At 50.9% G+C, this 143,736-nt stretch overlaps 4 protein-coding genes across 5 annotated transcripts; 2 read left to right on the top strand and 2 right to left on the bottom strand.

Annotated features, from left to right (window-relative positions):
* Positions 1-75,141: 75,141 nt before the first annotated feature.
* Ephrin (ephrin) lies at positions 75,142-132,164 on the top strand. The gene is made up of 5 exons (XM_025306547.1): positions 75,142-76,777; positions 117,169-117,310; positions 118,418-118,718; positions 120,631-120,942; positions 123,085-132,164. The coding sequence occupies exons 1-5, from the start codon at positions 76,659-76,661 to the stop codon at positions 123,231-123,233; spliced, it is 1,023 nt and encodes a 340-aa protein (XP_025162332.1). The 5' UTR covers positions 75,142-76,658; the 3' UTR covers positions 123,234-132,164.
* Positions 132,165-133,361: 1,197 nt separating this feature from the next.
* Positions 133,362-135,993, bottom strand: U3-55K (U3 small nuclear riboprotein factor 55K). Its single transcript, XM_011153330.3, has 8 exons — positions 135,602-135,993; positions 135,284-135,396; positions 135,091-135,200; positions 134,784-135,011; positions 134,516-134,631; positions 134,246-134,442; positions 133,803-134,143; positions 133,362-133,690 (listed from the first exon to the last, which is right to left on the bottom strand). The coding sequence occupies exons 1-8, from the start codon at positions 135,665-135,667 to the stop codon at positions 133,455-133,457; spliced, it is 1,407 nt and encodes a 468-aa protein (XP_011151632.1). The 5' UTR covers positions 135,668-135,993; the 3' UTR covers positions 133,362-133,454.
* A 1,065-nt stretch (positions 135,994-137,058) lies between these two features.
* Positions 137,059-138,846, top strand: LOC105190579 (retinol dehydrogenase 13). Its single transcript, XM_019844801.2, has 6 exons — positions 137,059-137,288; positions 137,447-137,712; positions 137,800-137,904; positions 138,115-138,324; positions 138,382-138,592; positions 138,663-138,846. The coding sequence occupies exons 1-6, from the start codon at positions 137,179-137,181 to the stop codon at positions 138,787-138,789; spliced, it is 1,029 nt and encodes a 342-aa protein (XP_019700360.1). The 5' UTR covers positions 137,059-137,178; the 3' UTR covers positions 138,790-138,846.
* Positions 138,847-138,858: 12 nt separating this feature from the next.
* On the bottom strand, positions 138,859-140,856 carry LOC105190547 (retinol dehydrogenase 13). 2 transcript variants are annotated; one of them, XM_011153329.3, is made up of 6 exons: positions 140,504-140,856; positions 140,211-140,373; positions 139,940-140,048; positions 139,494-139,808; positions 139,170-139,377; positions 138,859-139,093 (listed from the first exon to the last, which is right to left on the bottom strand). In XM_011153329.3, exons 1-6 carry the CDS (start codon positions 140,572-140,574, stop codon positions 138,991-138,993), a joined length of 969 nt encoding a protein of 322 aa, XP_011151631.1. In that variant the 5' UTR covers positions 140,575-140,856; the 3' UTR covers positions 138,859-138,990. The 2 variants fall into 2 exon arrangements, with proteins under 2 accessions (XP_011151631.1, XP_011151630.1); XM_011153328.3 differs by having other exon boundaries at positions 138,866-139,093; positions 140,208-140,373; positions 140,504-140,855.
* Between the last annotated feature and the right edge of the window lie 2,880 nt (positions 140,857-143,736).

The raw sequence follows: 143,736 nt of genomic DNA, 5'->3' as shown, positions 1-143,736 counted from the left end.
AACGTGGAGGGAGGCCCCGAAATTTTACTACCGGTCGCCACTCGCCGCCAGATAATTGCACCGAGCCTGTTTGTTTGTCGATACTCGCGCGCATGCTACATCGGTTGACTTCTCGCACGGGAATCCCGGCCCGGCATCGTGATCCGGTATTTTTTTGCGACAGCGCCACTCGACGCGAGCGAGGAGGTTCCGGCGAAACGATGAAACGGAACTACCGCGTATCGTCACCGAGCCCGATTCGTCCCTCGTCGCGATACCAAGCGAGGGCGAGCATCGATACTCGAAGAGGGCAGAGTTCCGCCGGCGGAAACTCGGATCGCCCGGATTTCACGCAAGGATGCGCCACCGAGAGCACAATTCTTACGCTCTTATCGCGCGCGAGATCCTCGCTCCTACTCGAGGTTCATCCGCAGGAAACACGAACGTAAAGTCCCGGTGAAGGATCTTCCGCGAAGCTTTGCACTCGCGCGAGTCTCCGTTAACGTCCGCTCGATACACGAGAACAGATCGAGAGCCCGGTGAGGAAATAAGCCGCCATTAGCCGCGGCGGAAAAGCCGCGATACAATTGCATAAGAAAGAAAGAGAGAGAGAGAGAGAGAGAGAGAGAAAGAAAGAGAGATTGCAGGCTCGCGGGGAATCGCCGAGGAAAATGACGAGCGAACGCGGCGGAGACGCGTATATTGAAACGAGCGCGTTGCTACCTGACAGGTGTAAACTCGCTGGCAAAATGGCGCGGATGAATATATGCCCGCGGGATTCCCCATGGGCCTAACTACGACGACCGACTGCGCGTATTTCTCTCTCTCTCTCTCTCTCTCTCTCTCCCTCTCTTCTCGTAACGCAATAAACCGACGTAATGATAATTAGCGCTGTGCGCCGGAGCAGCGCGGTTATATCGCGCCATATTTAGAAAATACGCTTAGACCGCGGAGAGCCCGCGTGCGAGAGGCAGAGAAGGGAGTGCTCGGTAATTGACAATACGAGCGTACACCCTACACGGTCACGCTCGTTTTCCGCTCCGGGGAAAACGCGTCTGATGTTCGCGGCGACTCGTTCGCGCCGGCCGCGCGCGACCACGGTTGTGCTCGATCTGCGATTAAGAGACGACGATGAGAAACTGCCGGAGAGGCGAGATCGCCTCGCGTTATGTGCGCAGCTTCAAAGAGGATTACAGTGGGACGGCGGATGTCCTAAAACATGAGGAGGGAAATCACGAGGATCACGCTCGAGAAGCATGTCTCCCTCTCTCTCTCTCTCTCTCTCTCTCTCGGTCCGTTATACTTTGCGATCCTTTAAAAGCGTATTCCTATGGTGAAAAGCGCGAAGACGCCGGGAAATCTACCGAGCTCGAGATTGAATCATTGCGTTGGAAACGCGCCTGTAATCTGTCGGACGTTAAGAGATTACGATCTAAGCGCGACGTTCGTTAGGACGAACGTTAGGCGAGAGATTATTTATCGAATCAGCCGAGCCGTGTAATTCGAGTCGGACACTTTTCGCTTAATGAGAAATCCGCTATTGAACGGATCTGAAAGCATCTTTTGTAACACCCACGTGGCTCCGCATACAGACGCATATGCCACACGCAGTCCGTCCCGGCGATCCGTCACGGGGGAAAAATATTTAATTACGGCCTGAATGCGAATAATGCGGATTCGCGTCGGCCGCGGTATCCGCGCGAATGAAACGACGCGCTCACGGCCGGCATACGTCGAGAATAGACCCCATACTGTTTTCGTGGCATCGATTGCAAACGATGACCGGCAACAATCGCGACAATAGTAATCTCCGAGCAGCTGGGCCAATCTAATGAACCGACGATGATTCGTCGATAGACCTGAAAAAAATCTCACGCGCCAGATTTGGAACTCGAGGTAACCCGCGGCGCGGTTATTAAGCCCGCTCAAAGGAGATGCGCCCGGGGAGAAAGTATAACGGAGAATACATAACGAACGCGCGGCCCTTCGCCCGCGAGGTTCATTAAAAACCGGGGTGGGGGCAAATAAAACAAAGTGGAATTGATTCGAGTTTCATCGGCGCGAGATCGCTTTTGACATAGTTTTTAACGCAGCAGTAGTAGCAGCAGCAGCAGCAGCGGCGGCCGCCGCCGCTGAGACGATTTTCACAGTGCCGAAATAACGGAACTCGTTTACCGCCGGCTATTTCCCGGTATCGACCATAAAAATCGAAACGATGTACGGACATCGATCCTCCTATCGTGGCTTCGCATCGAGAACCGCCACCGCCATCTACGGTCCGAATGTGTACATGTGTGTATGTACATATGTGTGTGTGTGTGTGTGTGTGTGTGTGTGTGTGTGTGTGCATGTGTGTGTGTGTGTGTGTGTGTGTGTGTGTGTGTGCGTGTGTGTGTGTGTGTGGAACAGGCTCGAGTTTAAAATTAAAAAAAGGGGGAGAAAGAGAAAGAGAGAGGGGGAGGAGGGGGAGACACGGGGAGAGAAAGAAAGAAAAAGAGGGAAGAAATATTAATCGAATTCGACTTTCTCTCCCCGTCGCAGCGCGTTACCCGAGCGGAAAAATGATTAACGGCGAGAACGGAATGGAGATGCAAAAACGAATTAGCGCGCCCGGCAAAATCGAGCTCGTTAAACGAGTTTCGCGTATGCGTACGCTCGTGTCCCGCTCGCGTATATTAATCACCGGCGTGATGGCGACGACGCGACGACGCGACGACGACGATGACGATGACGACGACGACGACGGGGATAACATTCCCACATGGGTCGCAATCATGATTCGGCGTAACCTCGTGACTGCGTAAATACCACGCGCGTAATAAGACAAGCTAAATGTAAGAATAATTAGTCGCTCCCGCATACACGGGACTCGACGAGAGAGAGAGAGAGAGAGAGAGAGAGAGAGAGAGAGAGAGAGAGAGAGAGAGAGAGAGAGAGAGAGAGAGAGAAAGGAAAGAGAGAGAAAGCGTTCCTCCTCGCTCGTACAACGTGTATAACTTGCGCTCACGACCGTATATGCCATCTCAGAGAGAGAGCCGATATCGATTGCAGACGATGACCAGCAACAACTCTAGACGTGATCTCGGCGTATGCGAACGCCGCGCGTAATGATCTAGCGATGATTCGCCAACGTATGCGAAATCATCGCGCGTCCAATGGACGGCCGGGCCCGACAGACGGACAGTGCAAGAGGAGACGAAAGGTGACGGTGGGAAGGTACAAGAGAGGGAAAGAGAGATAGACAGAGAGAGAGAGAGAGAGAGAGAGAGAGAGAGGAGGGAGGGAGAGAGAGAGGGAGGAGAGAGCTGCTCTCTCCGAGCGTAAAGATGCGGCCTCTGAAAGATGATGTATATAGAGAGCGGCCGGCACCACGGCGCTAATTACCGCTATTAGTAAGCCCCCACCACGTCTCGGCGCCCCGGCAAACATTAACATAAGAGACAATGACAAATGACAATGACGCGTCGGCGACGGGAGCAACACGCCGCCGGTGCCCTCCCTAAATCGCGCGTCGCCGTGACCGCCCTCCTCTTCCTCCCTCCCCCACCCTCTCTCTTGAGCAAGTGTGGTTGACACTTTTATTTTATCCGTGTTGCGTTTCTTCGCTTCCTCGCAACGAGAAACGGCAGAGCGGCGTTTTCGGATTCCGAAATGTACGCTCGTCACCACACGCAGACGGTAAACTTATCGCCCGTGAGGGTTGCGTGAAAAAAAAAAGAAGAAAATTGAGACACGGATCGAATCGCGATTGTAACGATATCGAGAGGTGACGCTCGTCTCTCTTAATAACGCGCCGGGTGTATTTGCGAGCCAACTCGCAAATACCCTTCTTCGAGCGCGTGCATCCGCATCGGGCTGCGCGGGTAATCACGAATCGCACTACGCATCGCGCGCTAATAATCGCGCGAGCGACGTCGCTTGTTTATGTGATACGCAGCGCGCTGCTGCGATGTTTTACGAACTATCGCTTTCACGGAGCTCAAGCGAAATTGCCCATTAAATCGCGATCGGCCTTGCCGTTTTTTGCTCGCGTCACTGCCCACGTATCCTCTCCGCGCTCGTACACGTCCTGCTTCTCCATGCGCCGCCTTCCTTGCGACGTAAAGGAGGATCCGCGAGGATCGTCAGCATCGCGCCGGCGGATCGCGAGGATGCGGATAGCAAGGCAGGACCGTCCGCGCGATATCCCGTCACGTCTCGACAACTTCCGCGCGCGTGCTCGAAACGCACGACGGACAATTTGTTTGTCGCGAAGACAAGAGCGGACGATAGTCGGAGGGGTCCTTTTGCGCCCCTTTCGTCGGGAGGAGAGCCGGATCCTCCCTTCGATATCCTTCGCCTACTCGTGACGAGACCTAACGAGACCGCGAGATGAATCGGTTCTCTCCGACGAGAATGCGCCCTTCCTTCCTTCCTTCCTTCCTTCCTTCGCCCTTCATTCTCCTCGTCCTCCGCTCGTTCTCTCACCGCGGGCATCTCGTCTCTCTGCTTTTCTCTCTCTCTCTCTCTCTCTCTCTCTTTCTGCCCCCTTCTTTCTGTCGGAGTACGACAGACAGGAGCAGCCGTCGCCACAGCCGGGTAATTTGTGCCCGAAGACGAAGAATTCTTCCGACCGCCTCGGACATCCACCGCGGCCGCGCGCGGATTTTCCTACCGAATGGACAGCGAAGCGCGGCCTCGGTTCTTTCTTCTCCTCCTCACGACGAGATGTAAACCATCAGCACACCGAGTCGCTAATTATCCGTCGAGTAATTAATAATTATCAAAATACATCGACAAAAGAGCGCTTTGTTACAGGGTTATTACGGGCGGTGTATTGATGCGTGTGTCGTCGCGGCAAATACGCAACAGTTGGCCGGCGTTTTGTCTGTCCGGCAAATTAACGAGGTTCTTGTTGTCCGCCCGACACGACGTAGCTGGAATTTCTATCTTGTTCGGCGGTACCGCTACTTCACACGATTCACCGTTCTCGTTAGGAATTCGCGAGAACTTGGAGTATTCTTCGTGCAGGAAACACGCTCGACATCGGCGCGGTCGAGTGGTTCGCCGGGATTAAGAAGAGTGTGGGTGAGTGAATGATCGAGAGAGAAAGAGTGAGAGCGCGGCAAAGACTTCGGAAAAGAAAGAGAGAGAGAGAGAGAGAGGAGAGAGAAAACGAGCAAAGGCTCGCTACAAAGGCCCAGTCACGTTCAATCGCGACTGATAAGCCCGGCAGGCGGCGGCTGCTCGCGCGTCACAATTCTGTTACGCGCGCAAATTGATTCGTCCTCGATACCGATAGGCGCGATCGCAATATCCGCGCGCGCAAATCAGCCGAGAAATGTGGCGTGTGTGTGCCGCGAACGGCGATTTCTCGCTCGCGATTAGCCGGCCGAGCTCGACCGCCGAGCGCGCGTCACGTATGAGAGGGGTCTCTCGAAGGAAATGCGGGCAAGGCTCGTTAAATGGCCGGGTGTTTTAATTAATGCGCGACGCGAAAAGGAAGTAGGTAAACGCGCGCGCGCGCGCGAACGATATCCGTCGGGTCGCTCGCGGCGTTCGCTCGGTCGATATCGGTCGCAAGAAGTACACGAGGGGTCAGGGAGAGCAGCAAAAACGCGCGAGAGACGCGAGAAGGACGTGTGTGTGGAGTCGCGGAGCGACTCGTGAAGAAGACGAAGCGCGCCATCATCGCGTCCACCGATACTATTGATTAGGATGACTCGGGTCTGCCGGAGGATAAGCCCCCTGGTGCCTCGCTCGCCACCACAAAGCTCTTGCTTATCTTTAGCCCCGCGTTGATTGAGTTCCGATGGGTGTGGCGTATCTCAAACGCCTCCGCATTAATTATTAGGTGGACCCGCGCGGGTCCCACCACGCATCTCGCGCGCGCGCGCGCGCGCTTCGAGAACGGACCCGTTCGACCTGCCCCACGGCTGCTTGTTCCCCTGCGCGGCGGTTGCCGCGTCGCCTACTACTCGACGATGATGATCCTCTTAGCGGCGTCTCGGACGCGTATCGGCCTCGCATCACGAATATTCCGAGCCGTAATTTGGATTCTACATTAACTCCGCGCATTCCGTCGAGGCCGAAGGAGCGACGAAGAATCCGTAAAGTTGATGTGGAATGAAATTCTCGAGCCGGGTGATATAACGACGAGCGCGCGCGCGCATAGTCGGAGCGATCTTTGAAATAGAGAGATTGCAATTGATGTCTCTCGGGGGGGACTCCGATTAACGGGTGAGAGAGCGGCGTGTTTAAAGAGACGGGTTTAATCATTTTCACATGTCCCCCTTGTGTCATTCCTCAGTTAAAAATGCAGATTAGCGGTCGTTATTCTTCATAATTTATTTTTATACTGATAACAAGGTGATGGATTTATCGCGTTTTCTGGCAGTTTCGTCGGTGGTTTCGGGAGGAAGCGCGATAAGATTCCTCGGCAGAACGAACGAGAGAGAGAGAGAGAGAGAGAGAGAGAGAGAGAGAAAAGTTGTAACATTAACCGGTCTCGCGTCGATTACATAATATATGAAGAAATTAGTATTCGGAATAATCCGGACTTTATTATATGAATTATTAATTGGCACGCGCGTCGCGTCGCGTCCCGCTTTAAAGTGGATTCTTGTAAATTCCTCTCGCCAATCAATCGACGGTTGACGATTCGGCGAAAAGTGGTATCACGCCGAGACTCGTAGCCAGGAGGAGAGGTCGACAAGAAAGACGAAGAAAAAAGCAATGGCTCCCGGGCGGCAGGTGGAGGACCTCCCCACTGTCCCCCCTTCGCCTCGCTGTTTCCCATCCCGCGGACACAGCACGTTGTTCCCGCTTTTATCATTATTGTTATTATAATTTCGGTGGATGGACCTCTGATGAACCGATGCGAAGACTCGGGCCGGCCTGCGAGACTCGGGAGGCGCGGCGAGAGAGAAGGAAGAGGCAAGAGGAGGAAGGCGAGAGAGAAAGAGAGAGAGAGAGAGAGAGAGAGAGAGAGAGAGAGAGAGAGAAAGAGAGAAAGAAAGAGAGAGGGAGAAAGAGGAAGAAGAGGAAGAAGAAGAAGAAGAAGAAGAAGAAGAAGAAGAAGAAGAAGAAGAAGAAGAAGGAAGAGACGAACCCGCGGCAAAAGAACAGTGAGAAGCGCGCGATCGCAGAAGATGGACCGTGCGGAGAGGATAAGACGGTGAAGAAGAAGGAAGAAAAAGTGCTTACCAGGCGAAGGAGGAACCACGAGGAGGAAGAGAGGAGCGCTTCCATCGCGGCTTTCGTGGTTGGCCTCCTGGTAATTTGTAGCTTCGATATCATCGCTTCGGAGTTATTCACAAGCGCATGAATATACGTACCGAGCTGACTACCTATCCGCCGATAGCACACCTACCTACCTACCTACCCGGTCCCTCGACCGGTCACTCCTCCCTCTTCCGCCCTGGGATCGTTTCGAAAAAGCACATCCCGGCATATCACCGGCTTGATTGCTTCGCGGCGGGGCCGCGTATTAAGATGAGCACACCAACGAGATTTTGTGATTTTGCGCGCGACCGTCTCTCTCTCTCTCTCTCTCTCTCTCTCTTTCTCTCTCTCGTCGGAGAACGTGCGTGAAGCTAATAGGTGAGGTGAGATGAGAGTTTCGCGATAATCTGACAACGTGGTGCGACGGTGCGCGCTCGGGTAGAGCTGTCACACACAGCCGCGAATATCCAATGTATACGAAACGCCTCTTCGTTTCTATCGGATCGAAGGCTCTCGGAAAGGAAAGCGCTACTACACTAACTTTGAATCGGCGAACGAGCATCGAACGCGATCCGCCGCCGCCGCCGCCGCCGCTCGATGAGTTCTGCTGATTATCTCGTACGCTGCCGAGACGTACACGTTTGAGTAATGGCCTTAATGAACGCGAGTACGAGAACGAGCGCATCTGTTTGCGCGAAAGTTACCGCGCGCGCATGCGAGCTCTGCTCGCGACCTTCGGAGATTTGGCCGCTCCACAGATTTCTCGCATACTAATTCGAGTTACGCGCGCGCCTGCGACAGGAGAGGAGCGAGCGAGAGGAAATTCGGCCGAATCACCAAAGCGTAAACTCGCAGCAGCTCTCGCGTCCGTCTCCAGACGGACCTTTTCAGGCAACAGCAGTCTGCCGAACGTCTCGAGTCCGCTCTAATGACTTCCCGGCGTCACATCTCGTCTTACCTAGGCGCCGGAACGTCCTCTTTGAGGACTCGGCCGTGTTTCAGTGGCGTCTACTAGCGAATGGGAAAAACAAGCGTGCCGTCGGCGAACTTGCCTCTCGTGGGGAAAACTTCTAATAATGACTGACCGCCGAGATCGACACGCAAATGCATGGCCCGACGCTCGTAATTAGCGTCTCGTTATGGGCCGCCGCGTCCCATCGAATAATAAACGGAGGGATTACGGGCCAAACGAATTTTACACCTAAATCCAATTAACCCGCCGCACTGTCGCGTGCGCGAGAAGTCTGCGGCGGAAAAAAAGAAAACTATTAATTCACGTCTACGTTTCGAAACTCGTAGTGCGAGGGGAATGTCCGTGCGTCGGACACTCTCTCTCTCTCTCTCGCGCGCGCGCGCGCGCGCTACCCTCTCACAACGGGAATATAATGAAAATCATAAATTCCTCAATAAATCCAACAATAATGCGGAATAACTCGTATCCATTCCGACAACAAATATCACAGAATTTGAAACCAATCAACGGAATAAAGTACATAATTAGAACACGTCACGAGTGTTTGATAATTATAAAACCGATGACGCCGCTATTCAAGCCGGTTTATTTCATCCCGTTCCCGCGCGAGTCGACGCATTCATTTGGTGTAATCATTTCTCGGGAGCAGACGCCGTTCCGAATAATAATTAACCGCATTAACAAGATCGCCGCGCCACACGGGTAGACGGACGGACGGATGAGCAGAAGCGGGGCGGAAATGTGCACACAGACAGGCGCGAAGCCACGTCGCGGGAAAGGTGAGACAAATGGATGCCCTCCTTCAAGAGGCGTCAAAGCGATTGGTCATCGGAGCAGGACAATCTGGCGCAGCGACGGCTCACGATGGTTGTGGGTTCGTGCTAAGGTCGGTTGACCATCACACGCCTACCATCGCGTCGGGATCTAACCTCCTCCTCCTCCTCCTCCTCCTCCTCCTCCTCCTCTTCCTCCTCCTCCTCCTCCTCCTCCTCCTCCTCCTCCTCCTGCCTCCTTCTCGACGCCGCCGCCTCTCGTTTTCACCTTGGCCATCCCTTTTTGCGAAGTCACCTGCGCGATGCTCTCGCGTTACGCAGGCCGCTGAGATGAGAAGAGGAGACCGCGGGGCGCGGGATTTCTCAAGCGACGAAAAATCCGTTCTCGCTAATCGAACGCGCGATCGGTTCACGCGGACGGCGAACAATATTTTCAAGTCGTGTACGGTCAACGCGAGCGACGAGGCGCTCTGATGTTTTTACCTCCTTCCGTTTCCGGCAAGACTCTCTCTCTCTCTCTCTCTCCCTCGCGCGCGCGCGAGGACGAAACGTCCGAGACGTGCACGACTGTAAACGCGGAGAGCCCGCGGAGTTGCCAGGATCACGGATGCAATCGCAGCTTCACAATTCGTCGTCGCTCAGCCGCGTCGTGCTCCAGACGTCTCTCTCGCGTAACACGATAACGCCGCCGTCCATCGCCGGCGACGGGAACAACAAGAGGACCAAAATAGAGAGAGAGAGAGAGAGAGAGAGAGAGAGAGAGAGAGAGAGAGGGGGGGGAGGGAGGGAGAGAGAACAGTTAAGCCCTCCCTTGTCTCCTCTCGCGCGGATGCCCATCGGCCGCCACGGATCTCAAATCTCGAGGCGCGCTCGACGACGAGCGGGAGGGGGGGAGGGAGAGGGAGACTCGCTTCGCGCTGAGAAACGCGAGAGACGGCGCGAACGACGTCTGGGAAAAACAATACTCTTCCTGACACCGGTAATGTCGCGGCCTCTCGCTTCCTCGTCGTCGCCTCGCTACCACCTCGAGAACGAGCGCTCTCTTCTCTTTCTCTCTCTCCTCGCGACGCGGCCGCAATGCTTGTCAACATCGGTTAGCGGGACATTTCCTCTCGCGCGGGCATCGGCCCATTGATGTCAGGCACAACGTCCTTCTCGCGCGCTCGCTCCTCGTTGCCGAAGCGGAGACGGAACGGAGATTCCTTTCATGGCCCGTCTCGCGGCGTTTTCGATGCAACAGCACACCTATGAGGCCATCGAGCCTCTCCCCCCTTCCCTCTCTCTCTCTCTTTCTCTCTGCGTCTCAATCTGTCTCTGTCTGGCTAACCGCGTCTCTCCTTCTCATTGTGTCCTCTCGACCGAGAAAGCGCGAGAGAGAGAGAGAGAGAGAGAAAGAGAGAGAGCGAGAGCGAGAGAGAGCGAGAGCGAGAAAGAGCGAACGAGAGAGAGCGAGAACGAGAAAGAGCGAGCGAGCGAGTGAGAGAGAGAGAGAGAGAGAGAGAGAGAGAGAGAAGGAGAGAGAGAGAAGGAGAGAACGACAGACGTGGTCTCCTTTATTTCAGCCGCTTTGTCGAATGCGCGCTCGCTCGAGTGCAGGTTTCTTCGCGTCTTTGTTAGCGAGGCGAGAAATTCTGCCTGTCCTCCACAATTACGTGGGCTCGAACGTGGCCGCGACACTCGTTCCCCTCTCCGCGAGCCAAAGCCTCCGGGGTCGTTGGAGCCGGAGGTGTGATCCACAGGGCGACCCTGCTGCACCGCTCGCAATCGCCTTACGCAATCACGACGCGCGCGCGCGCGCGCGCGCGCGCACACGCTTCTGTATACGTGCGTGCGTGGGGCTCGTTGCATTCATTCGCGTTTCAAAGTGCTGCAGCCCGATTGCGAGCACTCGCGGTACTTCACGCGTCGATGCGCACTCGAGCGCCGCGTAATCGGCCAACGACCAAGCAGAGCCCGCTCTGAAACGCTCGCTCGCGCGCTAATGTATAAATAGAGAAGCACAGATTTAAACATCTGTCACGTCTGCACGGAGAGGCGCGCTTGGTCGTGGGGCGTTTGGTTTTTATCCGGCGGCCGAGAACGCGATGGGACCACTCGACTCCGATTCGATCGCGGCGGCCTCATTATACGAGCGCTAACTAATTACTTCTGAATCTCGGAGAAGAGCCACGCAATCATTCATTATCTACGACGTCAACATCTCTCTCATCGACTCGCGTCCCCGTCGATAGCTGCGACAATGACACTCGCCGACGCCGTGCCTAAAGTCTCTTTCTCTTTCTCTTTCTCTCTCTCTCTCTCTCTCTCTCTCTCTCTCTCTGCTCCACTTCAGAGGGAGAAACGCGCCGGTTTCCCTCGCTTTAAGTACACCCAGCCGTATTACCCGACAATGAGGACACTTGGTCGTTGCGACGCGCTCCGCATAAACGGATTAATTATTCCTCGTCGTGATCGCCACCAATTATACCCAGCGGGCGCCGCAATCTTAATGAAAGCGCGCGTCGGCTGCAACATAGATCGCAATTACGCGAAAAGCGGGACAACGACTTGTGGCCTCTCGCCGTGAGCGAGCCGTGAGCGAGCCGCGCCGCGCTCCGTCCGATCGATATAACAGCGGCATGGCGCCCGCTCGACCGGGAGAGGAAAGGGTCTCGTGCGCTCTATCGTGCGCGCCGGGGCGGCTCTTAACTTTTACACGGCCGCGTGAATACATTAAGCGCGCGCGGCTTCATGAGATACGCGGTTTCTTTAATCTTAATCAGAAGACGTATGGACGTAGCGGGCCAACTACATTCGAACACGAGTACGCCATTAGCAAACAAGATCACCTACCTGACCCTTCCGCTCTTTCCGGTCCTCGCCGGCCCTCCCTGATGCCCCCCTTCCCCCCTTTTCCTCCTCACCGCTCTCTCCGACCCCTCCCCCCCCCGCCGCCGCGCCTCGCCGCGTCGCATCGCGTCGCGTACCGTTCTTAAGACACCTCTCTGTAAACGCGTGCTATAATCGGCGGCGACGCTCGAGTGTCGAGGAGTCACGGTTCGGAAATTGAGCCTCCGCCGCGCGTAAGCCGAGTCTCGCGTAGCCCGTGGCTCGTCGTAACTTTCGGATATCGATACGCCTCTCTCAAACTGCTAACTTCATTCCCGCGGAATGACTCGGTGCGACAAATAAAGCGCCGCGCGACGCTCGCTGCCGCGCTACGACGTGTCTAGGAGGAGGAGGGGGAGAAGCAGATCTCTCTCCTCGTACCGGCGGAAAGGATCATTGTTTCGATATGTGTGATCAGATAACGCGGGCAAAGCGGCCGCGCGCGAGGCGCCGCGAAAGGGTAACGACGGAACAATCCGACCGACCGGTGAAAGGCCGGTCGCGAGTGTTGCGATTCTGGTCCGGCTAATTGTTCGGATGGAAACGCGAGAGGCGCGATACGTCGCTGATCATTGTCGATGTGTTATCAGAGAGAGAGAGAGAGAGAGAGAGAGAGAGGCACGAGACGCGTTTCTAGTAGCACGTCGGCTCTAATAGAATTCAATTCATTCTACGCGATTACTTTTCCGATCCGACCGGTAATTAATATATAAGACCACGATTGCATCGACGCCGGGCGCTAATAACAGCGCGCGCGCGCGCGCACGCGTGCGATAGCGGAGGTGATTTACAACAGGTCACGATGAGTAGCGAAACGATCGATAATTACCCGCGCTAATCACAGAGTTTCGCCTTGTAATATCTGCGCGCATTATCTGTACGAAGCCGATCATCGTGTCTCGTCGTTGTGACTCGGCATCGAGGATTTCCCGCGCGAGTCTCGCCGCTCCGCCCGCAGCATCGAGCGAGTGCACAATCGTGTGGCGTGTAACGTTTCGGCCGAGCTAACGGCATGCTAATACGCTCTTAATAGCATATCGTCAAGTACACGTCAAGTACACGTGTACACCAGCGGTACTTTGCGAAGCGCCGATTACGTCTCAGGAGGCATCGCGATGCGCGCACTCGCGCGATGGGTCACGCGCCGCGGCCGCGCGATCGGCCGTTACATTTTAACGAACAATTTTATTCGCGATCCAGCCGGCCCCGGAGAACCGTATTTTAATAACGAAAATTCCATTCCGCCGCACGTACGCCTCGTCGTAAGTTACGAGCTCATGAGATGCGCGGCAGCGTGTGAGCACGCGTGTGCATACGTGTGTGTGTGTGTGTCTCGCATGACACACGCGCGTGCAACACACGCGGGCACACATACCTTCGCGGCGTGCGAGAGATACGAGCCGAAGGCCGGCGTCTCTCTTATCTGCTTAATGTCTCGTTACTGTAATGATTTCGCCTCGGATCTGCGCCTCTTCATTTATTCCCCGGCAGTATTGGCCGATCGCACGCTGATAACCGGTGCCTCTCGTTATACTAACGGTATTAAAGTCCCGGCTCCGGCGCGCACACACACAGTGCCCTCAGCCTCTCCTCTCTCCTCTCTGTCTGTCTCTCTCTCTCTCTCTCTCTCTCTCTCTCTCTCTCTCTCTCTCTCTCTCTCTCTCTCTCTCTCTCTCTCTCGTCTCCGCCCTCCTCTCCGCCACCGCGTTTGCGCCTCTGCGCGGCGAGCTGCCGCGAATTTCGTGGACGAGTTAGCTACGGAGGTGATTTATCATCGACGCGTAGCCGCCGGTGATGGAACGTCGACGTCGGTAATCCGCGAGAATTTCTCGTTCCGTTGAAGAATCGTTCCTTCGACAAATGGCCCCTCGCGCCAGGGAAACTCCCGCTTGTGCATCGCCGCCGTTGAAAAATGTATTCCTTTTTATCGCGCCCGTGCCACCAACACGTCTTATGTATTACGTGCATTATCTTCCTGGCTACGATATCGTAGACTACGCATACCCGCTTCATCTCATTTCCCTTTTCCTTTCTGCTCCTCTCTTTGCCCTCTTTTCTTACGCAATCTCTCATCTACGTCGACTCGCCAGGAGAATATGAATGGAAATGAGACGCGTCGAGACTTTGAGAAAGCAAGAAAGAGCGACTCGGCTCCACCATTGTCCGCCGGCTTATCCGGCTCCACTTAGGCTAATCGTAAGAGGAAATTAACAAGTTAACAGAGAGAAAAGATCGCCGAGAAAAGATCGCTTGTCTCTTAAATCCAAATCTCTCGTACCCCACGTGTACTCTCGCGACTCAATCTCAACGATCATCCCCGATAGCGAGAAGAAAAGAGAGAGAAGGAAAGAGGGAGGGGGGGGAGGGGGAGGACGTGTAATATAATTTTCCATAAATAACCGACTGTCGCGAAGCACGTCGATCCATCGTCGAGAGGATCATCGGGCGATCGCGGATCGAATGGGCTCGTGTGTAGGCCGTCGGACGGACGTGAACTAATGATCGGTCATCGCGCGTCACATCGGGTCGAGCGCGCGTCAGCGTGGGCGTCAGAAATCCCGTTGCCGCGGTGCATCGGCGAGAGAGCAGTCTGCGGGTCGCGGTGAGTGAAGGAGGAAAAAGAGCGAGAGAGCGAGAGAGAAGGAGAGAAAGGGAAGAGAGAGAGAGAGAGAGAGAGAGAGAGAGAGAGAGGGAGAGGGAGAGAGAGAGAGAGAGAGAGAGAGCGAAGCGCACACCGAAGTCATCCACGCAAATTACCCGGCCGCCATTAATGAGAGGCTTCGGTCGCCACACGTCGAAAGTCATTGCGTACTTGAGAGATCAAGTCGGGCCGCCGCGCCGGTCCCTTAATTCCTCGTTACCGTATCGGCGCGGTGGCATGGGTCAGCCACGGAAAGAAAGGAAACGCGGACCCTGCCTTTCGCGAAGTAATTAAAACCGTCGTATCGTCGGCCGAGCCACCGCCGTTAATTACCGCTAATTACTCGTGGGCTCTGCTTCGCTTCTGCATGCCTCGTTGCCCGGCGCGATTTCGGGACGTAGGAAAAAGCGCGCCTTTCGCGCGGTCGCCCGCGCGGTTTTGCTAATAGCGAAAAATTATAATGAACGGACCGACAGAGGAGAGCGCGCGGCGGGAGGGGGAAGGAATTTCCTCCCACCACATCGGCTCCGGTTCATCGCTCGTCCATGAGAGCTTCGTACGTTGGCGTTCGTCAAGATTGAAATCGCGTCAAGAGGAGACCGACACAGAGAGGAGGGGGCGATCGTTTATCATAATAATATCATTGTCTGACCAATAATCTCATTTTCCACGAATCTACGCGCGATCTACCCGCCTACCTGTTACATCCTTTTAGACTCGCCTCTCCCTCGTCAAGTCTTCGAGATTGCTGCAGCAGAGAAACGCAAAGATTTGACGCGGCGAGCGCGGCACATATTTCGAAGCTTTCCAAAGGCGGGACGGAGAGATAAGCCCGAGCTTATCAATCTGTATATTATGGATAGATTCCGAGGGAATCGCTCTATTAGCCGAACCGAGATCGCGTGCCGACGCGCACACGTCGCGCATGATCGAGCCGAAAGTGCACACACACACACACACACACCTACGCCTACGTGTCTACGAGTGCGCGCGGCAAGGACGCGCGCGCCGCGTCGTCGGACGACGTCCCGACGAACGTCAGCGTCGTCGCGGCGCGACAAGATCTGAGGAGCCGACGTCGTTAAGCCGCGGGTCCCTCCTACACCCCTCGGACACCGTGATTTAATTACCCGCCAGTGAGCGGCCGGAGAGGCACTAAACTCCAGCGCTGTCTCTATCCATTCTTCCTGTCGGCGCTGTATGCCTCTCGAAGATGCGCGATCCCGGCGCGATAGGCCGCGACGATACGATCGACGCGATCGATAAGAGCTCGTTGCTGGACGACCCACGCGGCGAGAGGGAGGGAGGGAGGGAGAGAGGGACGGGACGTCGTCCATCGTCGCCGCGACACGCCGCGCCGCATAGTGCAGCGGCTCTGAGGGAATAGGACGGCGAAGAGGGTGCGCGCGCGCGCGCGCGCGGCAGGGAGGGTCGAGTTGCTCGGTAATTAGCGGGCCGGTCGACGATCGCGGAACAAACGGGGGGTTGCACCCGCGGGATAGCCGCGGGTACACGCGCGCGCGCGCGGAGAAATATGGCCACGTGAGCGCTCTCGCGAAGAGGAGAGTCCGGCTGGAGTTGGAACGGACACACTCTCGAGGTTAAGGTAGCCGGCGCGATTCGCGATCCTCCTCCGACACGCCGCGTTTGAGATACCGGACGTCGCGCTGCCGCGCCGCTCTCGTCGAGTCTGCTGCCGCGCGGAACGCGAGACGCGCCGCCGCGGTCTTTGCGTGCGCGCTCGCTCGAGGGGGTGAGATTTCGCCGGGTGATGAGCGACTCGCGAGGGACTCCGCGGCAGGGAGACGGGCGAGGTGAGGAATTCCGCGGAGCTTAGGGAGGTCGGACAAAATATCTCTCCAGCGAGTCTCCAGTATTCCTCCAGTAGTATTCAGGCGAGTGCCAAAGCGCAGGCCGGAAGCTACATTTGTGCACAGCGGCGTCTCGGACGATCTTTCAGCGAGAATTCGTTAACATTGTGTAATCATCGACGCGAGAACTGCCGACTTTCCCCGATTTTGCCGTGACTTTCTCGCCCGCAATGCAGATCACTTTACATTTCGATCGCGGCCGCCTATCGCCACGCAACATCTTTAATCGCGTTTTCACCGACTTCCGCCTGCGTGATACATTCACTCAGATATTTCTCTTTTGCCTGTTCCACAAAAGCATACACGCGCACGCACGCACACACAACACACACACACACACACACACACACACTCGACCCTCCGCCGACTTGTTCGCTATGTAACAGCGACTTGGAAAGGAGCGGCAAGTTCGTCGCTCCTCTAGGAAAGAAAACGGGGCAGAGGAATAAGCACGACTTGGGGGAGGTGCTCGTCAAACCGCGATGGCAGTTGATCGACCGGAATCGGAGGTATGCGAGAGGTCGCTCTTGCGTCCGGCGAATTACGACGCGCGTTTCAGCGAGTCTCGAGCATCCGCGCGACAACGGATAACGAGAGGCGAAGCCCACTCGTGTACACCTGTAGGCGAAAGAGTTCAATCGATGGCAATCCAAAGCTTCTAGGCGCGCGCGCGCACGTTCCGACCATTTACCTCCAACCGTCGCTTGCAGCGCGAGGTCGCGGCAATATAGATATACCGCAAGATGAACGGGCAACAGGTGGCTTCGCGCTGAATCCGCTTTGACCCATTTCAACGAGTTTCCTTTCCGCGGCCCGTTATACAGGAAATTTTCTACACGTTTTCCGCGTAAACTTTCCCGCGACCGCCGCCGCCGCCGCCGCCGCCGCCGAGAGCGACGACGGTAACGCGACTTTTTGCTCCGGCAACTTTTACCGCTGGCGTAACTGCGCGAACGTCTGGAAAACTTTATTTCCCGCGGTCGTACGTGCCAAAGCTCCGACGGGCAAAAACATCGGAAAGCTAATCTCCCAGCCTCTCCGCCCCTCCCCCTCCGACCCCAAATCCCTGAGCGCGCAGTGCTAAGTCTAAGTTTCGGTTTATATTGCATCACGTTCGCGTAACGCGCCCGGATCTCGCTCTCTCTCTCTCTCTCTCTCTCTCTCTCTCTCTCTGCTGTCGGAATGCAATAAATTTCTTTTTCTTCCCCCTTCCTTCTTTTTCTCGCGCGCACGCTTCTCCTCTCTCGCTCCCTCTCGCACGATCGTCGGGCGAGAGAATGCTTTCTCGAGCGACCGAGGGAGATTTCTTCTTTTTCCTCCCGCTGGAAATTAACGCCTCGGCAGAGGCCGGCCGGCTGTCAGGTGGGAAATTTTTCCGCGATCGCGAGACCGGTCTCACGCCGCGCGCGAGACATTCCCGCCTCGTGTATGATCTTCATTACGCGAAATTAGCGCCGTGCAAATACGGACGCACCCACGCGCCCGGCTCGTGTCCGAGGCTGGCGCGGCCGCGGTTGGCGTGCTTTCTTTCCTACCGTGGAATTAACACCCGCGGCGGGTGTTAATTCGAGCCGCGACGCCGCCCGCGAGAGAGATCGCCAGACCGGTTGGCCGCGCACGCTTTCTTCTCCACGCGGGGAGGCTGCTCACATGACGACGACGAGAGGGTTGCGCAATAGCCCCCCCGGCTTTATGGCCGCGCGCTCGCCGATAAATTGGAAAATTTATGAGCGCGCGCAACTTTTAGCGCTGCGCGTTCGCTAATGCAAAAATCCGCTCGGCCCGGTCCGGCCCGGCCCGCCGCGCCGCGCCGAAAGGACGTCTTATCGCGGCTTATTACGCAGCTGACACACAATCGCTTTATGCGCAACGGCGAGAGCGATTGTTTTTTCCCGCAGCTTTTTCCCAGCGACAGCGACTATTTACGACGGCGAACTGGCAGATCTATCGATCGAAAATTTGCGCGACTCGTATTAACATATTCGCCATTACGCGCCATGCGCGACTACGCGACTTGGAAACGCGCGGCCGCGCGCCAAGTAACCGAAAGGAGAACCCGTTTAACGATAATAATAGTATATCAGCGTTCGATCGGTGTGAAATTGGTACCGTGCGTTCTAATGCTCCTTTATAATTGTCACCGCGTCGTTATCGCATGAGTTATCCTGGTCACTTATCTCCTCCGCTCCGTGCGCATTCCCCGACAGATAAGGAAATTAATTAGCGCGGTGAACGGGTAAATTGACTTATCGGCGCAACAGATACCCTTCATCCTCGGCCGCGAGAGCCCGCGCGACTGCGAATGCATCCCGAGACGCGAAACCCCGGACACGTCGACGTTACTTACGGTACTTAATAATAGCACTAACAGTACGAGAATCCAGTAATCGAAACCGGAATCCAAGCGACCAAGCGACCGACCGACCAACCGACCGGCCGGCCGTATCGGACGTTAGACGAACGAAGCAACGGTCCCACGCACGGGGAGAGATTCCAGTTAGGCGTGAGCGAGCCCGAAAGTAAACCGCCTGCCTGCTCTACGATCATTACACGCGATATTTAACGGAGCGCAGTGAGGTACTCAGCCGCTGCGCTCAGCTCGGCCTAACTGGACTCCGCGGAGCCGGCCGCTACTCCGGCGTGGGAAGTTATGCAAAAAGAGATTACGCGACAGTACGCTAACGCGCTGCTACATATACATTCCCGTTGCCTCGCGAGCCGAAAGACAAAACAACGGGAGGGACGGGCAGGGGGAGGAGCGCGGCCAGCAACCTGTATCGCGGTGGTGTAGCCGAGCGCGCGGTAATAGTCCGCGCGTCGCAAACCAGTACGGCGAGATTCGCCGCCGTCTGTGGACTCGCCGTCTGTCACGTGTGAAATCTTTTTAGCGCAAGACGTCTTCCTCTCGTCTCTCTCGCCGACAGCGTCGTTATCTCGGCCGGTTTTCCAGCGCGGGCCGGTGTGGCCAGCGGCGGCGAAAGTGGATTTTCGGACGGACGGGGATGAACGCGAGAGGGAGAGAGAGAGAGAGGTGGATTCTGCGCGCGTCGGCGAGTTTCGATACGAACGAGCGAACGATTTGTAAAACAAGACGAAGAAGAGGACAAAGTCCTACGATAAATGTCTCTCTCTCTCTCTCTCTCTTCCTTCGGATACATCGATGTCAATAATGAGCTCCTCGAGACGATATTGGTGGCTTTGAGGTCTAATTTTTGTCTGTTAAAACTGTTTTTGTATAATTAAAATTTCGAGACAAAACTAGTGGCTTTGTCTGATAAATTTCTTTTATTTAATTAAAATTTCTTCGAAAACGGACAAGGTGCACAAGCCGTGCTGCTTTGCCGCTCGCTGCGATTCCGCAGGAGATCGTTCATACGGGACGGCGTGGCTCTCGCTGATAAAATTATTGAATAATTTTAATGTCCCGGCTATTCATTGGTGTTATTTGGCTTTAGTTCGGTGCGAGATATATATGTGGAATGGAGTCCCGGCGCACCATGTGCGCGGATTACGGCGTATGACTATGCATACGTAGCGTACATTCGGTGCTATCGTCGTTGAACACGAGGAATAATCATCGCGACGAAGCCGGGACCTTAATGAATCGCTCGGCGGAACAGGTCTCTGAAACGGTTTCGCCCCGGGAAATTTCTGCCGACATGACAGGTCAGAGTTCGCGGTCGGCGGAACGGTCGGAATTTTAAACTGGTTTCGCGATCCGATGGGATCTGCCCGCAAACTGTTCATTAGAGCGGTAACGCGCGCGCGCGCGCGCGCACACGCTCGTTAATATGTTAATAATTTTACCGCTCGCAGTTCCACGTCGTATCTTCGGCGATACGATAATTACTGGAAACCAATTACGTCGCTGCAACTAATTATTCGGCACAGCCAGAGCCGCGCGCTCTTCGACGGCGTGAACGCTGAAATTAATATAAACGACGCGAATCATTCGGACGAGACGAGCGTAAAAATAGTCACGCTGGTTAGCGTGGAAAGGACCGGAATATTTGCCGTTACATCGCGCGATGATGACTTCACAGGAGATCGCGCGTTTCAAGAGCGAACGTAATTTTCCCTCCTCGACACGACGATGTTTCTTTCCAACGTGACACGCGTCGCTTAATCATCGCACTTTGCCGACACGACTATTCCCTAGCATACTTCGTGCGAGGTTTCTCTTTCACCCGATAAACATAAAAATACATTGTTTAAAAACACCAATTAATCACACCCTCCCGTTTCCAGCGCACATGATCGTAAGGAGCGCGGAACAGTCCAAGCCCTTGTAGAACGCCCGCCACTTTGGTAACGGCTAATTAACTTCCCTCCTTCACTATGTCTTCGCCCCGCATTCTATCACGATTCCCTGTAACAGTTATTCCCTCGAACGAGGGATGTCTTCCCAAAGAGCGAGAGAAAGGAGATAGAGAGGAAGAAAGAGAGCGCGAGGCGTTCCGAGACGCGTCCGCGGAACTGCAGCCCGCACTAAATGTATCCCGCCGGCGCTTTTCAAGCGCTCGTTCAGCCGCGGCGATCCCAACGAGACGTCGGCAGAGTCGCAAGAAATCCCGCGAGCAAACAGAACCACAAGTAAGTGGAAGAAACTACCTCCATTACTCGCGACGCGGAGATCCTTTTTGTCGCGGATTCGCAACTCACTCGCAACGGAACCCGCGAGTACGCTCTCTCTCTCTCTCTCTCTCGCGCGCGCGCACGCGCGCGCGCCGCTTACTCTCGCGAATAGGTAAAGCTAATAAATCCGCCGGTAAGAAACGGATAATCACCTTATGCCAACTCGCTTCAACGTGCGCTCGACGAGCTTGGTGCTTCGCTGCGCGAGATGAATCGCCGGCAAAAAACGAGGAGACGCACAAATACGAGGGCACGATATCGGCGAGATTAAGAGAGACGACGTGCAGTTACACCTACGTTACGCGTACGTATGTACGAGTGCGAGTCACCTGTCTCGGACGAGCACGAGGGGGGCTTCTTACCCCTTCTCGTTGAGCGATAGAGATCGATAAAGCTCGATCCGTTCGTTCTAGCTTAATTGAGCGGTGTTATTTATACGTAAGATAACCTAACCCAAATGAGAAGCGGGTTATACGAAGTTCTTGATAAAAAGTTTATTTCTCTCGATCCTCAATTACTGATCTACCTAATAGGAGGAGAAAGATCCTCTTCCCAGGGGAATTAAATTTAAACGGTAAATGTCACCGACGTTCTTTTTAGACCTTTTTTCTACATCTTTTCCCGTTTTATTTCTGTCGCCTTTTTCAATTCACACACACACACATACACACATATATATATATATATACATATATTTAATTAAAAATATAATTCGAGAAATATGTGGCTGGACACAAGATTGGCCTCGTAATCTTCGAGCGACGAGCCGACGTTGATCCCAGCCGCCGCCCAGCAGCCGTTGTCGACGGTCAGATTGATCGTCGTAGCCGGCGGGTGGCATCAGTGTGGTAAGGATCAGGAAGCTCTTATCAGATTTTCTGACCCTTCTTTCGTCTAAGCGCACGACAGGAAGACAAAGAAGGCGAGTCCAGGCTGGAGCCCACCGTCAACGGCGGCTGCCTGAATATTTTAGGAATCGCGGGACGCTTCAACCGCGTCTACAATACCTCGAATGTACTCTCGAGTCACCCTCCGGGTAGGCCGACGTCGTTCAAGATATTAACAAGGCATCGTTATGACCGGTACGTCACACTGGCGCGGCACCCAGGATTTTTACGGGTCGTTGGTGGGAAACTTCCGAGACAATATTCAAGATGGTTGGAAAGTCCCTCCCCTCGTCCACCGTCGTATGCCCTTTTCTCCCGTCGCGTTTCCTTTTTCCTCCTTTCCTTATTCTCTTTTTTTCCGCGTCCGGAGAAAACATCGAGCCCTTCGGGCAGCACTTGGAACGACCGCGAGTGGATTCCGTGGAATTATCCCTTTGGTCCTTCGGTAGGCTCGTCCGCCAAGGCGCACGAGACGCCGTTGTGGGTTGTTGGTCGACTTCCGATTCCCGTACCCACCCTCTTTCCACATGGCGACCGTCGACGAAAATCTTCCTTTGTCCTTGATCTTACGGCCTCAAGGAATATATCCTCCCAGGCGAGAGCCTATTTTTCAGGAACGTTCCGCTCCACCCTGCTCGAGTAGAGGGTGCACGGTTTCCCCTACGATTTGGGTTATTATGCTCTCGTCATCGGGACCGAGACGAAAATCGCGGGGGGAGCACGAATGGACTTCCGCGACTAGGCCGGATTACGTACTGCGACGTGGAAAGGCGAAATTAATCAGGCAAACCGCCCCTTCTCCTCAGATCGTCGAACGGAATCGATCGGGGACCCCGCGGCTCCTTGTTCCCGAACTATGGAAGGACTTTTATCGCGACTTGGCCGGAGATCAACGAGATTTCGAGGGAAATTAATTCCCAGTAATATCGTCTGCCTGACCGGCGAAATTCACCATCATTCACCGCGCGATAATATAACTATCGGCATATATTTTCCAAGTCGATATTTCCAACAACGACGGATAAAAATCCACAAAGGCGTCTGCTACGTCTGCTACTGTAGCGGTGAAATTTCGTGGACCGAATGTTAATGAATCACGTTTCGTCACGCGATCCTCATAAAACACAGCACGCCTCGATACTTAATCGGCGTAATTAATTGTTACTATCGATACTCTTAGAGGAAGCAGAGCATTAGCTCGCGTCTGCGCATTTTAATTCCCGTGGACGTGGTAACGGAATCTCATCCTCTCTCTCTCTCTCTCTCTCTCTCTCTCTCTCTCCATCTGTCCCTCTCCCACCGTCGCTCTACAACCGCGGTATAACTTAGCACGAAACCCTGCGCACACGAGAGTATACGTATATCGAGACTAATCTCCCGTTGTCTCAGCGGCGTCAGTTCACGAGTGACAAATGCGTCCTCCGTAGGTGGAAGCTAAGGATATACCTGGCTATCTCGATACCTGCGCGCGCGTGTACGCGCGTATATATCAAGTGGCCAAGAGTCCAAAGCCCTGACACACCTTATCCTCGTGGAACCCAGATTAGGCTCTAAAACCCTTCCTCCGATAACGGCACCCTTAAGCCATCCATTCGTCCATTGGTCCATTCGTGCGCCGCATAATGGCACTCGCGAAGGATCCCGCCGGCGTGGCGCGATTCACCGCCGGATTCGACTCCCGGAAAAATGCTCTCCCGGAGAGCAAGAGAGGAGAATGAATTTTCTCCAGACACGGCGAGAGACACGGTTGCCGAATACGTCGTGATAGGAGGCCGCCGTCAATTTCCCGCCGTTTTCGGCGCTGGCTATTCGCTAGTACGTCGCGCGTACAGGTGCGTAGGTACCTGGCGCTTGATAAATAACGCGCGCGCGCGGCGTTACGTAGACGATACGGCGCGCAGCAGCCGATATATATCATCGAGTCAGACGGTCGGCCGAGTTCAGCGACTTCATTCTGTTATCGCCTATCCTTCCTGCGCTGTCGTCCCGTCTGCATACCGTCTGTTGAGCGAGGCGGGCTGCTCCCCGATCTTCCGTACCGCCGCGTAAGTTACGACAAAAAGCTTCCCGTGCGCTTTTTCCCCCGCCGTCCGCCTTTAAGTTACGAGGCCAGATAGCGCGACGAGTGAAAAGTATGGCCGTGGATATGCCCACGTTTTATACGCTTTATACGTCAAGCCGCGGTGACATTTTGACGACTCGAGAAATGTTTGAATTATCGCCCGTGACAACCGTCCTCTCAACCGGACGCACCATAAAGTAGTACTCTGACGTACTCTTTTACGACGAAAGTAACACGGCAGTCAAGCGGCGATAGAAACTATCAAATGCAGACGGATTGCCCCTCGCATCGCGCAGCGCGTTTCTGCCTATCTGTAAGAATTGCCGCCGCCAAGGTATGCCTCAGGCTATTCCCCGCCACTTACTGAAGTCCATTAAACGTACGCGCGAGCTTAAACTCGCGTCACGCCGGTCGTTCGACAGCACGAAACAGACTACTAATTTCTAGATTGCAGGCTGCAAATCTTTTTCCCCCCCTCCATTCTCTCTCTCTCTCTCTCTCTCTCTCTCTCTCTCTCTCTCTCTCCTTCTCTCGCGGACGACGGGTCGTTGACTATTAATAGCCTCTATCGAGATTCCCGTCGTTCTCGCGCCGGTTGGCTTTTTTCTACGTCGCGGGCAAATCCGAGCCGCGTACAAGCTCGTGTCACAGGTCACGGGAGACACACGCGTCCGCGGAAGCAACAATGGCAAGATCTCCCCGATGGGGTGCATCCCATTAGCGTCGCCGCGGCTGCTGGTGCCGCGCTGTTGCGCGCTACTTCGAACGATCGGGCCAGGAGCTCGCAGCAATACGGCAAGAACATGTCATACATTATTAACGCATACGCCGGACAGGACGCCCACTATCTAATAGCCAATATATATTCATCGACGTAATTGATTTCTCGCGCGCGCGCGCACGAGCGTGCGGTATTATCGTGCGCAAGGTCGCACGCGCGCGCTTCTCCCACCGTTAATTTTTGCCCGAGTTATTGCGCAAATTTACGAGCGGCCGCGCGATTACCGCAATATGCATGGCGATCCAGTTGCAGGGCTAACAGGAAACTTAATTGGCTTTTATACGGACGCGCGCGCTGAGAGAGCGAGGTAGGGGAGATTGGCAAGGCGAGAGTTTAGAAAAGAGCGGAGATAATGTTAATTTACGGTAAGCGTAAGAGTTTGCGAGCAACATTGCGCGCAGCACACCGGCGCGCCCACTTCGAGTTACCGCTGTGAAAACGTCAAAGCGCGACTCGCGGAAGCGCAATAACAATCTCGCGGCGCGGTGGCGGATATTAGTATTTCCCGCAGAATAATGAATAAATATCTCGTGTATATGGATTACGAAACGCGCACGAACGGAGTCGGAGGGAAGCGCGAGGGCTCTTCCGAACAGAGGCTGTTCTCGCAGCCCGCGTCGAGGAAACAGCAATACCGCGAAAACGCGCTCACGCGCGCTCCTCGTTGCCGCGCGCGCACGTAATGACGGAGTTGAGTTACGTGTGTCGATAACAGGGAGCGTCGAAGATGCCAATATTCCAGAAAGAAATTGTCGTGACAGGCGAACGTTAGGACACGTCGCACAAATCTACGCTTGTTCGCCCGCCAGATACCCGGCCGATGCATTTCGCGGAAAGTTCGCGGAAGTTTCGCGTGTAAATCGTTCGCACTTCGCGACGGCGAATATTCTCCGCCCGATAACACGACGCGCGCGCGATAAACGTGCGATTTGAAACGATCAACATTCCATCAGGCGGATCGCGCTTTGTGAGACGGGCGCGAAACTAATGGGGCGACGTTTACCGTAAGCTAAGAAAATGGCGCGGGAATTAAAGCGCCCGTGATCAAATTCACTCGGGCGTTTTTAGCTGCCCTTAAATTTTATTAAAAATTACTTAGGTCTATATTGAGCAAGCCGGCTTGATTATCAAAGACTTATGAAAATTACACGCTTGAGATACCTCGCAAAAGAGAAAGAAAGAAAGAGGGAGAGAGGGAAAGAAAGAGAGGGAGAGTGAGAGAGAGAGAGAGAGAGAGAGAGAGAGAGAGAGAGAGAGAGAGGGAAAGAAAGAGAGGGAGAGGGAGAGGGAGAGGGAGAGGGAGAGAGAGAGAGAGAGAGAGAGAGAGAAGAGAGAGAGAGAGAGAGAGAGAGAGAAAGAGAGAGAAGAAAATTAACCCGGTAGTGAGAAAAGCGAAAGCCGCCGGCTCGGAGAAAAGTGCATCCTCACGCCAGGCGGAGAGAGGTAAAACTCGTGTCCAGGACTTCGACTGCATTCACCGTATGACCCATAAACCCGATGAATCTCGGGCCGGTGGTTAGCTCGCCTCGCATAGTTCGTAACGTGCTAGCTCGGCGACAAAAAAAAGTACCGTAACCGTGTCTCATTAACGTGCGCGGATCCCACTTTGTGGAGAGGTTGCCTAGTAGCGTGGCGTTGTCGCGACTCAAAGGGTGCGAAATAATTGAGACTCTCACGAGGACGACGAGAGAGAGAGAGAGAGAGAGAGAGAGAGAGAGAGAGAGAGAGAGAGAGAGAGAGAGAGAAAGAGAGAGGGGGGAGAGAAAAGAAAAAAGAGAACGTGGACGATCATGGAAAAGAGTGGAAAGCCTTCCGAGCGTATCGCGAGTCGCCTTCCGGCTGTCGGCCATATCTATAGTGCACCACCTCTCGCTTTCACCCTCCCGTCAGCTGTTCTCCCCTGAAACCCACCCTACTTCCATAGACGATACCCCGCGGTGCGTTTGAATACTTCGCGAGACTGCAATCCCCATAAACACGCATGGCTCGTCCCTTCGTGGGAAAGAGAGGGAAAGACCGAGGGAAATAGAGAGAAAGAGAGAGAGAGAGAGAGAGAGAGAGAGAGAGAGAAAGAGAGAGAGAGAGAGGGGGAGGGAGGGAGAGATTAGAGCGGACACGGCGGGGGTGGCTCTCCGGTTGGATTATAAAAGGAAAAAGATTTACAACCCTCGTATGAAATTCATACACACTTCGCACCTAGCACCATCTACGAGTGGCATCAAAGGGTGCGCTATCCTCCTCCTTCTCGTTCGTCCCTCCCTCTCCCAGTCGAATCACTCTTTCTTGTCTCTCCGTGCCGGAAAGGATGAGGGAACGATGATGGCGCGGACAAGAGATATCCTACGTCGTAATCGAACCTCTCGCTTCTCCCTCTAAAATCGAAGATGAGGGAGAACGTTGAAGCGAGAGTCGTACGTAGGACTCTCAAAAGGCGTTGTTGCACGACAATGGTGCGCAAGATGAACGTGTATATGTGTTATCGGGCCCGCGGACGCGCGCGCGTCTTTTCCTTCTAATTATACAATACTATAGATACACTGCGCGTCAGACTCAGTTATTCAAGTCGCAGAAAATCTACCAAAATAGTATAGTAATCGCCATCTTCCTGTTTTTCTCATCTTTTAATAGATACACTATCCTTTAGTACATCTACTAAAATATATTATATAATAAATGTCTTTATGTCGTCGTCGTGTAAATATATTTTTAAATAATACCACGAGAAAAGAATAAGAGTATTCTTCTCTGATAGTTGGCTCATCTTCGACTGCTTTGAAAAATTCAACACTTTACAAGAATATACTGATAAAAGAAGAAATACTAATACTTCAATATTTTATATACTTCCAAAATGAATCTCACGAATAATGAACTTACGTATTTCGGTCGCGTGTAAGCTCTACTCTATGTAAGCTCGTTTCTATGCGATTTCCTACGTTTCTATGAGACTGGAAAGATCCTAGTCTAAAGTTAACATGGCCCGAGAATGGTCAACGTACTCGAAACTAAGTCGTTCGGACTTAATAACTGTCGGTGGAACGTGTACAAGGGTAGCGTGAGGAAAATTGTACGGACTTAGGAGGCTCTACTAGACTACGGCACACCCTCTCGTAATCATCCTATCGTTGGCGGAGTCGGCGAACGACAGAGTCCAAGTGTCACGAAGAAAACCACCCCCGCGGGGTTCTGTAGAAATTATTACCGACCGTAATAATCCCGAGGAACCGTGGCGTAACAACGGCCCTTAAGAGGGGGATTTTCGCCGAACGCGCTACCGACCGTCGAACGGCCGGGGCTGACGGGAACATGAGAAAACCATCCTTACAGTAACAGTTAATTTTCTATTTTACTTTAGGCGATTGCTAGGGTCATGAGAGAACAACGCCGCAGGATGCGGCATAAATGAGCGCTTGTGCCGGAAATGCATGTTTCACTACACGCAGTGCTGACAGCCGTTTCCCTGACGTCGAGTGACATGAGAAAATCCGCCATTGATCGAACGTTAAAAGCTAACGCGCAGGATAGTGTCCTTAAATGAACAATATATCACTTGATTGTCGACAAATTTACGACGTTCTCTCTATTAGATATAACGCGGGCTTCGAGAAAATATTTGTATCTGTTCCCATGCGCCTGAACATTTCGGTTTTGTCGTGTTTGACGATTTCACAAACTGCCTTCTCGTTAGGTTCAAAGAACGAGCTTCTTTTGTGTAGACGGACCCGAGGATTAACTTGGATTTGGTCGACACATTCGAACAAAAAGGAAACTCCCTTGAATACAAATGGTCTCAACCGATTTACTTTTGGAGAGAAACGGCTCCATTTATTTTTCAATTTTACAGATCAAGAGACACGATAATGTTTCGCGCCAACGGAATGTGCGAAGAATATGTACACGCGAGTCTTTAGAAATATATCTTCCACTTCTGTGTGGAAAGACACTGTCACGGTGTTATTATCGTTTGCTTGTTTTCAAAGGATGCGGCCAGCGGCGCGCGAGGTATCGCGCAACGATACATGTTATATGTATTATATTAATATTTTATCAATGATTATCAACAAAGCATCAAAATACTGAAGAATTTCAAGATAAAAAACTATAGCTATTGACCTACCTTGCTGCAGAAAATGACAGCCATTCTCTACGTATCATACTGTTGGTTTCTTCATGTTGAGTCGTAAAAGATTCATTTCAGAATTATTTAATATCCGATATTATCTCAATATTATTTCATTTGAGGTTAAACTTTGTTTTAATATCACAATTTGTAAGATATTAATTATATAATTTATTAAGCGGTAAAAATAGTGTGAGTTGAGAAAATATTAAAGACGAACAAGAGGCGCAAAATATTTTTGCTTTCGTAAACTTTTTCCTTTTCTCTACGTTAAACGCTTCGTTAGAAATTTACAGCACTTAAAATCTGATAAGATGTACCCAACGAGATATTTAAAAATTGCCTTTTCCATTTCTGATTATGATATTTTTTGTCACGCGCGAGAAACTTGAAAATGATTGCCCAGATGCCCAGGTATATCGAATGCATAGAAGCTACTCTCGTTCATTGCCACGGGTTTTGTTAAATAAGAAAAAAGACGCGACCAAGTCCCCGAGTCGAAATTTTAGTTCTACATTAACCCTGCAATTTCCGTCGAACTTGAAGAGTCAATGAAGAATTTCAAGATATATCACTATAACTATTGACTTACCAAGATATTACAAATAAGTAGTATTCACTGTCGCTCTCTTCATAGTGAACTGTTGTTCTCTTGATATTGAGTCTTAGAGGAAGACTCATTTGAAGATTACTTAATATTCGATTATCTCAATATTCTTTTCCATCTGCATTTATACTTTATTCTCATTTCAGTCAGTAAAGTTATATTTATTGTTAAAATTATTATATATTATATTATATTACATACTGTTATATATAATATTATTAAATTTATTCAACTGCAAATAACACAGTGTATGAAATAAACAAATATTAATAATCTAGCAAAAGGTAAGAATAAAATGTAAAATTATTCGGAAGTATGAATAAACTATGAAGGAAAGGGGTAAAGGGTATTTTGTTTTTTATAATCTTTTGTTTTTTTCTGCATTGAAAGTCTTGATAGGCTTTCTAGCTCTGAAAAAATCTGATATAAACTGCAAAGGCAAAAAATACAGTTCAAATCCAATAATGTGTCCAATAATATTATATTTGCCAACGGAGATCTAAATTCAAGTTCCGTGAAAACAATACGTACTGTACGTGAACAAGATTGTTCCCGCGATGTAACGAACATTATTAGACACGAAAATCAAAATTTGTAAAATTATTATCGTTTAATTTTTAAGGTCGATATTCATTGATGTGAATTATTCAGAATCTTTGATTAACAACAAAATCGATTAGACTTATATTCATGTGCTGTTACTCCACCATTTGCATTAATGTTTCTTGTATAAAACAATATGTAATAAGTACTACACACAGAGAGTTTGCCAAATAATCGAAAATTAATGAAGTTATTCCGTTATATAATAACGATAAATACCGACCTAAATTTCGACTCGTGTATCTCTTTATTCTCGGTCAGTTCGTGTAAGCGCGCGTAAAAAAACAGAAATGTGTATAACAAATGACTTGATCACACCTGAAATATATGATGCGTTGTCATGCGCCTCTCGGCCTCCCACGTCCTGACTCCTGGACTTGGTATCCTGGCTGCTTCGTCGTGGCACCGGACACACTGACTCTACTCGCGTACCTACGATTCGATCGAAAATGCACGTGTTGAATAAAACTACGGTCACTAGAGTCTATTTATCTCAAAGTCCGACGAAATATTTTAATCAGTCGAAGAGAATGACAAGGAACTTGCGTAATCCACGACATGTGTATCGCTCGGCGGCTCGAAACACAAAGCGACCTGGAGAAGTTCGCGAGTCACAACGGTAAGCCCCACCTCTCCTTAAGATGCGTACAGTTTTGTTTTGATCGCTCGGCGCGCGGCGTCTACTGTTGTTATTGATCGCCATTCGTTGACTGTTGTCATTGTTGTCATTACTCGGCGCGACATTGAGAGGGCATGAGTTTACGCTTTTTGCCCATTGATTTGGGACCCTCGCGCGTCGTATGTTATTTCGTAACAGAAGTTTTACATTACATTTGCACATTTAAATATTTCATTGGCTTTTTGAAATATTTAATTGCACTCTTTTTCAACTTTGCGTTAATAAATATTAATAAATATGCGTGTAAAGTAGAAATTTGTAAAATGTGTCTAGTCACGTGGTTATCTATCTATCTATGGCATCTGGACGGGATAAAGGGCGCGATATTATAATAACAAAAGGTAAATTTAATAATTTAAAAAAAAAAGGTAAAAGAGAGACCAAGTTCACAAGCTCTCTTTTATCTGCCCTTACGAAAATAACTAAGATAAGAAGGAACTTTTGGCGTCTCTCGTTTTACTTTTCTTTTTAAGCTGTAAGAACACTATTATAATAATCACGACGAGTTGTTGGCATCGTTATTTATTCTAATGTATGCCCGATCGTGCGTAAACGGAAGCATTGTCTCTCGTGAAACGAGAGAAAAGCGGTCAGAGAGATCTCTGTCTCTGACAGGTAGCGTAAAAGTATAAGCTCCTCTAGAATCTTTATCCCCTTGACGAGCGGCACGCCGGCAACGCTTTACTTTTCCGACCACAGAGAGTCAGAAAATTCAAGATTAAAGGGGTTATTCTAAATCTAGTAACGGTAAATCTTGACCGCGACAAGAGAGGTTTAACGGAAAAGAGCTTGACTGGTCGAGTCAGCCGATACAAAAAAGGCACTTTCGCTAAGACGCAGATCTAGAAGCGATAGATGACTTTTAAATTTGCGCTTTCACTTCCCAACGTAGGGCGAAAAAAAAAAAGTTAAGTTAGAGAGCCGTAGTGAGAACCTCGGAGCAACGTGTCAATTTCGTTCGAACATTTTGCACTCCTCCTCTTTGTACACATTTTTGCTATAGAAAGAGGAAAAGATGAAAGAAATGACGAACATTTTCGGGACTTGTAGGTTTCGAAGATCGACCCTAGATGGTGAGACCTACAGCCGCAAGTTTGGACGACATGCTACGCATTTAGAGGCTACCTTTGTACATTTCTGCGAACGGGATTCTTTTGAAGAGTCAGAGCTGAGACAAGGTCGCATTCGTCACGTTTCTAACATCTTAGAATGCGTTCACTCTCGTGCCGATCGCTCACCATCGGCGAGTCGCCCTTGGCGACGATTAATAACGATTTTTCGTGACGTCGCTCGCCAGCATCGAATGAACGGCAGGGGAGGCAGAGATCCGCGCCTCTTTTCACGGAAAGACCGCGAGCGGAAGTTGTCAGGGGTGGCGCGCCCTCGGTGGGTGGGCCATGAGTTGAATTAAAATTGATGGATAAGGGCAGACAGCCTCGCAATTTTCGTCGAATTAACCGGGCCGTATTACTTTGCGTTACAGAAGCGTTACGTCCCGCCGGTCCGCGCCGGATGCTCCTTCGGCCTTCGGCTCATCCTCGCCGAGGAAGGATCTCGGGGGCACGCGGCACTTTTTATTAGCGCGTCGGGATTGAACGCCCGGCGCAGCGCGATCGTTCCGCGAACGATTTATCCGGCGGAAAAATGAGTCAGGGCGTCGCGTCTGAATTTGAATGCGCGGCTACATATATGCATGTGCATGTCCATGTCCATAAGGAGGAGGAGGAGGAGGAGGAGAAGGAGAAGATGCGACGCACGTACTATGCGTTCCTCCTCCTCCTCCTCCTCCTCCTCCTCAACGAGTGCGTTGACTGGTGCGTGACGATGTGGCGGCGACAATAGCGCGAAAGCGGCACACACCCACGCGCAGCACAAACGCGGCCCGATTGTCGCTCGTTACCTAAGCTGAAACCGAGCGCGATTTGCGCGTCGTTCATTTGCGATTTATGTTGTAAGCCCCGCACCTGTCGCGCATCCCTCTCTAATCTCGCGCTCCTTTCTCTCTGTTTCAGGTACGTATACGGCAAATCATCGGATATTAGGGTGTAGACGCTACCAGCGCGCGCGGATCGTAAGTTAAAATACTCCATTAATTCTCGGTATCCCATTTCCGCCGGCTCTCAATTACGCCGGGTAAACAATGAGGGTCGAAAACTTCTCTTAATTTATAGCGCTGCTCGGCACCGCCAGATAATCAGGAGTTTTCGAGCGTTGTCGAAATGGCGTCTCGTGGCCATGTCGGGTTATTTTTTACCTGGTGGATTAGTCGTACCTCGCCGAGATATCGGGCCCCGCCGGTACGACCGTAGTGTGTAGCGGAGAGGGAGAGGGGGGGCGGGCCGGGCAGGAAGGGCAGGAGAGGAGAGAGGGAAACGGAGAAATGGGAGAATGCGCGAAAGAGAAAGAGAAGACGGCCCCGGCTGTGGGACCGGCGAAGGGGTCGGGAGAAGGAGGGGGGAAGAGAAAGGGAGACAGAAAAAAATGAGACGAGAAGAGCAAGGAGAGCGGCCAGAGGAGAGGCACTTTATGCGTTTCTTTCGTCGCGGGGTTTCGTTTGCAATAATTTATGCGGGAAGACAGCTTGAGAAATGACCACTGGCTCCTTGTGCAACCTTAATTTGCAACAGTTTACTTCAGGAACGTTTTGAGAAATGGCCGCTGGCGAGATACGAGGGCACGGCCCGCACTACGTTTGCGGCGGATCGCATGAAGACATTTATCGCGGATCGGCCATCGATGAGGGAGAAAAAAGTCGCGTCGTATCTGCGAGAGATCCCGCCTTTTAGACGCGTTTCCGCTCGTATAATTAACAATATATCTGGCCGTGCATACAAACGATCCCGCGGCGGCAAGAGAGACCGCCAGCGGAAAAGAGAGGGAAAGAGAGAGAGAGAGAGAGAGAGGAGAGAGAGAGAGAGAGAGAGAGAGAGAGAGAGAGAGAGAGAGAGAGGTCTTATCATTTCGCGGAAGCGGCGTATGGAAAAGTATCTTATCGTCTCGGGCAGAGATTGCTAAATCGCGTATCGTATCGTTATCGTCTCGCAAAGAAAGGTGTTAACGAAGGAAAAAAAACCAGAGAAAAAGAGAGAGAGAGAGAGAGAGAGAGAGGCTGAGACTCCTCCTTCTCGTTTTACAAATCGCGCGAGATTCAATCGCAGACGCGGGATATTATCTCGCGTGTATTGTGGCTTTCCAGAGCGAGTCGATGGAGAGCCACGCGCGATTAAGAGTCTTTGAAAAGGCGTCCGGCACGCCGCGCTGAAAGCACCGATGAGATTCGATTGCGACACCTAGCACCTTCGACATGCCTCCCGACGTAACGATCGCTGAAACATGAAATTGACCTTTCTAGTTGACTGGACATATCTGCCGATCAGGTCCACCCGCGGGACAATTACGCCGTAACGATCCGCGACCACGATCCGTCAGAGTTCCGTCACGCGTCGTGGACATAACCGCGAGCGGCCGAAACACAATCCGTTTCTTCTCGTCTTTCTTCGTCTTCGCGCGCCCGTGCACGCGCGCGCGCGCGCGCGCGCCACGAAAACCTTAAAAGCCTCTTAAGTATAAGCGTCTCTCCTTCTTCTCCCCTCCCTCGCTGTCGTGTACAACGCTTAATGCGGAATTATGGCCTTTTTTACGCGGGGGCAGCTCGATTCGACTACCTTTCCCAGATTAATTGCCATTACCATTTTTAACCACGGTGCAATTCATTTGCGCGCGTACCGAGTCATCTTTAATATATTACATCCGCATCTCAGACACCTAAACGAAGCGATGATCGCATTATCTCGCTGCCGCAAAGGCGCACCGATCGCTGTTGCTGACGATTCCGTGCCTCTGCGCGGCGAGACCCGCCGGAGACGACGAAAATATCCCTCTTTCCGCGTGGGGCGCTTTGAAGGATAAAGAAAAGGAAACGGAAAGGAATGGAACACGAAAATTACCCTCAGAAAAAAGTTCGCCACGTTCGCCGGGTACGAGAGACTCGAACAAACGGCAAGGAGGAGCCGCGCGAAAATGATTTCATTTGTTCGCTACACGCCGATTGAACACGCTCAAGCGGGATCGGGACGAGACCGTTTACTCAATAAACGTCTACTTTCCCCTTTGAGCCGGACGCTACTTTGGTCAGTCACCGACCGTATCAGTCGACGACCGCGAACTCGCGTCGAAAGGGGTGAAAGAGTAGATCCGGGACCGGAGAGGACCGGGGATGACGGAACGGGAATAAAGGCCAGCGACGAGGCGAAAAGCGAGGAAGCGCGGGATGAAGTCAATTACATTATGCATATGACCGGCGGAAGGCAATACAAGAAGCAATCGGCCGGCGATGGAGGCATGCCACCGCTAAATTAACTGCCTACCTAGTTGTGCGCAATGCAATGTATTAGCCGCGGTACTACCGCCTCTCTCTCTCTCTCTCTCTCCCTCTCCCTCCCTCCCTCTCTCTCTCTCCCTCTCTCTCTCTCTCTCTCTCTCTTCCCCGGATCTCTATCTCTCGCACATTCCGACGCGCGCTCTCGCCCGTACCCGCGTCCCGCCCCAACCCCTCGCGATGCCGCTTCGAATTGAAATTGGCATCTTTTCCGTTCTTTCGTGTAGTTTCACTTAAGCATCGGCGCGTATCATCGACTAATTTCAAGCGACACGGCACCCTATTAAGCGATCCGCGTTCATTCTCACATACGCGCACCTCCGCGTCCCCCGCTCTCTCTCTCTCTCTCTCTGTCTCTCTCTCTGTCTGTCTGTCTGTCTGTCTGTGTCTCTCTCTCTCTCTCTCTGTCTTTCTCCCCGTTATAATTCAAAATGATTCATCGAAGACAGCCGATTTTCGAGCCTCGCACGAAGGACCCAGCGCGAATGATTAACGCAAGGGGCTGCAATAATGAGTCGGCTGCCAGCGCGAGTATCGTCTTATAACGGAGAGACATTTACGTCCCGCGAAAGGCAGACTATTTACGTCGCCGAGACTCTTTTAATAAGAACCTCGGCAAGGTCCGCGAAAATTTCCGGCGGAGAAATACGAGATTTATTTATACGTGTAGCTTAGACGCTCTCGTGCGCCGCGTCGCAGAGTCCGCTTCAGCGGCTAATGCTCGCGTTTGAATGATTCAGTTCGCTCTCTTTCCGCATTTATGCCATATCTAAATTTATAGAAGCGCATTATCTACAGAGGGACTGAGAATCGCTGACGGGAGTTGATAAACTGCGGAACGGAGCGGTACGACTAATCCTAACTTCTGACATGACTAAAATATCACTTCACCCGACAAGATCTCAGGGCAATCTACTTCCCGGCTGCCGCGAAAGATTGATAATCTCGAGAGAGAGAGAGAGAGAGAGAGAGAGAGAGAGCGGGGGGGGGGGCGCGTATAACTAAATAATGGATAACTATCGAGTGCGCGGGCAAACACATCTCGGCTGATGCGATGTGGTCAGGTGCACATCGGGCAGTATCCCGCGCAGTTTTATAGAGCAATTCCGCGGCGGAGCCGCTCGAATAAGGCTTTAGCGCTTTCGTAATATCCAGTAAAGCTCGCAGTTTATCGCGCGTTTTACACGCCGCGGCGAGCTCGCTCGAACGTATGAATGGCGGGGAAGAGTGAAAATTGCGCGGCCTCGTGAAAGATGCGACAAGAGGAGAAGATGGGCGCCATCGTGGGCTTCGGTGAAAGTTGAGCGAAGGCACACGCGGCGACCAGACCGGCCGATCTCGCCACTGAATCCCTTATCCCTACAGATGCATATAATGGAACTCCCGCAAAAAATGGCGGACCTAACGCCGGCGGTAGTACAAGCACGGCAGAGCGAACGCGTAACCGTGTATCGGTCGTGTAAATTTTTTGTGCCTTTCCAATACGTGCCACTACGAAGCAATCCTGAGCGGTCGCTTTAACGCTGCGAAATTCCATTCTTTACCCTCAGCGACGATGGCAAGAAACGGCGCAAGAAATCGGAGGGAACCAATTGAGGATCCTGCATCCTCGTCAGCTCGCATTTCGGCCAGCGAGGAAACGTGCATCTCGAAAGTTCCTTATGCAAACGGGAAGCGAGGTAACATCTAATCGAGCAGACGAGGACGACGGGTTTCCCCGGCCTCGTCCTGGGAATCGCGGTATTATCGGTAACGTCCAACTGCAAGATCGTAAATCTGTCATTTCGGAGAAATCGTGAGCACGCGATGTACGGGGCATTCGTCGTGTTCTTTGAAGGTAACAGGTGGGGGCCGAAAGAACCGGCCTCATTGTGCATGAGCGATATTTGATATTATCGGATAATTGCTACAATGCGCGACACGTGATATGTGGGACGAGACTGTAGCTGCGACTGCGTCTCTCCGGCGAGGAGCTCTGTAAATATTTATTAATGTCACGAGTTACCGCGTGCACGGCGTTGTTGCGAAAAGTCTCGCGGGCTCGTGTCCCGCGATCGTGTTCCAAGAACGTGGCTCGTGTTCTCGGACATGCGGCCGCGATAAAATACTGAAATATCACGTCACTCTTTCGATATGTATATAATTACATCATTAATCTTCTAAAATTGTTAATAAAGACACCGAGGCGACAGCGTTGCGTCGACGCTCAAGCGAACGTCAGCGCGCGACTGGACAGGCGCGCAGCGCAGGATACACGGAATCGAGCTTAACCCTTTATCTCGATGCAAGTGCTGCGAGTACGACTAGAGCGACGAGGCGTGAAAAAGGCTCTCTCTCTCTCTCTCTCTCTCTCTCTCGCGAGAGAGAGAGAGAGAGAAGGGGGGAGGAGAAAGCGTGATCGAGAGCGAGCGCCTTATCGGCGGCTCCACGGCGGCTTTCGTTTCGCGCGAGTCGCTTAACGGGCTTAACTCTTAAGAGCAAGAGCCGGCCGGCGAGAAAGAGATACGCTCGTCGATCTCGCGGCGCGAGGCCGCGATCGAACGTCCGAAACTAATCGGACCGAAAATCTCGATCGACAGGCCGATATTAATGCCAACGTGTCAATTTGCCCGCGCTCGCACATTGTTCGCGGCGAGACGAAGCGAGCCGGCTTAAAAGATGAATCTGCAATCGCACGACAAAACGCGCGACTAATTGAAATTGAGGTGTTACCGGCTCGGATCGCCGACCACGAGTTTGCTTTAAGTGGAGTGAACGTTCGCCGTGAAGCGCGAATTTCGGCTGGAATGCTCCAGCAGCCGCAACTACGCCGGTTCTCCTCTCGGTAAAACGTTGATCGTCACGTCGACGAGAACAAACGGGTGTCTCGTCGTTCGATTCAGCCAGCGCTTTGCGACCTCGCGTCTTCAAGTGATCGAAATATATCGTAACACCGCGCTGAACGCGCGTGTTTCTCGGAAATAAGGAGACCAATTACGGCGCCACCCCAATGGAGTCTCCTCCGGCGAAGATCCGCTCGCGAGAGAGAAGTTCACCGCGGTGAAAAGTTCCCCGCCCCAGCAGCCATAAGGCTGCCGTATAATTAGATCCCCGAGTGCCTTTAATTCCATTATCCGATATTAATTGCAAAACCGATAGCCGAGGGTCCTTACGGTGCCATTAAACTCGCAGTGCACAAAATTAAATTGTTCGCTAACACATATATATCCCCACGACGCACATCGCCGCGCGCGCGAGAGAGAGAGAGAGAGAGAGAGAGAGAGAGAGCCGGCTGGCTGGCGCAGCAGGACGGCGAACTACCGTGGCCGTGACTAACTAACGTATTCATCCCTTAAGAGTGTCCGTGTGACGCCGATGACCTTGAGATAACGGGGACAACTTCCTCGGCCGCTGGAGCGATCGACGCGAAAATTAAGCGAGTCGCACTCGCGCGGCGAGGGCACGCGAGCGCGGTTTTTCACGCGGCCGAAACCGGCTCGGCCGCGCGCGCGTCCGTCCACGTGTGGCGGGTAAAACACGCGAGACGACCGATAAGCGAGCGGCCGTTTTTCTCTCGTTAACGCGGAATCGTAAGATCCGTAACGGGAATGTCGTGCCGCGCCGAGCGCGACGAGCGCGTATCGACGGACAAATTGCGCGAACGCATATATACATGTATACACCTATATATGTATATATCGCTAATGGCACGCCGTGTGAAAACGATGACCGCAAGATTAAGGCGAGGCGCTTTTCAGGATCGTTCCTATTCCGCGACCGGCGCGCCGTGCGAAACAAAACCAACGCCGTCCGGCGGAGGTCGCGGCGCGCGTAATAACTTTTGCGACCGGATTACGCGCGATCGCGAGATAACGCGCGGAGAAACGGAGTGTCTCGCCGCCGTAATACGGGACAAGGTCGATATCGCGCGCGATGACCAACGGCTAAAAGGACGGATACCAGCGTGCGCGGCAATATCGATCCGATCCGATCCGCGATGGGCGATTGTAATTTTTGTCGTACGTAGGAATGCTCGTAGAACGACGGCAAGTGAACCCGCGTCCGCGTACGTGTGAAGTTTCCTCGCTAGACTACCGGAGTTCCTCGCGAGCGACGTGCGTTCCGAGCGTTCGACGCAACCGCACGGTGATCAAGCTCTGAGGTAATGCCAGGAACTGTCGCGCGTTAGAATGTTTAGGATTCTCGGTTGATTGTAGACACGCGCCGCTCAACCTCGCTGAGGAGCCGAGTAATCGGATACTAATCTGCGAACCGCCGCGCCGTTCGGAACTTACGCAGCGCGCGCGCGTCCGTGGGTACCCGACCGGCCAATTTTCTCAAACCGCCAGCAACAATGCGGCACGGTAGCGTGCTCTTTGTTGCCAGGCGACGTCGTGACCAGGTACAAGTTCCTGCCAAGTCTCTACCGCTCGCGCCCAACGGCCAACGGTACTTTATCGCGTTAATTTTGCATGCCGTTACCGAGGTGTACAAAGTAGTTCGCGCTGCGCCCGGCGCTGCTCCGCTCCCCCCCCCTCCTCCCCCGCCCCCGCGCTGTTCTTTCCTTCTCCTTTCCGTTGCATCCTTCAGCCGCGCGCGAGGAGGCAGGTTTCCCACCCTCGACCTCACCCGAACGGACGCCGAACGGATAGGAGAACACTTGAACGACAAAGTGGACAATTAACCTCGAGGAGAAGGTCGAGGAGGGGCATCGCCGATAGATGATCGCAATCGCCTTCGTGGCGCTGACGAGATGGCGAACATCGCGAAGATTCCCTCCCGGCCAGCTACCGAGCCCTCCCCCTCCCTTCCCAGGTCCTCCCAGACCATCTTTGTTGCACCGCGAGAAGGCGAGAGCCGTTGTCCACGGGTAACACGATAGAGGGTGGGCTTATGGAGATCAAAACCCCGTATCGGATTTCTTATGTCTCGTAAATGGCCGCCCTGGATAGTGTTGGTTACAAGCATCAGCCATCTTTGGGGCCCTTCACGTGCTTCCCTTCCGGCGGACCTCAGTCCTCCGGGCGAGACAAAGAAAACGAAACAACGTCGCGCGCCCTCTCTCTCTCTCTCTCTCTCTCTCTCCCCCCCCCCCTCTTTCTTTCTCATCGCGCAAGGGGCGATACTTGAAAATTCATGTTCACCGTTAACGCTCGGGAGAATTTATCGACATCGATGAAGGATGGACACACCGACACGCTGAATATTGCGTTGACGCACGACTATCGGAGGACTTGCGCAAACGGGGAACGTGACACGTAACGACACGGTCGAGAGTCAAGCCGCCGAGTCGCTTTTGAAGTGACGTGCGAAAAAGAATGAAAAAAGGAGGAAAGAGTCAGAGAATCGATCTAATCCGTCGGGATGCACGAGATGCCTCGATCGATACGCGCCCAAGAGAAAGAAAAATTAGACAAACATCGCGCACGCTTTCTTGGGTGCGCTGGGAAGCCCCGAGGAATGAGAGGTATGCCAGTTGCCGTCGAGACGATGATACTAATAATAATTAATACACGCACACGCGCGAGAGTTTTCTCTCTCTCTCCCTCCCTCCCTCTCTCTCTCTCTCTCTCTCTCTCTCTCTCTCTCTCTCTCTCTCTCTCTCTCGTCCACCATCTCTGTCCCTCGGCCGTCTCCCAGCCGGCTGTTTCACTTTTGTTCTCGCTCCTCCTCGTGCCCGACTCCTTCGCGCCGACTGCGGCGAGTCGGAGGAGAAGAGAGCCGGTGAGACAGCAACTCCTTGATGGCCAGAGTCCAAAGGCAAGAATACCGCTTTAATGAATTATGGGATGTACAGTAGTTATATCGTACCATCCACATACCACTTGTGGCTTCGACGCGGCCAATCCTCTAAGAAAGAACGCCCCTTCGGTTTTCTTGCGTGAGAGAAAATACTGTTCATTACGGTCCGAACTCGGCTCCGCGTCGTTTGCATCGGTAATCGAATACGGTTACGATGTACGTCGTGGGACGTGGTGTATGGACGAGCGCGGGAAGGGGGGGAGGGGATAGGATGTCTAAGAATCTCGGAAAAATGTCATTACTGTCACGCAAAGTTGGTTCGCATAATTGATGACCTAAATTGAGAGAGAGAGAGAGAGAGAGAGAGAGAGAGAGAGAGAGAAAGGGGGAGGGGGAAGAAAGAGGGAGTCCACCATATAACTACTTTTAATGACTCGAGTAAGAATATCGCTGACGTTTTTATTACACGCCGTGAAAAGCTCGTTAGAGACAAATCGCCAGCGCCGCTGGATTTTGTAGGCGCATCAGCAATGCCAGCAACACACAACGGCCGAGTCGGCCATAGGCGGTGAAAAAGTGACGCGCGGGAGCGCCTCGGTCTCGGGGAATTGGAAGCGTACGCGAAGGGTCGCCCGTTGCAGGATCAATCGACGTCGCCACTATATTCTACGTTCGCGGTGCGATAATTAATACATAAGGTAAAGCCTCATTCCGAGCGCCCTTTGCGCGCGCACGCGCGAGAGCGCGAGCGGAGGAGCCGGTAGGACGCAGCGGAGCTCCGCTCCGCGCCATGCCACGCCAAGTCGGAGTGGGTTCCAAAGGCAAGAATACCGCTTTAATGAATTACGAGACGTACAGTAGTTATATCGGCGGATACCGTCTATATACTACGCCGAGCCGACGCGGCCGATAGCAGGAGAGCGCGGGCGCCGGGTTACGAGCGAGAGCGAGATTGATTTCGCAATCGAAAGCCAAGAATAGCGCGCTGTAAAATGGGCGGCGGTACGTGAGCGGCGCGCAAGCGAGCGAGCGCGTGTACGCGCCCCCGGTACTACCGGTTTTCAAACGTAAATCAAGAATAGCGAAGTGTAATCGCGGCGTAATTTCGCGGCGGGGCCGTATTACGACGCGGGAGATTGTAAACGAGTTTATTAGTCCCGGACCGAAAAGCCGAAAACCCCCCCCCCGTAACTGCGAGACGCGCTTTTAACGGGGCTCGACGGCGAGCACGTCGGGAGTCGCGGGTTCTGACGAGATCGAGTGTTCGCGGGCTTATTAAATGCGTTTTACGATTTCATTAAAAGCGCACCGGAGCGAGCGGAGAATCGAACCGACCGACCGCGCTTTCGCTTAGAGAGAGAGAGAGAGAGAGAGGGGGGGGGGCGGGGGGTCCGAGACAGATTAATTCACCTTTGCGCAGGCTATTTGTTTTGTCGCGGCTCGCGATTGCGACTGGCTGGTTCGATTTTAAATCAAATCCGGGACCCTCGAGATTGCTCGGTCCGGATAACTCGACGGTATAGAGATAATACGAATAATACGACACGATGAATGGGGCTTTATTAAATTTTACGCTCCAAGCTTCGCCTCGGCGATTGTTCGCGCGTGTATCGTGTGAAAGCGTGTCGAAAGCAACGTGTTCGGATATCGCTCTGGTTCCGCTCTTTATGATTCAAATGTAGATTAAAAATGCACCTCGTGCACTTGTATAACGGCGGATAGAACGAGAAAGGGAGGGAGGGAGGGAGAGAGAGAGAGAGAGAGAGAGAGAGAGAGAGAGAGAGAGGAGAGCAATAAAGAATTTACAATACAAACCCATGCCGCGCGTACGTCAGATCGCTAAAGTTACGTTCTTGTTGCTCACACGGCGATAAACTACGCGACGTCTAACAATCCGCCGTTAGAATACGGCGGATGTGTCCTTCGCGTCCGCGCGAGGAATTCCGGATCGGGATCAGGGTTCAATCCTTTTTTTCCTAAGAACGAGCCAAGTACCGGCATCACGAAAGGGCTTAATGAAGACGCGTTTCCGTGAAACTCGAACTACCGCGACTGCGGGGGAGATTATACGAGACGTACTTCTCCGCGCCGGTAACTCGAACTGCTTCGTGAATAGGATTAATAAAACCTTACGGGTACCGCCGCTTCTCCGGAGCGGAGACCTTAGGAAATGGTTCGCGGTAACTTTTCATTAATTTACGCCCCCGTAGATTAGGAAAGTAATCCGCGTCGTAACTTTACCCGAAATTTCCAGTGCGCGGGTAACAGCATCCGACAACGTCAAACTTAACACTGAAGTCATCAGCTACCCTCGCAAAAATTCCCGGGAACGTAAAATTCTCGAAAACTCAACCGGCCCCGGAGGGAGACCTAATTGTGTTCCTTCCTTCTCTTTTTCTCTTTTCAATTTCACGCGAAAGTCTATCTTTCTCCTAAAATCCTAAAATCTATCCTAAAATCGTACCGACGAAGGTCTCAGAGGGAGACTACAAGAATTATTGTCAAGTACTACGTCCCACGGACAGATAAGGATAAAATCTTTTCATCGCCGCTACATCACATCCGACGAATCATTTTTTCACATCCATTTTGTACTCGAATAATCATTACGCTCGTTGAAACGACATTGGTTATTAGCCTGATTGGTTAATAACCGATATCGGCAACCGTCGGCTCTCGGAACAATGTTTTCAACTGCGCTTGCCGTGCGGCAGCGCACATTCTGCGCAGACCGCTGCCGCTGCACAGACCGAATACCGACGGTGACGTCGAACGTGACCGAAATCGCCGATAGCCAGCGCGCGCGCGCGCGCGCGCGCGAGGGTGCCTCCATAACGCGTGTATAATCATAACGCGGTGCCGTGGCAACGGCGACGCGAGAAGGGTCGTTCCGCTGCAGCGAGAGAGCGAGAACGCTTTTTTCTCTCCGGTGCGCACAGGCGAGCGCACAATCACCGCGCTGCATCGCGCAATGGTCCCTCGAGCTTCAAAGGACTGGGCTGATGCCAGGACACGACAACGACGTAGGTGTGAATGTAGTCAAATCACATCGCTCCGAGAAAGGGTAGAGTGTCGCAGGAAGACGGAGAAACCCTCCGCGCCCTCCCCCGGCCTTGTTTACCCTCCCCCTTGTTGCGCGACCGGCCATTCTCACGAGGTGTGTATTCTCTCTTCGAAGCCTTCCATGTGTGCCGCTCCTGCTTTTCCTCTCCCGGCTCGCTCGCTCATCCTGGCGCGCACCGCCGCACTTCCGGTAGGCGTGTAAAATATATCGCGCTTTTTGTTCCCCGGTCTCGTCCCGCTGCAGACGACGCACGCGGCCGGCGGTGGACTGCGAGTTTCGCCGACCATCGAATACGCGCCGAATGAATCGCGAGACTAGAAGCCGTAGATCCGCGCGGATTGTATGACCCGTATTCTCGCACGTGCGTTTTACGCACGTTAAATGCGACCGCTACCGCGCTACCGTTCGGTCGCGTCGCGTCGCGTCGCGTCGCGTCGCGTCGACGGTCGATTACCGCGTGTTGTACGCGCTTACCCTTTCGTGTATCGGGGTTACGAAGCTCGGCGTAAGACGCCGGCGTAAGCGTCATCGTGCGAGGTAACGACTGCGAAGTAATAGCACTACTGAAAAATGAAACTGCTTATGTCGCTTTTCATGATCGTGTAGAGACGTAAATCCACCACGGTTGCTCAATCCGCGACGTATCTGTGTGGCTGTTCAGCCGCGTATCTGTGCGCTCGGTCGATTTCTCGCCGTCGTAATCGGCAGTAGCGAGGACGCTGGTGCTTTCGCCAAGGAGATCACCCGAGACGAAGCGAGCCAACAATCGTACACGCGAGATCACGCGGTTTAGCAAGCAGCCGCGGAACACTTCGACGACTATTAAACAAACGACGATACTATAAACGACAGCTGACACGGCGAACGGCTGTTTCTCGACTCGAGTAGCGTCGAAAAACGCGCGTGTTTTGCAGGCGATCCATATTTATAAGCATATTCAGGCCCGGCGCGGCCCGCATGCAATCAGGATGTAAACTCTCACTTCCCCAACGCAGCGGTTCGCAAAGGTACGACTCTTGGAAATCGCAAGAAATCGCTCTAGGATATTTGCACACGCGAGGCTTCTCTTCTTTGCCTCTCTCTCTCTCTCTCTCTCTCTCTCTCTCTCTCTTGCTCTTGCTCTTGCTCTTGCTCTCTCGCTCTCTTTCACCTTCTCTTTCCATCTTGTCGCAAAACGACGCGAGCGAGCGAGTCATTACTCAGCAGAAGGCGGGACAATGTACCCGGCGAGCAAGAAATTGTTTTCACGCACCGCCATGTCGCGGTCTTTCAATCGGGAGACGGGCAGCCGATCATTTTTGTCTCGCACTCGTTAGCGACACGCGTGCATTAATTAATCGCGGCCCGAACAATCCCTCCCCGTCCGCCCCCTCGCGCTTTTTCAAGCCGTCGCTCCTCTCCCGTTTGCACAATCTCATCAGCGAATCGTGGCTTGTCGCGATATACAACTTTTCCATCCATCCCTCCTTCCCGTATAAAATGTATAACGAGCCAACGAGAACGGAAGGGTGACGATGACGATGCGCGCAAGTACTCGCGTGAATATACAGGGTGTATCGTAAGGTATCTGGGCATCTCGTCGGAGTCTGTCACTTCTATTAATGCGATAAATCAATCAAATTTGAAGATGGCCTTTTTCCTAATTTAAGTGTCAATTTAGATCGTGGATTTCAAAATCAACGCTTCCCTATCTATCCTCGGCGTCTTCGTCCTTTGGTTTTGTCAAGTATCCACTCTATGTTCGTCTGATCGCCATCTACCAAGTATAAAGAAGGAAGCGAATGTATCCGCTTATCGAGCCAACATCTCAAATGTTGAAAAGTGTCTCCCGACCTCGGATACTCTGGATACGGTGCGAGCGAGCGACAGAGTCGCGTGCGCTTTCACGCAGGGCGAGACTCCTCCATTTCATCCCCCTATTCTCGGCGACCGAGTTGTGCCGCCGTGGTGAGCCTAGCCCGTGACTCTCAAAATGACGGAAACAACGATGTCCGATCGAATTTCCGATCCGGCGAACAAGACCAGTCGGCAGCCAGTCATCAGAGGTGACACGTTCGCGCTACCGACTCCGACTTTGCGCGACACACCCTGTAGAGTGCGCGTACGCACCCGCGTGCGAGTACATACGCGCGATATGTATACGCACATGTGTACATACGGGGGAAAGGTAAGAACGTCGGAGGGGAACACCATGGTGTTCTCTTGAGCCTCGTAAGAAAGCCCGGGCCAATGATTGGTCGACGGCACCCCTCGCACGCCCACGTGCGTGTGCGTTACGCGGGTAAAGGGGTTACTGTACTCACGGGGAGCGTGCATCCCCACGAGAGAAAGAGAGAAAGAGAGAAAGAGAGCGAGAGAAAGAGAGAGAGAGAGAGAGAGAGAGAGAGGGGCTGGAAGTCATTCGGCTCCCCTTTTCTCCTCTTTTTGTTTACCTGGGGCCGATCATTAAAATGGCCGCCGTCACGACGTTCCCTCATTGGCCGAGAACTCCCTTCTTCCTGCGCCCTTACTACACTTCCTCCTTCTCTCCCTCGCCCTCACTTCAGATCTGACGCGCTCATTGTCGATGCGCGCACTGTGTATATCTACATTCTTGAGAGACTCTCACCTCTTTCTTCCTGCGCTAGGCGGAATTTTCTGTCGCACCCGTCAACTATTAAACAATGCTGCGCCCACCCTCCCGTCCGCTTTCTTAGGTCAATCCCTCATTGAGTAACCCTTCGCAAAATTAAAAAAAAAAAAGGGAAGACGGACATTTTTGCCTCTGTATCGCCCCGCGTGGTTGAAGTTTCATTTTCTTTCCGCGTGCTCAAGTCCCTTGAAAAATCCCCCGCGCGAGGAATCCGCTCTTGCCTTCCATCTTGAATTTCTCTTTCCGAGATCTACGACCGCGCGCTCCCGCGCCTAACACCGAGCTCCGAGCGAGACTCGTTCGGAGCCGCATTCCGAAATCTGGAGCAAATGCTACGAGGCGCCCGGCGGTGCCGCCCTTTATTTGCTCATTTCCCTGGAGCGGCGGGAGCAGATGAGAAGGAGAGGAAAGAGCGAAATACGTGGAGGGTAGAGGAGGAGATGGACTGTCACCGCTGGTAATACATCGTCGCCTTCGCCTTCGCCTTCGCCTTCGCCTTCGCCTTCGCCTGGTCTCTATAGACGGCCGTGTACGGACGCGGACACGGGAGAGACACGGAGGACGGGTTCACGCAAACACGTGTTACGAACAACAGGTCCGTACGTCCTTTCCTCCACCTTCTCTTCATCCTCCTCCTCCTCCTCCTCCTCTTTCCGCCTCGTTTCCACTCAGCTTCTCCTCCGGCCGAGACGCAACATCCGTCTGGCAGAACTGGCAGGTAGCTCGTTCGTTCGTTCGTTCCGTTCTGCTCGGTTCCGTGGTTCGAATCGCAGCAGGACGAGGGAGGACGAGAGGGAGAGGGAACAGTCGGTAGCCGCGGGGCCCTCGGCGGACTACAAACGAGCCGTATTCGCCAAATCCAGCTAACTCGAACCGAACTGAATCGAAGGAATCCGTCTGCCGGCTTCCCTCTCGCCCTCCCTGCCTCCTCCAGCGCGATCCCTTCTACGGCTCTCGAGTGACCGTTTCCTCCGCGCGTTCGCCGTTTCCACCACCCACCGGACGCCTCGACGGGTAACCGCCTAGGAACTCGATGAGAAATTAGCGAGGGAGAAAGAAGAGCGCCCGCGCGCCACCGTGGAATTCCACCTCGCGTTCTGCGGGAACGTGCGAGCGAGCGAGGGAGCGCGAGGAATAAACGGCTCCTGCGGAACGCGCGGCAATTTTTTAGCGCACGCTTGGCGCGCAGGAGTGTGCTGCCGCGCGCGCGGTGCTTCGGATGTGGCTCGGGTATTTTTACACCTTCGTATACACGCCGTCCGCGCGTACCGCGCGACCGCGCGCGAGAAACGAGCAAATCTGAGGTCGAGGAGTGAAGCGATAAATCCGCGTCTTTCTGTCCGCGGTTAATTATGAAAATTATATCGTTTAAGCGGCCGGCCCGTTTTGTTCAGCGGGCGGACGGAAGGAGTGAAATATCGCCGCGTACACACACAGCCCGGGTTAATAGAAGTCTTCTTCCGATATCGATTTCATTTGGCTATGAATTCGAAACAAGGGGGACGCAACTTCGTGACGTTATGTTCATAATAAATAGTGAGACGAAGAGGAGGAGGAGGAGGAGGAGGAGGAAAAGTAGGTTAATCCTAATCGGAGGAATTCGTCTTGCGCACATGTTTCACTTTTCTATTTCTCTCTCCTTCTTCCTCCTCTTTTTCTCTCTTCGAGCCCCCGATCGAGGTCCCGATCGCGACCACAAATTAGTCGGGAATAATGAGCGACGCTATGTCCTTCCGTCCCGCTCGGTAATCAATTCATATTCCGAATTAATTAACGGGTATTTTAATTATGGCCATTTTTAATTTCTAATCGACGCGGCGCGACCGTTAATCCCGATAATCCGGGACCGCGGGATGAAATATGCGGAATATCTCGGTGGAACCGATCCGAGGGTCCGACCTATGCGACTACTCGCCTGCAATTAAACGTCTTCGTCGAAATAAAGGCTTTACGAAACGGTTCAACGCGAGGGGAAGGGGGGGGATACATCTCGCGTCGCGTCGGATATTAACTTTTAACCGACCGATGTGTCGAGCGCCGATATTTATCTTGCCGCCTAACTTACTACCGTTCCGGCAGGCTCACATTCCGACGTAATCGAAGCGATTACATCATAATTTCGACACCACAGTGTATCCGTGTGAAGCGATCGATGCCCGATCGATCGGATTCGTATCTATTCGCAACTCCATCACGAATACTGCAAAGCAGTGTATCAATATATCCGATGGCGGGGAGATATCGTCGATGAAGTATCCTCCCTCCCACGCAGAGAGTGCTGGTGTTAATATATCATTTAAGTATATTACAATACCGTTAATGATACTCATTTCACATACACCGCGGCCTCGAGTGCAGTCAAGAACCATAAACTAAGTGAACAGAGACAAAACCCGCGTAATTTATCGCGACGGTACTGGCACCTAATTCGCAACACCTTCGTCCGTGGCAGGACTAACGAGGAGATTTACGTTTAAAGCGCAGCCCCGCGGAAATGTACCGGCGACCACAAATTATATCGATCTGAAATATCGTGTGTGTGCTAAAGACACCCCGGAATTATTATCCGGTTGAGAGAGAGAGAGAGAGAGAGAGAGCGCATGGGCGGATGAGGACGAAAGAAAAAGAGACAAAGAGGAGGAGAAAGAAAAGGAGGGAAAAAGAGACCGTGCATAATTAAAAGCAATAGAGGCTGATTTGATTGGTTATTTTGTAATTTCTAATCGGCGGACACACACACACATACACACACACACACAGGGTACGAAAGGGACTCCCGCGGAAGGCGATGACGATAAAGTACCTCCTCGCGTTTCGCCTCGCTGGCTATCCCACTTTCGTGCCACGAAGCTGTCTGCTATCCGCCTGCTTGCCCAATAAATCCGTAATTTATCGCGCGAGCTACGAAACTCCCTAATAAATCCGTATAGACGCCACACGGCCCTCCAACGCGCCACGAGAGAAAGTCGCGACGTCGGCGAGGCATTGAACTTCGAGCGAGGAAAAGGAAACGGAATTGAGCGAGCTGTAACCGCGCGTCGGCGCACGACCGTATCCACGCGAGAGAGTATACCGTATGCGCACCGTGCGTGTACGGCACGCAAATGCGTCGGGTTTGATTCGCAGTGATAATCGTGTCAGAGCGCACGAAACTCGCGTATGCGCGAGTCGTGCGAACGATTCTTCAAGGTATCGCGCATTAATCTCCCCCCCCCCTTTCTCTCTCTCTCTCGCTATCGAATCGCGCAAACTTTTGCGCATAAACAAGAAAGGCGCAGCTGCCGTCGTTCTGTCATACGCTCTAGGTCCTTTCGCTCGGAGCATAAGGAAAATAGGCGCGACGTCAGCGATATCAAATATAGAACTGCCGAACGCGCTGATATACGATCGCACTTATAACTCTCGTTTGTCAAGCGTAGACACCTCTCTTCTGCAGCGGTGAAACGAATAACGTTAGATATATAATGCCTGCCGATCCAATATCTCGAGAGTGTGACGGACTTAGCAGGACGAGGCGAGTGTAGCTCATGTCATCTCTCTCTCTCTCTCTCTCTCTCTCTCCCCCCTCCCCCTCTCTTCAGTTCTATCTCTATTGAAAAGTAGTTAAGGAAGTCACGGACACTGGTGAGTAACGCGGTAATAATTCCACTTATCTAAATTTGTCTTTCTCGGTTGTTTCCACGTGGTAGAGCACGAACAAAAATAAAAAGAGATTATTCCCCGTAATTCGACCCGTGGAAGTCGATATAATGCGTTCGGGGAAAGTGCGGTGAATTTTTTATACGGAGAATAGTCGCGCGTGTGGAATCTTCGTCTCTAGCTTCTGTGAATGGTCGATGCGATAAGAACGAGGTGACGGGAATCGATTTCGAAATTACTCGTATAATCGTCGCATAGCTTAGCGCAATGAGAAGAAAAAAAGTAGCGCAGATTCTTACATTTTCTCGCGTGTATCCAGCGTTGCGAATCGATTCCTGTCTCTGACGTCGGCAGGAATCGTACTTTTATCCTACGACCGCTCTCACTCTCTCCTTCCCACCGCCTTTTATCTCCGTTTTCCGTTCGCACGGGGTGTACCGTTAGGTTTTACTGCAACGAGATCTAGCATCAAACGTAATAATTGATCGTCGGCCGATCGACTGAACGGTCTCACACGCGCAACAGAAGTACATACTCGAAATAATTGCTCGGTAAACGAAGCCGTAACGCGAAAGGTATTCAGCACCGCCGTATGGAAAAGTTTATTCTTTATCCGAGACGTAATGTTTGAGAGGAACTCGAACATCTAAAGTTAGACTAACTGTAAGTTATAACGGCGCCCGAGGCTCGTTATAATAACTCGTTATTTAATGAGCAACATCGGGAATCCGAGAAATTCAAGTTATACGTGTTTTGTAAGATTTTTATATAGAACTCCAAAGTAACTTTAATAAATTCTTTGAATTGCGCGCGCGCGGAACGGCGCTTTCGGTCGGGCTCGGAGCTTGGTACACTTGGCTGTAGAAAGTGTACGCGACAGTAAAGAAACAACGTCAACATTAACATATACAAGGTATAACGAGTGAACATTAATACAGCACAACGTGTGTCCTCCAACAATAAATCATCATTTTCAGCCGCGGTCGTATTTTTCACGCGGCGGCGCGGCGCGCGGAGGGTGGGAGAATTTAGTGTTTTTTAAATTGTCCGTAATTCGAAGCGATTCTCCCAGAGCGCGCGGAGGGGAGAGGAACGCTCGAGCTCCATCGCGCGCACTCGACGTAGCAGCGTCGGGACAGGAAGCATGACAAACGAGAAACACCGGAACGGCGATTTCCATCTGGAATGTGGCCGCCCGTGCATCCTGACGTTCAACGTCGAGACCGTCGCCGTTTGAAAGGAGGAACCTGCCATTTGTGTTATTACAGTGCGCCGCGCGCGATATCCCAGACGAGAAAGGAGCGGAGTCGATCGTTGAGATATGCGTGCCGCAGATCGTGCTTAATAGTCGCGCCGTAAAATTAGTAGACGAATAGAGAGGGTAGCGTATATATAGAGCGGAGGAGCGCGAGGAGGGGTAGTGACACGGGATTCTCCCAAAGGGAAGAGCCACCGAAAAACCGAGACGCGGCTCGCACGGCTCGTTAATTCCGTCTCATTACCATCTGGCGAATCGACAGAAAATTCGCGGTTCCGCCCCGGTATGTGTGTGTGTGTGTGTTATAATTTGAATGAATCCGCCGGCGCGGCGCGTATATACGTACGTCCGCCGGCCGAAATCGGGCGAAACGCCCGCGTGCCTTAATGCACCTGCGAGTCATCGGAAACGAAACCGAAAGCGAGCGAGCCGAACGTGCAGTTATACTCGACGTCGAGAATCTCTTAGGAAATAATAGAGAGGAGCTAGTCGGAGCTGCCGGAGCTGCCGTTAATCTCGATCCTTAAACGAGAGAACGGAACGGAACTGTTCTCTCGGAATATATCGCGACCGGTCGAGTCGGGGGAGAGAGCGAGACTAAGCTCTCCCGTCGGCTAACCCCGCGGGCGCTCGTACGGCGATAGCCGGCGATTTTCAGTCGTCAAAATATACGTCTATGCCGTTTTCGTCGGCGGGCCGTACCCCGTCGAGACATCGATACCCCACGGTAGTTGCGCGGCCGGGCCGATACCTGTTGCTGCTGCCGCAGCAGCAGCAGCAGCAGCAACGTTAGCAGCAAGCAGCGGCTCTTCCACCCTCATATCCTACCTCCGTTGATTGTTTTCGTTGCGTGCCTACGGGCCCATCGCGATTAGTCGCTGGCCCGAGATTAGAGCGTGCCACGCCATCGCTCGTTCCTTCCACAGCCATGACTGTTTCGTCCGTTTCGTTTGCTTCGCCACGGCGAAATGAGACGCGAGCGAGAAATGGGGAGCCACGGATTCGAGTGTCTATTATCGTTTCAGCGGGAGCCAGAGAAGGAAAGGGAGAAGAGAGAGAGAGAGAGAGAGAAGAGAGAAGAGAGTCACTTTTGAGCGATCCGTGAGAATCGGTTCGGCGCTGCGTTTCCGAATCGCCACGAGAGACAGAGACGAGCTGGTTCCCTCTTGGAATTTATCCTCCCGGGCGGAGTCGTTAGAAGTGGGGCAATTCCTCCCGAATCCCTAATAACACGGCGACGGTGGTAGCGGCGCGGGGTGGAAAAGAGTGCTTAACGGTATTCGCGAAAGCGGTGCCACCGATGGGTTTATTTTCGATGGGCAAATGAGAGGACCGATAACCGCGAATGACTCGCGAGGGCTTCCGCGAAAGCGCCGTCGTTCGATGAAAGAAATATACAATTACGCTCGCGCAGTTCCGCGCAAATTACACGTTGCGCGGAAAACTGCTTTATATTCTTTTTTTTTTGGCTGACAATTTTCGCTTAATTTCTGGGTTAATTATATATCGGCGATATGTACCATTCCGTGTTCTACTATTTCGCGTGATATCGCCGGCAATTTTAAAGTCGTTGTCGATGCATTGCGAAACGCGACGGGAGAAAGAGAAAAAACGAGGGAGAGGGAGAAGCCGCGCGGCGAATTCAGCACAGTAATCGAGAATGGTCGAAGAAAAATCGTTTCTTCTCGGACTGGCGCGAGGCGCACAAACAAGAATCTTTTTATCTTTCGTTTGCTCTTAGAGCTCTTAGAGCGAGCTTAGTTCACGTGGATTACCGCCGACAGCAACGGTCATACTTCGCGGACGCTTGAGGCTGTCATTAAGAGTGAATAATCCTTAATAATATGGAGCTACCGCGAAAGAGGACGAACAAAAACGCGCGCGTCGAGGTTTTGCGAGATTTCGTTAATATCCCGAAGTTCGTTTCTGTTGGTGCAGCGAAGCTCGAACACGAACATGTAATACCACACCTTTCCTTCCAAGCCGTTATTACTTTTTCCTACATGTAATCGCGCCTGTGTTCCCAAATATCCAATTCTCTTTTTTCTTTTGCATTTAATAAATACCCTCTCTCGAGACTGTGCAAAGTTCGCTCGTGTGAACGAGAACGGAGGCTGCTAAGGAAACCTTCGCGAGTGAATTAAACGAGGTCTATGTAAATTACCGCAGCCGCCAATTAGCTGCCGTCCGACCCGAGCGCGCGAAAATTCGTCAACCACGTTGCGCGCGCGATGGGGAAATATAATTGAACGTTGCGTAATTGGAATTTAGCGGCGATCGTTAAGGCAATCGCTCTCTGTCCCTCTCGTGCACAAGCGCCGAACGGACAACCGAGGTTGTGTACCCATCGCGCGCGCGGCGCGAGGTACGGGCACGGGAGCGAGCGAGAGGTAGCGAGAAAAAGCACGGGGAAGGACAGGGACGGCCGCGTGATTAGTGTCAACGAGCCGGTGAAAGGAAATTTCTAATTGCATACGTGCCGCACGACGCACGAGCGTGAAAAGATATTCCGACGTCGGAAACGTGTGTACACAGTCGAGCGAGCGAGCGAGCGAGTGCGCGCGCGCGCGCAGCGCAGCGCTCGAGCGATAGTTAAACCGACAATTATCCGCGATCGTGGACTACGTGGGAAGGGACACGTGGGTTCCCCCGAGCGGAGACAGCGCGATCAGAGACAAAGCTCCTATCTCCTATATCGGAGGCACGAAGTCGTCCGTTCTTTTCCAGCTCTCTGGCGATCTCCCTCGCGACTGCTGGGCCAATCACGCGATCGTCCCGGATGAGAAACGCCAGCGAACGTCGCCGTATGGATCGCGTGTCGCGAGATAAGCGCGCGCGCGTCAAAGCACCGAATGAAGTTCGCAACCCTTGACCGAAAATTGCTGATGTCTCTCAAGCTTCTTCCAGTGTATTAAAAGTTATCTCCTCAGATAACGCTGCGCACGCACGAGGCGCTACGTAAATTAGCCACGGCGGCAGGAGATAGACGATAGAACGCGCAGACAAGATGGACGGGCGCGATAGACGGACACGATTGTCTTTGAGTCGCTGCGGCGGATTTTCCGAAAATTCGAAGAAAAGGGGACGCTCGCGTGAGCGTCGGCGGAAATCCTCGAGGTAGATAATTGCGCGAAGGATGAGAGGAAAAGAAACGACGACGAGGGAAATATGTCGGGGAGACTACACGGTGGCGGGCGGCTGTGCTCCTGAGCGCGACTACTGAAACAGACAGACGGAAATACCAAGACGGAGAGAACAGGTCCGAGGTCGAGTCGATTTGCATTATTAAAAATGGACATGCAATTATCGGCTAAATGTCCGTGCCGAGCCGAGGCCGAGTCTCTCTGCGTCAAAGTAGGTGCGCCACCCGCTCGGCGTGCGACTTGCGTCGTCGCGCGAGAAGAACGGCGCTTCTCACCGCGGTGGACGCGTTCGTGTATTGACAGACAGTCGTATTATTATATCATTTCAGGTGGAAGAAGTAAATGCGGGTTTCATGCGCTGAAACGGAAGATACGGTTTAACTCTGATCTCCCTTTCTCTCTCTCTCTCTCTCTCTCTCTCTCTCTCTCTCTCTCTCTCTCTCTCTCTCTCTCTCTCTCTCTCTCTCTCCTCTCTCTCTCTCTCTCTCTCTCTCTCTCTCTCTCTCTCTCTCTCGGATGTCATTACACGAATCATAGTTAAACCCAACGCCGTGGAATCTCCGCATCGCACGCGCTCGTCCGTTAACCACAGGTTTAGCTCGGAAATCAATGACTAATCTTGTACACGCATGCTGACGGTTAGCCTGCCCCCTCCCGTGCCACGTAACAATGGTGAACGTGTGTTGGACGAGACGACGACGCGCAACACATCCGAGGGCTCGCTCTTGCACGATACTATCTGACTTACTTGCGATACACCGCGCGCGGCTTGGAAAACTCGCGATCCATTATGTTTGCTCGGCTCGGTTTGCTCGGCACACGCGTGCTGAATCAATTTTCATCCAATGCCAATCGCGCGTAACGCGATCACGGCGTAACGAAACAGACGGTGTTTCGCGTGTCACGTTTGCGTGACAATTTTCGTTATTTCAATTATTAGTCGCGCGTACGATGCGCGTTCTCGCCAACTGAGATGTTCTTTTAGAGATTCATTTGTCGCAGGACGCAGGCGCTTTCGACAGATTACAAAGTTTTGACAGCGCACACGTCGCCGTCGCGCGGCCACGTAGATGCAACATAGTTCCATTGAATATCAACACAACCGACAACGTCTGGCAATCATTTAAGAGTATTACGAGTTTACATTGGCAGAATGTATACTCTCGTACCAAATGTACACACAGTACACGGCAAAAGCCATTAATCGCCATACGTTGACAAACGATGCGCGCACTTCGACATGTTGCAATTAATAACTGTCGCGCAAACAAGTATTAACAGACAATAATTACGAGCAGTGAGCTCGCCTATGAATGCACAGCATTAAACATATCGATGTCTGAGCCTCACATTAAGATTCTATCGAAGTAATCTCTGGTCTAAACTATGCCGAGAGTAAGATTTCCCCTGTTTTTTCCTTTCCCTTTTTATCCCTGAAGCCCTGTTCGCTCAATTTCTTAAGCTTAAAACACTCATAATTCAAAAGCCATTGATAGTCCGGGAGGAAGCTAACCTGTTCAATTCGTCCTGTAGAATCCCCGTGGAATTTATAGTCGGGAGGAAGCGGGACAATTCTGCCTTCTACTTTACTACTAAAAAGTTTCGAGAATTTACGACATCGTACGAAAGGAGTAATCCAACAGTAGCGTACGATATATTAAACGTCCCCGACAGAGAGAGAGAGCTCTCGTCTTTATTGGAATATAGCCCGCTTATCTAACCTGACGTCATAAGTCGCGTTAGTATAATATAAATATCGCAGTTATGGCTCTCTCTCTCTCTCTCTCTCTCTCTCTCTCTCTCTCTCTCTCTCTCTCTCTCTCTCTCTCTCTCTCTCTCTCTCTCTCTCTCTCTCTCTCTCAACCATGGCGCACCGAGCCTTATCGAACGCGCGCAACCGGCTGCGCGAACATTTCGGTGTATCATCTGATCTGCCTGACAGCGAAAGTGGAATTATTAATGCAACTGCCTCCTGTGATGTAAATGTATCGCTTCATGAGCCGCATCGTCAATTTTTATCGTTACTCTGTGATAAGACCGCACGCGCACGTTATCGCGTAAAAAATCGCGGGACAGCCTGCGCATCTCAGCGACACGCGTGTGCGTAATATCCGCGTTATATTATATTTACTATATTGTGACGCGTACATTGATAATATCGTCAATCAGGCGCGACGTATACGACAATATAATCAACATCTCGTTATCGCGCGAGGGGCATTGCAGGTCCGCGAGCGAACAAATATCGTAATCAGGATTCGGCCACGCGGCGGCCGAACACATTACTCGCCGCGTATTGACAAATCAGCCGAACGTCCGAACGTATCTGCCGATCTGACCGGTCTCGAAAGTGTAATTATTAATAACTGTCCGATGCTGCGAGCCGGTTCGCCGCGTGGTAGGCGTTACTTACGACCGGCGAAACGACATTACCGATTAATTATCGATATTGTTGCGCGGACGTCGTCGCGGATGTGTCGTGGAGAATGAGTTCCTGTCGCGGGAACCGGGAGCGGCGGGAAACGGAGAGCACGATCTGACATTGTCCGGATCGGCCGAAAGCGAGTTTTGATCTTTCGAATTAAGATTAGAACGTACACTCCTCGCGCGTGCGCAGATGGCACGCTATTAATCTCTATAAAGAAAGGTCAGTCTAATTAATTGTCGTAGAAGTGACTAGGCCTAATGGCTCCGAGGAAGTAAGGAGGATCCCTAACAATGGTTCGCGCGATCCGACGAGTTATACAACGACGATCGGTCGTTCGGTCGCGATTACGATTGAGTCACGGCTGGATCGTGGGCCGCCGTTAATTAAGAAGATTTGCATGACTGCAATCGCAGTTCATTAAGCAAAACTCCGCGAACCGGTACGATCCGCCGATTAGGCGCACTTCGAAATCGGCAGCAGCCGTCGGCATGAAAGCAGACCGGCGATTTCGAAAAGCCTCAATAACAGCGATCGGATCGGCTCTCCCTGATCGGCGTTCCCTACGAGTCGTCGTCGTCGTCGTCGTCGTCGTTCGGTCGGATCGTCGATTCCCGAACATGAAAGCGTAATTGCCCGACGACGTTCCCGAGTTACGTGTACAGGCGCGCCTGATTATTCGCTCATAGAAAATTCATTGCGGGGACTAATTGCGACTAATGGCGCAAGATTAAGATCAGCAGGGGTTGAGCCGGGTCTGAGCGACGGGACGGAGCGACGCGATCGCGAAGGAAGACGACGCGTGAAAAGAATAACTGCTGAATTAACAGCTCCGTGTCGTGCGAATGAGTACGCTGGGTCGGAATCAGAAATTCGCTTTACGTCGTGTCTCGTACGCCTCGGCTCCACGTTCATATTTTATCGAACGAGGAATTGATCTCTGGATACATATCGGAAGCAGATCACCGGGGCGCTCTCGTTAAAGGAACTCTGTGTAAAACGGAAGATCGCTGAGGATGCGCCGACGCGAAAATAACGTCGCCCGATGGAACGTAAATACTAAAATTAAAATTAACAATCGCCTGAATATCACGACGTAATAATATCCAGATGATTCGAAGCGTTCCAAGCGTGCCAAGTCGTTCAATTTCCGCGAAGAGCGGCTTTTTTGTGGCTGCGCGCCACAAACACGAAAATAAGAGAGGGAAAATAAAATAATGACGAAGATGGAGAACATGCGGCAAGTATCGCGAATAGAACAAACCACCCGCACGCCAGGAGAAAGAGAGAGAGAGAGAGAGAGAGAGAGAGAGAGAGAGAGAGAGAGAGAGAGAGAGAGAGAGAGAAAGAGAGCGAGAGAGAAGAAGCGAACAAAGGCTCGTTGTGTCAGGCGGGGGAGGAGGAGGAGAAGGAGGAAAAGGAGGGGTATTGTTGCTGCTATGGTTGCACGTTCGTGACTACAATGCGCAGGCCGTGGAAAAGGCGCAAGGAGGGCTGCCAATCGGGCAGATTCAGGTAGTTCCTGGTAACTTTCTCCTCTCTGGCCGCGCGGCGAAACTCGGCTAGCGCTCGAGTCATGATCTCTTATGTAGATCCACTTCTGCTTCTTCTTCCTGCTGCTCCTTCTCCACCGCCTTCTCGCCCTCTCACCACGTCCCGACGCTCCTCCACCCGCCGCCTTTGCTCCGGAATCGCTCTCTTACCTCATCACCTCGTTGCGATATACAGCCGCGATCTTTGGAGACACGCTTTCGCGCATTTCGCCGTCTCGAATATCTCCGCAGCATCATAAATCCAACAAGCGGGCCGGATCGCTTACGCCGTGCTTTATGACAAAGGCACTTATGGTAACAACTCGTTCGTAGATTCACCCGGTAGGGTTCCACGTGGACGTGGACGCACGCACGAACGTCTAATCATTTTCGCGGAATGTACGCATCGGAAATCCCACGGTTTCTCTCGTCGGGAAAACGCAACATAACACAGGTACGCGAACGCTGCAAAACTTGTAAACAAGATTGCGCGTAATATGCAGAAGCGTGCGCCGAAAGAACAGCGCAACGCCGCGCCGCCGCCGCCGCCGGCTAGTCGAATTATTTACGTTTCCTCTGCAAACAGACAAGTGTGATTTAGATAGTACGGCTGCCAGTCGCACGGACATTTTGCACCTATTACGTAGTACGTTTTCACGAACGACAGCGGGATACAATATGACGGTTTGTTCTGCCCGGTAATAAGGCACAATGCTCGATGTGCGCGCCCGCTACGTGGGGAACCGGTATGCAACCGGGCCGTGCGATGCACGGTTTCTCGCAAACGGTTGCCCCGACACGACATCCATCATCGTAGCCGATATTAGTGTTCCACCGCAAGGAGATAGCGGATCGGTACCGGGCGTAGGACACGACACGGCCGGCGGGCTCGCGCGCGCGCGCGCGCGCGAAATCGCGCGCCGGCTATTAACTCGCTATTACCGCGTTCTCTCGCGAGCACCAGCGCGCGTTCTCTCGCGCGCGGTGTAGTCGCGCGGTCGCCCCTCCCCCCCCCCCTTCATCCTCGTTAAGAATCGCGGAATATAATTTAAGGCGACGAGCCGCAGCCTTTGTGCCCCGGCAGCAATAACTCCGACGCCTCGACGTCGTCTCGACCCGCGACGAGAAAGATCTTATTTATGCGTTATTTAATAAGCGTTTACTTTACCGCGCGCGCGCGCGAGAATTACAATTTTCTTCAGCGCGTTGACGGCCGGGAAGACGGAGACGCATGCAAGACCGGCTTGGTGACTGGCTCTGAGGAAAATCGCCCGGCTAAATCCTTTCGGCATTCTCGCGTGCAACAATGACGCCATGCGATTTGGAGAACATCGCCGCCGCCGCCGCCGCCTAATGAGGCGCTTTTCCTCGTTAATCGAGGATAACGTATGCGCCAATAAAACTATCAGCGACGCTCAACCATCGTCCCGCCTTGTCGCCACCGCGCCGCCGTCCTGGCGCGACTCGCGTTTCACGTTGCTCAACAGTCGGCGACCTAAATAATTACAGATACCGGGTGCACAATCGACGTTCCGCCGCCTATAAGAAACGCCTACGTCGGCGAGCAACGAGACGCCTGTGAGGGCCACGATTTTGCGCTCATCGACTTGCATACGCTCCTAATCGTTCGGATCTATGCTAGCCACTCCAGTGGCTACCGTTATTGATACCGCATATATTAAAGCGAAGGACAAAGATTACTTATGCGGCTACGTCGCTCCGGAGCATTCTAGCGCGCTGATCCGCCGGAGAAAAGTCATATCCGCGCAAGATCCCTCCGAGTTGGATTACTTATCTCACAGTAATCCCCTCGGAAGTTCTATTCTTTCAGTTCTGTCCCAGCGGCGGCGGCCATTTGCCAACACGAAACTATCTTTATGTATGAGCACAAATGAGCCTTTCACAAAGTACAGACGCTACTTCTCTACACGTAATTGGCACTGGAGACTCCCGTGATTCCAAAGCAGAACTTGCCAACACGCACAGTTATCAAAGAAGGCGCCGGCTTGTTTCTCTCTCTCTCTCTCTCATCTTGTTACCCCGTAAACTACTTTCGCGCTTTCTCGCTGAAGGTCATTTTTAAACAGAGTCCGCGTCTCTCTCTCTCTCTCTCTCTTTCTTTCTTTCTCTCTCTCTCTCTCTCTCTCGAGCTTGTTTCGCGGCATCGGCGGCTCGTAAATGGGATAATGTCCGCAAATGGCACAATTACGCAATCGCGATCCCGCGAGAGCGAGTGAGCGAGCGAGCTGGATAACATTGTAAATGAGCGAAACGCGATTTAGCCAGCGCAAATGGCGTCGGCGAGAATCGGCATAGTAGTACAGAGGTTTAGCCCACGCTCGACTACCTACCTACCCACTTCGTGTATCGGATCATGATCTTGCAGCGCACGTTCACTCGCTCGCTCGCTCGCTCGCTCACAGTCGCACGACTCGCGAGTGATATCATTGCGGCGTTAAGGAGTGAGTCATTTCCTATTGGCATTAAGAGAGCGACAATCAAGCGCCACATTTAAGCGCGCCGCTGGATAGTCTCCTCGTCGTCGTCGTCGTCGTTTCTCGCCCCTCGCTTTCCCTTCCTCAATCGTTAACTGGACATCGTGCCGTCGTCGGCTCAAGGAGTTGACCCGATTACGCAATCCCCTTGTTATACAAGGATGTATGTACGTAATAACGAATCTGATTAGCGCGACTGTCCGCGACAAATCCGCGGTGCTTTGTTTCCCCTCTCCGTAACGGGGAGGGAGGCAAATCCGCGACGCTCTCTCGCGTCGTGAAAACACACGCGCGCGCGCGCGTGCGCGCGGCAGCGAAAGTGCTCATTAACTCCTAACGGTACGTTAATTGGACGCGGTGCGTCTCGCTTAATTCGCGGTAGTTATTACACAGAGATCGTTAGTTCACGATGTTTTCGCGGATCAATTTCACTTTCGCCCGATAAATCGGCGCGGAACAATGGAACAACGGGAACAACGGGACGACGCTCGATTCGTCTTAATTGCTTGTTATCTCAGCTTGCAATTTCTAGCTCCTGTGGCTTTCACTCGAAATCGCATTCGGCGGATTACAGGCGAATTTCTCGCCCGTGCGTCGCGCGAGAAGGTGCTCTCGCTGCTTATAAATCAGCGCGGGCAATAACCGGGCGCAAGTACCGGGCGAGTTTTTTTGAAAGCCGAGGAAATGAAGTTTCGCGAGAGACCACGCACTCTCTCCGTGCCGTCTCCTCCAAAGAGACCGCCCTCTCTCGATGATCGAAAACGCCTCTCTTACGTATAAGCGGTTACGTGCCCCGGCAGCGAAATTCAAAATTAACCGTTCCGCCGTACGGAGCCGATGCAACGTTAAAAACGTCCAATCCAGAAGAAATGGCCGCCCCGAGGACACTTGGGTCATTGTTTCGCGCTGTAACGTCCTTTTCAGTCCGCGGACACGTCCGACGGCCGCGCGCGGCCGTGTACCGCCGTGAACGCGAGGAGAATTGCGAATTTTACACCGAAAACAAATCACCGCGGCATCGTGTCTCGTATTCGACGCTGCCGCGTCCTTCGGAATTATTCGAGCGCCCGCTGGAATGTGCGCGTTCCTTACTGCGGGCGCACGGAATCTTCTTTTCGTTCTACCGACAGCTCGGTACGCGACGCGAGATTTTGTGATCGTTATGCTTATTGGAGGCACTTCAAGCTGATCTCGTCGGGCGCGTTCATTTCGTTTCGTTTATTTCTGATGCCACGAAAGTGATATAAGCTACGCCATATTTAATAATCGACATGTATCAATATTATTTACGATTGAATATATGTGAAAAGATATTAAAGAAATGTCTCGAGACAGAGGTAGTTTCAATTTTCGATGGGCAAATTTATCTAACACATTGCATCTGCACATATTACCTGAAAAATTTTGTTCTTATCAATTGTTTAATAATTACTGAGCTGTGGGTGACTGCGGGTGGGCGCGCTTCTCGTGTGAAATCCAGACAATTACGTAACATACATGTCGACTGTTCCGATTGCGCAAAAGAAAACTCCTAACGTAACGAGCAAGGTCGGGAAGGCGAGGGGGCATCCCTCGGGGAGTCGTTTCAGGGTGTCTTTAGTGTCACTCGAGCGCGATTGCCTGCAGTCTGCAAAATGGCTCGCATTATTTCACCGTAAACACAGCTCGAAAAATCATTCGCGGAAGCAACCGGTTCCTCCCTCGTCGGCGCAGAGTCGTAAATGTCCGAAAGAACACGCGGGACACACGAGCCAATTTAACGTTCTGTCAGCGGTGTAGGACTCGCGGGACCGTAATCGCACGTGCACTTCATGCCAGTTAATGCGTCTATTTTATATGCGCGGATACAACACCCGCGGTTGCGCAACGCCGAGAGATAACCCGCAGTGATTACGGAATGCGACCGTGCATATGAGAGCCGAGCGCGGTTTTGAGAAAGTCAACTCGTCTGCTCGTTAAAATTTCCAAAGAACGAAACCAATTATCGCGCTGCGATCGGCCGATATCGGCCTCGCATCTCGCGTATCGCATCTTTCATCGAAATGGATCGCGATATCCGCGAGAGAGACAGAGAGAGAGAGAGAGAGAGAGAGAGAGAGAGAGAGAGAGAGAGAGATTTCAACGTTTTTTTTCCGTTTCAGGGAATTATCTCCGATAATTGACCTACTCTCTCCCTCTGCCGACATGTTTATCAAATAAATTGCTGAAAATTTCGCGGAGGTGATATCGACATATCTCCGATAGCTAAACATTGTACGTAATGCACTCGCGTTTGCTGCCACGTCAATAATGAATTACTTTATTCAGTCGGTGTGCGACGTGTTGGCCATTAAAACCGGAAGCCCGACAGTTGGAGCTCCGTGCGCTTTTAGACACGACATGCGTTGTCTTTTACGACGGCGGAATCGCCGTTCGAAAATTGCATTTCAACTGGACGCTCGTGTGTCGGGACACACATGCTTCGAGCATCTGGCGTAGGATCGCGCTCGAGTACGTAATAACCGATCTGCCGCGGCTAATTGCTTCTCGAAATGATTTATCGCGGGCGGTTTGTTGGTTTAATTTCTCCCGCGTAATCCGACATCGTGTATAGTGCCAGCCGCCTCTCTCTCTCTCTCTCTCTCTCTCTCTTTCTCCCCCCTCCCCCCCTCCTCTTATATATGTATATATATAATTTTTATTTATTTATCTATTCGAATTCGATGGAAAAAAATCGGCTCGTGACTTCATCGCTGAGACCGAAGCGCGCGGTACGCTTCGTCGCAACGCCGATCGACAACACGATCGAACAGCGAAGCAATTCCCGACCGGGCTCGTTCACGCTCGCGATTAACGCGCGGGACTAATTCATATCGCGTACATCGAGCCGATCCGATCCGACCGAAGAATCTGGAGCAACGGGGCTAAGCACCGAGCGATAAATCGAGGCATTACCGATATACCGATATACCGATATACCGCCACGGGAGAAAGTGTTCGACATTCAACATACTCGCTGATGCGGCGTTATGCTACGTGAAGCCGGTAGGTGCGCGTGTACATAGAAACGTGTGTACGATGTGTACGTGTGTGCGAGAGATCTGTGTAGGAGAGAGAGACAAAGGCTCGGTGATCTCGATGCATTAAGCTGGACTAAGCTAATTAAGGCTAAGTAGCGCGATGGTGTGCGTGCGATCTCGCTAGTGGCGTGTTACATACGTGCGAAGAGTGCGAAGAATGTGATGGTGCAGCGACATTAGGCTCGGTGCAACACACTCGTTGCTCTTTATGGAATCTCGAGCGCAGAGCGCGCTAAATTCCCGATTGCTATCTTTGAAATCGAGTCTCTCTCGCGCGCGCGAGCGGTCGATCGCGGGCGCCAATTTGCCCGTCCCGGCGACGACGTCTCGTGGGAAGGAAACGTATTAAAATATTTGATCTTTCTTGCACGGATATTCCGCAAACGCGAGCTTTTCACGAGAAGGCTGATTACATTAGGTAGAAATACATTAGGTATACATAGAAACAGAATTTGAAATTCAACGTCGTTAAATGTGTTTGCCGAAAGGGCAAATGTGTTTCACCAGAAGAAATATAATTTCCGTGTCTTAAGAAGTCGTCGGTAAGATATATTTCAACTTTCGTTCGCGCACGTTTTTAGAAGAGATTCAACGCTGAAATGTGTCTGAATTTTTCACGAAGGTATACGGTGTGCGCAATTATGAAATTAATCGCGGATCATTCTTATCGTAAAAATCCGTCCTCCCCGAGTTAATGTTGATCGCAATCGTTAGTAGCCAAAGAAAAATTTATGTTTGACTTGCATACATAGGTCAGAATAAATCATATCAAAGTCCAGCGTGCGCACAATGGCCGAACAGAGCCCGTATGGGCTACTCGTCACACGAATAAACATCCAAAACGCGGGAGCTATTGCATGGGGGTCGGCCACCCCAGCAAGCACAAACGCGGCTCGCACTATTACAATTTCAAAGCCGCATACGGTTTAATTTATTGTCGTAAGGTCGTTGTCTACATGCGACGTGCATGGCTTGTATTAAATGAGGTATGCGCTTTAAAGCAAATCTAGGGGGTCGAAGCGAGGAGTTTCGTGCGAAGCAAAAATAAACAACCCGTAGATGCGTGAGTGAAAATTAAATCTATGGCATATTTTATTTTTTTAATTTATGCGGAATACTCGCAAAGGTCGTAATGGAGAGAATCTATTATCATGTTATCCATCAAAATACAATATATTTTGCCGAATTATACGGATGGGGAAAGACGATAAAAATATTACACGGTTAAGATTAAAATAGGCTGGAGAAATGTCCCGACGCGAATTCAATATCTCAAATATCGAAGGGCAAATTCACGAGAGGCAAGACGCGAGAACCGCCACCGTTTGCAGCAGGTGGAATTGCACGTAGAGTCTGCTCGCTCTCTCGGAGGCTAGTGCGAGAGAGCGAAGAGAGTTTCCTCTGTAACGTATGCGTGATGTGCACCTGTCACGCGCACGGAATAATATTCCACGTTCATAAACGAGAGGGATAGGAGGGATCGAAGGCTTTGCCGTGAGCAAATGAGGCGTTGAATTCGAACGAGTACGAATATCGCGGCTTCGTATTACGTCGCGAAATATGCTAACGAGGATATATTTGAAAATAGACAGATAGAAAGGAATAGAAAGGATTTATGTCGATCGGAATTTACAAGGAAACGATACACGTGTCGTGTGTGCGTGCGCGCGCGCGCACGCACGCGTTATTAAAATTGCGGATTTTCGTTCGTCCGCCGCGACGTGTCTCTTCTCTGTGAGTTTGTGCAGCGCGACAAAATTTGTACAGCCGCGAGTACTTGCAATAATAATTTATCTGACAGAGATGGGACAGGAATTTGCTTCATGACATATGCATTCTCATATTTTCTGTCCACCGTAAAATAAACACGGGCGATAATGAAAGGACAGCTAAAATTCCCGGAATAATATCGGCGACATTTTCATTTACATTTCCTTTTTTTACGAGAATGACGAAAGACACGAGAATAATGGCGAAATCTGCCCCGCAATAAATGTTCGTTATAGAGCGAACGTTTCCAGAGCCGAGAATAACCGGGCGGACAAACAATGAGCCGCGAAAAAACATCGGCCCGCGCCGACGAGATAGGACCTGTTCCGAATCATTGCCCGCAATTTCTTATTCTCTCCGGATTGCGACACGAAGAAAAAGGGCACGAAGAGCGAGAGAAGATCTTAAATATAACCACTGGCCGCGCGAGCGGTGCAAAAAACAAATCGCCATAATTCTCAAGCACGGAGAATAATACTGACAGGCTGAATAGCCGTTTATTTGGAGTTTGCTTGACACTTCGAGGAACAAAACCGATTTAGATTTATCGAGTCTCCCGAATACAAACAACTACTTGCGCGAAATTCATAACATCACACATTTTCGCGGTGGCCTTTATACCGACCAAAACAAATTCTTATACATCATTTTGATATTCAAGAGATGATGTAGCACGTAATAACTTGCAAGTGGATCTAAAGAAACAATATGTCCATGTACCGGAACACAAGTCAACAAGTCGTTTAAAAGTCGTTTTATTAATCACACACCACGTTTGTGCGCGCTTGTCGATATTACGACAATCCCGAAAATTCCCGCCGACTCACTCGACTTACTTAAATTTATCACGCGTATTTTCGAGCGAAAGCAGAAACTCTTCAAGCTGTCGAGCGACCCTCTTCAAGGGCTCAAGCCAGCACCGTTCAATCTTAAACGACGAGTAATAAAAAGACCGAACCGCCATAATCCGGGCTAAAGTGAAAACCGCGGAAAAAGCGGGGGGGGTATCGATCATTGTTCGGGGGCGCGTCTCGACGCGCACACACGTGCGGCGTGTCCGCATTCAGGGCGATGCATCTCATGCCACAATTAATGTTACCTCGTCGAGTAAAGAGGATTATTAGACGAGAGTGATGAATGACCGGCGCGGACAGGGGCGTATCGCGACGTGGGGGATGCCGGTGGTTAGGGTTTACTTTTGGGTTACGAACCGCGGTTGTTGGAACATCGGAGCGAACGAAGGGCGGCAGTGCGGGTTGACGAGGGGAGAGAGCGGACGAGCGAGCGAGCGAGAGAGAGAGAGAGAGAGAGAGAGAGAGAGAGAGAGAGAGCCAAAGAGGAGTCCTACGGTGAGATATTGGAGAATGATTTCATGCCTGCATTCCTCGGAGCCCGTGAGCAACGAAGGAGAGGGAGATGCGCGGGACCCATTTGGAATAATAGAATACCATTTGCCATTGTGTTCCTTTCTGTCTCTCTTTTTCTTGGCCCGACGCGATGGGTACAAACGCATCGGTTACCCTGTGCGCGCTCGCGTGCTTACAAACACGCGTGTTCGGTGCGCGCGGAGACGGCGGCGACGGAGACGGAGGTGGAGAAACAGAGAGGAGAGACGCGAGGCGAGAGAGACCGCGGATAGAGCGCGCACACCTTCTCGTCTCGTAATGCGGTACACCTATGGCAGCGTCCGAGCCATTATGCTTTCTGCCCATCGGCACGGTTCACCCGCCGCATTATGCGGCCCGCACACGTATTCCCCGCGTGCATTATGCTACTTCTTCGATTCTCGTGGAAAGCGAGTTCCTCCGGCGCGCGCGCGCGCGCGCGCGCAGTGCGGCGTCAAAGAATTGTGAAAGAGGTTCTGAGGTTCACTTATATATAGGGACGAATATACGCGTCGTCTTGGTCTCCTCGCGCCGTGACACATCGCTCGCTCGGTCTACGTCATACGTATACGTGTCTGTGTAAGCTCAGGGCATAATTTGTCGAGCATTCAAATGCGTAATGACGTAACGTAAGCACGTACACCGCGACCGCGCGCGACGAAGGTTCGTCCACTCGAGATAGAAGAAGCGACGCAGCCCGATGCGTGTCGCTAACGTGGACGTCGTCGTCGGGAGCGATTTCAACTACGTGTGTTTCGCAACTGAGTGACTGAGACTCGTTAGTGAGTAAACGAAACGAAATGGTTGGTTCGATGTCCACGAGAATCGTTTTGGGCGCACGGGCGCGGCCTCTCTCCTCCCCCCCTGCCGTTTATTACGTCGTTTCGAAATTATAGGTGGTGCTAAACGATTTAATTCATAACGCGCGGAAATATGTCCACGGAACATTTACGTCAAATATAAAAGTATACGCGCTCTCGCGCGTATTACGAACGAGAGGAGAAATTATTTCCGTCGCAATGAACGCACTGTGCGACTGCAGATGAATTAATTATTACTTATGCCCGACTATATAACGGACTTAACGAGCGTACGCTCGCGCGGAAACGTACACATTGTGCGATATTTTATACGCGTCTATAAAATAATGCATGAGATTTGAAAGGCTCGTAAAACTTGATTAGTGAGGTTTCGCGTAAGCGCTCGTAGACGCCGCCCGATTTCACGCAGGTGTCTCGCGCGCTCGCCGGTTTATTTCGGGGATTACACGAAGGAAGAGGGTAGGGTCCCGCGATGGATGTATAATAATGGGGTAGTCTCCTAAGATTCCAGACGCGGCCGAAACAATGAAGAATGACGGGGAGGAACTATTGTCTTGGAGCATCCTGTACATCGTTCGTTCTCAATGCCGAAATAAAATGGGTATAACGCGTAGCAAACGCGTGGAAAAATATTTCGAAAGATTTTCTATCTTTTCCACTTTCGTTCGAATTAATTAATTAGCATCATCAATTAGAGTAGTGCATGCGACGATGAATTATCTTATTATAAATTATAAGATCAGCGATCGCAACATTGACTGTCAAGCATGTTCTTTTTCTTAAGTCTAACGAAATATGGAAGTAAGCTATTGTACCGATTACCGAAAGAATTAAATGCAAAAGTCTGTGAACTTACCTTCGAGATGACACTAATTCTAAAATTGCCTAAGATCATCCATCCGACGCTGCATCCGTCGTTTCCGTCGTCCGGCCGTAGGATACATCTGATAATCTGTAAAAACGATTATTTTTCTGATTAGTTATACAGTGACATAATTAGGTATGTAAATGCGCGGAATGTATTAACTTTGATCGCTTGTAACTCGAAGACTATTTGCCAGCCTGATACGTTCGTATTATGATTTCCGATTTTAATCAAACTACCGATACCTTGAAGTTTCGTACGATGATTTTGAAAGCGTATATCCTGTGCATTTTTCACGACGCAAAGAGATGCCTCCCTTGACGTAAACCCCCAGTTGATATTCTCATCACGCTACTGTTAACAAGCGGCGTCGGGATCGCGAGAAGCGATAGCACGCGCGGATCGCTTGCGTAACGTGCGTGGCAGAGTTCGCGGCCCGATGACGCGAGAAGAATAGCGAGCAGGTCGAGAAACGATGGCATCATAAAAGGGAAGCGTAAAAATCGATTTCTATTCTCGCGGTTGTATTGTTCCGCCGTTGACAAGTTGACGGGCATGAGCGTTGGCTAATGGCTAATGGATCCTTCGGGCACGCAGGTCGCGCCGAGCGGGTTTCTCTGGCGCGCGCGGCTTCGCAGGTGCCGAGCTCGTTCAGAGCTCGATCGAATAGCGATCGATCGATCGATCGATCGATCGATCCATCGACCAACCGACCGACCGACCGACCGACCGACCGACCGACCGACCGACCGACGCGTCTCATCCCGTCTCCTCCACTCTCATATGCTTCTATTTTGCTCGCGGAAAGGCCGATACGGGCGATATCGTCAGCGCGATTGACGAAGGTGAGAAGAGGCCCCGACGAAGCGAGGCGAGGCGAGACGAGACGAGACGAGACGAGACGAGACGAGACGAAGCGAGGCGTTTACGCGAGCGCACGTGAGACGCCTCGAATCAAGATCGACGAGGATCGATGTAACGTGTCCAATCATAGTTCAAGGTAGGGTCAGGAAGAGCCTCGGAACCGCGAGAGGAGCGCCGTAATGAAGCGAAATGGATTGAGCTCCGGCGCGCGGCGTGAGAGAGCCGCGTGCGTGTACGCGCGCTCACACGCGTGTCGGCGTAAATATGCGCGATACGAATTTGGCGAACGATGATAAATAATGATGATCGATGACCGTTGAGAATTTTGTATTGTGCGAGTAAAGATCGCGATTACCGCGCAAATTAGGCGTAGCCGGGTTAGGGCTCTCTCTCTCTCTCTCTCTCTCTCGCGCGCGCGCGCGCGCGCGCGGAGCCCAGCTCTTATTAACATATGATAATTCCCGCGAGCGGATAGTTGACGGGATTGGCGCGGTCTATCGGCGCGTAGGATAATAATCGACGAGCTATCTACGGTCAGCTCGTAAAACGGTCGACGGTCGTATGAGGCCCCACAGAGCCGCGGGGAAACTGTCTCTTGCGAAATATCTCGGATGAGTCCATCACGGCGCGCGTCAGGCATTTTCTCCGCTCACCGCGCCTTTACGTGTGACTCGATACGCTCGCGTTAGTGAATGCCACGTAATCACACGAGACCGCGAGTTTCCTCGCGACGTGACTCGTCCTTTTAACGTGGCCGTTCCTCGTCCGAGAGCGGACATAAACGAAGGACACGCCACTCCCCGCCACGTTTTCGGCAAACCCGGAGAGCTATTCGAAAATGTTGCACCTGCCTATGGTAAATGGTCGCGCGTCCGTTTGCGGACGATCTGACGATTAGTGGGCCCTTGAGACGAAATGCCTTTCCGAAGGGTACCGCTTCTTACTATTCATAATAAGATGTGAAGGATTTCGACTCCTCGTGCAACCGTTTTACCTGTCAAACTCACGAGGATCTCTCCTGCGGCAAGATTGTGACAGCAATTTTGACCACGAGACGAGTTATTACTTTAGGACAACGAAATTAGAAGGTCGTTAAATGAAAATCTTGATGAAGAAACGTCTCCGTGTGTGAATATCACTGTCATTTTTCCAATTAAGCGAGATATCTCTCCGTTTACAACACCGGTAACTGTGGAAGAGCAATTACACGCCGGCACGCATCATATAAACTTGTTACGACGGTCTAACGTCGTCTTTATTGATATTTCCTTCGAGCGCCGAGTCAGGTAAACGATCGCGATGATTTTTCCGAGGCAGCGAGAGCGCCGTTTTCTAAAGCGCCGCACCTGTCCACGGGACCGCTGCGTCTGCGGTTTCTCGCTCAGACCACGGCGAGTTAAAATCGGCTGGTGAATAATGGTGAAAGGAAAGAAAGCTTTCCGAAAAGTACCCGAACTGTGCGCCTGGCCCTAATATGTACACAGGATTTGGCTTTTCACCGTCTCCCCTTTCCCAGGTCTCGTCGTCGACTCGAGACCACGTAAGGTCGACGACGGCCAATATTTGCGAAGCACTTTCATTTTCGTGACGCGTTGCTCGAGATACTCATATATACGTTTCTGGTCAGAGCGCCGCTTTACCCACTACCTTACATCCATTTAATACCTCCATTGTGCTGTGCTCTCATGCGACGCCGCTTTGCACACGGTACGGAGGAAGAGACGAAGGCTGAGAAAAGCGGAAAGCTGTGAGAGAGAGAGAGAGAGAGAGAGAGAGAGACAAGGTACGAAGAGAGGAGAGAGTACGAGGGCAAGATGTGTAACAAACGGATCGCGGGTCAACGATCAAGGACCCGGCCGAGTTTGTTTGAGGACGATTTAAAGATCTCCCTGTATGAAGCGTGACTCGACTTTATTAAAGCCGACCCTAAAACTCGCTCCTTTTCGTTTACCTCGGCTTGCTCGCTTTTATTGGTTTCTCTTTCGTCGTTATGTAGAAAATATACTGTACATCGTGTAACAGCAGCGTCTGTTTCTTTTTATCTTCTCTCTCTCTCTCTCTCTCTCTCTCTCTCTCTGTCTCTCGTGGTCGGTGATTTTAAACGTATTCGAACACGGACTGCAAATAATACGTGACTTATCGCGTTGCGATTTATACGGGAAACGTTGAACGTCGGTACGTAAGTCGCGGATTTAAATGACAGATTCGAATTTTATCAGGAATAGCGCGTACAGAGAGGAAAAGAGACAGAGAGAAAGAGAGAGAGAGAGAGAGAGAGAGAGAGAGAGAGAGAGAGAGACGGGTGTGATGAAACGCGACTGTTTAATCGTCCGTGACCGGCGAGAAAAATCAACCGTCGAATAGGCGAATAATCGCACGCGATATCCGTTCTACGCTACACTTGAAACTACCAGCACGCTTCGCTCCCACCTATTATTTGAACTAGCGAGCGCGAGCACGGCTATCATTAATACGACAAGTACGACTTAATGCCGGTCGTTTATTTAATTAATGAACTCGGAAAGTTAATAGATCGCAGACAGCGCGCTGCGCCGTGCAAGTGTGACCGTAATTCTCGAGGGGGCCACGACAGGGGGAGCAGATTGCGCGCTATCTAATCATTGTTGCAATCATTCCGCGACAAACGAATCGTAAGCGTCGTAATGCGTTGCGTGTGCGTGCCGTTCCCCGCCGCTGTCGTTAAATCGCCGTCATCCACGACGACGAACATTAATCCGAGTAACGCTGTCGATTTCAACTTAACGAGGTCCATCCCTTATCTTGGCTTTCGGTGGAGCTCGCGTTAATTAAAAAAACGGGTGGGGCGCAGGAGAGGAGAAGGAGGAAGAGGAGAGGAGAGAGAGAGAGAGAGAGAGAGAGAGAGAGAGAGAGAGAGAGCGCGAGGAGAGGGGGGAGAGCGTAACGCGTAAAATGCAAAACAGGTACAGCCTCGTTCCCATCGTATATTAACGATTCGACGCCTTAGTGGGAGGACGCAACGTCCCGGCGCCATGGGCCCCGATAGAATTTGAAGCGTTACATTAGTCCGACTAATGACCGACATGACTGTCCGTAGGTAGATACCGGTTCTTCGAGATCTCTGAGAGAGCATGCCCCGAAGATCGTTGCACATGAGAGAGCAATACGGAGGACGATGATCGCCTCTCCGCGATGAGGGCGCCACGTACTCGAGTGCATCTGCAGAAAGGAACGGCTCGTATGCGCTCGCGGGAGTGTCGTGAGGCGGCTATTGAAACGCGATGAATTTAACGGTTCTCGTTTCTCTCTCTCCCCCTCTCTCTCTCTCTCTCTCTTTCTCGCGCGCGCGCGCGCGCTCTCTCCCTTTTTCTCTCCTTCTTCCGTGGAAATTATTCGTGTTCCGAGGAGGAGACGCGAGAGCTCCGCTTATCGGAATTAGATCGGTGATATCGGGCTTTCCGCTCAACGTGTCTGATCGTTAAATTTTTCAAATCGCGTCTCCGTCGCGAAGATCTCTGCGACGAGGATTTTCAAGTTAATGCGAAAAGTAATCCGACGAATATGAGTAAGACTGTTCCTCCGTTTTTCGAAGATTGAATGGAAGACGATTATAAAATTAATACACGCGAGACGACCGCTCCAACCAGGGACATTTCCAAATTTACCAGCAGCTTCTTTCCCGATGACAAGGTGAGACGACTCACGCGAATGCATTAAACTATCGGGATTAGGCGCGAGTTTAAACATATGTTCCGGGGAGGAGCCGGCTTTTGGAATATGTTGGAGACCTCCATCTTCCTAATAATTCTACGTTTAGGCGGGCACGTACGGCCGCGGGGGAGGTTTTCCAGGATACCATTCCAGATCTCGACCCCCCCTCTCTCTCTCTCTCTCTCTCTCTCTTTCTCTCTCTCTCTCTCTCTCCGGTAGCGAAACGAGAAGACAAGGGCGCGCCAGAATTAGAAGGAGAGACGTGGCGACATGCTCCGAGATTGTAACAGGAAACGCGAGCTAGCGCCGATCGTAAGTCAAGGAAGCACTCTCGCTCTTAAAAGCCCGCAGCTCGGGGAAAGAAAACGGAACGTCGCGGCGCGCGGCACGCGCGCTAATTCATAGCTCGCGAGAGTCGAAGCGACAGTCCTCTCGCGTTCTTCTTCGCAGTCGTGTTTCTCGCCTCGGTTACGGCCGCGAGTCGGAAATTTTGGACAGTGGTAATGAGGCTTAAGGGACACCAGTGTAATCAGTGCGCCCAAACTCGCTTGAGAATGACGTTCGCTCTCTCTCTCTCTCTCTTTCCTTCTCCCTCTCCCTCTCCCATCCTCCCTCCCTACGCGCGCGCGTGCATGCTTCGCACTACCAAAATTAAATTCCTAGTGAATTACGAGGCTACCGACCGCCCGAGCGAATTCATCACGGTGGTTGCTTTTCTTAATGAATGTCAAACTATGCTTTCCACGCTCCCGGGAGCTTGTCGGCAGAGGAACATTTGAGCTCGCGAAACGTCGGCGCAGTCGAAATGACGTACGACACGACAGTCGAGGTAACTTGTTCCGTGTACTTTGTGTCGGTCGTGCGTCTGAACGGAATAGCAAAACATCGAGGCGAGACGACACAGTTTACGTGTCGTGAGAAAATACATCGAGAATCGTGTATCTTTGACTCTGTCAATAATGAGAGTCTTTCTCTCTCTCTCTCTCTCTCTCTCTCTCTCTCTCTCTCTCTCTCTCTCTCTCTCTCTCTCTCTCTCTCTCTCTCTCTCTCTCTCTCTCTCTCTCTCTCTCTCTCTCTATCCGACTCTACCCGTTTCATGCACGAACATGTCACGAAAAACCGTTAGAGATCATGGCCGACATCAATATTCAAAATGGAGGCAGGTGCCATTTTGTCGCATGAAAATTAGCGAGAGAAAACGTAACGTATTCGCGCCAAGAATGCTAGGTTCGTTCACTTCTGAAAGCGCAGGATTAGCCGAGTTTTCAAAGCTTCGACCTATCTTACTAGCAGGACGGATTCCACGAATCCGCCGTTCGACCGAGCAGTCGTATTTCCTAGAACTTAAAGCGGAACGCGTCGTGTATCGGTGTGTATCTCTGTACTCTCTCGCGCAGTCCGCCGCCTTCGCCCGGCGCATATTCGAAAACATAAGTGAATAACCACGAGGAGACGTACTTGAAAAAAACTGCTGTCGCTGTAACCGCATGCCTGGTCAGCCTCGGCAACGACGACGTCGAGCAGCGTGCGCTAACATTGAGATAAGAAGAGCCGCTCCAAAACTTGCGTCTCGCGAGCAAGCGACGTAATACCGTCGCACCGGAGTCGAGCTGCTGCCGAGAGACACGACCGAGCGGGAGCGGCGGCTTCGTGCGATTCCGTGGACGCTCGGCGCTCCCCTCAGTCGCCAGCCGAGTCTGCCGACGCGAGACGAACGGCCGCGACGGCTCGCTCGGCCGACAGACGCGTCCGCGGCACGGAGCAGTGAGGTGGCGTTCTCGTTCAGTCCGTCACGGAGTGCAGTCTCGTAGAGTTCCCATCGGCGACTCTGTCTCGCGCGCGCGCGCAACCCTCAAACCTAACCGACTTGAACGCCGCGACTCGCGATGCCGATGCAGTGAGTAACCGCGCGCGCGCGCGCGCACGTGAATCGGTGTGTTCGTTCGATCGCATCGTTCGATTGTCCGTCGTGCGTTCCTCGCGACTTTCGGCCGTTCGCACGGAGCGCGAGAAAAGTGAGAAAAATCTCGGAGTGTGACTTCTTCTCGAAGTACGCGACCACGACGCTGCTATGATGCGAGGATACTGCGAGGATAGTGCTCGGTGCTGGAGAGGATAATACCGCCGTATCATACCGTGAGATCCCAGTGCAACCAACAGTGTGAGATTTGACGTGCTTTTCCCGACGTTTCGAGTATTACGATCGATCGACGATCGGATCGGAGTATCGCGCATCGATTATCGCATGCATCTCGCGTCTCTCGACGCGATATGCGGAGGTACGACACAGTGTGCACGGAAAGTGTTGATTTGGCGAAGCCGCGGGTCTAGTGCCGACACGGGGATACGCATTCACGCATTCACGCGCGGCTCACTTTCGTGGACTCGGGCACTCCGGAGATTTCGAGATGCGACGCGCTGCCGCTATCGCTTGCGTTCGCTGGCTCGAGTGACTCGACACGGCGAGCGACGGATAGTTGCCGCGCGCTCCGACGGTGCTGTGTGTGTTGCGCGGCCGGCTGCTGTGTGACAGCGCGCACAGTGCGCTCGCAGCCTCGCCGTTGTTTCCGAGAAAATTTCGGGAAAACAGGAACCAATGAGCAGCCTGGCGAGCTGTGCTCCAGGCGAGATAAACACGGGCTGGATCCATGGGACTAGGCGGACTACCTCGGACAACGACGCGCCTAGAGAGGCGGATCGAATTTGATCGTTGCGACTTCGGAGTACTCCAAGTCGACGTCTCGCCGATAGATTGAACCTGTGACGGAAGCTCCGCCACAGGCCGGTGAAGCGCGCCGCCGATTTCCTTCGACGTGAATCCACGTTGGCTGCTGCCGACGGTGAGCGTACTGGGTCGTGAGAAATCACCGGTAGCCGGGGAGAGATCGTCGGAAATCGTCGCCGGTAGCCGGGGATTATCGTCGAGCATTATCTCTCAGCGAGGTCGTGTGGCTCCGCGATGACTGTGGTGTGAGTGACAGAAGGTCGCCCGATAAGGTGGATAAAGGAGATTCGAGAAGTGACGCAGGATCGGCGATTTATCGGGCACACACGGTCAAAGTGGAGTGTGGATGTGGTGGAGGTGCGACAGTGGTGGAAGAAGTAGGTGGTTGTGGTGGACGACTGCAACGAGGTCGGCAGGTGCGAAAGTGCGGGTGCCGTTCGCCGCGTCGGTGTCGGTCGTCGAATCCGGGTGGCCGTGGTGACGGTGCTGATCGTCGTCCACATTGTTACCATGGTTTCCTCGTCTTTCGTGACTCTGGTGTTCCTCGTGTGCCTGCAAACGGTTCTACTGTCGACTGTGAGTAACTGCGCGAAGACGATCACCATGTACTGGAACACCACCAATTCCATGTAAGTGCGCGTCGTAAAGGTGCGATTTACGCCGTAGAATTCGCCCGCGAGATTCGCGTGCAATTATCGCGTCGCGATCGACCGACCGACTCGATCACGTAATTCGCGAGTGCGATGCTCCGGAGTGAGAGAGAGAGAGAGAGAGAGAGAGGGGGGGGAGGGGAAAAGAAGTGAACATTTCACGGGAATTCGTGGCCGCCGCGTGAAACGCTCTCTCGTTCGGTGCGAAGCGACGGGATTCGGTTGCTTGAACAAAAGTACAGAATGCTTGGTGCGAATTACGTGATCGACTCGCCGATTGCGACGGAACGCTCGGCGAAGCGGATGATGACGACGAGTGAAATTCCGTCGCGAATGAAAATCGCGTAGACGACTAAATTCTGTTCGGCAACGCTTTTCTCCGAAAATAATCCTGTTTCGCAGAAATCTCTATCTGCGAAATCTCTCGTTCTTTGCAAGAACGAAAATCTTGCAAAATAAATTATAAATAGCTGTGAGCGTACACGCGTACTTCACGTACGATGAATATTTCCCCTGAGATCGAATTTCGATCGAATAAATTGTACGTTAAGGACGTCGCAATTTTAGCCTCAAAATGGCCGTCTGACTCCGATCCGCGACGAATCCACTTGCGGAATCAGAATCCGATAATCATTTTTAGCTTGAAGAAAAACATGGATCTATACGGAGAATATGGGTCTCGCAGTGATAGAATCCATGTACACGTAATCTTGTCGTAAAATATTACCGTCGCACAAGTCATCAGTGAACGAGCTGGAACGTGGAGAATCGATCTGGCTTGTTCGTTGTCGGCGGTGATATCTCTTGCAAAATCTCCGCAGAATTCATGATCGTGACAAATGTTGAAACGCCTTTTTTCTTCCCTCTCTCTCTCTCTCTCCCCCTCCCCCCAAACGCCCGCACTTTTCTCCGCTATTCCTTTCTCGTCCGACGTGTCGGTCTTTTCCTTTGTCGTTAGTGACTGGCGCGAGCGAGAACTATATCGCGTTTGGCGCGCGTGCCAAGACGTTTAAAGTCGCTCGAGTGCTCGCGGCCGAGCGTTTTGCCGGCGAATCGATTTCTCACGGAACCGGCGTCGTCGTCGTCGTCGTTTCGAATAACAGCCACCCTCCTCCCCCCTCGGGTCTCGCCCTCTCCACTTCCGGCGTGCTTTTATCGCGCCGGGCGTGGTATCGCGTCTGCCAAAATTGCAGCGGCGCGGCCGTGTGTACGTACGACTTTAATGCGCCCGGCGAATTGGCCGATCCCGACCGGCGTTTCCTCGTGACGTCCAAATTGCAGGCGATCGCGGAGAAAAAGAGAGGCGGAAGCGACGTGTCAGAACTGCGCCGGGATTATGGCAGGCGCAATATTGTAGACCGACGTTGCAGTCCCGCTCGCGCGAACGTGTTGTTGCATCGCCGTGAAGCGCCTCACGATGCAAATCGTGAAGAAAGTTCGGCGTAACGGTGTAGTGGTGAGCGATTCCGTGATTGACGAAAAAGGAACAATTCCGCAGCCGGGAGAACAAAAGAGAGAGGAGGGGGAGAAAAGGACGAAACTTTTAAATATCGAAAATTCCGTAGCTGAAAGTTTCTCTCTCTCTCTCTCTCTCTCTCTCTCTCTCTCTCTCTCTCTCTCTCTCTCTCTCTCTCTCTCTCTCTCTTTCTGAGCCGAGCGAGCCGAAAATTTCCGAGTTGGCTGAAAAGTTAGAAGTCACGGAGCGAGCACAATCTCTCTCTCTCTCCTCTCTCTCTCTCTCTCTCTCTCTCGTAGAACAGCCGAGGCGTCTCGAGATTTCGACGATGACGGTTTTATGCGCGCGAACGGTCCGGGCTGGAAGTATTCGGAATTTTATTGCTTTCGGCATGTCGTCGTTCGCGCAACGACGAGTCCCGTAAGCGTGGAGAAACCCCGTTATTAGGAATCTCGCGAGGCGAGCAGGTCACACGGCGGCGGCAGTCGCCCGCTTAATCCTCGATTGTGTGATACGATATCGCCTCTGTCGCTTCGGCTAGCTGCTAATGTGTCTTCTCTACCTGATGCGACATGTCTTTAGCGAGTGGCGGCGCGAGCGCGGGCGCTCTTTAGCGCGGTAATTGATCGATAAGGGCCGACCGAGCGGCACGACTCGTCTTAGACCGAGAGAGTGGCGGCGGCGCAAAACTGCAATGAGTCGCGCATGCATGCACGTGTGCGTGCGTATAAGTGCCGCATTGTGACCGACTTTTCAGCTCTGGACTCACTCGTCCGGCTTGCATAACTACGCGCGCTAAGGTTAACCACCGCCGCCGCGCGCGGCGGCGGCGTTTTTCCTCCTTTTTCCTCTCTTTCATCCTTTGCTCTTTTTTTTTTTCATTCCCTCTTCCTTTTTGTTGCGCGAGGAAACACGGGCCTTATATGTAGCTCGTTACTCCGACGTTATTTCTTTCGTCTGGTGTGAAGCGGCCTGCGTAATTCGCGGGAGACTTTTTGCCCTCGTCCCGGGACGAGAGATGTATGTCCTCTCGGCTCCATTCGCTCGTGCTACTCGTGTTTCGCATCGAATCCGGCCGCTTAACGAGTGTAACGTCTCCATTTTTGCGCCGCGCAAAGAAACCGGCCAATTTCCCGCCCCCGGCTTCGACTGACTTCAATTAACGACCGCAATTAACGACGTCAATTAACGTCCGACGCGGCGATCACTGCCTTCAACGTCGCGTCGTACGTCGGAGAGAGAGAGAGAGAGAGAGAGAGATCGGGCCGCTCCCTTCTTCTACTTATTACCTTTAATCACGTCTAAAAATCTCCATCGCGCACACCTCTAATTACGGAATTAAGCCGCGCGTCCGTCCGTCCGATTCTTCGTTTTTGATCGCGCGACGGTAAACTCGCGCCCCCCTCTCGCGCTTGACTTTGCATGACGAGACGATTTTTCTATTGACCATAGGCTCCGTCGCTTCGTCTTGAAAAGGAAACGGGAACGAGACGCGGTGTTGTCGTTACACCTTATTCCGGGTGTCGCTGACACGAGCAAAATCCGGACGCTCTATTCTCTACTTACGAAGACCCGGCGCGTCTACCTGACTTTGACGATCGTCTCGAAGTCGCGCGTGCATTACGAGCCGGTTACGAGGCTACGGCCGGCGAGCGAGTGAGTGAATGCGTGCTTGCTTGCTTGCTTGCTTGCGTGCGTGCGTGCGTGCGTGCATGCGTGCGTGCGTACTACGTGCGTGTGTGAGCGAACGAACGAGCGTTGTGCTCGCATACGTGCGAGAATCCATTTCGCGCAGGAGAGGGACGCTGTCAGGCCGTCCTCCTTGTGGGACGTACGAAGGGGCAGTAAAAAAGCGCGCACCTCCTTCGCGGGGCCCGAAAAAAAGACACGGACCGGGGAGAGGGAGACGTGACAAGGCGCAAAAAAGGCGCCCGGGATGCCGAAACGGGATGCCGTAAATCTCGGCCTCTTATTGGGAAATTGAAATTCGTTTTAAGAAAGCTGTCGGCCGCCGCGCGCACGAGAAGACGCGAGCTAAACGAAGTAATGAAAGAAAGAGAGACGACCGATGTGCCGCTTGATTATCATAAATCTGCTTCCGCGATCATCGCAACGCAGACGCGACTATCGCCATGAGGCGTAAGCTCCGACGTTTACTGCTCACCCTCGGGAATAACCTCCGAAAAGGATCTCGCTCTTTCGCTTTGCGATTTTTTTTTCTTTTTCTTTTTTTTCCGAGAGGAATGAGTAAAAGGCGAAGAGAAAGAAGCAGCGTGGAAAGCGTACACCCGCGTTGCGCAAACGATCGACAGCGACTGCCGTTGCGACAGTCACGTCGTCGCGCCGCGTTCTTAAATCGGACACGTGAGACGCGCAGACGGGAGTTCCTTTCGTATTGCACACGCGATGCGTAGCAGTGACACGCATTCGCGCGTGCGTTCCTCTTCGCGTGTGCTTTCCACACGAACGAGCGAAAACACGAGCGGCGTCGAGGAGTCGCGTCACATCGCCATTGGAGACTTCAATGCCGGCAACGAGATACGCGCTGCTAGATTATTGAACTCTCTACGCTCCTCTTTTTCGCACTGTTCTCTCTTTCCCTCTCTCCCTCCCTCTCTCTCTCTCTCTCTCTCTCTCTCCCTCTCTTTCTTTTTCTTTTTTCTTCGTTGGCAGCAAATATAATTTTATCGGAATCGGTGAGCACGATTAAAACTGTCGTTTCTAGCTATTGTGTTTTTGTTTTGATTTACACGCAGTTTACCTTGGTCTCGTCATTTTTCTCTTTTTTTCCAAAGGAAAGAAACTTGGTTCTTTTCCGCCGTCGACTACAAATGCGAAGAACCTGATCGTTGCAAGGAAGGTCGATGTATCAGAAAAATATTATGAAGAAAAAAAAATGCTCGTTGAAGTGTCAATTCGTCACGTTGTTTTATGTTGCCATGATGAAACAGTGATATCCGTGGCAGCTGTAACAACATCGTCCGGCTCTTTCTTCACGACTAGCCGGTGAATGTAGACGATATCTTCGTATAAGTGTCGAGTTTCGAGCCCGGCGGCAACGAGTCCGGAGCTCGTTGCAGCATTAGTTTTTCTCGTACGATTATTACGTCCGATACCTCGGATTTCAACGTCGCTACGAGCGATTCTAATGAATGGCGAGCGTGTTGGCTCGTGACCAAAACGGCCACGCCGAAATACTGAGAAGCCGGCGGTCTATTCGTCATATCGCCAGAATTGCCAGCGTCGGGAGATGTGCTTAGTAGATGAATCTAAATGCGTCATTGTCGAGCGCGTCATTCAAAGAATTCCTACGGCGAATTCCGCTCGTCTACCCGTCGCCTTCCGCGAACGTGCGTGCCGTATCGTTGGCGCGTCTATTTAGATAACGCGTGCTCGCTACCCGGTAAGCCGAATTGTTATCATGCTCAGCGCGCAAAGAGCAGAGTTTCGTCGTCCCCGGCGAAACTATGCATTTTCCCGCGAAAATTCGTGGCTGCCCGTTACACTTTAGCGCGAGCCGCGGTCCCGTTATTAAATTGCCGTGGTGCGCACGGTGAGAAGCTCGTTTTTGAAAGCCGCAGAAGCTTCCTATTATTTGCCCTCGTAGCTCGGCCGCTGTGCGGCGCGGCGCGGCGCGGCGCGCTTTACAGCACCGAGTATTAAAGCAACATCGATTTACAGCCACCGCAAATCAGCGGTTTCCCCGAGGAAACTAGTACCCTTCGCTCCTGAACATTGAGAATTCGCCGGTCGATTCGTGGAAATAACCATCGCCGGGCGCACTACCGTCATAGCGAATCACGAGGAAACCTAGCGCCGCGGACGTTGCAGTCACGACGAGAGATGAACGGCGGGACGCAGGCGTAAAAACGCACGCAAGCACGTCGGGGATCCTCTCTCGATCGTCACACGCGTTTCTTTTCCGAGGAACCTCCGGCCGTTAAAACCTAAAATCCGCTCGATAACGAGCACTTCTCTGTTGCCGCGCGCGTAACTCGCAACTCCAAGTTTATTCAAAATTTGACGTCGATATTATCGCTTGACGCGAATTGACACGTCGGGCCGGACCGGTTAAAGTTTCCTCGTTTGAACTTTGACCGCAGCACTCTTTAACGCTACCGATCGCCCTTCCTTGGTGTTTATTGGCAAAAGCAGGTCAGCCAAGATGATCGCTCGCCGGCGAGCGATCTCGCTCGCGATCTCGCTCGTAACGAGAGAGACCCGGAGAGCAGAAGAAGAAGAAGAAGAAGAAGAAAACGAAAAAGAAAAAGATGCGTCGCACGCCGGTAGCTTCACGCCTCAGGCTATGATTACGAACGGTGTGAAAGCCCGTACAAAACACTTAGAGGCACGAGCGAGCGAGAGCGCGCGCGTCCCTGAATCGGCGGTTTCCCTCGACAAAGTAGCACCTAACTCTCCGTCTCGAAAGTTGAAAATTCTTAGGTGAGTCCGCGACGATAATTAGCCGGGACGCTCGGATTTCGTTCTAACCTGACGTTCTGCCGTCTCCTCGGAGACGCTCCTCGAGCTCGGCATGGTATCGCTCGCGGATGTACCGTGTGGTTACACAGCGAGAGGTAAAAATATAATTCGGGTGACGCGCTGTCGTTAAGGCGCGCCCTATTAGGGCGATTACGAGCGGCCGTGAAGTCCGCGAGAGCGAGGCGAGAAACCGCCGCCCGGTCGGCCGGCGCGCCGACTTAACGAGCCGCAAATTAATTATTCATCATTAAAGCCTAACGGGCTGTCACGTCAGCGTTCCTACCCGAGGAAACGAGTGGCGAGACGCCGTGGCGACATTTACGAGTGCGCGGACAGCGCGTAAATATCTCCGTGAACTTGCGCGAGACACCTTCTTCCTGTGTTACCGCGCCCGGCGCGTTCTCTCCGCGATCGAGCGGCCGGCAACGCGTACGCGCGTACCCGACTGGTCATTACAAACTCGTTTAGAGACTCACTTATTCGTGTAACACTTTTTTCTTACGAAACACATGTAAGAGCGCGCGCGTGATACACGCTGCTACTGTGTGATTCTCGGTACAGCGGTCGCTTCATTACCGGGATCGCCGTTATTGGCCGAGTCGTTAAGCTTCGATAAGCGCAAGGGGTGAACGACGATATTGGGCAAACGTCTTTTTAACTTCTTCTAATTAAACAGGTCGTAGCTAAAAGGCGGACGAGCGAGATTCTCCTCGTCTCGATCAAAGAGCGAAATAAACTCGCGAGCTGCGCTGCCGCGTATCATCAATGATGTTGCGCGGCATTGTGAAAAAGCGCGTATTCTGCATCTAAACGCGCCACGTAGCTTTTTATTTTCTCATCGCAGGCGTCATTTCGGTCCTCAGTAACTGGTCTTACCGTTAGAATCGCTCGATCGCCCGATATTCATTCTCGAAGCGAATCCACGCGAAAGCGAACTCTCTCTCTCAAAAGAGGCTCGAGCGCGTTTTCCAGTAATTCAGGAAACTGGTTCCGCGTGTTCGTGCCGTTCGCGGCCAATTCGCACGGCACTTTACGAACCCGTCGTCGCTGCGTACACTGCGGAAAAAGGTGAGGAAAAAACAAGAGAGACCCGGCCCGGCGACAGCCACACCCGCTAATCGTCGCTTCATATTGGCGCGATCCGTGTAATCCGTTCCGACGGCACTTCCTGCTCCGGCAACGAGCTCGCGCTACGGAATCGCCGCACACGGACGCCCAGAGTTACACGGCGAAAAAGCGTACCGTCGTGCATTACCGGAGATCGCGTTACGGTTAGTTAAGACGGCGGGAATGTCTGGAAACTGGAGAGAGAGAGAGAGAGAGAGAGACTCGATCGTAGAACCGCGGCCGATAGCCGGCGCGTAACGGAGAAACGAAAAGTCACAGCGCGACGTAATCGGCGAAGTGTCGTCGCAGCCGCAGCTGTTTCCTGTCAGGGAGCCCCGTGACCCACACGGTCGGGAAGATGAAGGACTCTCGCCCTCGCACCATCACCACCATCGCCACCACCCCGTGTCCCAAATAGTAGTCCCCGCCGTCGCGGTTACGACTCGCAGGTCGTTTTACGCGCCGGCCGAGCTGGAGCTCGTTCTCTCTCTCTCTCTCTCTCTCTCTCTCTCTCTCTCTCTCTCTCTCTCTCTCTCTCTCTCTCTCTCTCTCTCTCTCTCCCCCTCTGTTCCTGCGTTGTGTGTAATCCATAAAACGCCCGCCCGCAACCACTCAGCCGGCAGAATTTACGCCATGCCTAATTTCGTGTCGTACCACATTACGCTGCGAACGCGCACCGTCGACCGTGTCCGTTTGTGTTACTACTGAGAGGGTGGCGCGAACAATAACGTGTTCCGCGTGTCTGACCTGTTATAAGAGCCGCGGTGGTGCTGCTTGCGGTTCGATACGCGGGGTGTAATTACGTAAATGTAAACCGCCGTGTCTCTTCTAATGCGGAACGTCGACGTCCCACTTGGCTGTTGGATTAATTGAGTTATTAGATATTACGATTGCTTCTTGTTTTCTTCTCTCTCTTTCTCTCCTCCCTCCCTCCCTCTCTCTCTCTCTCTCTCTCTCTCTCTCATATTATCGCGCCCGCCGTTATAGACGATTCTCCGATGTTGTTACGTACAAGATAAATTACGCTGACCTTTCGCAATGATAATCGAGTATAATCATTGCGTAAATGTTAAGCGCGATTGAAAATGCCAACAGCTCATCCGTCAAGATAAATTTATTAATTACACACCGTCTTGATTTTGTGTAATTGCATATCAGGGTACCCTTACGCGTAAGTCGCAATTTTCCGAGTGTCAAGACTTCACTCAGCCCGAGACGGAGATCCGCTACAATATTGAGAAGTTGAATTTATCCTCCGACCGGGTTCCCTCGATTTATACGTGCTTCTATGATCGTTCGCAGTCGTCGCAGCGATAATTCGCGACGCGCGATTTTTCACAATTATAGCTCCCCTTCCCCCCTCTCTCTCTCTCTCTCGAACGACAACGTCGTGCAGTTCGAGACTGTACGACATCAATAACCGAGCGGGACAAATCTCGGTTATAAATTCGCCGTAATGCTAAAAACCACGCAGCGTCTCCGCAGCGAGATACGGGATGCACGGGATTATTAACGGTTACATCGGCGGCCGATCTCCGGCGACCGAAAGCTCGCGACTCAGCGGGGTGACATCTCGAAGAAAAACTATATCGCCGGGACTCGGCGTACCGTAACGGTCATTATTGCGCCGATTAATTCACGCCCACGTGCGTACGCGAGCGGACGCTCGCTCGCTCACGTACATGCGTGTGTGTGTGTGTTGTCCTTGTCGTGCGGACGTTGCGCGCTGCGTTTTATCCGTGGTCGGCACGCGATTCCATCCGCGGGAACGTCATTAATAGCTACTTGGATATCGCCGCCGCGCAGTTAAAATAATTGCGGGCCCCGGCGCGCGCACGCGGATGCACCTCCTCGCCGTCGCCGCCGATATGCTGCACCTCGAGTGCCCTGCACGCGTGTACGTGAGCGCGCGGGATAATTTCATTCCCACGGGAAGCCGCGAGGAACGACGCTCGTGTCGTGCCGGCGCGCATTGGCCCAATTAGCGATCGCGCGATCGACGAGAGCCTGCCTTCCGTCCGCTGACGCTGCGTCCGCGCGATCGTTCGGTCACTGGCGCATCGCGAGAGATGCGTAATCGGCCAACCAAGTTGATCACGCCGGTCACGTAAAGTCACGCTAAAGTAACGTCGCTCGGCGACACCGAATTTTTGCACGATCGCAGTTTCGAATCGCTTTGTTCCTTCCTTTATTATTTATTGCGTTTCGCCCGCCTCCATTACGAGGGGGGACGGAGAGAGTTCCACTCCGCGACGCGATTCACACGCGCGAGCGTAAGAATCGATTGGCTCGCGCGCGCGCGCGAATCTCTCGCGATCGGAACGGACAGACGTCTAATCAGAGAGAATTTCTCAGCCGGCCCGGCTCGACGAGCAAAACATCGAGCATGCGAGCGCAATCGTCGCTCGGCGAGCCGGCCGATGAAACGTTGCCCTTCGTCCTCGCCGCCCCTCGTGATTGCCGTGGCGTAGCACGTAGAGAAAAGCGAGAGCCCTCGGCCCCAGCGAGATCCGTTCCTCTTTCCTCTTTCCTCGCTCTCTTCGCGCGCGAGTCGTGCGCGAAGAGAGCGAAGAGCCGTGGCGCGACACAATAGCGATTTCCGCTCCGTCACACCCGGAAGACTCGGTGATTTCTAAGGCTCTCTCGGTGTCGGCGAGAACGTCGCGGCGGGGGCTCGTGTGCGCGCGCTCGCTTGCGCCGGGCGACGCGACGGGCTCCGCGCCTGGTACGAGGGTGGACACACACCGGCTGTGGAGAGAATGCGTGAAGTGCGTATAAGTGCACGTTTCGCTCGCGAAAGCGTGCAGGGGATTGCACGCTCTGGAATCCTTCGTCTGGATATGAGACACCGGAGACCGGTGGAACGGTAACTTGTCCTCCCCCTGGACCTCGGGTCCTTCCGACATTCACACTCTAATGCTGGAGGGAGGGTGAGCTGAATTGTGAACGTGTTAAAAATATCAGACGGGTGTTTTATCAAGGTTCATCATATGTTGCCTCGTGATTATTTTGACAGACTTCGCAGAGAGTTAGCGGCTGAGAGTGGCAAATTGATTGCAACTTGCGGTGACGAGTATGCTGCAATGAGTGCGGTAGCTGAATGATGAAGACTCGATTGCAGGCAGATGTATTTAGACAGTGTGTTAATGAACGCGTGGCGATATCAACTGTTATCGAGATATCTTTAACTCTCCTACCGATCGCGCGCGCGCGCGCGCGCGCGCGTGCGTGTATACGACAGTTTTTGGCTTCGTATTCTTCTGCCAGCCGGTCGAAACCCCGTGTCCCTCTTGGCTCTCTTTCATCCTTCACCCTTCCACACGCTTCCTCGTTTCGTCCTTTCTTCCATCTCACCAGCAATCCGAAAGCGCTCGCTCGCAAAGACCCAAGGGGCGAGAGCGGGCTTTCTCGAATCGAATCCCTCATTGTCGACTCGGTAATTCGAGAAGGATCGAAATAACCCATTATGCCGTAATGAGCGGCGCATTCACGGTCGTACCGCCGCCGCGCCCGTGAACCTGTACGCTCATGCGTGCGTGCGCGCGTGTGTGCGTCACCGTGGTACATTTATACAGCACCGTCCAGAAGTTGGGGCGCGAATACAGCCGGCCGAGGTACGCGCATTAAATAGCCTTTAAATTCGAGGGTGAGAGGAGGAGGAGGGGAGAGAGAGAGAGAGAGAGAGAGAGAGAGAGAGAGAGAGAGAGAGAGAGAGAGAGAGCAAAAGAAGAGAAACGTAGCAGCGCGCGCCCTGTGTTACATTTACTCGGACTCTCGCGAGGAAATTAAGTCGAAGTAAATGGAAGTGAATCAGCGCGCGAGTTTTCAATTTAAAATCCAATTCGCCTTCTAATCCCATTCGGCCGGCGTTATTACGCCGGCGGTTTCGCCGTCGAGTGTGATGTTATCGGCGTTAATTTTTCGAACGAACCCACCCGGCGCTCTGCGCACATCTACATCCCGCGTGAATCTGCTTGAATTTCCGCGCGTGCGCGCGCACCAGGACTTGTGAACGCTGGTGTATGTGCAGTTCGCAATCGAGTTATCCCGCAGAGAGCGACATTCGTTCGACCGCGTATACGAATGAGATGGGTCTCTCGCGGCAGACCGCGAGGCTCCTCTCTTTCGGGCTCTGCGCAAGGTGCGATCTCCTCGGCTCTCTTCGGCTTCGTGTAATTGAGGTATACGTGGCCGCGCGCGCTTTGCTTTTTGTCGCCCCGGGGAACTACTTTCTGTATCTGGAAGATTAGTCTTCGCGCGCGGCCGCAGCCGCAGCCGCAACGTGACTCTCGTCTGGGGCCGGGCATTGTGAGGGTATGAATGACGTCGCAATTATTGCGGCTGCACTTTGTTGCGCCGCGGAAGGCGGAGGGCCTCGAAACGGGGAAGCGCTTAATGAGATAATTTGCGCCCCGAGTGCAGTCCGTACTGCGCGTCGGCCGTGCCGACGCTGAAATTTCGCCGCGCCCCGAAGTCTTTAATATTTACCGATCTCGTTGCCGCGAGATGTTCTCGTTGAGACTGTCGTTGCCGCGAGTCCGCGAAAGATTGTGTTAAAGACGGTCGAAATTGCCGGATGAATTGCTGAGGACGTTGAAATAAGTCGATCGCAAGAACGTCTCGGAATCCTTTCCTCGCGACGAAAATCTCACTAACATTAAACGTAAGACACTCAAAGCTGACGATTAGACAAGTTAGAGAAAATGTGAACGAATTGTGTGTAGTTTGATGAAGATTGAAATTGTCAATTAATCAATAAGTCAGAAATTCGTCAAATTCGTGTTGATTTTTTCGTCGTCCGTCGAATTCTTTACATCGAGTAGAAATGCGATCGGGTAGTTTCCAAGTTGCGCGATCCCAAAAGGACCGAGACACGAATACACAGCTTAGATGTTTCGTGAGGAACTTGCTGAACGAGCCAGTTCCTCCATAAAACGCGAAATATTTTAATGCCATGCAAAACGGAACGTTGGTCGCAACCGTTGGTCTTTCGCTCGCTGTTGTTCCCGAAAGACTCTCTTCGGCGAGAACCTGAGGAGAGGTCCTCGAACTCCTCCGGCTTTCACGCTGGAGCTACATGCTACGCCATCTCTTGTGGCAAGCAGAAATCATGGCAGGCGGCGTTTATGAGACTTGTTCAAGGACCGACGAGAGAGACCGGCCGTTGCACCGAAACCACTTTCGAGCTACGTTTACAGTTATGTTACTAGGGTCCATCTCGCGCTTGGAAAAACTAAGTACGTGCTTAGCGATTTCGAATTGTATCATCAGCTTTTTCTTCGGCCGAAGAAATGGGATGTAAGAAATGAAATATAATGTATTTACATAATATTTTATCTAGAATTCAAGTTCGCGAAGAGGCAAACCCTACAAATTATCAGAGTCCTAACTGAGTAACTCCGATAGGTGTTTTACGACAGGTATAGTTAACGTGTAGTTTAAACACAGTTTCACAAAAAGAAGCGCAGGTAACGCGCGAATGAATCACATTCCTCGTCAGAATCAGATAAAAAAGCTCAGGTTACGACACAGAAAGTATATTATCTTCTTTTTTTTTTTTTTTTTTTTTCGAAGAATGCGGGGTCACCTCTTCCGCTCTAATCTCCCGAAAGCGAAGAGATTTGCCCAGCCTTATCTGGAAACACGCGCGCGTGCGTGTATTAATCGTTCTCGAGTACACGCTAATAGCATCGTCGGCATATAAATCCGTTTCCGGTGTTTCGTCGGCGGAGGTTTTAAAGCTAGAAAATTGCTCGCTAATGGATCGACGTATTGACACGAATTTGTTTGCTTGCGGAAACCATCTCGTAAGACGCGCGCGTTCCCCCTCACGTCCTTTCGTGGCCGTCAAGCGTCAAGCGCGTGGCGCCCTGTAAATTTCCCGGGCAGACATGCACTAATGTAACATCATCTATAGATAATGAAGGTATACCGGAAGGTATACAGAAACAAAGAATGCAGCCGCGCTACCTGGTTTTCCCCAGCCCGCGCGCCGGCCCGGGTCCCCCGGGACTCTTTTTCCCGCGACATTATTTTCGAACATAATTCTCCTTAACGACCGAAATATTTGCGAGCTGCGATCATCACCGTGAAACACACAAGTTGAGCTCCGTGGAAATCCCCAATTTTCACTTCTCGATATCGCAGCCAGTGCTGCAACCCTGAAGACTCTGTCGCGTTCCCGAAACCACAGTCCGCAGAATCCTCTGATTCGAGTAACTGGCACCACGCTGTGCGTGCTGCGACGCCGCGAATAATCGTCCATTAAAACGTTCTCTAACGCGAAACGAATCGAAACGTTAGAAGCTACCCGAGAGCACAATCGGAGAGAAAGAGAGCACCTGGATAGATATGAATGGAACGCAGTACCTGTTCCAAGCTGAGCGGCGGACTGCTTCTCTCCCCAGGGATTCTCCCTCAACTCTGCCACCGTCCCCCCTCCTCCTCCTCCTTCTCCTCCTCCTTTATATATACATATATCTATGCATATTCCTTTTTTAATTTCGGGCTTTTCGGGACGGTAGAGGATTAATGGATGTTCAAGGGTCCGCGATATACTGGAAAGGGGAGAGAAGGGCGCCGGCGCGGCGGTACGTTCGGTCTCGCAACACCCCGACCCGTCCACCCCGAGTTGCCAGGTTCCTCGAAGCAGGAATGCCATAATCTAGATAACCCGGCATAATAGAATACCCGGACCCGGACTGGTCGCTTTCTACCTCGTTGCACCTTCACCTTTTTCTCCCCTCCTCAGGAGTCGGTCCTCCCATCTGGTCCTGCTTTTCCACGATGCTCGTCAACGACGATCCTCTCCCTCTCCCTTTTTCTCTCTCTCTTTCTCTCTCTTAATCGCGTGCCTCGGACGACGAGGGGTATGAGCGAGCCATTCTCTCGTGCTTGACAAGAGATGAGGAATGCGTCGACCAGCCGGACCGATCGTGTACGCCGTGTAGTCGAGACATGTGTTTTCCAACGACCCACCGGCCACCGAAACAAGGAAAAGTCCTGTCGTGATCGTGATCGACGGAGGGTACGGGAGGGCGGAGGGGACGATCCTATCGGATTTCTCCTTCGGCGGATCCGGGGAACAGCTTGTACGTATGGGCAGAAAAATTTGGTGAATGCGTCCGATGAGAACTCGCCGGGCGCGCGCGCGCGCATTCGATTCTTGTTATTTCCTGTTACAACGTACGTTACGTTTCACGACACCTCGTCGTCAGTCACTGGAAGAGGCTCGGATATTATTCACACTTGATCGCGTGTATAGGGTGTAGCGCTGCCGCATTACCGGTTATTAGATATAGACGGGAAACTGACTTTGCAGAAACTTGCCGGCTCTAGTTTCACAATAGAGATTAACGTTACCGTCGACCTGATCGACGGTGATTCACCGTGTTTCGTTCGATGCGTTCGAGCTAGACGTTGAAGCGCTCAGCCTCGCTTACAGTCTCTTTGTGCTCTTCTCCGTGAGCTGGAAAATGTGGCGAGCGAATATGTCCCCGGCAGATAGAAGATACGATTTCCAAAAACCGACGCCCTCACGAGTCAACTCCAACGGAATGAAAGACCATTAAACGTCAATTTTCTTCAAAAATTTTCTTCAAAAATGGCGCAGTTTTATTTTCTCAAGAGTATCGCGTACTCCGCCAACTTCCTCACGACACACATATCCAGAGAGAGAGAGAGAGAAGAGAGAGAGAGAGAGAGAGAGAAAGAAAGACCACGACGTTAAATCACCTTGTTGCTTTCGCAACACGACGGTGTACAGGCGAAACAGCTCGCGTTCGCGGAAGTTCGCGGAAGATCGCCGCCGCGAGCGTTCACGGGGAATTAAAATTTTCATCCAACGAGAACGCGTTGTCGAGGGAATACTCCCGCGGGGATAGAGAGAGAGAGAGAGAGAGAGAGAGAGAGAGAGAAAGAGAGAGAGAGAGAGAAAGAGACGGAGAACGGCATTCCGCGGCTGCGTCTACGCGGCGGCGTCGTGCCGTGATCGTTTACTTTTACGTTTATGTCGCCGTTACGAAATCTCGTTTCCAATTGTCTTCCACGTCGGCGATACGGATCGCCGCTTACCACTACGACTCTATCTAGATAGAACTAGCCGTGCGCGCGCTCGCCCGCCCGCCGTATCCTCCATATCTCTCGCGGTACGAAGGGGTCGAAGTTCCCGGGCGCGCTATCGGGAGAGAAAGCCGATGGTAATTAAGCGCTTCCGCGGAGGATGGCTTCTCACGGTGATTAGTCCGTGTAGCCAGTCGCACTGCAGCTCCTTAGATCCGGCACTCGGGTTACGTTGGGCCTTCGCGCAACGTTGGACCAGCCCGATATCTGCACGCTGTGCTCGACTTCCGCTAATGCTGATGGAGCATCAATCGCGTCAGAGACCCTCAGTCGCACCGGGATGAATCACATCTGCGTCGTCATTCTCGAGACGACGAAACACGGTCTCTCTCTCTCTCTCTCTCTCTCTCTCCCTCTCTCTTTCTTTTCATCCGGGGAACTCTCGGACCTTACGCAGAATCACGCTTATATTCGCTGTGAGCACCTTTTCTCGGATTACACGCACGTCGCTTCGGAATCAGCAGCTATGCGACGAAGCATCTCCGCTGCTTGACGCAAGTAAGGTGAATACACGAAGAGAGAATCGTGAGATACAGATGCGCGTAGCGTAGAAACACAATTGCGGCAACCTCGGTAAAATCGTCCTGCCGACAATCGTTGATAAGGCCGAGAACGAAGCGGCGAGGCGACTCCGTGCAGTCGGCCGAGAATAATTCCGCGGTTAAACTCACGTCCGCTGACGGCAGCGCGTTTGAACGTGCCTTACACACGCGTACCGAGTGAAACGTTAAAGGTCAGACCGACCCGCGGCCTGACATTAATTTCCTCTCGATTTTCTTCATTTAGGCGCGCATAGCACACGTTAAAGGGCCCGCTCGGAGCGTGACGGGAACGAGTTACGCTCCTGCACGGGCCGAACGGAGAGTTCCCTTCGGGGCGATCGTGAATGGTCTACCGTGTTGGGAGAAGCACTGTGCGCTTTTCTCTCTCTCTCTCTCTCTCTCTCTCTCTCTCTCTCTCTCTCTTCTCTCCTCTCTCTCTCTCTCTCTCTCTCTCTCCCTCTCTCGGCCGTCGCCATCACGAGAAGGAGAAACCCTCGAGATGCAGCCAACGATCATTTGTAATATTTAATTACGGGCGGGCCTCTGGGAGAACCCGCCCGGCTAGTTTAGATTAAGTCTCAGACTTTCTGCCCTCAACTTCTCGTCCCTCTCCTCGATCTGTATTCGCGGTTTGTTCCTCGAGTTCTTTCCGAGCGCGAGCTCTCTCTCTCTCGTTCGGCCGAGATAAGTCGCTGGATCGATGCTGGACACTGATGGGCTATGAGAGAGAAAGAGAGAGAGAGAGAGAGAGAGAGAGAGAGAGAAAGAGAAACGACACACGGAGAATACAGGCACGCTCTTCGCGTTGATTCGCGAGCCGGTGGGGTTGTGTAAATTACGCTTTTCCGTCGATCGATCAAAGCGCGTCGAAAATTAATCCTACATGGAATTACGTGGCCGAGGCCTGATTTTACGTACCGCCACGCTTTCGGCAGGATTTACGGCGGCGATCAAGAGCTAATCGAATGACGCGATTAACCGCGGCTAGAGCCGCGGCAACGTCCACGCGCGCTGCGTGCCTTATTACAGAGAGGAGACGGTCGTCTGTAATTTACTCCTCTGTTTTTCCTCAGCCTGGGTGTATGAATAGTTTTAAACCGCGTAGCGCTGTAATTTAATCCTCCTCTATCGTTGCCGCGTTACGGTGCCTATCTATCTCACCATTTATCTGCCTTAATGTAATACCCCGCGTCGCCTTAATAACTTCCTCGCGCTCGCTCGCGCGCGCGCGCGCGCGCGCGTGCTCGCTCGAGCTTCGACGAAATTCGGACGGCGAAGCATCTCTCTCTCTCTCTCTCTCTTTAAGATGATACGAAGAGCCCCGGCAAGAAGTGCCGTTAATTCGTCGATGTTTTACCCGTCGCCGAGACCGGAAGAGCTCGCGGACTCGATCTGTAACGGCGACGTTACACCGCGGCGAAGCCGCGATCGAGCCGCGGAGTTGCCTTTAATGCCCGGCAAATTGTCGGTTTTGCTCGATACGAACGCGCGACGTGGCGTCACTTCCCGCCGGCATTCTTCTAAAATTGTCGATAACTTATCGAGAATTGGCGGTAATTTCCCGTCATATGTGTACGCCATCGAGCGAGGAGCGATTTTCCCTGTTCGCCTCTCTTTCTCGGCTCGCCGTCGCGACTCGCGCTCATCCTCTCGGTCTCTCTAAACCGATGTATAAACGGCTGCTTCTCCGCCACGATGCGTTCTTACCCCGAGGTGGTAACTCCGCATCCTGTTCTCCCGCCCCGCACACCCTGGCTTGGCGCTGCAAGGATAAGTATACTCCCACACGTATCGCTCGACAGTACCGCCAATGTACCGGCTCAGCGGTAGTGACGAGAGAAATATTAAAAATCGATGCGGTGAAAGTACAGAGTATCGGATTTTCTCTCGATATACCGCCATTGGCGATATGCGTCCAGCGACATCGCGTGTCTCTGATCAATCTAATCAGCCTATTAACAGCGAATTGTTCACCGACGAAGCGCCCGTCCGCGTCGCGTCGCGTCGACTCGCGCGCTATTTCCATGGAAATTCAAGCTCGTGAATCGAACGTAATCAGCCTTCGGACGATTTCTTCGTTTTCGTCGCCAAGTATCTCGGCGGTTGGGGTCCTCCCGTCGAGAAACGAGATCGCTGACGTCGTCAGCAACGAACACGTGGTGGTGCCCTCGTGGATACAATAGTCGAAAAGCCGAAAATCTCACCGTCGTACGCACCAGATACACGTTTTTATCCGGAAGGGGGAGGGGAAAGATCATTCTGGAGTGGCGCGTTTGTCATACGCTGGTATTCATTCCTTTTATGAAATCCTGAGACTGCGGGGTCGCGCGCGCGCGCGCGGATGAGTTGCCTCAAAGACTCCGACATGTTTACATCTGCACCAGCAGTCCTGGGATTTTCGTGCAGCTGAAGTACTCGCGCGCGCGCGACTTATATTCGCATTCTTGAATGGAGACCGAGAGAGAGAGAGAGAGAGAGGCAGGGGATTTACGTTTCGCTGAATGAAGCTTAAAGTTCGATACAATGGCGTGAATGGTTACCGGCTGCCGTCTCTCCCTCTCTGGATCTCCCTCTCCTCTCTCTCTCTCTCTCGCTCTCTTCTCTCCTCTCTCTCTCTCTCTCTCTCTCTCTCTCTCTCTCTCTCGCTCTCTCTCTCTCTCTCCCTTTCGCGGAACACGTTCTCGCCGAATAACGTGTACTAACGTGTACTTAAGCGCAAGATAAACAAGGAGCAGCTCCCGCTCCGGGAGTCCTCTTCTCATCGTCTAGCAAACACCTTACTCCCGATGAACTATCCTCGAGACGGCGAACAAACGTCTGCGGATCGACTCCGCGTGCCCTCTTCATAGTACACGATGGTGGATTAATGTAAGGAACCTGTCGGGATGGGAGAAACCATATATTTTCACGTTCAAAGTACAAAGTATGATTCATTGCCATTGCTGATGATTCATCTCCCGTAAGATGTAAACGAACTGTAACGTATGCTTTCTCACAACGTTGCGCGCGATTCAAGGTCCAAGCGGGCAACCTCTTGAGAAACGATGAATCTAAACTCATTATTAACTCGGAAAGCGTAACTTTTTTTCTTTTTTTTTCTTTCTTTCGGAAAACTTCCCCCCGCGAATCGCGAACAGATCCGATGCGCGTAACACTTCTTGCGTAAACATGATCCTGCGTTATCGTTCAAATAAAGCTGTCGTTCAATCAGGACCCGTGCCTCTGCGCATGCTGACCTGATTCATCGTCTCTGGTTTGGAGTTGGATAACAAAGTAGCTTGTGCCGGCGACGTGACGCATAGCGATGTTATCGGTAATACCGTTCGATTACGCCACGCGCGTGTTTATTTTCATTTCATCTGTAACGCTTCCAATCGGCAGCTTTGCCACACTCCGTGATAGCACTCCGTGTCATTAATAAACCATCGGACGGATATGTATTAATCTTGGCGCACTACCACTACACCATCGTTACTACTACATGTCGGCAAAGCATAACATTATGCCCCCATTACATCCTCGCGCATTTCGCTTTCGTTTCAGCGCTGCACGGCACTCTCGGTTTTCCGCGCTGGCATGCAAAATACTCGGTTAGCCGACACCCGCGCGCATACCGTCGCTGCCTGCGAATATATTTCGCGTATTACGCTGCGTATTTCGCGACCCGAAATACTCGCGGGCGATTTTAACATCGGGGCGAAGGATCGAGATCTCTCTCTCGTGCATGCACGCAGGAGATCGGCCACGACCGGCCGCTGCGGTGGCGGCGTTCAGTTCGAGACCGAGAGATCCTCGCGTCCTGCGAGAGAGAGAGAGAGAGAGAGAGAGAGAGAGAGAGAGAGAGAGAGAGAGAGAGAGAGAGAGAGAGAGAGAGCTTCTCGAAGAAAATGTGCCGCGTAATGCGCCGCGGGCTTGAAATGAGGATGACCGGGTAGCGGATGAGAAGAAGGAAGGTGCGACGGGGTGGGAAGGAAGATCGGCAGATGCGGCTTCCCGGCTGCAGAAGAAGAGGCAGCTGCACCCCGTCGATGGGTGCCCCGGACTATCGTCCTTCCTCTCCTGCGTGTCGCGCGGTGATTCCACCACGGCCGAGCGCGTCTACCGAAACGAGGGACTCGCGAGACGCGCGCGCGATCCTTTCTCCCCCTCTCGCCTCTCGCTTTTCACCGGCTGAGGTTCCTCGATTTTCTGCCTGTCGTAAATATCGAACGTCGAGAAGGCACCGATGTGATAGGTATTTTGTAACACGATTCTTCGGGGAACGCCTGCTTCTTTGTGCGACTACGACGACGACGACGGCGTCGACGACGACGACGACGACGACGACGACGACGGAGACGACGAGACGACGACGACGACCGCTCGTGTGTTCATTTAACACACGTCGCGTTACTCGTCTCGTTTCCCATCCTTTTTCTTCTCGCTCGTGTTTGTCGCGTCTGTCTGTGTGGTATTTTTGTGCGTGGCGCTTCGCAATTAGCTCGCTGGATTCATTATCGCTGGTTAGATTGCGTCTTGCATCCTCTCGAGCTGCGAATTTCGGCTGATTCTAATTTTATTTCGTCCTCTTCATTATGTTGTCACGAGTCGCGTTTTGCCAGTCGACTGTGAGATGAGCGCTCTTTGAGAATAATATTCCCTCTGTCTATATGCAATTACACGAGGCAAATTGCATATCGCTCGCTGCACAAAGGCTCATATGTTGCGTCATATGTTTCTCCCTCCGTAGGTCTCTCTGATACGATAAGAGTATCAGAGCTCGGTATTCCTCTTATCACGATCTTATCAGAATCTTATCACAAGCGGCAAAAGACAGCTCTACCGAGAAAGGACATCAATCTATCGGTATATAGTTTTGTTTCATTACAAGCTTCTTAGAGTCTCCCGTTGTTTGTGTACTCGCTTGCAGGCGTAGATGCCGTAGTTGCGCCGCGACACTTTGCGAAAAAGATATTTTCTCCTTTAGAAACGTTCAATCGTTTCACGCCGATCTTCGTCACGCGTGATGAATCTGGCTCGCATGAAATCGGCTTAGAAAAGTAAGTAAAGTGTAGCAACCCTTCAGTTCCGTCTGTTACGTTACACGTACCAAAGTCGGACCTCGTGTCCGTCATACCGCAGAATTTACAACCTTCTACCCGCAATATTTATCGCGCAGAGTCACGTAAGAAAGTCCGCTCCGTGGCGCCGCGCAGGGCGGGGACTGTTAAATTGAGCCATCCTCGTGCAAGACATGCAAGAAGTGAGTTACTAAATTAGCAGCCGTAGTACCTGGCCGTCGGAATCCAGAGACACGGGCGCGACGCGGCGACGTAGGCGCGGAGAGAACGCGATGTCGAACTTGATATCAAGTTACGCGGCGCGAGCGCGCACGCGAGCCATATTTTCTATCGCTTTCTCGCGTCCTCGCGGGCGCGGCGGCGGCGGCGGCGGCGGCGGCGGCGGCGAAGCAGGAGGGAGAGGATAAAATCTAATTGCCGCGTGCGGCCGGCGCCAAAGCGCGCGACGCATTCGCTTAACCCACGCAGAGTGGGCCGCGAATACGGTATACGTGCAGGCGCGATGGAAACGAATGGTAACGGTGGTCGCGGACAAAGGGAGACGCGGAATCCAAAGTAGTCCGCGGCATGTCCGTGGCATCGCCCTCTCAATTAGCTGTTTTGCGCGCGGAATTATAATTAGAACTAGGAATATCGAGTTACGCGGTTCGTTTGCTCGCCTTGCAGGTGTACGCGCGCGCGCGCGCGCCGAAGACGTGTCCGATTCAATTATATCTTGCGCGTCATACACGCTGACACGGTGCATGCATAGTACGCGTTTCGATGTGCCGTGTAATGAACGGCGCGGATCGCGTTTTAATGGCGCTTCGAAAGACCTGCGTGTCGCGCGCGCTCGGATCCCCGTGCTTGCTTGCTTGCTTGCTTGCTTGCTTGCCCCAGCCTTTCGAAAGTGCGGAACGCGCCGCTCGTAGGAGGAACGGAGAGAGAGGGGCCCGGTTTTGCAGCCCCAATACCGTGCTGTAGCATTCACCATATAATTATAGAAATAGCCCCGTACAGAGCCGGCCGCGCGCCTGTTGCTACAACTAATATACCTGCGCAGCTACAGAATTTACGCGTCGACAACAGCTCGGCCCAGGGACCGATCGCGACTCGATCGCGAGTCGCATTAATTACTCCCTCATACGTCGCTGTGGTTTATCAGGCTGTCCCCTTTGATCCACCCTCGCTCGCTATTTCGAGACATGTTATGTGCCGTATATCTCGCGCCGTGCAATAATCGGGCACATTACACGAGCGCGCTCGTGTAAGAGAGCGAGAGCGAGAGGGAGTGAGACAGAAAGAGAGCTACGCGAACACGAGGTGTGTTCCTAAAGCAGGTGCCAGAGCAACGCGCGCTTAATTAGCGCAACGTTCCCGAGGCTCGGAAGTACGCCCTTCGTCGCGCGATGCGAGAAAATAGACGAGGGCAGCGACTCTCGGGAGAATCTCCCGAGATAGAGTAAGCGAACGGAGCGAGACGGAGTGGACGGAGAGCTGAGGAAAAAGAAGGACGCAAATGGGATAGAGCGAGAAGATGAGGGGGAAGAGGAGATGGCAGACAGACGGAGAGAGAGAGAGAGAGAGAGAGAGAGAGAGAGAGAGAGAGAGAAGAAAGAGAGAGAGGAGCACCGGTTATCGAAGGTTCAATCTTCGAGCCATGGGGCCGGTCACTATATGGGATTCTGGGGATACGGGGGAGGTAATCGATTACCATGGGACCGATCTTTCTCCTCCTCTTTTCTCCTGCCCTACCTCCTCCCGCTGCCCTCCTCCTCCCGCCGCCCTCCGTCTCCTCACCCACCCCATCGAGCGCGCGGCCGACGCCAGAATTTATACCTGGCGGCTGCTACGGAGATGCACCCTCGTCTGAATGGAGGCAGGGCATTCAACGGCGCCGCGAACTGTGAAACGAAAAATATATGGTTTCCGAAGGAACAGCCGTAGGTCGATCCTCGGGGGCGAACGGGATGACGGTCGCGGGAGGGCGAGGGAGAGACCGAGACGGCGAGAAGAAAGATGCGCGCGAGAGAGGCGAGGAAGAGCGAAATGGATTCTTTGTATTTCGGAGGCCGCGCCACGCGTTTCTGGATATCCATAATTGCACCTCGAGCGGATCGAGCGCGAGTTTCACGTGATTGATGACGCGGCTCGCGGATTTCGGAGCGTCGTCTGGAGATTCCACCGAGAGACGTTCAACGGCCAGACGTAGTCACGGAGTAAAATCAATGATAGACCCGACGATTACCCCGACATGTGTAATCCTTTCCTTTCGAAAGAGTTAGGAAATTAGTTCTTTCGTCAAGCCCCTTGTAATTCTAGATCGCTATTCGATCGAAAGAGAAAGGAAGAGAGAGAGAGAGAGAGAGAGAGAGAGAGAGAGAAGAGAGAGAGAGAGAGAGAGTAACTTTTGTTCAAAGCTAAAGTTGACAAGTCCCTGCCGCGGCAGCGAAATTTCCACCCGATCGAACCTCAGTAAGTTGCAGAAGCGCGACATCTCGGACAATCGACCGGTCTCACTGTTTGCACGGTAAAAAACGTACCGTGTATCGCGGGGTGGCGAAACGTCGCGTCGGTCGCCGAGTGTCTGTTGTTCAATCGCGCGGCCCCGAAAAATTCCAAATAGCAAACCACTTCGCTGTTAACCGTCCCCCCGCCCCACTCCGTCGCAATGTGGGGCACAAACAATACGCCGCTACCGCTAGCCGCAATATTTCTCTTTCCTCGGCGATGCACATCGAACAATCTCGACAATAGATCTCGTGCGGCTCCACCGTGGAACGATACGGATGAAGCGTGCGGCGGACGACGAGAGTGTCCCCCTCGTATCCTTACTTAAGATGCCCACAATCAAGTGGGCTATTATTTGCCGAAAACTCGACGATACGCCAGAGGGATTGATACGCCAGGGGGAAAGAGGAGACGAAGGAAAATCCTAAAGGCGCGGAAGGGGGAGAGGGACAGGAGGAGGGAGGGGGAAGCGAGCCGCGAGGACAATCTCAGGTATACCTTGGTAGCCCGCTTGGAAATCCTCACCGGGATTTCAGCGTCCTCGAGGCTCAGCAGGTATACGCGCGAGTCTTTCTACGCGGCTAAACCTTGGAAGCCGATAATCCAAAACGACTGCCGCTTCTTCTCCGTACGCTTGCCCCGAGAGCGGACAAAGACGATGCGTTGTGCGCGCGGAGACCTCGCGCACGCACCGTTAAAACTCATTCATCTAGGTCTAGGACATTGGGATTTATGTCCGACCGGCTCCTCCTCCCCGGGCTCGAGTGAGAAGCACCATCGTTCTCATTTCGTAACTCTGATCGGGAGATCTCGGTGGACGCGGAGAGATCCGTCAGCATAGAACCTCGGCCACAAAAGCCAGGTTTCTCTTAACGAACGTCACAGCGGGGAGACTCGAGATATTTTATGACGCGAGTAAATAACACGTGCTGAATTTAATTTACTCGCGCAGCCTGCGCGCGCGCGCGCGCGCGCGCGAGAAAACACCTCTCCCCGTATCTCCAGTCGTGAACGTTTGAAAAATCTCACGTTGACCACTTTGTAAGAAATCCAAGCTCCGTCGCGAACAGCAGTCATTGATCGACATCGCGCTTTCATCGTCATCGATTCGAGGCCCATCGATACGGAGGAAGTGAGATCGTATCTCCGACTCGTCGTGATTATCCGCGCACACCTCCTCGGCGAACTCATTCCCCGGCTCAGACCTAACGCAAACACTCGGTCGGCGGCGCGCGACCTTCGGCGCGCGAGTGAAGCCGCCTCGTAGAAGCTGTCGAGTTCCGAGTAACCGAGCGAGTAAATGAGGATTACGGAGCAATCATACATGTACATACGTACACACACACACATCCACAAAATATATATATATATAATATATATATACACATGTTCCGATCATCGGCGCGTTGTCCTTCGACGAACAAAGAGAAGTTCACGCAGGGCTCCAAGCACGCACCGTTAGGGCCCCATTTGTCTAGGGCGCCGAGATTTATACCGTAGCCACGAACCACGCCCCGGGTTCCTACGGAACAGGGCCTACCACTCTGGAGGAGCCATTTCCGAGCCGACGGAGGAGCCGTGGGTGCTCGCGAGGGAAAAAGGGCGGTAACTGGAAATGGTACCAGGGGAGAAGGTTCCTCAAGGTTCGTCTCCTCGCCACTTGCTCGGCCCCGTATTGGCACAACCGCTTGCCTCCGTCGCGCAAATAGAAGCCTCCCCCGCTGGCGACATGGCTTCTCTCTCTCGGCTGCCAAAGTCCTTTGTCCCGGAGGACACAGTGGCCGGTGTGGCCGAGGACACGCTGGCGCGGTGGCTCCTCCCCCTCCGGGGCTCCTCTTCCTCACCGTCTTTCGTCTCCTGCCGCCGGATGAAGACTCGGTCGCAAGTCACGTGCGGCCAGCACGGAGACAAAAGTCGAGGGAGGTAAAACCTCAGGCGTGCCCCGCCAACGAGGACGGTCGACGACGGTCCCGGCGGTGTTTACCTCGCAGCTTAGCACATCGTAAAGGGATGACGAGTCTATTTCCTTAGAACAAGCGGCGATGTTGAAGACACCGACGCAGCAGGGCGACGCAGAGGGGCAAACGGACGAGAAGGCACATGATTTATGCGCGACGAGGTCTCGTCGAAGAAATCGTGGGGATGTTGACGGACGAACGGGAATGTCGCAAAAAGTCGTGTCTCCCGTGCGAAAGGTCTCTCGCCAACACGAACAAAAAGGACCACGACCACCGGCTTCTCGCGATTGCTCGACGTGTACAAACAATCGAGAAAGACGGCGCGCTCTTGAAAGACTATGTGAACCGACGCTCGCGTGAGCGAACGCGCCGAGATAAAGCGCCGAGTGCAAATTCATAGCGTAAAATGTGTAGCGGCACGACGACGATCGGCGGCACCGACGACGATGATGATGATGATGATGATGATGATAATGATGATGATTATCGTAATAATTCGCAGTTACCACAGATTATACGAGAGACTCCTCGATAATTGCGTCTGATAATTGTGCTCGACTCGTATTCTTTCATTTAACGTGCTTTATTTGTTACGTTTAACTACTTCATCTCCGCGCGCGCGATTATTCCCCGCAGTTGCCGACGATTATGCGCGAGTTGCGTGGTATTATTACCATTGTTATTATCATCATCCCGATTCGTTGGTAATTATCGTTTTTTCGCGAGACTACGTGAGCGTACAGGATGGTCCGCCGAGAGAATAGCGCGCTGAAATCTTAGAGAGATATTTCAATATCTCAGTACAGTCTGCGCGCGTGGGACCGCGTAGTCTGCGTAATATTCGCGTTATTCTGGTCGAGTAAATCGGCGCGAGTGCGTCGAAGGATGACCGGTGCGGAAGCGAGTCGTCGGTGGTTAACAAGGTGACATATGCAACGCGCCGCGGTATCTATCCAGGGGTAGATACACGCAACGAGTCCGGTTCATGTCAGTATAGTTGCCGCGATAATGATAATCGATTCGGATGCTATCGTTGCCGAGGCAAAGAGCCGAGTCTCTCCCAAGAAAACCGATAACGATAACAACTAGCTTCCGCAGCCGCTCGGGCGGAATCAATAATTATATCGCGTCACGTTTCTTCTTTTTTCTCGCTGTATCTCTGAAACGCGTGACGTTTTATAGGCGGAGATATGCTCTAATCTACTCGTTAAAATAAATAAAAGACGTTGAGGGAGATATCTTTCTCTTTCCTTCGACCCCTGAATCCAGATTAGAGCGTGCAAAGAGGATCTCACACGAAAACCTGTACGATGAAGTACGATGAAGAAAGAAGAGATACCCCGCACGTCCCCGAAAATCATTTTTACGCTTCGTCTTGCTTGTAAGTCGACGGATAACGCGCTCGTCCGGCGTAATAAATCAAAGCACGCGGATACAATTTACAAGTGAAGTCCACACACAGGCAGGCTCTTCGTGCTGCCGAACGACGCGCATCTAAGCGAGAAGAGAGCCGTCTTGCAAAACGCATCGTCGGATCGAAGCTACACACGAGAGCGCGTCTCGCCGCGAGTCACCACGCCGCGCAATCAGCCGCACGTCCGTTAGCCACACGTACGAATTACGAGGAAGCCGAGATTTCTCACCGATGGCCGATCAGAACGGAGATCTCGCTGGCGGGGCACGACGGCGCGGCGGGGTCGACGTCGGGCCCGCCTCCGCCGCCGCCGCCGCCGCCGCCGCCGCCTGTGATTTTCCGCGGCGCGGTCACGCGAATTCGTGACTGTATGCCGCTCGAATCGCGCCGATGTGTCACGCTGGTGTGAAACGTCCCGGCACTAGGAAGTGACCCTGAACTGTCGCGGCGACGGGCCGCGCGTACCTGCGCACGACCGATGTCCACGAACAATGGAGCTATCGCGGGGATATCAACACGACGGCCGCCCGAGGATCTGACTCCGTCGTTATGGAACGGGGGAGAGGGGGAGGGGTCCCGACCCCGGGCCCTTGGCACCGAGAGACGCGGGTTATCCTCCATATCGACTGGACAGAAATGTCTCAATGCGGATCTCCGTCGCTCCGAAGAAATCCGCGCCGGTCGTGGGCCGTCGCTCGTCGTATCGTCCCGGAAGACTCCGCGAGGGCGCCGCCGCTATCTGCGCGCGAGGATGCCTCGACACGTGGCCCGAGAGGAGTGTCCTCTCCATTAATCCTGCCTGAGAGAGCGTATCGAGAGCGGGACAACAGGCGGAACAACGGCAAGCGGGGCCGCCACGCTCCGTTAGCGTGAGGATTTTATCGGCGTACGAAATGAAACTACGAACGCGCGAAAGTCGATACTTTGCGTTTTCTCCCTTTGCGATCCCTTTACGAGTGTAAACTCGCGAGTACTGAGCGCTCCGCGCGCGGGGCTTGCTTCAATGATTTGTGCGTACTGTCGGATTAAACCTTGAAGACTCGTTTGAGTGCAACAAATGAATCTCGTGCTATGAAATTCATAAGCTTTTTAGATTCATATGTTTATCTTGCGCATGTAGCGCTGAATATACGCGGCGAGACGTGTAATTATGAGCCTCCGCTTATTACAGTCGAGAGCGCGATTTATGAATTATACATCGCAAAATACCGACTCGTGTCGACTTCTCGTCCAACGCCCGCGAGGGCATCGCATTCGGACGCGCACCGTGTCGCTGTAATGAAGCAGGCAACTTCATCATTATGTTGCGATGTTTAATTAGCCGTAATGGTGTCTATTTATTTGTATCGACGAACCAGTTGTTTCTACGTTTCTCGGCCCGAATCGGCCGAAAATACCCTCGTACCGTTCCCTCTCGTCCTTAAGGTACCATAGGGAACAAGCGCTCTCAGACGCTCGTAAACCTCTCATCGACTTTCTTCGTACACGGTCCCCCCGCTATCAGCTATAAAACCGAACGAAGAAGTCGTAACGTCGCATCAAGGTCGCCGCGAGTTCCGCGCTTTCTTCCTAAATCCGAAAGCGACGGCAACTCCGCCCAACAGTGGTTTTCTCCTAATCGACTTTCGAGGGCCCCATAAACCCAACGGTCGTAAAATTAAATCGCCGTCAAACGTCACCGTGAATCGTCCGGTCTCTCTCGCGGCGGATGTCGCCGCGGCATAATGTGAATCGCCGCGGTAAAATTAGGAAACGCGCGATTAAATAATTATCAACGTTTCCGAAGCGGCCGACGCGCAGGACGCGCCGGGATGGGGTCTCTCTCGTAATCGGGTGCTCGGGTACACTTTGAAGTAAGGCCGAAATTTATTTATACGAAGGACGGAGTACAATTTGGCCGATAATCAGCAACTTTGTGGGGCAATAATTATCCGGCGATCGTCGATGAATAATTTATGACGATGCGGAATGTGTAGCTTCCAATTCCGCGAACATCACGCGGCCCCGCTATTAATTGGTTCAACACGCTTCATGTCAAAGGTGCACCGGCCGTGCTCTTCCGCTTCTTGCGTCTACGATACCGTGATTGATGATCGTCCGGCCGCGTACGAGAGCGACCGGCGCAAAAATAATGGCAGTCATAAACTCGAAACAAACGTTTGACGCCACGTGGCGTACCAAACTGCGATAAATCGTCGATACAAAGTTTCCGGCTATTAATTCTCATAGACCGAGCCTATAAAAAATGGGACGCGCAGTTGCATGTCCGAACAGTTGAACCTCCATAATCGCGCGCGCCTCTTGGCGGATCCTCGCGAAGAAAAATCCAGTTTCGATTTTTTACACCTCGGGGAGATAGATCGTCCTCCCAGCCTCTGATCCACGCTACTTTGCGCGGCGCGTTTTCGTCCCGGCCATATCCGTCTCGCTGTGCCGCCGCGAGAGAGCGTCGGACTCATCCAAGCGCGAACTACGTTTCTGAAAGCCGGCAAATCAATCAGCAAGGCTAATTAAATACCCAGCCCCGGCGACGCGCCGTGTCTCGCGCTGTGTTATCACCTGTTGAGCCGCGGCGCGAATGCAAAAGACGAGAGCGGCGAGTTGTCGCGCCTTTCGGCGCGTTTGATAAATCGACAGCGCGCGCGCCTCGAAGACGCGACAACACGTGCGCGCCGCTTTCCTCTCATTCGTCGCGGCGAACCATCGAGAGACATGCTTTCACGACTTTACGCTTCCGTACTTCCATATCGTCATATTTTCACATCTTTATAATCCTTGTGAGAGAAAACGATTGAACAGAATATTACAAAGAATATTACTGAAAAAGGAGTCTTGTCGTAATAACTAGCTGCTTGTAACGTAACGCTCGATTCACCGTCATTTTTCTCGCGGAAAATCACAGTTTAGCAACAATGTTCCACGTTAACGCGACTACATTGATTTCATACCTGAAATATCGTTTTACAGCGATGTTTCTTTTTACTACATAGTTTCACTCCTGTGAGGAGGCGCGTGAACTCGGCGCTTTTTCTCCTTTTTCGAAAAAAGTAATTTTGTACGGTTTCTTTCCACCGTCGGCCCTCTGATCTCTCTCCGGAACTCCCGACACCGACACTCCGTCCGTCCACTTTAGTGCCGCCGTTCCGCGCCTCTCGCGCGAGGCGGCGGAGGCGGCTTTTAATAGGACGCCCGCCGTCGCGGCGCGCGCGGATCGATGAACTTTGGCTATAGGCGTCTAGGGACCCTCTAATAAAAGTCACGAAGTAACGTCAAAGTCAACTCGCGCGCACCACGTCTCGTCTCGCTTTCCGCCGCATTGTTCGTCCCGAAATAGTCCGTATGATAAATCGAGAGAGAGGGAGAGAGAGAGATAGAGAGAGAGAGAGAGAGAGAGAGATGGTACGCGCGTCATTGGGTCGCAAAGCGGCTAAATTGCACGAAGAAGAGAGCAACGTCGGGCAAATATAAAGCACAATGGCCTGCACTCGTCGATTCTTTCATTCCCGTAGCGCGGATGCTTCCGTGAAATTATCACGGATTTGCGCGGAACGGTTTCTTCTAGCTGAGATAAGACGGCGCCGATTAGATACGAGGATGTTACTCCGCGACTCTTATTAGAGAGAGAGAGAGAGAGTGAGTTTGCTCGGCTCTCGAGATTGATCAGGATTTTTCTCGTAATTCAAGAGGAAGAGGAAAGGTTTATGGATTCGTTCCCCTCGGGGATGTCGCGCTCTGCGACGCCGACGACTGGAAGACACGAAAAATGTTGCGGTAGATAAGAGAAATGCAGGGACGCGGGCGGGCGGACGGGGGAGAGAGAGGCGGCGCTCATAAAACGGATCGTATTCGTTACGGACAGAAGAAAGAGACATGAGGAAGATGAGAGAAGGGAAGGCCCGTTTGGGAGAATTTAACGCGTGACCGGAAATTAATTTATGGCCGAAGTTCGACGATCAATGAAGTATACCCCCCGTGTTTTATTACGACCTCTCGAATACTTAATCACTTCCTGCTCCGCGGTACAAGATGACGTGATACACACAGCGGTCTCGGCGTCTTGGATCTCGATGTTAATATCGCTTTTTAATTATGTCAATTATACGGAGGTACGCCTTATAATCGATGTCGCTCGGGAAAAATGAGAGACGACAATTCGAGCGACGACGGAGAGTCGTGAACCGCGATATTCATCTCTCGTTCGACGATTCCGCGGAGATTGCGCACGCTCTCGTGGGAGAGACGCGGCGTCCGTTAAATTTCGCAACGCGGAAATTGCAGTACTCGCGCGCGCGCGCGCGCGCATCTACCGAGCGTCACAGTCGTCACTATTTCTGCCGAATGCGCTATAGTTTTCGGACTACTGACGTTCAGTGATTCACACTCCGGACGTGTCTCGGGTGCACTCGAAATGCGTGACTCATCTCCATCCGCATTAAACGCGCCGTCTCGCCCGCGCGCGTAGTGTCGCGGACGTCGCGTCTGGCACCCTCGCGGTGACGCAACACAGCTATATCGCGCGCTCGATCGTCTTATCAAATCCGGCCGCCGCGCCGCGCCGCGCGAAACGAGACGGCGCGGCCGTGATGATGAATTAGTTCGAACAGGCCGTGACGGAATTCGACAAATTATATCGGTGCTCGCCATTTCGACGCGCGTAGAGCCAGCGTCGCACCGCGTCGGAGCGCGGACGGAATTTTACCCCGGGGCGGGGGGCGTCGAGTGAAAAACCACCCCGACGCCTCGTTAACTAGCGCTCCACAGCTCGCCGCATCGCGCACTCGGCACAGCATTTCTTTCCCGGCTCTTTTTCCGGCAACGCGCGCTCGCGCGATGATTGCCCCGGCGCGGCAAAAAGACGCGAGAGATTGGCGTAACAAATGCGCGAAACGCGAATGACGCAACTATGCCGTGGCGGACTTTTTCCCGGATAGCCGTGGAAACACGCTCGTTGCCCCCTCGTCTCCTATTTCTTCGCCTTCTTGGCTCCTTCTCCGCGCGAGAGTGTTCCAGCCTCGCGTGAATTAGACGCGTATACCGGAGAGAATTTCATCGGCAATCTCGCCTCTTCATTTATCCGCTGTAATTTACACATTCCTCGAGGATGTCCGATCGAGTCCCTCCTTCATGCTGCGTCAGCTTGAAATTAATCAATACTCGTGCGTGCGCTTATTTATCTGGAAATTTCTGAAATAACCGTACGACCGGCGAGATTATTCGTCTCGCGCTCTCGCGTTTGTTGAATCAGGCGATCTCTCTCTCTCTCTCTCTCTCTCTCTCTCTCTCTCTCTCTCTCTCTCTTTCTCCCTCTCCCGCCGGTTTCCGGCAAATCCCTACACCAGGAAAAAAAATTTAGTATCTCTAACAAAACTGTTTAGTTGAGGCACTTTTTTAATAGCAACCAAATATCTTGTTTTATATAACAAAATATTTAGTTGTCTCAACTAAATATATTTTTCTGCTCTGTTCTCTGGACCAAATGATTTTATTCTTAGACTTCATATATAAAAATTAAGCATTTTAATTATTTTATCCATAAAAATTACATAATAACGAAATATTATTTTACATAAACTAAAATAATGCCCAATGGATACTATTTTGTGCACTAAAATTTAGATTTTATACATTAAAAATTATAGTGTTTTTAACAAAATTCATATAGTTAGAGCTTTTCGGTTGCTATAACAAAAGTATTACGTTATACGAACAAACCGTAATCAAACAAGATATTTGTTTACAGAAACTAAACAGTTTTGTTGGGCATATTTTAACCAAATTATTTTGTTGTTACAACAAAATTTTGTTTTTCCTAGTGTATTTAAGCCGGAATACGAGGAATAGTCGGAACGAGAGGAGTCCGCGACGGAAGGCGACAAACGCGCGACAGGGCCAGGCCGCAGGAAGAATACGATAAATATTTGAAGTTAACTAATAATAACGCCGCGGCCGGTCTTAATGGAGAGAGACATCCAAAGGCGAGCCGCCGCCGCAGTCACCCGCACGCACGCACGCATGCACGCACGTACTCACGCAGGCACGCGAGACGCGTTTACGTAACGCCTTAATGTCGTGCATCAAGCGGCCCGTGCCTCGTACGGACTTAGAGCCGCGCTCGTCGTCCAGGAAGTTGCCGTGAGAGTCACGACGTCGCGACGTTTCTAAATATCAGCCCCGTGCAAGAATGTTGCCGCGCGCAGCAGTTGCAAATGATAGGTGTGTAGGCGCTAACGACCAATTATCGCGTCCCTCCCTTTCAGGGTAGCGCTATATATGCGCGCGCGAAAACATGAGGTATTGCCGTGAGAGATCTTCGAATGGCCGTTGGAGCACGATAGGGCTGCAAGAATGCAGAAGAATCGATCGAAGGCTACACGAACGAACGAACGATCCCGGCAAATCCGCCTCTTCAAACGTCGCACGAGAGCCAAAGGCTCTTCCAGGCGAGAGGAAGCGAGAGAGAGAGGAGAGAGAGAGAGAGAGAGAGAGAGAGAGAGAGAAAGAGAGAGAGGAAGCCGACACGAGAGCCTTATTCGTCTCGGGACGCGCGTATCGTATGCGTGCTACCCCAGACTGAAGGTTGAATAGCCACATCGAGCGTTTTCGTATTTGGACGGTCTTAAGTACGCGTCCGTCCCGAATGAAAGAAAACCGTCGCAACAAGACCGAGTTTCACATGTTTAACTTGACGGGCAGCACGGCGCGGCGCGGCGCGGCGGTGGGGACGAGCTTGCTCCGCTCGCTCTCCCTCTCGAGAACGCCTAATGGACTCCCGAGCGAAGTGTCCATACGGCGATAACTAGTCTCGTGTCGGGCAGGTAGCTTCGCAAACAAAACGATGATTCCGGGCTCTTCTTCCGCGGTAACGCTCGGTTTCACCTCCGCTAATTACGGAGGTTACTCGACAAGAGGTGCGCGGCTACCGAGAGAGCATCGTTCGATTGTAGCACGACGCTCGGGGCGAAAGACAGCGGACGCTCGCTGATTGTAAACGACGAGGTGTTATCCCAGAGCGGCGTCTTCGCCGGGGAAGTCGGTGGCGCGCGCGTGCCGGCGAGTGCGAGCCCGCGGCGGACATCCGGATATCGCGCGAGAGGATCGATTGCGAGAGGAACGCGTGCGTTGCGTACGTTAGCGAGCGAGCGAGCGGACGACAAATCTACATCAGCTTCGCGGCCTGATCGACATCGGCGGAAATTGGAAACTACCGCGAATGCAACTGTCGGGGGGTAACAAAGGGCTCGCATATTGGGCGGAAATAAAATCACCCTCGGGGGAACCAATCACGGCGCGGCGCGGCGCGGCGCGGCGACGGCACTTGCAACTGCCGGGCCGGGCAGGTGCGAAGGACCGATGTACGCCTTCCGAGAAATGACTTTAACGATTCCACACCCCGCGACCGTGCGTACCGTCCGGATTTCACACGTAAAATTAACGCTTTTCCCCTCCGGGCGTGTCTTTCCTGTTTTACGTGGCAGGGCGACTCTTCCTGGCGCGAGGAACAACTGCGCGATCTGCGGATGCCGTGAACTTTTGCCTCGTCGTGATCTCGCGACGAGATGCGACCTAATTGATTGGTACGCGAAAGAAAATTTCTGTATTTGTGCAACTCGGGTAAAATCAAAGCCTGAGACAAAATCAATCCGCTGCATTCACACGCGCGCACATAAGGTGGCGGCGGCGAGTTCGCGCGTCGGCGAAATCACGCGAGGCAAATTTATATCCCCGTTTACGATTTGCGGTCTCGCGCGCGGGTATTACGAGTCCGCGCGAAGAGAAAGAAACGCGCATACATCATAGGGGCCTCAATGCCCGTTTGAGGAATGAACATGATGAATGAAAGAGTCAAGCGGTGGTCCCGAAGCCGTAACGTCCGCGGCGGCGTCATTTCGCATTCGCTCTTTTCCCCTTTCTTCCTTCTCTCCTCTCTCCTCTCTGTCTCTCGTCTCGTCTCGTCTGCTCTCTTCTTTCCGCGCGCGCGCGCTCTCTCCGTTCTCTTTGACGCGCGGTCTCGGCTTTGATATTCCTGCCAGAATATCCCACTTATAGTTAGTGCACGAGCGTCCGTTCCATCTGTCTCTCCGTCGCTCCGCCTTCTCCTCGCCGGCAGGGGCGGATCCGTATGTAAAGTAACGAAACTTAAGAGCCAACTTTACAACTCTGTCAAGCGCCGTCGCGCGGAATAGTCCCGTATTCTCAAGCTGTAAAGCGTAAACCGTGGAGCAGGAAGCTCCGAGTGGAGTGGAACACGCGAGGATCATCGGCGCGAATCGCGGCGGGCGAATGTCAAGTGAATCATCATTCACGCGACACTCGCGTAGATTCGCGATATGCCGCGAGAGGACTGCGAGAGCGCGCTCCTCTGAGCCCGTGGAAAAAGACAATTGCGGGGAACGACGTGGCGGCTCGTCTCGCTCTACCGCCCGGTCTCCGTCCCTGCGGCGATTCATCTCGGTTTTCTTCCTCCCCCGGTCTTTCCACATTTCCTTTCCTTCTCTTCTCGCGATTCTCTCTCTCTCTCTCTCTCCCCCTCTCTCTCCCTCCCTCCCTCTCTCCCTCTCTCTCTCTCTCTCTCTCTCTCTCTCTCTCTCTCTTTGCGGCGCGCACGTGAGGTAAGCTTTCCTCACCGAGTTTCTCACCGAGCTCTCTTTGTCCCGCCGTCCCAGGTCCGCACGAAGAGTTGCACTCTTCAGGAATTGTGCGCGACGCTCATCTCGCGCGGCGGCGGCCGAAGCCGCGCGCGAATCCTCTTTCAATTTGACGACACGCGAGGGTCAAGGATCGGGAACGAGAGGTTCTCTTTGTGGCCGAACGTATCGCCCCGTTGCCTGCTTTCGGCTCGGGTTAACTCGCACCCTCGCTTTTGTTCGCGCCTTCGTCTCAACATTGTCGACGTGGATCGGCCGCAATCGTGACGATTGCATTAACCCTTTCCGATGCAGTCCGCGATGTTGCTCTTCACGGTCGAGCAGTGTGACCGTGTCCTTGCGTGCTACATTTAATTCTTTCTTCCTGGAGCTAGGAATGTCGAGGACGTCGGGGAGTGAGACGGAAAAACGTTAGAAACCGAGGTGTCCTCGCACCTCGGAGGAGGAACGACCGGAATTTGCTGAAATACTGCAAATGGTGGTATTCTTCGGAGCAAATCGGACAAGTAATAGCTGAGGACGCTATTGAGAATTGTAGGGCACGCGGCTGCGCGTCTCGTGAAACAAAGTAGAGGCATCCGGGAGACACAAAGTTATCGATGTCGCGACCAGTGGGACAGAAAATTGCCGTCGCCGAATGGCTGACAGAAGCGACACACCACCACGGCCGATCCGAAAACGCTGGTAAACTCCGAATCGGAACACGCCCACTTTTTCGCGATTCCAATTAGGAAGACCCTTTTGCCGGGTTTGCCCCGGCTAGTTGATTGGCGTCGGCTAGACGATGGTGGGAATTAATGAAGACAGTCGGAGGTGGAGTGTGTGTGTGTGTGTGTGTATGTCGGCGGCCAAATCACTTTTGCGCTCGTACGCGTCGCGGAAATCACTTTGACGATTGCCGCTCGCGCGCGCACGAACCATGCTATTGATCGCACTTTTCACGATCGATGCCGAGTTAAAACGGCGTTTTGAGTGCCTGCGCGATGAATTGCCATCGTCCATCAAGTACGACGGTTGTCGCATCCACGCACCTTTATATACACTCTTTCTGTCGCAACACTGGAAAAAGCAAAGAGAAGGAAAAAAGAAAATACGAGCATTGAGAAATAATCGTGAATGCAATCTACTAGAACGAGCGCGTGGAAAGAGGAGGAGGAGGAGGAGGAGGAGGAAGGCACGACTACGAAGGCTCGATGTCTGCGCGTAGTACTTTCGAATCTCGGACGGGTCACCTAGCGGAGGTAGCATACATATTCATGTCGAGTGTTTACCTAAGGCCAGAAAAGAACTGTTAAGAACCGAGGCGAGCTATCACATTAATACGAGGGTACTCGAGGGATCCTACGAATACGTAGGTATATGCAAATGACACCGTTCCCCGGGGGGAGACCCTTAAATCACACATCGGGGCTACCTACCAATAACACGTCCGGTCGGCGTGCACGTACACGAGAGACGTTCTTTGTGCCCCGGTCTCGGAGCGAATGGAAAGAGAGGGCGAAGAAGGGCGATTCGAGGAGCAAAAGGCGATCTTACTTTATAGCTCACGGTATCGTGCTGGTACTCGCCAGGGAAAGGAAGAGCGGAGAAAAAAGGAAGGGAAAGGAACGGGGCAACGTCAACAACGGGAAGGGTCGAAACGACGGGAAAAAGCTGGCTTACGGCCGAACTTTCGCGATTAAGAGGAAGACGCGAGGAGCCTCTCCTCCGCTCTCCGCTCTCCCTGACCCGACGGTGGCAATAATCGGGCGAATAAAAAATCCCCGCCACGGCGAGGAACGGCCGGGGCGGTGGAAAAAAGTTAAACACGTTTGACTACGTGTTTCGGCGGAAACGGCGATAAAGCTGCTCTCGCGTATCGCCTCCTCCGCGTACATTATCCGTCGACGACGACGACGACGACGACGACGACGACGACGACGACGAGGACGAGGACGAGGACAGTCCCCGAGAAGCTTGCCTCGTCTCTGCGAGTCCGAGCAATCGGACTCAGGGCGAAAGGAGAACGCGGCGTTTTTATCACGAGTAATTCAGGCTGCCACGTACATATACGGTCTCTAATAAATTCGTGAATGGCCATGCCGCGAACGAAACATCCTATACGCCCACGCGCACGCACACACGCACGTGCACGCGCACATGCGAGCGAGCGTGTCCCTCGTGCGTGCGCGTTTTCGGTCGTTGTTGCGGCGCGCTTAGGGTACCGGATTCCGGACCGATGGGAGGGGGGGGGGTACCCGGAGAAAAAGGGCGGCGAGGAGAGAGAGCGGATATTATCGCCAAACGTTAATTTGCCCGTGGCCCGGCCTACCTTCCAATTTTCGGGCCCTTACACGCCCACTTACGAGATTGTCCGTTAACGCTCCGAAACGTCGGGACGCGTACATTCGACGCGTCCGCGTTTCCCGACGCGCAGCGTCGTGCGTGTCTCTTCTCGTGACAGGCGTGACTTGTGTACGCGCGCGTGCACAGCGCGTGCTCGTGAGAGAGAGGGAGAGAGAGAGAGAGAGAGAGAGAGAGAGAGAGAGAGAGAGAGAGAGAGAGAGAGAGAGAGAGAGAGAGAGAGAGAGAGGCTTCGTATCAAATTTGGGGATCGTATACTTTGACAAATTTGCGATCAATCTGCCCGCCGCCGTCGCGAATACCTCCACGTAATACCGGCACGTAATTATACATTATACCTGTCGCATAATTTCGTACCCGAAGACAGAAGGGATCCCGACATTATCAGCGTTGACGTATTTATATCGTTATAATGAGGGAAACGAGCGTTTTTAATTACGAGACGCAGAGTCAAGGCTCGCCAGCGCTGGCGGGGATATACTCGATGATTTTTTTCTCTCTCCACTCTGGTTTCATCTCGGACGAGAGACGACACTGCTCGCACAATTCGCGCGGCTCGAGTCGCTCGAGTCGATTCTCGTAAACTCCGGTGCCGGAGATCGCCGGAACTTTTTTGCGCGAATTGCGCTCGCGATTGGATGAAATCTCCAGGAGATTTATGCACGCGAAAAAGATAAACGCTCCCGATTTACGGCTTATATCGTCCGTGACTGACTCTACATGATCCGATCGCGGAAGCAGCACGCGAAGCTAGCACGGGAATATGAGAAACAAGCAAGAAAAATATCTATGCGCGCTTTACGCGGGCGAGCGCGGCGGCTCGGATGAACGTTGAAACACATAAGAACACGTATACGAACACGAGAGGGGGAGCGAGCGAGAGAAGATATATAAATATACGCGCGTAAAGCTCGGCTGCGCTCGTGATGCACGCGCAAAAAGCAGATGCGTCGGATGCGGTGCACGCATCTACGTACATAAGCGGGTAAAACGCGAGCGAGGACGGGAGACGCGGCGTAAGTGAAAAACGCCGGGATAAGGCACGGCGCGCGCACTACTGTGCTGGCCGGGCGGGCGGGCGCGTCCTGAAGCGCGCTCTCGAATACAGCGGTGTGCTCTCGGTGAAATCGAGTCGCTGACAAAAGAACGAGAGATATGTGTCCGTACGAACACTGGCGCGGCGCGTACTTGTGCTCGAAGAGACGTTGTCCGAGCAAACGTCGCCCGCGACGTCGCTGTCGATCGGGAGTAGACGAATGCGCGCGAGTCTACTGCGAGAGCGGAAACAAACGTTTTCGGCTAAACACCACGAAAGTTGTTCTCACCGAGGTGAAAAATTACCTCGCGATTCATCTCCACGTTCCGACGTCGAACGACGTCACAGCGGGGGCTTATCTCCGCTCTCGACGATTCTCGATTTTCGAAATGGCTCGACGCGAAATACAAGAAGGCCTCGCCGTACTTGCTTACGCGACTTACTCGACTTGCGGGCCGCGTATTAGCGTGTGCGAGAACGCTCGCGGTAAGAACCGGTTATATAGGAACCGTCCCGCCACCTCTTCTTCTCTCTCTACACCTTCTCTCCATTCTTCCTCTCTTCATCCGCCGACCTTTAGTTCCTCCATCCTCGCCGAGTATATCCCGGCAAACCCGCCGCCGCGCGCTACATAATGCGACGGCGCGCGTGTGTGCACGCGTGTACTAGCCGCTAGCTAGTGCATACCCGCACGCGTAAATGTACGGGGTGTCCGTGCCGAGATAGACGAACGACTGAAAGAAGGAGGAGACGATCGTCGTATCCGCGTTGGAAGCGTCGCGGAAGCTCCGCGACGAGTGACGAGCGATCGGAGCTTTCGCGGTTTTTGGTTCGCTCCCCGACGACTCGATTCGTTTCCCGATAAACGAGATACGTTTTCCAGGTCGGCTTTTCCGTCAGCTTCACTACGTGACGTCAGCGTGACGTCGATGTGAAGGTCCGCCGCGCGTAGGTGTCCAATGTCGGAAGAAAAATGGGAAGGGAAAAAGAATCATCGAGACCCTCTGATGTTTTTACATTTCTCGACAAAGAGACCCCGATTAGAGGGAAATTTTAGAACACCCTGTATGAGGGCCGACCGGTACATACACTTGCGCGATGCTTCGACACCATGGGCGCCTGCCTATCTGACGTTGGGTGCTTACGAGGGCGAGTCCACGTCTTTTCTTTTTCTCCCTTTCCTGACCTGGCTACCGACATGCCGTAGGGACGCGCTGGTTCCCTCCGTTCCTCTGCGCACCGGCGCTGAGTCCACCGGAGGCGTCGGCATCTCGCGAATGTTTCACGGATAGTCTTGGAGCTGGCTGCGCGGAAACGGCGGTATGCCGCTGCATCGCCATAGTCTACTGGAAATATGATCTTCCTCGAAAAGCCGTAGGCTCCGGGGACTTGAAAAAGTCCGCTCTCCGCGCCACGTCGGAGATCGGAAAAAGCATCCGCAGTGATGATCTTTCCTTTACACAAATATTTCTCTTTGGTCTATTCAGTAAGAACGATGCATTTTGCTGATATCCGAGTGTAAAATTGCTGCAGAAAACAGCGTGCGATGCTGAAGCGATATGCCTATACACAAGATTGATAAAATGTATAAATTTGTGAAACGAGTGGAGCGTGAATGATCAGTAGTGCCGCGGTGTCTGATGAGAGACTCAGAGTGATGAGCAAAGATCGTATCTTCGCGATCAAGTCGCTTACGAGTTGATTTCTCTGTTACAGATTTCGAATAGACAACACAGATCACATAATCGACGTGAACAAGCACAACGCAGCGTTCGAGTACGATCAGGTCAACATAATATGTCCTGTGTACCAGTCGGACACGTATGATGACGACACTGAGAAGTACATCATCTACAACGTAAGTCCAGCGTTTCGCGATATTTATTTTCAACGCTTACAAACCTTGTTGTACACCTACAGTGCGCGACCGCTTTCTCAGTCAGTTGGCTGCGACGAGAGTTAATCACATAGACTTCCGTCCATTTCGGTGTATCCACGTAGATTACAAATACGTAGCGTGACGTCTGCGGCGACACAGCAACCGCGTGAAACGTCAAAAAAAATCAGTCGATCAGTGTCCGCTGGTGTTTAGACAGCTGTCGCTGCTTGAAACTGGCTGCTTAACCCGCTTCTATTATACCGCCAAAACGACATCCGCTCTTCGACAAGCGTACCGTGCTACTCGAGATGTAGATTTACCGATAAGTACCGAAAGAAATATCGGCTGTACCAGTGCCGGTTGGCCACGAGTCTCTCTCACGATGTCTCTCTCAAGTCTGGATTCGTTTGTGAAGAGGGAAGTCGTCGGGCCGATTTCGCCGTTGCTTGCGCCGCGCCGTGCTCGGTCGCCCTCAGCTTCTCAATCGCTCAAAAATTCCGATCTCTATTCGCCGCACGGATTTTCGCCGAACAATTACTCCCAATCTGCAAAACTACCCGGCCACCACCAAAGTGGGGACTCGAGCGATACCGACGCTGACGCAGCGCGAACAAGTCCGACGGCGGCGCTTACTCGGCCGTACAAACTTCCGCTCGAGAAGCAACTGCGGGAAATTCTCGGCTTTCACGGGTGTAACTATCAAACATTCCAGCGGCGTCCGCCCACTCCTTGGCAAAACCTCTCCAAGACCGTTCCTGCGTCCAGCGCGTCGACGGTGACCTAATCGCTTCGGTCCACTCGATTGTCCCTCCACCCTCCGTCATCCGTCGTGCCATTGTCTCCGTCGTTTCTTCCCGCGCGGCGATTAGCCCCGACAATGAAGCCCTCTTCTCCGCACGAGGACGAGAATCGTCTCTCGCGCGGGGGGAGGGGGGACGCGGGACACGGACCATCCTTCTCACAGCGATCAATCAGCGATTAATGTCGCTAGGACGTTGCGGCCGCAAGGCTTCGTCGCGCATCGCCGATCGATTATACCGTCGTCGCCAAGCGTCCACTGCAGGATTCCTCTTGGGCGTTTTGCAGGTGTCCAAGGAGGAGTACGAGACATGCCGGATAACGAACCCCAGTCCGCGGGTAATAGCGGTCTGCGACAAGCCGCGCAGAACGATGTACTTCACCATCACCTTCAGGCCGTTCACGCCGCAACCCGGTGGTCTCGAGTTCCTCCCGGGCCACGATTACTACTTCATCAGCACCTCGTCCAAGGACGATCTCCACAGGCGCATCGGCGGCCGGTGCACCAGCCACAACATGAAGGTCGTCTTCAAGGTCTGCTGCGCCGATGCCGAGACCTCGTCCTCGTCGGCGACGTCGCGTAACAACTGTAAGTAATCGCTTTGAATGTTGTCGTCGTAGCGACTACGACGGCTTCCGGCGGATCTACGAAGATTGATGCGGACGCGGGATGAGTGATGACCGCTTCTTCGGCATTTCAATCGCGCGCATCGCAGGCTGAGGGATGGGGGTTCTTTCCGTACCTGGAAAATACTGACGCGAAACGCAGCCCTCCGCGCTCGCCCAAGGCTGCGCCTCCATTGTCCTTTATTACCCTCGGAAGCGGAAAGTTCCTCATCCTCGTCCCGGCGAGCAATCGGCTCGCGTGCCGATTCGCTCCGCGGGCTCGCTCGCTCCCTCCGTCATTTGCGCGCACTCGCGTACTACGCCGCCACCCGAAATGCATGCTCTTCCCATGAGGAGGAGGAGAAGGAGGAGGAAGAAGAAGAAGAAGAAGAAGCGGAGCTCGAGCAGCGGTTATATTCTAATTTCTCAATTATCATAATCTGAAATTACAGGCGTCGTTTGTACGATGGACACCGCCTTTTCATTCCACGTGTAAATCACGTTCTTTGACTCTTCGCGCTTTCTCGTTCCGCTCTCGACCTCCGTCGAAGACGCGCGCCCCGGAAAGGAGAGGAGGATAAAAAGACGAGCGAAAACGGGCGGGAAGGAGCCGCGTGGACGAAACAGAAATGGTCCATAAATTCATTATCCCGTAATCAGCTACGCGAGGAACGGCTACCATAACGGACGGCGTGTTCGTTTCGTTCGCCATCCTTCGCGCGCTCTCATTTCTTCCTCTCGTCGTCGTCGTCTGCGTCGTCTTCGTCTTCTTCTTCTTCTCCTCCTCCTCCTCCTCCTCCTCCTCGTGGCCTACCCGGCTCTTCATCTCCCGCCAGCCTTCCCCGAGCGTATTCACTGTCCCTGCCGCCTCTCTTAAATAATCCCTATCGATTATGATCCTTACCGTGCGTCATTTGTTGCGGTCGGGGTGACCGACGCTGTGTCCCGGGGCACAATAAATTCTACCGTTTCATTTCACCCCGCTGTTCTCTCCTCAATTCGTTCCGTGGCATCCTCCATGCAGCGTCCTCCTCCCGTTCCTTCGCCCTTTCCCTTCCCGGGGCCTCGCTCCCTTTCGTTCCTACCACCTCCGCCCCGGCGAAGACGATTCATGCGCCATAATGACCAGCTATTTCGCCGGCTGGGGAACTCTGAACTCTCTCTCTCTCTCTCCCCGGCATCTCGGACATCGGAGGTTCCACGGCCGAGGCGAGAGGCCGACCTCGTGTCTACGGTAGACGTCCGGGAGTTCGCGCCCGCGCGGCTACTTCCACGCAATTATATCGCCCGGAGGCGCGTTCCTCGGCCGCGAGTTTTATTTCCAAGGGGTTAGCAGGTACACAACGGGTCCGGCCGCGCGTCACGACGCCGGGGATGATCGATGGGAAATCGAATGTTTCGGAGTATATCTTGGCGAGATGTACTTCTCTCACGCGAACGCCCCGCTACATGTAGATGTTCGAGCGAGAGTGAGAATCTCCGTCGCGGCGCCAAACAGATCCCAAACTGTCGTACGTGCGATTTAAAGACACCCGCTAATTCCGATCCTTTCATGGAACGCTCCTACGAAGGAACCGAAGGGGAACGATTGTACTCTCATGGTACCTCTTCGATTCCACGATCCGACAGCGGGTTATCGAAAACGTCATGTTTAGCAAGTAGCCGGCGCGTTTCAACGCGTAACGGTACGAATTTTCCTTCCGCTCTATAATAAGGCCCGCGGTCGACTCCGCAGACGTTCCGAGAACAGCGGCCGTTCCCGTAACGGCCGGTCGCGCCGAAACCGGCGCAGAAACCGCCGTCGATTATTCTTCGACACCTGCGCGTCGCTCCGCGATCGGCGGACGGGAGAAGCGAGGACCGCGTAATCACCGAGTGCCGTTGCTGTTTTCCAGCCGTAGCCGTGACCAGCAGCACCGTGCCCAGCAGCAGCTCGACGAGCACCGCGATTTTGGGCGGCGGAGCCGCCGGACTGCCGCCCCCGCCGCCGCCGAGCGTCTACAAGGGCGGAGATCGATTCTACCCGGGGGGCAGCATTCATCATCATCACGATCATCATCAGCCGGCCACGGTGGCGCCGACCCTGCCTCACGTACCCCCGCCGGCCGTCTACCCCGCGCATCCGCATCAGCCGCAGCCGCCGATTCACAATGGATCGCCGTCCCCCACGCCGCCCAAGACTTCGATCGGCCAGAAGAAGAAGAACAGTACGTACCACGGTCGCGTCGTCACTTTGCCATCGCGCTCTGTCTATCTGCTTGCCTGCCTGCCTGCCTGCTTGCCTGCCTGCCTGCCTGCCTACCTGCTTGCTTGCTTGCTTGCCTGCCTGCCTGCCTGCTTGCCTGCCTGCCTGCCTGCCTGCCTGCCTGCCTGCCTGCCTGCCTGCCTGCCTGCCTGCCTGCCTGCCTGCCTGCCTGCCTGCCTGCCTGCCTGCCTGCCTGCCTGCCTGCCCTGCCTGCCTGCCTGCCTGCCTGCCTGCCTGCCTGCCTGCCTACCTGCCTACCTACTTACCTACCTACCTACCTACCTACCTACCTTACCTACCTACCTACCTACCTACCTACCTACCTACCTACCTACCTACCTACCTACCTACCTACCTACCTACCTACCTACCTACCTACCTACTTACCTACCTACCTGTCTGCCTGGCCTTTCTGTCCGGACGAAATATCGGACTCGGGAACTCGCGCTCCTTCGCTCTGTGCTCTTCTCTTTTATTGCCTCTTATTATTTTCGGATCCGATCGCCGGGTATCACCTCTCGCACCGATACCGGTCTCGGGATGTGTGGAGTCATCGGACAGTTTGTGGGAATTCGATTAGTCCGTCGTGGCTCTCCTTTTGCTCCGGCGGGAGAACACCTGGCGTAATTAAATCACGCGCATGGGATACGCGAGGTGTACCGCGCGCGCGCGCGGTAATCATCGACGGTCATTGCGGATCAACGTTAATTGACAGTCGGAGCATCAGCAATGTCCGTCGCGTCAGACCGGGGCTTGCTTCTCGTGCATTTGCCTTGGCTTCGTTCTATGACGTCTTCTATTATCTACATGATGCTGCGCGTTGCCGTCTCCGCGGCAGATCCCGGGTCTAAATTACAGTAGAAATAACTATGATCGATGTCAGTTATTGGCCGCTCGTGTAAGTCGTGTTCCATCGGATTATCCTGCTTCGCTCGCTCATTACCAGCCGATTGTTTTATTTTCGCACACACAGTTCCGACGTCTCATATTTTCCATCTCTAATCTCGTTTCTGTTTCTCCCTCTTTCTTCTCCCCTAATTGACTGTTGCTCCGTGTTTAACCATAAATAACCCCTCGAGCCGTGAGATATGTCTTCGCCCGGCGCGAAGATCAATTTCGATGAGTTATTAAAAGTCACAGTTTCGCTCTCTCATTGACGCTCATTAGACTCGCGTTTGTCGATAAGAATCGGACCGACGACTGTACGCTATCGCTAACTATACGTGCCGTAAACACGCACGGGCTTTCGTGTGTACACACACACACACACACACACATACACACACACACACACACACACACACACACACATGCCAGGTGCAGCGCCGGCGAGCGCGGTGTCAAGATCCGATCGGATGAAAACTGGCCGAAAGCCATCTGTCGATCTGGCATTGCTCGCTCTTCTTGCGCCGACGTCTACGATAATTTGACTTCTAAATGCACCGCGTACGCGCGCGCATTTGCATTTCGCCGATAAGCCGCGCGGATAGCCGCTCAGCCATTAACGTGCCGTGTTTCCGAGACACGGCGCGATAGGGAATACACGTTCCCGAGGTGTCGACTTGGAATTGCCAAGGATTTCACCGCTCTTGCTTCCTCTCTCGCGCTCGTTCCTGCTCTATTCCGTGAGCGTAGTTCTGCGCTCGGTGTAATAATCGTTAAAATTTGAGATTCTAACGCTCGCTCGCGGAAGTTTACCCTCTGGCAAATCTCAATATCTCGTCCCATTCACAAACTGATTTCTATTCAGACCTTGACATCGCGACGTTGCTCGAGGATGATCTTCTCGGGTGTAATATTACAGGATCTCGGGTAAAATAATACAGGAATATCATCTATCTTCCCCTCCTTTCTCTCTTTGGCTTTCTCTTTCTCTCAAGTATAATTTAAGAGTTTGCTTGATTAAAGCGTCGAGTTGGATCATCGTGTCGGATGTTTACGGGTTTTTCTTTCTCCCACCTTTCAATCTCATTTCCCAAGAGCTACCACAAAAAATTTCTCGTTCTGTTCCTTTTCAACTTGAAACTTTGAGACATTTCGTCGTAGTACGAGAAGAGAGCGGGAGCCGACGGCTAACACTGATCTGTGTGTTTTCCTTCCACAGAGGAGTACTCAGACCATCCGAACGAGGTGGTGAAGAACGAGGAGCTGACGTACAACGGCGCGAGCTCGCAGTTCCAGTACGTGCAGAGCATGATTCTGGCGACCGGCAGTGTGCTGATGAGCGCGTTGCTGCTGCAGCTGCTGCGGTGAAGCGACAACAACGGCCGCGTACGAGAACGTATATCCCATACGTTAAAACCCCTTCTTCTGTGATTATCCTACGTTTAATTGATTTCTTGAGAGGCGCGCGATACGCGCGCCCCTCGGCCGTCCCTCGATCGTAAGACACGCACGATCTACGGTCGCGCCGACTCGAGAGATAGTAGAGAAGAGAGAAGACGACGGAGAGAAGATAGAAAAGAGCGAGAGAGGGAGAATGAAAGGAGACGAAGGAAGGAGAGAGAAAAAGGATGATGATCGGAGAGCTAAAATGACACGTCAGGAGAAGAGACACGCACGACACACGAGCGGCGCACGCCATATTAACTATTAACGAACTCGGAGATTCCCAGGACGGAATGTCCGTAGGACGACGAAGACGACGCCGAGGGCAGAATGGTAGGAGAGAGAAAAAGAGAGAAAGCGGAGAAAAAAAGACGGAAATACGCTACTACTAGACACTACTTATAGTACACGCCCACTATTATCACTACTATAAATGGTAGTCGTATTGGTTGTCCTTCTTATCATTACGCTAACTGTAGGTATTTATTCGAATACGAGACGGGAGCGGGAGTCGTGGCAGCGTGCTAAGTATCCTCGAGCGAGAGGAGACGGTGTGTGCGAGAGAGAGAGAGAGAGAGAGAGAGAGAAACAAAGGAGGACGTCTAAGCGAATATACTATAGTGGGCTACGCGAATCCGTCAGATCGCGTTTCTCTGATCCAAGCGTTGCGAATCCGTCATTCGTGACGAGGAATATCGCGTGGGCTCGGCCATCGATGACGACGAACGGTCCTTCGTTAAGGGGTCCTCGCTCGGGCTCGACGAGGATGGACGCTCCTTGCTTCGCGTGATCGTCCGAGCGCGCCGCGCCTCGAGAAAAGAGTACCTGAAAATCATTCAACGTTTTCGGCTCGCGGCGGCGCGACCAACGCGGTACTTTATGAAAATCCGGATGCGAGTTCCGAGTCGCGAAGTCGCTCCCGCGAGCAAACCGCCGGAAGAACTCGTAGATACTTACACTTGGACTCGAAGTCGTCGACGAGACGCGACGCGACGTGTCGCGCGGCTAGTAGCTTCTCGATGACCTGACGGCGACTCGGTCGAAAGGCAATAAGTCGCCGAAGGATTAATGTCGCGTCGTGGGAGTAATCGTGTCTCTTGCGCGGCGTCTGTTCGGATCGAGAATGCGCGTGGCCGACTGCCCAGTCGAAGGACGCCGAGGACGAAGGATCATTCGAGTTCGCGTGCGAGATCGTGAGTAGGATAGTTAGCACGCGTGTAAATTCCTAACGAATATGTACAAGTGGCTCCTGGCCCGCCTCGACGACGAGGGGGTCGGGGAGATTTAAGAAAGAGTGCCGTATTTCTAGGTAAATCTTATATATATATATATGAAACGAGAGAAAGAGAGAGAGAGAGAGAGAGAGAGAGAGAGAGAGAGAGAGAGAGAGAGAGTGTATGTGTGTGTGTGTGTATGAGCACGAATGTATGTTGTGAAAGATAAGAGTGCGTCATGCGATCATGAGGGACAAAATTCGAGCACCGATGACGCTCGAGTTGGATCTGACGTGCTCGACGTTGAACAGAGCGTCGCGATCGTACGACACGAGCTACGAGCTCACGCAAATTTCTGCCATTACGACGGTCTAATTATTGTCGCGAGTCAACGAGATTGATGCGAGACTAGTACGTATCATTGACTCGAGAGCCCCGTTGGGTAAGAAAGACAGCGGCGAAAACGAACGAGCGAACGAGCGAACGAACGAGAGAGAGACTGAGTCGCAAAGTTAGTAAGACAGTTGTGTATAATAGCTGTACCATACCGAGACTTCTATCTATAGATCTGTATTATATTTATTATCCGCTATTATTACGCTCTACGAATATTCAAACACTCGATATTCTATATTTGCTAGTGAAATATCAAATTTAATAGCGAACAAATTAACGTGAACCGCCGGGGGTGAAAAGAAGCGGCACGAACAAACATCCCCCTCCCCTTCCCTATCCCCCCAGGCAACCCTTGTCGTATGTTGTTTCCTAGTTTCTCGATTTCGTTTCGAGTGTCCGACGAGAATGATGAATCGTCTATATCTATCATTGTTAGCAGATCTAATCGATTGACCTATTCGATCATTATGTTGCCGATTTACCGCCTTTGTTCTACGTTTCTTTGTTTATTATTTTATTTATTATCGACTGCCAGGCAAAAGACTTGGGCACGTGCGCGCGCGGTACCATCGCACGCACGCGTGTACACGTGTTTCGTCGCGCATTCGCCGCACGCTCATGGAATTCATTTGTTCGCGCGATATTCGTGCGCCGAACGTGCGTGAGACCGATCGCGTGGATGTACATATCCCCGCGTGTGTGTATACGCGCGCGCGCGCGATCCACACACTCATATACACACGCCCACAAGCACATATACACATGCGTGCGCGCGGACACGACACAACGCGCGAGAATAAAAGACGAAGCAGTAATTTTTCGTTTGTGTCGGTCACAAGGGAAAATTGCTAGCGCGACTGCACTAATGAATTATTGTAAATATGAATTATGTGCGCGGGAAATGAGTACCGTGGCGAGAGGAGGATGCGTGAACGTGCGTGCGTGCATGTGTGTGTGTGTGTGTGAGAGAGAGAGAGAGAGAGAGAGAGAGAGAGAGAGGAAGAAAACGAGTGAGATCATCCCCTACTCAGAATGTTAGATAGCGAAATGGGAGTCCTTGCGCGCGAACGTTGTTCAGCCCGACTCGTTTTTCGGAAGTTTATTTACGGCTCATCGTCCCCCACTTGCGTCAACCGCGAGAGCGAATGGTTACGATCAGCTGAGAATCGCGAACACGGCGGAAATTCAGCAACGCCTGCATTATGTTAGCCACTGCAGTATTGTAAGCCTAAGTATCGCACACCTCCGCTATCCACGTCGGTTCTGTCGTCTGTCCATTCACCTGTCTGCCGTTTTGTATTCCCACTTTGCGCAACTACGAACGAACGAACGAGCTCGGTCTCCCGATGGTGGATCTTTTGTATCTTTCCACTTTCAGCGCGAAATACACGCGTGCGTCTTTTAAATGAATGACGCTCTTTAGTTGTTTTACTGACAAGATGTACGGCATTTCTCATAATTCGCTTATGTTACGATTTATGTTACGATTATTTGTTGCTGATTTCCTTGGTTGAGCTCTCCCGATGGAAACATCAACGTCAAGTCATTGGCAATGGATACATGTCAATAGGTACATCAGTAATCAATCATTACACGAGTAATGATATTTGATAATAATTGAGGATATGTCGGAGAATTAATCATTGCAATGTCACTTCACCGTTTTCTCATTATCTTCTTAATATGCCATCGATAATCGTGAGAAAAATTCTCTCAATAGCTACGATCATCGACGGCGCCATCGGGTAAAATTTTTCAATCAGGGTGGTTGTCTAAAATTAACAGAAAAAAATATGAGATTTCAGATTTCATTTGACAATCGGACGCGTTCGCGTAGCGCTGCATTTAATTGCAAGCAGTTGCGTCTTCGAGAATTATGAGGGTGTCGCCGGGAGATCGCCGGTCGCGAGAATCGAATTCGAACGAGTGACGAAGAAGAACACGATGGCATTGATTGTTCGTTCGTTTGTTCGTTCATTCGTTCGTTGTGCAAAAGAGCGACACTGCAGAGACGCGCGTGGATTCAACAGTGAATGGTACTCACTCGCGCGGACGATAAGCGAATACACTATAACAATAATATAGTCTCGAACTATTCGATAGAAAATAGACAAGGTCACTCACTGCAAGTTCATTTCTTTTATTTTATTTCCCCGTTTCTTTCGTTACTTTTCTGTTGCCCACATCCGCAAATCCACCCACCGCCGCCATCGTGAGACGTGAGGCGTCCTGCTATCGACGGGACAAAAAATAAAGTATTTTTTTAACAGCACACAGATAGAATGCATCCGGTGGGATTTGTTTGTTCAGAGACGTATGTAAATAGAGAGGGAGAGAGACGTATAACGTGCTCGCGCACACACGAAAATCTGTGCCGCCATAATGATTCTATATATCGTCCACGTGACCTGTGGACTCTTGTCGATACGATTTACACGTGTAAATAAACGAACGTCCGAAGTAGAATTACAGGGAAAAAGAATGGGTAGAGGGAAAAACAGAAAGAGAGAAAAACACAGGATACGCTTCACGTCCATCCCGAGAGGAGACCTGAATTTCCCTCGTCTGTCATTACGTTCGGTAATACGCCACTTAATTACGTAATCATCCCACTCGTGTGCGTGTACATTCAAATACAGGAAAAAGTTGCCCGATGAGAGGCGCGCGCGGTTGTCTCTCTCTCTGTTTTTTGAAAGAAAGAACGCAAAGGGAAAAAAAGAATAAACACGAGAGACACCGCGCGTATTCTCACGCGTTTTTTTCTTTTCGTCGAAGAGAAAAAGAAAGAAAGACTTGTTCCTCTCTTTTCGAGATCGAGGATAATATATATATCCGCCGCGCGCTGATGACACGAACACACCGCGCGCGCTCACACACACACACACACACACACACACACACACACACACACACACACATACACATACATACACCGGTCGCGGTTTAATGAATTAATCAATTAACGTAAAAAGAAGAGAGCGAGGATAAAGTGAATTTCGTAGAGGTACGTCTCTTGTAAATAAACAAATTAACGATTAATAACGCGGTAACACGATAAAATTTATATTAAATGCATAGCGAATACGAGATAGGTTTCTAATAACGATTTATTATAAAAAAAAAAAATAAAAAATGAATGTATGTTGATGTCTAAGATTTTTAACAAGATGGAGACACAAAGCGGTTAATTGTAAACTACGATTAAACTATTCGTAACCGAGGACACACACGAGTACTAATTAAACAGGAAGCGTTCGAGTGCAGAGCAACACTTAGCCAGATCGTGATTTCTCACGTTACATATGTTATTTTGTAACCGGAGCGTACAGGAGCCATACACTCTCGATAGTCACGGCTAGTATACGCGGCGCTCCGTCGATCAGACGACAGCCCAGTCCGACGTACACTCGCGACCAGCGGCTCTTCTCGATTTCGCACTTATATTTTCTCCTATTTCTCGCTAACGAAGCGATTGCCGAACGTCACGAGCAAAAGACGTGCGGACGCGAGTGCAGAACATCGCGGAGTCGAATCGGATTATCGAGCTGTGTTTAACCGCCGAGAATGTAAAAGCTCGCTCTCGGAAATGCTTCGCGACACATTTCCGCCTGTAGACTTTGCCATCGAAAAATTCATCGTCGATCGTTCGTTAAAATTAATTTCAATGTACTTTTTGTACGCGGCGCGACTAATCAAGGACGATGAGGGAGGAACTAAAGAATGACAGACCGACGCGCGTTAATCTCTTTCTCTAGATTTCATTCCGACGCCGATCGCGGTGTCGCCGATCGTGAGACTCGCCAATTGCATTAATTTCAAGTCTGGTCGCAGCTCTTACCGCAATTATCTGCCATTCGCGACGCTCGCTGCTATACACTTTCGTTCAGGCGCGATTATTTAATGTCGAGGACGCGACGCATTCCGTGAATAATGAGACGCGACGCGCACGCGTGATATCGGAATATTAATTAAAATCCCCGTCTCTCGCCAGTCGGGTAAGACTCGTTAACGAGCGCTCGTCGTTTTCGCGGCCGCGCCGCGTATGGTATCCTTGAAGCGGGACCTTATAGATTGCGTGTGTTCACCCGTATGCACATTCAGTACCAGTACCAGTCGTTCATTACGAAGCATTACAATACAATACAAAGTAGCGTAGCGTTCATAACGGTAGTCCACTATAGCGAAATAGTATTTAAACAAGCAGCCACAGAAGACGAAAGAGAATGGGAAAACAGAAAAAACTCACCATAATCAAGCAAAAGAAAGAACGAACGAACGAACGGAGGGCACAGAAAGGAGGGCAGGGCAGAAAGAAACAAAAAAAGAAGGAAATGGGCAAAGAAATTGCACGTAACAGTAGCGCGTGACAGTTACGCGTGAACGAATTTTTCACGAGACCACGAGACGCATTACTTACGTCACACACACGGAGAAAACACACGGGGAGCTGTCGCGAAACTCTGCGCTGCGACGCAACGGGAGATATAACACACATATACGCGTGGTAGGTGAGAACGAGAGTGATAGAGAGCGAGAGAATGAGAATGAATGCGCGTGAGAGAGTTAGAGTTAAAGAGAGAGGGCGAGAGAGAGAGAGAGAGAGAGAGAGAGAGAGAGAGAGAGAGAGAGAGAGAGAGAGAGAGAGCACGAAAGTAAGGCGAAGCACACACGATGTATCTAAAAGAAATAAAAAAAAATACTACTTGTTCATGTAAACGCGACGTGTACGCACGCGTGCGACTGATGCGTGAGAGCGATAGAGACGGGAGATATAGGGAGGCGGGCAAGATGTACGTGGTTCTACGCGTGAGCGTAGGCTCGTCGGTGTTACACAATTTATGTAGGTATATTCTATATGTATGTCGATATATAGCGAAGTATATCGATGGCAAACGAAAGTAATGTAAAAAGAAAGAGAGAGAGAAAGAGAGAGAGAGAGAGAGAGAGAGAGAGAGAGAGAGAGAGAGAGAGAGAGAGAGAGAGAGACGGAGAGGGAGGTATGGAAGACTCGCGTGCGTCGGGCCGGGGGAGACCAGCCGCATCGTATTTTGTTGTTTCGGAGCACCTTGGCGCGAATCGTCTCTGTTTGTCGGGGAAGTCCAGTGGCGAGGATCAGGACGGTCCGGATGGGGAGGGAGAATTCGACGCAGCTTCGTCCTTCCGTCGAGCGATGTCAATCGCGCTCGATCGATCTTTTCTCGCTAATTGGCAATTTGTACACTCAGTTCCTCTCGGTTTCCTTTCTCAAGAGAATGCCGCCTTCGATGTTGATGTAACGAACACGATCCAAATAGCAATCCGGAATTGCGTAGCTCTAAGAGTCACCCAAAAACTGGCGGTACTTGCTTTCCTGGTAGAAACTCGTATGTGAACACTTCGCGATTACGTTCGCGTGCGCAAATTACTTTCACGGTCCACGGCGGATTGACGGTGCTCGTTCCGGAAGACGGACCGTCCTGCTTGACGATCCTGCTGTTAGTACAAAAAGGACGCTGGTCGATGCGCGAGATACGCACGATCCACTCCACTCGTGACGTATAAATTGCGGACGAATAACAATGTGTGCGCGACAGTGCCAGCTAGGCTCGTCACTTCGGTAATGCAAGTTCTCTAGTCTGTCCTTCGACTTTAGGTTGGTCGGGAGTTGCCCTAAATTCTTGCGCGCGGAAGGAGGTTCATATCTCGCGCGGTGTGTAAATTCTATTGTAACACGAATGATAAGAGAGACATCACGTTGACACATCAAAGAGGATATTACGCCGTGTAGGTGGAGCGATTTCTGCCGTGAAAACTCAATTACGTTAGTAATTAACTATACATATCGATCTCGGAAATCTCGCGTGACACTCCGACGTAAAGGAGTGTACGGAAATGTTGAGCGGCCTGATTGACCCGTGGGAATCGTTCCTGAATGAAAAAAAAAAACGTCTGTCTTCTTGTTTTGATCCGACGTTCAAATCGGGCTTTTTAAATCTTCGCGTACGTACAGCATGAGGAAAGGCCTAAGAAATCCTCGCGCCTACGAAGAATATCTCAAACTCGAGATATCCGCTATTGTTGCTAAACCTGTCGCTAGAAAATATTATTGACCACAGCTCAAACGACGATCTTGTATCTTTTCGACCGTGCGACTGACTGTCTCGTTTGTCCGATCCAACAGAGCAATCCCCGAAAATATATAAACTGCCACATGCGACTGTCGCCGTCAGTTGCTGACGCGACGTTTCATATATCCGCTTGCGCGAGAAGCACACACACAGGCGAAGCGAGGGATAAAAAAATCCCGATGAGAAAAGGCCAGTAATGTGTCCGGCGCATGCCGCGTATAACGAACGCGTCGCGATGCTTTTTAGCGCGCCGATACCGCCTGCGTTCTGCATACAACGAATTGTTCATGGACAAAGCATTTGTTTCCGCCGGAGGCTACGCGACGTATTATGTATATTCGAGCGTCACAGCGGTCGATAATCGATGATCGAGAAGCGCGTGATAACGTCAGCGTAATTTTAAGTTCACCCCGATAGAATCTTAGAAGGAGCGACCGTCGAGTATCCCGCATACGCGTACATGCGAAAACCACCCTCGCTTCCGAGCTTTTCTTGCGAGCGCTCTCAGACGCAAGACTCGCTCTCCTCGCGATAGCTCATGCGATCGAGCACATATTGTTATCACTCGACGTCGTGACTTTGTTGTAAAACGTCGCTGTCGTTTATACGACAAGCGGGAGAGTACACACGACCGCACCTACATATGTCCGCTTCTACGTGTAATAGTTTATAGTTTTCTTGTGTGTTACGTTGCACATATAATTCTACCGCAATTATACTCACTCGCGGATTTGCGTTGTTCGCGATCGTTTCTAGGCTGACAAACGCGCACGAATCTTCTTCCGACACTTCTTCTTCGTATCTAATATGCAACGACTGCGTCGAACGCACCAAAGAGACGCGTCTCTCCTCCGCGACCATTGCGTAATCTCGTTTCTCCTTTTCTTTTTTTCTTTTCTGTTTCACGAAGACGTCGCAGGACCTGTACCACCTGATCTGTATGCGTATCGAGCAGACTTGGGCGCGAGGACATCAAAGAAACAAAAGAGAGAGGATAAGTCGCTCTCGTGATTGGGTTAGCGTGCAATAAAAAGACGACACATTTCAGTGGCAAAATGTTACGAAGAAACAAGCGAGAAAAAAATTGTAAAATGTCCGGTGGAATATACCGGTGGCCCACTGAATAACGAAATAAGCGAAATAACGTATCGCTCAAGTCTACTCCGAGCAATGGAAAAAGAGCGTTGTGACAGATTTCTTTTCAGCGGTCCTGCCGAACGCGCGAGACTCATTTATTATTAGATTAAAAGCGTTGATACTTTGATCGATCTGGCTGGTTTCCAAGACGAGAGAACTTACCGGGGAAGTTTCAGCTGGTGTAATCAGCTGAGGATACGAAGAGAAACATGCGACCGCTGAGAAACGAGAGATTTGCACACACCGGCCGCGTCAAAGGCCGCTGAAAAAAGTTGAACGATTAATCACCGTCGTTGCAAGTAGAAAGAAAGAGAGAGAGAGAGAGAGAGAGAGAGAGAGAGAGAGAGAGAGAGAGAGAGAAAGGAGACCGAAAAAGTGCGGAAATAGAAAGAGATAAACGCGACTAGCCGGGAGCTTTCGAGTTCGCGTCGCGTAAATTAATAACGGCCCGCGAAGAAACAGGGAGAGATTCGATCGAGCGTATCCGCGAAAGATGATGTCGCTTGAGGACCTCGGAGAGGAAGAGAGAAAACGCACCGAACAGCACCCTCACTGCCTGCAGAGAGATAGCAAAGCCACGGTGAAAAAAGAAAGAAAAAAAAAGTAATGACATGACGAAAGGGTGGTGTGCGCCCAACCCCACCATAAGGATGGCCTATATATCGCACTCGTTTGAAAACTTATCGCAAGAATGCACAAGAAGTAGCGTACACTCGCTGTACTGTTTGTTGACTCGAATAAATATGCGGATTAAAAAGTCGGTTTGGTTTATATGTACACGGTGAGCCCAGGATTCGCGCGAGCGGAACGCTGGCGGTCGCCTGGGGCTTCGGAAGCCGGGAATCGTTTCCTTCTCGATGGTACACGCGCGTATGTCTTTGTTTTCACGCGAAGAATGTCTCGCTAGAGAATTCGATTCGCGATGAAAACGCGAGGGGAAACGACTCGCGGACGAGCGCGAACGTTCCATTACGGCGATATTGTTATTATACGAACGTACTCAAGACGGCATGGTATACAAGACTAAGAACAAGACCTAAAATAGGGACATAATATTTTATAACTCAACTTTTGTACAGAATAAATAAATACTTGTACTGTGGACCAATATTTCTTTCATTTCATTCACATCGCAGCACACCATCGTTGTCGTTGCTCGCTTTCCAATTGAGGCTGAGAGAAGAGGTGCTAAGTGAGACACTGATTTCTTGTCCTTAAATGTTCATTTTATTAAGAAAGATAAAAGACAATATATAATAAAACCTATAATATATATACATAACAATCCAAAACTATTTAAGTTGTTCATTATGTATCAGTGGTATAACGGCAATATAATTTTTCGCGTTTGCTATCTGCCACCATCTACCATTTTTATGTTCTTGACCGACACCAGCGATAAGATAATTTCCATCAGGCGTGAAAGCGAGCGCATTTATGAATCCTGCTACGTTAACTTCGAACAACGGATTTAACGATCTAAATCCTTCACCGCACTGCCACAGTTTAATGCTGCCGTTTCGAGAACCTAGAAATTACAAGCAATGTTGAAAAAGAGTGCAGTGAGGTAAATATTAATATTTATAATATATATTAATAAGTGTTAAGAATATTTATACCATTTCTATATTATAACGTACCTGATGCCACTAAGTCTGTGTTTAATAATGTCGCGATGCTTGAAATCCACAATGATTGGTTGTTGGTTTCATCCTTCCCGTGCGCGTCCGTCACCGTGCACAACGGTTTCTTCTTCAAAGAGCTCCAAACGCAGAGTTGTCCGTCGCTGCCACAGCTGAAGAAATTCTCCTCATTAATGAGTTTAACTTCGTCAATAGAATTATTACTGTGTCCATTGAATATCAATTGCGACTCTTCGACTATTTTCCATATCCTAATACTACTGTCAAAACCGCCGCTCGTGATAGCACGTTCTCGCGAGAGCGCATCGATGGATGTGATGCCACTTTGATGTCCAAAACTGTACAAAAAATATAATGATTAATGACGAAGAATTTAGAAATTTCAGTGATAAAAACGATGTCCAACGTGTACAATTATACTTGCGAATAAAACTACTTACAAAGATTCAACATAAGCCATATCATCCAGATTCCAAACTTTTATACTCCGATCGGTGGAAGCGGAGTACAAAGTGTGAGTATTTTTGCGGAATACTAATCCAGACACGGAACCTCTGTGACCTTGTAGATCTTTTATATGTTTCAGAGTGTCACCGCAGAGTACTTTTATATGATTACAATCCCTATCACCAACAACCTTCAGTGAAAAGAGATTTACATATTAACCTGCACACATCGTGAAGTAAAAGGTAACATTTACTTGATCTTACCAGAAACTTTCCATCTGTGCTAATTGCTAAACACTGTATGTAACGGCTCAAAGTAACTTCTGTTTTCACCTTTCTACCTTTAAGAGCTATTAATTTAGAATTTGTCTTTAATGACCCTAAAATAAACAGCATTGATTATGAAATGATTTCAAAAATACAAACACATATATAATTTATTTCTATAATTCAACAATAACTGTTTTAGATATCTGTTTTATCACTTGTTTAATTCTCCTAAATAAAAATTCATCCTCCTAAATATACTTACATTTAACTATACTCCCATCTTTAGCTCCAGAATATAATAAACTTCCATCAGTTGAGAGACATATAGAAGTAATGGAATTTTTATGCTCTTTACATCTTAATGATATAAAATCCTTGTGGCCAACATAATTTATTGCTACAGTTTTTCTCAATCGACCTTTTTCCTCTAAATATTCTTCACGTAGTCTCCGTGCAACTGCACCTTCTTCAAATTCTGCTCTATCTTTTTCTGTAATATCAGAAATAATTTTAATATATATTATTCTTCTCAAAATAATGTAAGTAAAACTTGAAAATATTCCACCTACCTTCTTCTTCAATTTCTTTTATATACTTCTTTGCAAGTCTTACACGTTTCTCTTGAGCAGTTTCTTCCTCTTCTTCCTCATTCTCACTTTCAAACCTATCAGTTTTATGTCTGTAAAATAAATTTATTTCTTTCACTAAATATCACTAACTCCTTCTAATATATTTAATTTTTAGTTAGAAACATATGTTTACTTGAAATTTTCTTCTGCAAATTCTTCATCTGTACTTGCGATACTTTCATTATCAGGTATGGATTTCTTTGCAATTTTCTTCGGTTGTTTTGATGTAGACTGAGTACCATTGAACTATTAAATATATTAAAATATTTGACAATATTAAATATGTATCTTACTATTCAATCTAAGATATATTTATTTTTAAAGGTATCAACAATGAGACAAACATCATATAACATATCATACAACTTTGCATGGACTTATATCTAACCTATATTATAGACAGGGAAGAACACTATATTTTGTTTTAAGAATAAAAATAATTAGAGCTTACTTTGCGCTTTACTCTCTCTTTTCCACTTCCTCGGTTATTTCTTATAAAAAACGACATGATGTTCATACAATTGAATAAAAATTTCTATAAATTCTTATTCAACCAACCCACATGGTCATTCAATTGTGTTTAGCAGAATACAGTATACAGAGCTAAGGTCTGATTCTGGTTCAATAAATGGCTCTGGGCAGAGCTGTTACACTCTATCCCCTACGCCAGTCAACGATTATGAAGATAAAAGAAAAACAGAGACAATGCGTATGCAGTCCCCACGATCAAAAAATATGCGTAGTTACAGAAACCACATCCAACCGCCACGGAAGCGAACAAGACTTCGTTCAATTGTGTTTAACAGAATACAGTATACAGAGCTAAGGTCTGTTCTTTTCAGTTGAACTAGTGCTGCACTTTGTTTCCTCTTTAAAGCCAGCGGCACACGGTTTTCGTGCTGGATTGCTTGCTGAATGAAAATACTACATTCTGATTGGTACATTTCCGAAGATGGATGGAAATGCACCAATTAAAACGCAGTATTTTCATCCAGCAAGCAATCCAGCACGAAAACAAGCACCGTGTGCCGCTGGCTTAAGGGTACGATCACGGAGTTAGAAGGTCTGTTTTTTTCTTCTGCACCGCTGCACTAAGTTCAATAAGTTCAAGTGAGACAAGTATATATTTGTCTCATTTTAACTTATTGCACCAGTGCAGCGGTGCAGAAGAAAAGAACAGACCACGAATCTTGTTCTGTTGCTTCACTGAGACATATGTTTGTTCTTTTTAGCTGCACTGCGAAACTAGTGCAATAAGTTAGAATGAGACAACTATATTTTTTCTCACTTTAACTTATTGCACTAGTTCAGTAGTGCATCTAAAAAGAACAGACCAATGAATCGTATCACGACTATAAATATAAATATGGTGCCGGCTCGTAGCGGTGACTTCAAAACTAAAAATCGATGCGCGCGATATAAAAAAAAATGTATTATATTCCATTAATTTTTCTTAAATTTCTTATATGTCTGCGAAAATTTGATTATTTTTCGAGATATATGTACAGACAAAATATAATATAATATAGACGGAATTAAATAATATTTCAAAAATTCGCAACATTCATTCAACGAATTACCCAGACATTAATTAATGATTTTAATAATTTTAATAATTTTTAATAATAATTTTAATAATTAATAATTTTTTCCGAAATTAGTCAGTGTGTTAAATTAATTAGTGTGTTAAATTTTGCATATTTTTCATGATTGAAAGAAATAATTCTTTAATTTCTAATGACTAATGCATTTTATGAATAAAAACAATTATAATAATTATATCATCTCTGTTATAGATGCAAGACGTTTTGATGAGATTATTTATGCGCAGAGTACCGTTTAGAACAACGTCCGGTCTCTTTAAAAATCAAAAGTAATCAAGGTCTATTAAACGCATCACTTCCCCACGAATCTATTTCAGCGTTCGCTCTCGTTTAATATTACGTTAGTATAAGCAGTACAGTGACCGCAACATACTATTTACTCGCTGTCGGTAGAAACTTTATTTCAATTTAAAAAATATAAAAAATGGATTCGTACGGAGAGCTGTATGGTGTTTTACATAAGCTGAATCCCTTGTCCGATTCTCATTGGCCTTGTATAATCAGTTTTTGCGTTGGATTAATCGTTCTGATAAGGTACGTAAATTTGTTGACGATCATGAAATGGTAACGAAATAGTAACAAGATCTTTTATATATCGATTCAAAAAATGAATTTGACAAAAATAGGATAGGAACGCAACTTAAAAATATACTGAGGACCGAATTGAACATTTCAATAATATATAATTTTAGGATGTACATGGGCGGTGCTATATGTCCGAGTGATGATCGCATCGATGATGCGGTTGTAATTATCACAGGCGCTTCTAGTGGAATTGGTAAAGAGATTGCCTTAGAATTGGCTCGCAGAGGCGGTCATATCATCTTAGCCGTCAAAGATGTGGCAGCCGGAGAAAAAGTGGCACGTCAAATTCGAGATATATCTGGACGAGATGCGGAAGTCAAGGCGATCGATCTTTCCTCGTTGAAGAATGTGCAGAGCTTTGTCGAGCAGTTGGGTATAAGAATAAAAGAGAGGTGTTTAAGTGTATTTAAACATTAATGTCCTTCACCGATGCAATACTTGACATTACTGTTTTACATAGAAACGAGGAAAGTAGACATACTGGTAAACAATGCTGGAATAGTTTTTCATCCGTTTGAAAAAACTGCGGAAGGATTCGAAATGCATTTTGTAACGAATTATCTAGGTGAGTTACGTGAAATATTTACATTTACATTTAACATCTGTAAATATGTACATGATGATAATATTAATATTTTAAATTACTGATCTGTTAATTGTAAATTAATACCAATATATCAAATTTATGTGTGATGTATTAATAATAAGTTTGAAACTTCTCGTGAAACGAATAAGGAATATCTTCAGATACTATATAATTTTTTTCTTTTGTCAGGTCATTTCTTACTTACACAATTGCTTCTACCGAAATTATGCGCAGCTGGACAAAGCAAGATAATAAACGTTTCTTCACAAGCGCACATAATCAGTGCTATACACCTGGAAGATTTGAATTTAGAAAAGGACTTTACTGCGAGGGAAGCTTTCGGGCAGAGCAAACTGGCGTTAATTTTGATGGCGAGGCATATGAGCAAATTATTGACAGGTGACGCTAAAAACGATTATGATAAAACGAGATAATAATTAATTGATTTCAATGCAGATACGGATGTCGCAATTAATACCGTAAACCCTGGCATTGTGAGAGGCACAAGGCACATGCGTTATTCGCCGTTAAATTCGACATTTCTGATCAAGCTGATAATGCAACCGTGGATGTGGTTATTTCTGAAAAATGCCGTTCAAGGTGCCCAAACTGCCGTTTACGTGGCCGTGAGCAGAGAATTAGAGAAGCATTCTGGAAAATATTTCAGGTAACAATTTATACGTGTTATCAAAGATACAATGAAGGAAAGTAATTAATTTTTCATTATTTATATCCAGTGACTGCCAAATGTATACACCGTCGGTCAATGCTGTCGACGATACAATGGCAGAAAAATTATATACCAAGTCTCTTATATTGATAAAACCTTATGTGCGCAAATCTTTAATTAATCATGAAGAATGATTATGAAATAAGCATGTTATTTTACATTCTACACATCATTGTCAGCAGATAAATTAGTTATCTAAATATTTATTTTGTGAAAGAAGTGATAAATTTGAGAAATGAAATTGAAGTGTCGAAAAAATTTAATTATATACATTATATTTAAAAATAAACTACATTTAATACAGGTGCATGTGCCTGTACTATATATTCACATAATTATGTAACATTCAATTTTGTCCATGACTCACTGACTTTCCATAACCATTTCGCCAGATCTTTATCCCTGCCATTCTTCGACGCTTCTTTGATTTTGAAGTTGCTATTATAAATAAAATGACAAAGTTAATATTATGTTTGTAACTTGTGTCTGCTTGTAAAATTTGCTAAATACTAACTCGATATAACTGCCAGAAGCATCTGCAATGCTAGGGTCTAATGCTGTATATAAAATGAGTTGTGCCGCTTGTACAGGTGCTTTGATAAACGGCCAAGCAAAAGGTTTTAACAAGTATCGTGTAAAGAAATTGTTCAATACAGACATATGTCGAATTATTTCCGTATCAACTATACCAGGATGGACAGCGTACACATTAACACCAGTTCCTGAAAATAGCATTGGAAAATGAAAAATATTTTAGTAGTTACAGTAAGTTGGCATAAAAACATATAAGAGAACAATAAAAAGATAAATAAAAAATATGTGATTCTCATTCAATTACCTTCCAATTTGTTTGCTAACTCCTTAGTAAAAAGAACATTGGCTAGTTTACTCTGTGAATAAGCTTTGTTAGGTTCATATGCAAGATCACTATTTAAGTCCTTCATATTTATCTGGCCTGCATAATGAGCAGCACTTGACAAATTTACAATTCTAGATGGTGCAGATTTTTTCAGAACATCCAAGAGTAAATTTGTAAGTAAAAAGTGTCCCATATGATTGACCCCAAGTTGCATCTCAATACCTTCCTTGGTATAACTTTTGGGACATCTCATTACACCAGCATTGTTAATAAGTATATGAAGTTTGTCATGTTCTATAATATACATATATATACATATAATATACATATATATAGAATATTATTACAAACTAATATTAAATATAAATATCTAAAGAAAAAATATTGTATATGTAACCTGGAATGTGTTTATAGATAACATTTACCTTTCCGAAATCGTTCAACAAATTTTGTGATACTTTCTTGAGATGATAAATCACATCTCCTACAATAAACATACTTGTTCCTTGTATCAAGTACAATGTTCCGACGTGACTATATGAAAATGAAATCATTCTATACGAAGTTGTCACGAAACAGCAAATTATAATGATAATTATATAAAAGAAGAAAGTTATATATTCATGACATATTCTGAAACTAAAATAGACTGATTTGTAAGCTGGATAGATATTAATTACTAGATATACACACCACCTCACATTTCTTCATATCTCTGCATGCCATAATAACTTTTGCATTACGCTTGGCCATCTCCCGAGCTGTATCAAATCCAATACCAGTATTTGCTCCAGTTATAATGACAATCTTATCATCCAACTTCTCTTCTTGATTATACATTGGTCCTCCCAAATAATCCCTGAAATTTCAATGGTTACTTTCAACATTCGCGACAGAAAAATAAAATAATAATTAGAAAAATATATATAGTATGCCGGTAAAACATAAACAGTACGTCGAAATTAGAAAAGATCAGAAATCATTATTACTTTATTAGACAAGATCCGCCGACAACAGTTGTCGCAGCAGAAATATAAATAACAGGTTTCTTCCAACTCATTTTCTCCAAATTATTAAATAATAGTTAAGTGATATAAATTGGCAGTGTATGCGGTGAGCGAGATATAACCCAACCTAATACGCGCAATAGCACGTGTAATCAATTCAACCTTTGGTACGTTCGAAAATAAGACGCAATATGAAACACGGTACAAATTTTTCATTCGATTCGTATTTTTATCGCTGGTGGATTGTACTCATTGTATTTGAATCCACACGGTGAACTTTTTGAAGTTGCATTAGTTTGATCATCGACGAGGTAATACTAAAGACTGTCAGTCATAAGTAAATTTTCGTATTGACCAAGATTTATTTTTTTAATTACGTGAAACGACAAGAGAAAGGTCACAAAGCGTCAACATAAAGAGAATACGAAGGCTTTTCTTTTTCAAATATAATTTAAATAAAACTTAGTGTTAGTTATTATCTTGATAGTTTCCGATATCTTTTCCATTATTCCGTATCTGTTACCAGAGAGGAACGTGAGAGCGGCCAACACGGTGTTTTCGACGACACCGATTTTTCGCACTGGGAAAGGCCGCCATCTGCATCCATTTTGAGAAGGGAACTACGAGGCTACATCCACATTCAGGTTTCGGCAGTAAAACCTGTATGTGGTGGCAGTTCGTGCTACATCCATTTTTAGGCGGTTTATGTCCGTGCTACAACCATAATAGCATATTTGACAAGCACGGTCTCGCACATTGTTACGCGTTTATAACATGAATTAACATGTTAACATGTGCAAAAAAAAAATTGACATTGTGTATGATTAATATCATGAAGATCATACGAAGTGTCCGGTAATTAGCTGCCAACCCGAAGTGTGAGGGTAGATTGGGTTGAGACAAACATAAAAGTCCCATATCATTTTGCGAGATTCGCAATAATTATCGAGTTATTAATGACAGAAATCTGAGGAGTAAAAGCGCGCCGACATAGATGATTCGAAAAGCGTTGCAGTTGCTCAGGGCAGCGATCATGAATCTTTTCCCTAACGTGAACTAATAAAAAGTGAAAGACTTCTGTGAATCAGTGAAAAATGAAAAATTTTATATGAATTTGTGAAAATCGAAACATTTCACACGACAATTGAGTCGTTCAACATGGCAGTTGCGCGTTCTGGATAATTCAATGAATACCAAAGAAATCAAATTGGTCAAAATAATAATGTCCGTGTAGTCCGAAGGATATTACGTGACACGCAAAATCCGTTTGATATAATATCCAAAGAAAATGTTTCAAAATATGTATGTACAGGTAATATAAACCTTATGCACCGACGAGATATATTACAAAGACTGATGACCTTACGGGATTTAGCGTACCAGAGAAATTTCCCTGATGAGGCACTAGGGTGAAAGAGACCGTCTCGCATTTAGCGCAGTAAAATTTAATGGAAACTAATACTTTTCAATCCTTTTCTTCGGATCAAAAAGATTCAGAAATCAGACATATTCAAAATGTCAATACTTTTTAATACGTTTCAATTTGACATTTTATACAGAAAAGTAGGACGAAGGGAATGGGATGCGGGCAACGATACATCATGCGTCCCCAGACGTGTCAAATCGTTTATTATAGAGGAGACTTTGATACGGCAACATGTATTCGAATATTTAATCGTCCCATGGACCACTTATATAATAATACCACTATATATAATAAAAAAAAAAATTAACGCGGATAAATGAACGATTCGTATCAATTTTTCCTTTTCTTATAGAGCAATGAAAGAGTAAATCAGTATCGAAAATCGAATACCGATTAATACCATAAATCAGTGTCAGAAAATTGTCCAAGTGCAATGACAATTTGTTCTCATTTTTCAGGTACTTACCTCTCTAATCTCATTCAACAAATTAACTCGGATAAACGAACGATTCGTATCAATTTTTTTTGTCTTGTAAAACAATGAGAAAATAAATCAATACCAAAAATCAAAGACCGTTCAATATCTAATTTTTTCATCAAATTAATGCGGATAAATGAACAATTTGTATCAATCTTTTTTTCTTTTATAGAGAAATCGAAGTGAAAGAGTAAATCAGTATCGAAAACCGGATATTGATTAATACTATAAATCAGCGTTAAAAAATTGTCTAAGTGCAATGACAAGTTGTTTTCATCTTGCAGGTACTTACCTCACTAATTTACTCAACAAATTGAGTCGGATAAAAGAACGATTCGTATTCAATTTTTATTCTGTTATAAAGAAATTAAAGAATCAGTCAGTACCGAAAATTGAAGACCGATCAATATTTAATTTATTCATCAAATTAACGCGGATAAATGAACGTTTCGTATGAATTTTTTTTTCTTATTGAGAAGTGAAAGATAAATCAGTAAATCAAGTACCAAAAATCGAATGTCGATTAATACCATAAATCAGTGTCAAAAAATTGTCCAAGTGCAATGACAATTTGTTCTCATTTTTCAGGTACTTACCTCTCTAATCTCATTCAACAAATTAACTCGGATAAACGAACGATTCGTATCAATTTTTTTTGTCTTGTAAAACAATGAGAAAATAAATCAATACCAAAAATCAAAGACCGTTCAATATCTAATTTTTTCATCAAATTAATGCGGATAAATGAACAATTTGTATCAATCTTTTTTTCTTTTATAGAGAAATCGAAGTGAAAGAGTAAATCAGTATCGAAAACCGGATATTGATTAATACTATAAAATAGCGTTAAAAAAATTGTCTAAGTGCAATGACAAGTTGTTTTCATCTTGCAGGTACTTACCCCACTAATTTACTCAACAAATTGAGTCGGATAAAAGAACGATTCGTATTCAATTTTTATTCTGTTATAAAGAAATTAAAGAATAGTCAGTACCGAAAATTGAAGACCGATCAATATTTAATTTATTCATCAAATTAACGCGGATAAATGAACGTTTCGTATGAATTTTTTTTCTTATTGAGAAGTGAAAGAGTAAATCAGTACCAAAAATCGAATGTCGATTAATACCATAAATCAGTGTCAAAAATTGTCCAAGTGCAATGACAATTTGTTTCCATTTTCAGGTACTTACCTCTCTAATCTTATTCAACAAATTAACTCGGATAAACGAACGATTCGTATCAATTTTTTTGTCTTGTAAAACAATGAGAAAATAAATCAGTACCAAAAATCGAAGAACTGTTCATATC

Source organism: Harpegnathos saltator, unplaced genomic scaffold (assembly GCF_003227715.2).
Source record: "Harpegnathos saltator strain DR-91 unplaced genomic scaffold, Hsal_v8.6 scaffold125, whole genome shotgun sequence".
In the NCBI taxonomy this organism is placed as follows: domain Eukaryota; kingdom Metazoa; phylum Arthropoda; class Insecta; order Hymenoptera; family Formicidae; genus Harpegnathos; species Harpegnathos saltator.
The sequence above is the reverse complement of the archived record's forward strand: the minus strand, read 5'-3'. Positions and strand labels throughout refer to the sequence as shown.

Bases quoted from the DNA above. Each gene is read 5' to 3' on its own strand.
- U3-55K (XM_011153330.3), bottom strand. From the start codon at position 135,667: ATGAACATCATGTCGTTTTTTATAAGAAATAACCGAGGAAGTGGAAAA. The intron at 134,632-134,783 runs GTAAGTATATTT...TGTTTATTTTAG, and splicing joins AGATGGGAGTATAGTTAAAT to GGTCATTAAAGACAAATTCT. The intron at 133,691-133,802 runs GTACGTTATAAT...TGTAATTTCTAG, and splicing joins CACAGACTTAGTGGCATCAG to GTTCTCGAAACGGCAGCATT.
- LOC105190547 (XM_011153328.3), bottom strand. From the start codon at position 140,574: ATGAGTTGGAAGAAACCTGTTATTTATATTTCTGCTGCGACAACTGTT. The intron at 140,049-140,207 runs GTGTGTATATCT...ATTTTCATATAG, and splicing joins ATATGAAGAAATGTGAGGTG to TCACGTCGGAACATTGTACT. The intron at 139,809-139,939 runs GTAAATGTTATC...TGTATATTATAG, and splicing joins TGTTGAACGATTTCGGAAAG to AACATGACAAACTTCATATA.
- Ephrin (XM_025306547.1), top strand. From the start codon at position 76,659: ATGGTTTCCTCGTCTTTCGTGACTCTGGTGTTCCTCGTGTGCCTGCAA. The intron at 117,311-118,417 runs GTAAGTCCAGCG...GGCGTTTTGCAG, and splicing joins AGAAGTACATCATCTACAAC to GTGTCCAAGGAGGAGTACGA. The intron at 118,719-120,630 runs GTAAGTAATCGC...GCTGTTTTCCAG, and splicing joins GGCGACGTCGCGTAACAACT to CCGTAGCCGTGACCAGCAGC.
- LOC105190579 (XM_019844801.2), top strand. From the start codon at position 137,179: ATGGATTCGTACGGAGAGCTGTATGGTGTTTTACATAAGCTGAATCCC. The intron at 137,289-137,446 runs GTACGTAAATTT...ATATAATTTTAG, and splicing joins GGATTAATCGTTCTGATAAG to GATGTACATGGGCGGTGCTA. The intron at 138,325-138,381 runs GTGACGCTAAAA...ATTTCAATGCAG, and splicing joins TATGAGCAAATTATTGACAG to ATACGGATGTCGCAATTAAT.